General features: G+C 33.7%; 1 protein-coding gene and 1 non-coding gene across 2 annotated transcripts; one reads left to right on the top strand and one right to left on the bottom strand.

The window, feature by feature from the left end:
• The first annotated feature begins 10,811 nt into the window (after positions 1-10,811).
• GABRG1 (gamma-aminobutyric acid type A receptor subunit gamma1) lies at positions 10,812-78,692 on the top strand. The gene is made up of 9 exons (XM_030880450.2): positions 10,812-11,053; positions 27,426-27,574; positions 41,419-41,486; positions 56,123-56,343; positions 57,186-57,268; positions 60,488-60,625; positions 60,752-60,904; positions 64,974-65,185; positions 73,320-78,692. Exons 1-9 carry the CDS (start codon positions 10,950-10,952, stop codon positions 73,587-73,589), a joined length of 1,398 nt encoding a protein of 465 aa, XP_030736310.1. The 5' UTR covers positions 10,812-10,949; the 3' UTR covers positions 73,590-78,692.
• Positions 78,693-99,965: 21,273 nt separating this feature from the next.
• On the bottom strand, positions 99,966-100,038 carry TRNAW-CCA (transfer RNA tryptophan (anticodon CCA)). Its single transcript has one exon. It is a non-coding gene; the product is annotated as a tRNA-Trp (tRNA).
• Between the last annotated feature and the right edge of the window lie 25,207 nt (positions 100,039-125,245).

Genomic DNA, 125,245 nt, shown 5'->3' with positions numbered 1-125,245 from the left:
TACTTGTAAAGTTCTTGGAAGTATTTTAACATTCCTTGGAATGTGATACGTTCAGCAAAGCTGCAAAGCTGGTCACATATATTCAGTGAGCAAATATGTATTGACTGAATTTTGCCGTTGTATATGGTATCAGTGGTTTCAATGGAAGTCTATATATCATTTGTTTAAGCATCTCCTGAGAAGCTTGTTAAAAATACAAATTTCAGGATTTTACCTACTGAAACTCTGAATCAGGTTGTACAGGGTGGTAGAATTTCTATTTTTAAAGGCTCCACTAGGCCTTTCTGTTCAATAGCCTGGTTTGGAAATATGGTTAAAAAATTACTAAGTCCTGGACTACTTTTCAATGTTTATAGAGACATGAAATTATCTAACATGTTCTTTAAGTTAAACTTCTTCTCAATGAAAACAAATTACTGATGATAAATTTATTCCTAAAGACCATAGCAGTTAATTCCATGCCTTCATAACCATTTCAAACATTTGTTCTGGGCAGAATAATTTATGGATGTTTTTAGCAATAATGAAGGAACCATTACGAAGTGAACTACTGACTTTGAAGAAATAATACTGTAATTCTAAAATAAAATCCAGTTTTCAGATAATAGCACACTGATGTTCATAATTCTTCTGATGGGAAAATATGACAGAGGTTAATATTGTAAAGACTTTTAAGAATCAGCTCTACTAATCAAATACTTAGTATTGGGGAAATACAATATTATGCATATGTGTTGTGTAAATTTGTAGATGCTTTCTCCTCTCCATCTATTCCACTTGTAAAATATTTTAATATGAATTTGACGTTGTTTTTATATTCCTCAATTCTCTGCCTCATAATTTGTTTCAAAGATTAATTGTCCATACTCCTGTTCTACCCTGGATATCCGGACAAATATATTCCTCTCTTTTACCCATGAGATATGACATAATTTACCTGATTAACTTTATAAGTCTTGTTTTGATCAGCAAATATTAACTTGCAACAGATCCTTGCACCATCTCAATTTCTGCTGAGAAACCTCTCCCCATATTAACCCTGACATCCCATCCTGTGTACCCAAATTTGTGACAAGTCTTCAATTCTTGATTATGTTTTCATGACTTAAATGCTCGTCTTATTTCTATAGCTAGTTATCTAAATAGATAAACAGACAGACTGACTGACAGATAATTCACAAATTCACTCTTTTTCATCCAACAATTACAGTGTACCTACTATAGCTAGGTATTATTAGGGACACAAAGACAAAAGAGAGAGTCCCAGCTACAGAGAGTATGCCATATGGTGTTATGACAAACACCATAATATAAAATACTTACTGCTATAAATTGAACACATATACAGTGTAGAAATACAGAAAAATAGATGTCAATATCTGATGATGATTGTGTATATGTAGAATCTGTCCACAAAGATTTAATGTAAAAATACATTTTACATTGTGAATCGACACATTAGGCAATATTTATTCCCCCAAATTTAGACATTAATATTCTTGGAGACTTTGTAATTTGGACTTTTCTCAGACCACCCTTTTGTTCAAAATGAGTCAGACTTCTATAGAATTTCATGGGTGGTGGTTGGTGATAAATGGCTATAGGTCAGCAGGGGTAGCAGTTGTGGAAGAAAGCTGTCTGTGAAGGGATAGAGAGCAAGGAAAAACTAGAAACTGGGGTGTTTCTCACAACCTCCAATCTTGACAACTCAGGTAATTTTCAGAAGAAAATGGCATCCATGGAAGGGTCCAATTCAATCCACCTGCTATCAGGTGGCTAATTAATGCCCTTGTGCAATGGTATCATATTTGGAGCTAAGTGTTAGTATCTGTTATTGACTGGCTGGAAATTTGCCATGTCAGACCATACTTGGTGAATCTATATTACTGACTCTATGTATAACATTCATCACTTCGTGTAAAAGGACAGTCTATAAGGACATGGGTGGCTGGAGAAAGAGGGTAACTGATAGTCACACAGCACATCATCTTGTTCACTTGAACACAAAGGTCTTGTTCTGGTGAGGCTATCTTTGGTGAGAATCATAGATGGAATGAAAAATATGTCGACATTCTGTGTTTCTTCAGAGAGGTCTATTCAAATATCTCTTCCCCATTCTCTTGCCACCAATTTTCCAAGTGTGTCTTTTCCAAGTCTCTGACCTTTAGACACAGACTATAAATCAATGAAGATTCTACTTCTGACAATCTCTCATTTAAAAAAAAAATTCAACAAAACAGTTATACTACTCAAAGTTCTGCCTACTGGAAGTTTTCTTCACTTTATTCGGAGGTCCTGGAGTAAGCTGAAGTTGTTTACTTTTGTCTACAGAATCATTTGTAAATAAGGCCTGATTTTTTTTTTTCACCTTGTTAACTACTCATAGGAAATTCCTAATGAGACTCTAGGTGAAGACTGAGAGAGATGGGCAAAGGAGCTAGAGTAAGGGCCATAGGCCTTTTAGCTATTTGCTTGTGTGTCTCAGTCTATGCCTCACTCAAGCCTGATCACATATGTGTTGCTATCATTTGACTATGGACTTCTGCCCATGCCAACAATACCAGTTCATGAAGGGTAACTCAGGTTGTATGGTAACTTGGTGGCTCACGTGAAGTGTTCAGTCTCTACTAGAGACCTATGGCAAGCCAGAATCTATTTCTTAAAAGGAGAATAATAATCTGAAGAGGATGGGACAGCTTTGCTCTAAAATTTTAAAAGTCTTCTTTGTGATTCATTAACAGGAGTCTGTTCATAAGTGCCATACAGCATCCCTATATGCTACAATCATTTCAAACATAATTGGATTAGTATTCTCTTTTGGCCCAAGTGGTAGAGGCTCTTATGCAGTAGTCTAAACCTATTGCACAGTTTTTTTTCTTTTTCTGAGGCCTAATAAAAATAATAAAAGCCCTAATAAAAAACAGACTTTAAGGTTACTCAGTAAATAGGTTGGAGTAATAAACCTAAATAAAGGATATGTTGTTTCTACAATCCAAAGAGACATTATGATCCTTCTTTAATGATAGGAAGGACCCGATGCATCAAATGTTCCTTCACCTTCACAGGAATATCTCCACACCCAGGTCACTGAACCCCTAGTAATTTCATCAATGTGTAAACAAGGCCCTGAATTTTTGTGGAATTCTTTCCCCACATTTTGGTATGCGTGTGTCTTACCAAGGTGCCTAGAGTAGTTTCTTCTTCCTGTCCACCAGATCCAATCAGAATGGTGTCATCAACTTAATGGAAAAGCATGATGTCTCATAAAATAAAAAGACAGTCAAGGTCCATTTAGACTAGACTATGTCACTGGCTAGATGTTTGATTTAGCCCTGAGGTAAGTCAGCAACAGTGTATTCTGACCCTCTCCTCTGAAAGTAAACTTCTAATGAGTTTCACCACTGAAATGTTTGCTACGCATCAGGTATCAAGAGACTCTGGAAACTCCAGTAATAAAAACAAATTTGGGATAACAGCTGCAATTGGAATCATTACCTAATTAAATTTTTGATAATCTACTCTTATTCTCTTATACCCATCTGCATTGTGTATAAGCCAAATAGACAAACTAAATGTATCTTAATAAGAAGTACCACTCCTTCATCTTTTACGTCATTGATGTGGTAGAGATGTAGCATTACATTTTGTTTATTATATTGGTAGGTAAAGAGAGTCCTGGGGCTTTTCTTGGGTTTTTTCCCACAGGTCAAAGAATTAATTTGGTATTCTACAAGTTGCTGAGTATGTCCCTCACAGCTATGCATTGTATACCTGGGATAAAATCACATGATGGGTTCAGGTGCACATAGGCCTACCTTGGAATTACCCCAAACCATAAATCATCTCATCTCTATAGATGTCTACTATGGCTACACTGGACCACAGTGGCATTTTGGATCTCCAGGAATTGCTGTAAGTTAAAACCAGGGCCTTATAATCTCAAAGAGTCTGGTTATTCAGCTTCTACAGTCACTCTGAAAAATGGTGGCAGGACTTCTGGGAGGAAGAATAGGACATAAATTTACAGAATAAATTTTTGTCTGTGTAGCTACAATCTTCCTTAAGCAAAACCCATCTCCCCTTCATTAAGAGGCTCTAGACTCAAGACTAGAAACTGGTTTGAGGGGCTTGAACTCTTTTGTGATAATTCAAATCACATCTTTCTTCACCAGACCTAATGCTTTGCTGACTATACACATCACTAAGGTTCTATAGGCTGATCATCTACTTCAGTTCCAAGGACACCATTATCATTTAACAAACACCAAAGATCTCTGCAGCTCAGACTATACTGATTACTGTGTTGCCTCTGGTGTACATTTCTGTACCCATGCCCATCTTTACTCTGGTGATTAAGTGCCACCACCTGACCCCTGATATTCTAGGATTTTATCATGCCCATTGAATACAGAGAATCCCTGAGATCCCATTATCTCCATTGGATTTGGGAATCCAGTTTGATGGCAGCATTTCCCACTATCATCTCTGGCCTAGAGACAGTAGTCACCCAAGAGCTCTTCAAGGCTGCTGGAGCTCCCCTGATGAATACATTAAGGGAGTGTGCTTGGACAAATTTAGGGGCATAGATTGGATTTGGTGAACAGGACAAATCCATGCTAACATCTATTTATTCTTAAAACTTCGGATACCTACTTTTCAGTATCATGGATGTTTTAACTTCATAACTTGCTACTTTGGGGTAAAGGATCAGTCAGTCATTAAAGCAAACTGCTAGAAATACTCTTGATTAAACATATTGAATCCAGAATCTTCACTTAGTGGAATGTACCCATTTCAAAGCATTTTGACCCACCCAGCATTATAATCCTTCTACCCTGATCCAATATACTTAAAATTTATTTTCATAAAGGCTCCCCAGATTTCTGTCAATAAGGACAATTCTTTTGGTGTTCATGGCACCTCCTTGTGGTCTAAAAGGAGACTTGAGGACTATAAATGCTTTTCTGGTACATACATGTTGTCACTGCATACTTTGCTGGACGAAGAGCTATTGTAAGACAAATTAGGGAGGAAATATGCAAGTAGAAGGACGTTCTCTCTCTGTGGAGCTTAAATGGCCACGGGAAACTATATTATTCTTTAGCTGCTAGTCAAAACCATATAAATAGACATACTGCAGGCTATTAACTAGATAAGTAGGGAGTTAGTTACTAGATAGGACCCATTCAAAGATGCCCTTGGGGCTGGGGCATTTCAATGCCAGTCCTGCTAGTGAGACTTTTTAAAAATAAAATATATTAGGCCATATACAAGGTGAATGAGTAATTGATATAAAGCTCCATCAAGATCTTTAAGGTTTTCATTAAATGTCAGGCTTTGATATATCTCCAAGTGCTGTACCTTTTCCTGTAAGTGTCTCATATTCTGAACAGGACTGTATTCCTTTGAATCACGGCTGCTAAAGGGTCATTCTTCAAAAACTCTTTCCCACCTTTGACATTTTTATGGGATGGCCCTTTAAAGTAAAATATGGAAGGTTTTCATGACAGTGATGCCCTGGTATGTAGTCACTAAAATAACAGTGTTGGTTAACTTGAGGTTGGAAAAGGTGTCCTGGGCAGAAATATAAATTATCTTCTTTAAAGCAGAGATCATGACTCATCTGTCATCGTAAAGACAACATCACGCAGCAGCTCAAACATGGGCTCTGAAAACTGACTCCCTAGATTCAAATCCCAGCTCTGCCATTGACTTGCTGTGTGACCTGGGAAAGTTACTAAATCTACTAGATCAATTTCCTCATCTATAAAATAGATGTGCTGGAAAAGAAATGCTAGAAAAGAAAGCATGAAACATACAAGAAAGAACAGCGATAACCAGTGGCAAAAGGTCAGATTCAGAAACTACTATACAGAAACCCAAAAATGGGATGGACTTAGATGTTTTAGATCCATAGCTGCCTGCCACCAACGATCAGTGCTCCCTCTCTTTGCTGTACTCTAGAGGCCAGGTACAGGATTAAGGAGATTGAACAAAGAAAGGGTGTGTGTCTTCAGTTTTCTGAAATCTCTTTGAGCTGGCCCTCTCTTCTGTTTGATTTAAATAATAATCTTATTGCATAAATTAAAGTGCTTGGGTTTGTTAATTTTTATCATGGCAATATGTAAATAGGAAAAATAGTTAATTTCCATGGTGTGATAAGAAGGAATAAGTCAAGCAACAAGGTCTGGATTTTGTCTAATTAGAGATGGGCACTTGGAATCTATGCTGTTGAAAGAGATCCCTTAATGGCTGCAGAATTATATAAAACGAATAAAGCTATGCATGTGTTTATTTATTTAATTATACACTGAATACTTATTCATTCTACAGATATTTATCGAGTACCTATTACTAGCTAGCCATTGCTTTGGACAAAAGGGGTGAGTGGATGAAAACAAATGAAATCCTTGACTTCACAGAGCTAAATTATAGGGAGAGAAAGGTATTGACCAAATGTACACATAATATTAAATACAGATAAGCTATAATAACATTAAATATATACATAACAATACCAGGTTTGATAAGTACTATAAATTTTTAATATATAAAATTTTAAAACACAGAACTGATAATTTGGGTAGAAATACAGATACTTTTAAAAAATGTGTTATGTTCTATGATACAACTATGAAATGGTTGCTTTAAGTGGAGAGAGTATTACATGCACCTATAATGTAGAACCATTAAGAATAATGCCTGGTGACACATAGAACTCAATAAATATTAACTATTATTATAGGACAGACTGTACCACAGACTAGCATGCAGTGAACAAGCAATAAAGGCTCCTTGGGGGAAAAAAATGACACCTAAACTTAATCAGAAAGAATGAAGAAAGACGAGGCGGATGGAGAAGAGGGAAGGGCCTTCTAAACTGAAGGAATAGCATATGACAGGACAAAACAAACAAACACACAAAAGTATGATATTGAGTGATAAGTTTAGGAACCTACAATTGTGATTTTGACTGAAGTATAGAGTTTGTGGCCATCAGAAGAAAAGTGTACCAGGAGAACTGGAAAATGACTCCAAATGTCCTCTTGCTCTGGAGAAGTCAGGTTTCAGGACAATGTTGAGGGTGGTGTGAGAACATCAGTGTCTCCTAATCTTCTCCATTCTCCCTGTTAGACTGTACATTCTAGAAATTACTACTCTGTGCCAGAGCCTGTAACCAAGCGCTGGAGTGAATGAATTAGATTTGAAACCTACTCTCAACAAGTAAACAACAGTGACAAATAACATTTTTTGAGTAATCTCTATTATCCATGTACTGTTTAAGGCAATCCCCATGTCTTCATGCCTTTGATGCTTAAAACAACTCAGTAAACTAAAAATTCTTATAACCTTTCTATAGATGAAGAAAGCAAGGCAAAAAGTGGTAAGCCTTGGGGCTTCCCTGGTGGCGCAGTGGTTGAGGGTCCGCCTGCCGATGCAGGGGATGCAGGTTCGTGCCCCAGTCCAGGAAGACCCACATGCTGCGGAGCGGCTGGGCCCATGAGCCATGGCCGCTGAGCCTGCACGTCTGGAGCCTGTCCTCCGCAATGGGAGAGGCCACAACAGTGAGAGGTCTGCGTACCGCAAAAAAAAAAAAAAAAAAAAAGTGGTAAGTCTTGTTCACCATTGTATTCTCAGTGCCTGGTACAGTGTCTGACATCATAATTTATTCATAAATATTTGAATGAATACATTAATAATGGACAAGTGAATCATATGGAAATCTAGCTTTGCTAGGCCAGGGTTGCACATTCATAATCAGGTCACTGTCTCACTGGTCATTTTGTGGGACAATTATAGGACAATGGTTTTCAAATGTTTTGATGCATGAGAACCTCCAGAGGTTCTTGCTAAAGATTCTAATTCATTTGGTCTGGGGAGAAGCCCATGTCTTTGCATTTTTAGTAGATACTCCAAGCATTTTATTCTAAGGTGATACTTGGATACATTTTGAAAAAAATGCTGTGAAATATGAGTTGATAATCATCACAACTAGGTATGAAATTAATGAATAATGGTTATGGCTTAGCCTGTCAAAGGAAGGAGAAGGGGTATGGTGACTTCAATGACAATATGAAGAAATCATCAGCTGCAATGGAATCATTCTACTGATCCTTTTCATCCGTATGGCAGGGCTTCTCATTTTGGGCACTATTGAGGGTTCGGACTCGATAATTCTTTGTAGTGGGATGGCTTTCTTTTGCATTTTAGAATGTGTAGCAGCAACTCTGGACTCTACTTACTAGATGCCAGTAGCTCGTCCATCCTCCAAGTTGTGACAACTGAAAATATGACAACTGAAAATATCTCCAGACATTGAAAAATGTCTCATGAGGTCAAATTGCCTAGAATTGGAAACCACTGCCATAGTGGAAGACAGGGAGCTGTCTCCAGACACTTTCCTACAGCAACTTCTGGCCTTCTAATCTAGATTTGTATACAGTATAAGACACCTGATCTGTTTCTCCATAAGTGTTCCTCTGTGAGACACTATGGTTTGTTTGATGAGCACAGTGTACCTTCTTGGCTTTTTTTCAGAGCTCACACTATGTGTCACCCCCCCTCCCACCATACACAAACACATACACACACACACACACACACACACACAACTGATTTAGCAAATCAAATGAGACAGACTGTCAGCGTCAAGACATGGCTGATATACAAAATCATCATTCCTTCTTCAGGTTCCAGAGGGCTCAGATCCTTTTAACGTAGTTTACAGGGAATTATAGTTAATTTTGACAGCAGAATAGGATCAGTTTCCCAGAAGACAAATATTATAAGAAGGAAAAATAAATCAAAGGAAGAGACAGAGAAATAAAAAGTCAGATAAAATTTCTTGAAAGAAAGAATTTAAATAAGTTTGAAAAATTTCAGCCCCAAATTGGCAAAAACATATATTTCAGAAAATACAGAAACTTTCCCAGTTTGGAAATTACTCCAGTCCTTTATTTTTACAAGAATAAACAGACAATGTGTAACTGCCTAAGGATATATCCTTCACCTTTTCTCTTCATTAATTTCTCTTAACAGTTCTCAGCATCTTTCAGTTATGTATGAGAACAATAAAAGTAAAACCTTGTTAAGAATTTTTGATGAGAAAACTATAAACTACTGTTGTATAAAAATACGCAATACCATATTGCCACTGATTATATGCAGAAAACTTACCTAATCTTAGCAAAATGCAAAGAGTACCTAGACGAGTATTTGTTATTCACTACATACGTCTAGTGAATTCATTCTTAGTTCACTGGCTAATCAGAATGGTGATTTAGTGTGTGCACACAATGAAACAGTTAAATAGCTATGCAAAGCATATTCTTAATTGGCCAGGAAAAAAAAAATAACTACCCAGATTCATATTGAAATCAACTTTAAATTTATTCACTTCAAAATCTATTATAATGAAACTTTATTGTTATACAAATTATTTGGTATGAGCTACCTTGACTAACATACTTTGTGGAAGAGAATAATGCTTCCTAATTAACAAGTAGTAGAAGAAAAACAAGGAAGTCAATACCTATTTTCAGAGAAGACTAGAAAGATGGAGAATCAAAGAGAGGGGAGAAAAGCCCAGCACTGCACCATCTGTTATTCTGGGCAAGAGAATACCTGTAACCTTGTTACCTCCATCCAGTTCCTTTAAGTGATTTCAGACGGCAGGGTAGCAACAGCTACTCATGCACAAACACTGTTACTTCTACCTTGAACTATTTGCTGGGAGACAAATACTCTAAGGTAACTCGGTGGTTAATTGCAGTTCACCCCTGAATCTGGTCAATTCCAGGTGGTTGTGAGGTGATTAATGACAGCCAAAGACCCCAAACCCAGGGCTTCGGTGGGAAGCAGTGATTTAGGAGGGCATAGAGGCGGAAGATGGCTGGGCAGAGCAAACCTGTTTCCACCACCACCACTGTCTTAGCCTTTACAGTTTGTTCGAGCTGCCAGAGGCTTTCTAGTTGCCATGGTAACTGTTGGGCTCTGCTGCAAACTCAAAGCAGAGCCTCTGAAGTTAGGTACCAAACACTGGAGCTCAACAAACGCAAAGGGGAGAACAAGGATTACACATGTAATCGATCTCCAGCTCCTATGACTAAAATAACCTTTTTAAAATCGGATTTTTGTTTATGTCTTTGTAAAAGGAGATTATTCTTGTCTGATATTGTTCATTAGTATCATCTTCTGGTGCCCGGAGAGAGGAGACTGCAAATCCTCTCTTATAAGGCAGCAGAAGGGGGGTGGGTAGGAAACGTGATTACCAGGAATGCACCCAGCCCGCTCATTCATTCATTCAGTTATATATTTCAACATCTCCCGAGGACATATTTGTGCTGGGCATCGTGCCAGGTGCTGGGTCTGCAAAGAGGAATGAGCCGCTCCCTCCCCCCCAACAAAATTAACAACAATAATTAACAAAAATTAGCAGAATCTTCGCGAGCCTTGGGAAAACCAATTAGGCACGGCAAACTCCCCAAGGATCCCTCTTGGAAGACAGATTCAGAATCCAAACACGGGAGAGGAAACAGATCCCCGAAATATAGTCAGGCAGGAGGGAAGGCTAGAGGGAAGAGGGAAGCCGTCTTTCCCTAGCGAGGGAAATCTGTCAGGGCCACTCAACTGCTTCTCTGAGGCTGCCAGGGAGAAGAGGTTTGTTTTTCTTTTAGAAAGACGGAGCCCTTTTCCCTACTGGGCTCGATTTCTAGTAGGGGAAGCGCCGCCTTTTGGGGCCGTTGATTGGCCCAACTTCTTTTCAGATAATTTATGCCAGCATCCTCTCGGTCTGATTGGCTCCCTTCCTCAATTCCGCTGGGAGTCGCATCCTACCTGGTTGGGAGGTGTACTGCCTTCCCACACTCTCCCTTCTGTACTCACCAGGCTGCAGCTAAGGTGGGAGGAAAAGTCCTGGCTTGGAGAACTGAGCGGAAAAAGCGATTCCAATGGGTTCTTGGAAAACTCTTCTCTTCTACCCTTTCCTTCTGTGGAGTCAAAGGAAAGGGTTGAGGTTGATGTTCCTGTTACTGACCCTGCATCTGGGAAACTGGTGAGTAAATTCAAGGACTCAAAACTATTCTTTGGTATCTACCCACTTCCCCATCATTTCTCCTTTTTTTTAAAAAAAAATCATTCTAGGTTAAATAATTTGCATTTCCCTGGGCACATGTGCAACATTTTACCATCAGTTTATTTTTTGATTAGATCTACTCTTTTTCTGATAGAATGAAATTAGCCTATGTGTGAAGCATGGAGATTAACTCAGTTGAAGCAGAGTAGAAACTAGTAAAGATTCAGTTACTGGAAGTGGGGAGGGGAGTAGAAATGTTTTCGCTACTACATTTAGTCAATGAATGCCACTGATGAACTTTCTGGATGATTCTGCATTTTAAAGACAAAGTTATTTTAGAAACTTGTTACAGAGCATGGCATGTATGATGCTTTTTTATACAGTAATATTGCCTTTTCCCTTCTTTTTGCTATTCTAAAAAAAAAATCAAAGTTTTACATTAAGAAAGATCATAAATATGGCTAAAAATCCATCAGGGTTGAAGCTATGTTACATTTAAGTTAGAAATAACCATGTATATTTTACTGAGCCAGCTTTGAATCATTTTTTTTAACTTGGCTGTGTACAAGTAAATAAATATTGTAAGGTGATGTGATTGTCCTGTGTGTGTGTGTGTGTGTGTGTGTGTGTGTGTGTGTGACAGAGAGGAAGAGAGAGAGGGAGTGCTTAGAACTCAAGAGTAAAATGCAATCACTATAGAGATGGAAAAAAATGCCTTTTTAAGTACTTGCATCACTGCTAAAATTTATTATTATGATGATTATTTTTAGCATATAGCTAGAGTGGATTTTTACCATTACTAACAGATAGAACAACTGTATTTTCTCTCCAAAAATAGAGAATAAAGTATGCTAAGTAATGTTAGACTTGCCAGAATATGTTTGACACTCAATGATTTTTAAATATTACAGTTTTAGTTTATTTACCCTTTTCCCTTAGAAACATAAATGTTCTGCATGAGCACAAACATACTACTTGATTAATTATTTCTTATATTTAAGTGCCTTGTAATGGTTTATTTCTTTTAATATATTATAAAATTATGGAAGATATTTTGGTAGGCCATGTATTAGTGCTCTCATGCATCTTCATAATATCGCAAATGAATCTGTGTTCTCATAAGTAAAAACAGACTAACCCAGTGATTTTCTGAAATAACAACCTGTAAGCTGATTTATCACTGTAAGTGCAAGTTTCTCTTGCAACCTAATAGACAAGCTGCTTACTAAAGGGCATACTGTCTACTTAAAGAGATGTTTGGTTTTAAATAATACATTTTCTTCTTGAGGATATTTACATTATGAGAATCATGATGGGTTTCAGACTCTCTTCAAGCTGCTCAGAATTAACAAGTTGTGTGGTATAGTGGACAGAGATGGGCTCTGGAAGTCTGGAGACATGATTCTATGTGTCAAGGGTCCTTAACCACTCTGAACACAGTTCCTTCATCTAGGAAATGAAGGGCAGTAGTAGATCATTTATGATTTCTTCAAGTTTTTGTATTCAATATTTCTAAGATTTGAACTGAAACATAAAATAACTCAATAGCTGCATCACTGGCTTTTTGTAGCAGTTTTCAAGAGGGAAATTCTAATTGGGAATGCTGCGTACTTTTGTTTTGGTCATATGTATGAGTGAGAGAGAGAGAGAGAGATGCGTTATGCAGCTAAAATAAATAAATCGTTTTATCGTAGTACTATAGAGAATATGGATTATTCTGGCCAGTGAAAATATACATATTAAAAAATAAAGCTGTATGTTGCTGTTGTAATTAACTCTTAGGGTCTCAGTTATGAGAGTGTATGTCTTCACTTTTCAAAGTAGCTACAGTTGTGATGAACTTTTTATCCTTTTAATATTTAGTTGAAGATAATTGATGTCAACATGTATAAACCATTTACATTCATAATTTCTTCTTCCTTTCTTCTTCTTTTGAGGGACCTTTCTAAAACTAATCACAGATGGTTCTATTTGTAAGAATTTTGATGTCTGATGCCAGTTTCTAATTTAAATTTTCAAAGTCACCTATTTTGGGGTTTACCGAATTGGAGGCTATTATTTTTTGTATCTAATCAAAGACAGTAGCTTGTTTACTCATTATTTTTCATCAAGAGCATAAAGGAGAGGCACTTCATTGATTTTTACATTGCTGAACTATGAAAACCAATCCTGTTGTTGTAATTAAAAGCTGTAGTCATGGTTCCTATGTTTCATTCTTTGTGAGGCTCTATGGCATCTTGGCAAGCTGGTTAAAATCTCTCAAGCTTGAGTTGACTTATTTGTAATGTTGAAAAAAATATAATTATAATCAGACTTTTGAAAAGAATTGAAAAAGTGCTTTGAGATTTTACATAATCTAAAATGTAATTTATGGTAAGCTTTGACTAAGAAGTTATACTTTGAGAGAGCTAAAGAGAGATTGTTTTAGAGATTGTTTCTAAAAACAATCTCATGAGTCGATAATCATACAATTTAGCAGTCAGTTGCCCAAATGACAATATTCAAGTATAATTACATTATAAAATATATTATTTTAAAATAATTTCAGTAATATATTTTGTGGAGATGGTAATGCATGATTTTTCTTTAGGCATACAGAGCTTTGGCTTCATTTTCTAATAAAATGTAGATGCAAATGAGTACAAAATGACTAATGATGCTCCGTGATAATTAAATATTCAAAGAAGAACTGAGGGACAAAATGATTTTGAAGTTAAAATGTAAATGCTATAATTGATAAATCCCCTGTGTATAGAGTCTTTTTGGTATACTCGTCTTCCTTTTTATCCTATTATATACTATGAGTCACATTTTTGGCTTATCAACAAAAGGAAATGTTTGATTTTTTCATCTTAAAAATGAAAAAGACAAATCTAGTATTTTATATTTATATATTTATATAAAGGTGATTAAAATTTGTCTAAGAAAATAATAATGAAGGTGGGGTCCCAAAGAAGAGGAGACAGGCAGGGCGAAAAACTGAAAAAAAGGGCTCTTGAGATATTGTCAAAATATGATGAAATGACTGCCACAGGCCTCAGGAGAATAATTCACATATATGCATGTTACCAACTGAGAATCCTAGACTCGACCATTAGATGTAAATTCTAGTTTCAGCCTCAGCACTTCCCACTAGGCTGAAATCAGGCAAATCTTTGAGGCAGAGACTCCTCGTTTGTGAAAAGTAGAACTGGCATCTACCTTTCCAGCTTGTTTCAAGACCAAGAGAGAAAATTTTTGCAAAGTACATGACAGTTAAAGTTTTAACTGAAAAGTCATAACAACAGATATTCTTGGAATCTCAGTAATTCTAGAATTTTTTATTCTAGTTAAATTTAAGTGCAGTAAACTCCTTGAATTGTTTGTGCATTATTAAATATCTTTTGGATTATGGGAGAGATCATTCAACGAATATTTATTGAATACCTGCTATGTGCTCTACACAGTGCAACTTGCTGCGTTTACAGTGGTGAATAAACTAGACATGAGAACTAACCATATGGATAGTGCTTGTGTCTAGTGTTCTACATGAGTACTACCATTATACACACTGCTGAGGCTGAGGTTTATGGTATTAATCAAAGGAAAACATCTTGTAGTCAAAATAAGGAAATATACCTTCACAACTCCAAAGATAAACAGGAGTCTAAATTTTTAAGGTTAGAGGGTACTGATAGAAAAGATCACAGTCAAGGAAAGAGAATTAGAACATCATGAGATTACTCATCTATAATACCAGAAAACCATGGAGGAAATGTCTCCAAAATTCTAAAGATAAATGTTCAACCTGGAATGTTATACTTAGCCGAACTACCAATCAAAAATGAAGGGAAAATAAAGCCCAGATACTGTTATTCTCCCCATTTCACAGATGGAAAAACCAGGGCACAGCAAATTTTACAAACTCACTAAAGATCATCTTGCTGATAATGCTGAATCCAAGACTCAGATCCCATGTGCTCTATGCCCAGAGCCTGAATTTTTAATCACCTTTCCTCCAAGATTACAAATGCCATATAAATCAAAGCAATTAACATAACTGTGGATGAGGGGGTTGGAAAGTAAGGGAGGGAGGGATAAAAGGAAGAAAGGAAAGGAAATGAAAAAAAGGAAAGGAAAGGAAAGGTGAAAGGAAGAGAGGAGAGGAGAGGAGAGGAGAGAAGAGGAGAGACAGTAAAATTGACACAAGCTCAGTAAGTTACAGTCCGCTATGTATTTATCACATAATCTAGAATATTATGTGTAGTGCTGGATTAATTATTTTAGGAAAAACTTAAACGAACTGGAGTTCTTGATCTAGAAAAAACACCACTGGATAGAGAGTTAAAAGCAAGAATTTTGAATTCAGGTAAATTTTATTGAGGAATCATATATTCTTAAGGATGCTAGAGAAAATCATTGTTGAATTTATTATGTATAGATGTTACAGACAAACCATAAACAAGTAGTGAAAGCTATGTGAAGCCAGATTTTCATCAGTACAAAAGCATTCTAACAAAATAATGGATGTCTTGTCACTAAACTTCAAGCAGAAGCTTGTTAGAGTTCTTGTACTCTGTGAGAGCCAGATGAAATTTATGTTTTTTTCTACTTTTAAATATCTCAGAATCTAATTCTATCCGTACTAAAATGGTTTAACCAACTGAAGCCCCATGTTTCAGGAAATAGTCTTAGCTATTAATTCATTCAATAAACAGTTATTAAGCATTAGCATTCATTCAACAAATATTTACTCAGTGCCTACCATGTATTAAGCAGGGAACTGGAGACACAGTGGAAAGCAAGACATAATCTTTGCGCTAGTAGTGTTTGTATAGTGTATATAGGACATATATGTGATAGTATACGTGCTGGACAAAGAAGGCAGAGCCCCTGACCCCAGTGAACTTAAACTCTAGTAGTTAATGTTGAGATGGTCTATCAATATAAACAAGTAAAGACAATAAAATGCTATAACAGCTACTTGCAATTCTAGATGAGCTATAGTGGGGACACTAAGGAGATTGGCATCAATTGTAACTCTGGGAAAAGATTGAATGCTCTTAGCTGTCATAGGCATAAGTTCAGGTCAGTGTTAGTGAAAAATATACATAGGAAGATAACACTAATATTCTGTGGCCAGAGGTATGGTCTCATGCTTTGGTGGGCCTTTTGAAAACTATATTCCTAAGATATCCTTTACTTTGGTCATCTAACATATGACATTAAGATAGCAACGTCCTATTAAAACCTATATAACTTAGTTTAGAAGTAAATTTTTGAACTGTAGGCATTCTCTCCTTACAAATACAATTCATTTAGAGATTTAACATTTCTCCCTATTTTTAGACAAATATCCATTTCAATATAGGCAGGTCATTTACCTCTCAGTCGGCCTAGATGTGTACCACTATTAGAATAATTTTCCAACACATGCAGTAGAGTGTTATCAGCAGGGATTATTTTTCTACTAAATAGCCACATTGAGTAGAACAATGTAGCCCTATTGGTTGGATTAAATTTAAGTTTTAATCAGACATCTGTGTTCTACAATTTGTTACTCTGTGCAGGTGTCTTATGAGTGTATATTTCTTTCTGTCATTTCCTTAGTACAATTCTTTCTGAAAAACCTGCAAATTATCATAACTGGAGTTGACTAGAGTGTTTTGTTGTTTCTGTTCTATTCATTTGTATTCTCTCCCTTTTGAAGTGAAAGTTCTGAGAGGATACTTATGTCAATGAAACTATTTTACCTCTCATTTTATGGTCCCAAGACTTAGGGAGAAGGTACATCTTTTTGCATTCAAAAGAACGACTCCCATTTCTTTCTTCCATTTAATTTTAAGATCTTTTCATATCGTTTATAATTTAATAAGCCTCATTATTATGCCTTAATTTTGCAAAAATTTTAGCAGCCTGATAGAATTTATCTGATGCATAAGTGCATCAAAGGCTTAGAGAATGTGAATGTCATGAAGTGTTATATGTTTCTAAGTCTAATTTATGTTCCATTATGTTGTATGAATATAAAGTGGAACAATGGAAAATTTGGTGTTCAGTTTAATATACTTTCAATCCAGCGGTAATTTTTTAATGGAATGTGAAGAAAATTATGGTTTCTTTCCCTTCCTCCAAAAAATATTCACATGGAACCATTCTCAAAAGAACATTTATAATCTCTGTGTATTCATCATCCCCCTAAAGACTATTCTTTGGAAGCACGATTCCCAATTTTCTAAACTCTGTTTTAACAAAATAGCATTGGCCTGCCAAACAAAGCAAATAAAAAAATCCCAAAACTGGAAAAATATATTGTTTTATTATTAGTACTAGTTGTTATCTTAAGGATCAATCACTAAACTATGAGCAAAGATGTTACAAAAAATAATCTGCTATATTTTATATTTTTCTGTTTTTGTTTTCTTTCTAAAAATATGTCACTATACTAATTTTTAAAAATCGATTCTGATATCAATCTGTCGCTTTTCTCATTAACTAATATAACCCTACACTCCTGTATCTTATCTAACCAGATCAAACTATGTTCTACTAGATTTAGGAATTGGCCATACCCCTTTTGAAACTAACAGTGAAGCTCTCTGTGCCCAAAGTAATCTCTATTGCCTTTAATTTCCTAATATTAGTGTAATTTTAAAGATGCTATGTATTCTACCTTACCAAGGAAACTACATAAAAATCACAGTGGATGAAGATGTCATGTTTTATTTTTTCTCTGAGACTAATATTCCACATCTCAAATTGTAGAATCATTAATATATAATCCAATTTCTGTTCTATTCTGTGGACATAAAATATTTTAAATGTTTTACCACAAATAGTTTAGACCTTATTTTTCTTTACTTGTTTCCTTAAACAAACAATTTAAACAATCTCTAAGTGATATAAATATATGTTGTTGAAATATATGGGAAAACCAAAAATTTTTTCCCTAATGTCATAATCGTTTTGATCATATAATGTGAATAATAATGGAATAACACTTAGTCCATTCTACTCCTCAAAATTACTTAGCAATTTGGAGCCTATACTTCCAGGTTTTTCCATAAGTTTAAACAAATATGTGTATACACATTTGTATGTACATTTTTTATACAAATGAAATCTAACAGTTGTTTTTGTCACACAGCTAGTATCAAAGATATTTTTGTAGGTTTGTACACATACTTAGTTGTACCTCCTTTTTAATGATAATATGGTATTCTATATTAAGGAAGTATCATAATTTGTTAAATTATTCCATTACAGATTCTCTTTTTTGTTGTTTATTATGAATATTGTTACTGTGTATATATATATATATATATATATATACACACACATATGTACATGCTTTTAGTTTCAATATTTCATCAATGTTGCCAAATTACTCAATTTATTCTATTAGAGCAATTTATTCTATTAATGGTTATAAAAATGCCATTTATCTATATTATCAATGGTACTGAATGTAATGAATCTTTTAATATTTTGCCAATGTGATGGCTAAAATTTGTCACATTTTAAAGTTATTCTCCCTTGCTACCAGTAAATGTTAGCACAGTTTGTTATTTTTATTAGTCTTTTTTTCCCTCTGAAATTTCTGTATACCAGTTACGTTGTAAATATCTTTGTCTCAATCTATCCTTTGTCTCCAGTCTTTGTCTAAACTGTCTTATGTCCTCCATGAGTTATTTTTCCTTTTTTTTTTGTCATTTTTTTTTCCTTTCCTGGTTTGGTTACATGTTGCATAGAAAGACCTCCTCATCTCAAAAGTTAAAAAACATTTTCAATATTTTCTTTAATAGTTTTATACTTTATTATATTTTGATCTCTAATATATCTGCAATTTATTGTCTAAGTAGTAATCTAATTTATTTTTTCTAAATGGCTTGATAAACCTTTCAATCCAAGTTACTGAATAATTCATCCTTTCATTTCTAAACTGACTAGTCACGTTTATTGTATACTGAATTTCTAGACACTTGGGATCTGAATTTGAAGGTTTGATTTTGTTTTCACTGATTTCTTTATGTGTTATCACAATATGGTTTTGATTACAGTAACTTTATTTTGTTTTCTTTTTATTCTGGCAAATTTCATCTAACAATCTATTTTTCAATAATTTCTTGTAATTCTTATATTGATTCTTCTACTTAATTACAGTATAATGATTTTAATCTGTTATATAGGAACTGTGGATTTTAATTAAAACTTTATTAAATTTATAAACTAATTTGAGAATTATGTATTAATAATATTGTTTTATAGCCAAAATATTTATTTGCCTTTATTTTGTTCTATTCTTATATTCTTCAATTGGTGTTTTAGTTTCTTCACATAAGACAGATCTTCCCTGCTATATTTTTTGTAATTGTTTTATAGATTGTATTATCATTGTGAAAGAAATCAGTTTTTTTTTTAAGTTTATGATGGATGAATACTAGAATCAGAAAGCTACTGCTACTATGTTTTAAAATTTATATTAGGTTAACTACAATCAATTCTCTGATTAAGACCAATAATTACAGTTTTCAGTTGTTTATTTTCTTTATTCACTGTAATTTTACTTGTAAACAGCAAGATGATTTCTAATATTCGGTCCATTTATTCATTTACTTAGTGAATTTTTTTTAAATTTTATACCTACTATATGTCAGGCTAAGTGCCAATGGTATCACATTGAAAACCTTAACCCTGGCTTTCAAGGAGCTTACAGAGGGTCATAAATAAATAAAGTAAATAGCTAATTAAGATGCAGTGTGATCAATTTTATGGTAAAGTTAAGCACTGGACAAACTGGAACACACTTATTTAATGTTCTAGGCATGCTTCCCTTCCCCCTCCTCAAATTTTGAAAGCATTCCTCTCTGTGCCTCAAGTGATGGGTCCCAAATTCTTTTGTGTTAAGAGGATAATCACAGAATTGAGTGGACTATCACTTCACCTCTCTAAAACTCTGAAAGTTCAAATCTGTAACTCTATTATCTATCATCTTTTACTTATTTCGCTTCCCTACCAACTTTTATGAGCAATAAAAATGATTCAGCATTACTACCCTAAAAAGAGCTTTGTACAAAAGAATTAAGCAGGTAGAATATAAAGGCAAAAAGAAAATAAGAATTAAAGTTTTTAAATTTTATTTTCTTTGACTTTCAGATCTAAATTCAGTGCCTATACATACTCTTTAAAAGTTAGCTCCTGTAGGCTTTGACATTAAAATATAGTCTACTCAGAAACATTAGAAGAGGTATGTTTCTTCCCTGGAACTTGTCACTTGACTTATAGAAATGTATCTGATGTTCATAAACAAACACTAATTTGTCATGAGCAACAGATCACAGGTGAGGACTTGTTTGGAACTTCACCTGCACTTTTTTAAAAAAAATAACCCATTTTATTTATCCATTCCACTACTGATGCATATTTGGATCTTTTTTCTGAATTGATGGTACATCCACTAATGCTTCTCTGAATATTGTGGAACAAGCATTTTGGTGAACATACTATGCATCTGTGTTGAGTATGTACCTGGGAGTGTAATTATTGGGTCATAGAGTGTGTGCACATCCATCTTTAGGAGATAACACCAAGGAGTTTTCTAAGTGGTTTTAACAGTTTGCCCTCACAGCCCTGTACAAGAGTTCCAGTTGTTCCACAACCTCATCAACACTTGGTGTTGTCAAGGTTTTTTATTTTAACCATTGTGGTTTATGTATAGTGGTATCTCATGTTTTTAATTTACATTTTCCTCATGAGTAATGATGTGGAGTGTCTGTTCATGTACTCATTCCCATTTGGTTATCTTTGTTTGTGAAATGCCTAATCAAATCTCTACCCATTTTTTTTTTCCTGATGGATCATCCATCTTTTTCTAAATAATTTATGGGAGTTTGTTACAATCTTAGAGATGAGTCTTTTTTTTTTAAGTTTTGCTATATGATTTAATATTATTTATTGCCTTGTCCTAAACAGCTTGAAATTCAATTTTGTAATCATAGCCTCAGCAATATGTATCGTATTTTTTTTACATCTTTATTGGAGTATAATTGCTTTACAATGTTGTGTTAGTTTCTACTGTATAACAAAGCAAATCAGCTATACATATACATATATCCCCATATCACCTCCCTCTTGCGTCTCCCTTCCATGCTCCCTATCCCACCCCTCTATGTGGTCACAAAGCACCGAGCTGATCTCCCTGTGCTATATAGCTGCTTCCCACTAGCTATCTATTTTACATTTGGTAGTGTATATATGTCCATGCCACTCTCTCACTTTGTCTCAGCTTACCCTTCCCCCTCCCAGTGTTCTCAAGTCATTCTCTACATTTGCATCTTTATTCCCATCTTGCCCCTAGTTTCTTCAGAACCATTTTTTTTTTTTTAGGTTCCATATACATGTGTTAGCATACGGTATTTGTTTTTCTCTTTGTTTTTCTCTTTCTGACTTACTTCACTGTGTATGACAGACTCTAGGTCCATCCACCTCACTACAAATAACTCAATTTCATTCCTTTTTATGGCTGAGTAATATTCCATTATATATATATATATATATATATATATATATATATATATGCCACATCTTCTTTATCCATTCATCTGTCGATGGACACCTAGGTTGCTTCCATGTCCTGGCTATTGTAAATAGTGCTGTAATGAACGTTGTGGTACATGACTCTTTGAATTATGGTTTTCTCAGGGTATATGTCCAGTAGTGGGATTGCTGGGTCATATGGTATTTCTATTTGTAGTTTTTTAAGGAACCTTCATACTGTTCTCCATAGTGGCTGTACCAATTCACATTCCCATCAGCAGTGCAAGAGTGTTCCCTTTTCTCCACACCCTCTCCATCATTTATTGTTTCTAGATTTTTTGATGATGGCCATTCTGACTGGTATGAGATGATATCTCACTGTAGTTTTGATTTGCATTTATCTAATGATTAATGATGTTGAGCATCCTTTCATGTGTTTGTTGGCAATCTGTATATCTTCTTTGGAGAAATGTCTATTTAGGTCTTCTGCCCATTTTTGGATTGGGTTGTTTGTTTTCTTGATATTGAGCTGCATGGGCTGCTTGTATATTTTGGAGATTAGTCCTTTGTCAGTTGCTTCATTTGCAAATATTTTCTCCCATTCTGAGGGTTGTCTTTTCATGTTGTTTATGGTTTCCTTTGCTGTCATCTGCACTGTCTTACTAGATAATGGAAGAGTCTTCCCTAGGTGTCACAACAAGGGCATTTGCATTGCAGTAAACTTTATATGAACTATATCCAGGGTGACTTTACAATTTATCATCCAAATTAGGCCATTTTGTGAGTGAAAGAGGTTACTATTAATATTGTAATTATTCTAGGACAACAGGTGTAAATCAAGATTGTCCTGCGAAAATCTTGATGAATATTTACCCTATGTATGAAAAATAGTTTATATTGATTGATTGACTTGTTATAGACATATATATATATATTTTCTAGCTGTAAAGATGAATTCTCCTCATGATTATATGGCTTAGCATGCCTTGTCTTCACTTAACCTATCTCTCAGTTATCATTAGTTTAAAACTTTTGCTTGTCATATTCAGAAGAGTAATACAATCATTAAAGTAATCTTTTACATACAATAATTTACTATGTAATCAGATGGATTTGTCAAAGTATTAAACTAAGTTAGTAAGACCAAAAAAACAACACTGATACAGGTGACTCAGAAATTTTCTTTAGTAACAAGTTACAAGTGTCAATTAAAGAATATGAGAAGCAAAAGCCTCAGAGAAACAGATGCCAAGTTGGGATTGGACATGTAAGAGATTTTTGAGAGAAATGCCTGTGCAGGGTAAACGAGAGGAAGTGGAAGTAAGCAGAGAGAGCCTTCAGATAATAACGGAGGTCTGATCCCTGTGCAAGTATAAGGCAAAGAGGATGTTTGGGTTAAAAGAGTCTCAGACTAGAGAGCCCTACTAAACAGGCTTTGGCCAGGCCAGCAGGATTCATCCAACACAAGTTGCCCTTTAGAGAAGGCCCTAGTCTTGCAGGAACGGGTCTGTACTACCATTGCCACAATGTTCATTTATTGCCTGAAAGCAGCCCGCGGAAGCTTGGATCTGGTACAGATGCAGTGCTCGTCCAGAGGGCTGGCGCCTGGGCTGTCAGTCAACCATGTTCCTACCCCAGGAGAATCGAGTGGCAACTTTTTAAGGCTGCCAATTTCATTTTCTTGGCAGAGTGTAAAGCTCTACTTGTCTCTATAAAAACCTCTACTTAATTACTTATTTTTTATGATTAGAAATTTATTTCTGGGCACTATCTGGGGTATAGGAAGAAGCAGTTCATTCTTAGGTAGGCATTAATGTCAAATTAACTCCTTTTCATATAGTTATATTACAAAATTATGCAGAAAAATTGTAGTATACTATTAATATACAGAACAAAATTAAATTTTGTATAGCTCCACTAGCATAGAATACTTAGTGTATTCATTATACTGCTTTCCAGTTAAATCTTTAGCCATTTTATACCTAGGTTTTGATCAAGGCAAATTATTATATGTTACTTTGCATATAACATTAAATTATGAAAATAATTTAATATTTTTACAGACTTTTCATAATCACCAATTGAATGGATGCATCAATCACACCATATGGACATATAATACTTTACTTAAACCTGCTCTTTTGTTTAAAATTTGTGTTACTATAGATAACACTGTGATAAGCATCTTTGTATATGATGGTTTTTTGTATCATCTGAATAGTTTTCTCCATTAGAAAATAAGATCATATGGATCAAGAATAAAATTTTACTTATCTTTTTGTTTTCAGCAATTAGCATATTTTGTAATACATGGTATTTCCTCTATAAATGAATTAAAGCATTGGACTGAAGACTGAGCACACACTTTAGAAAGTCTTTTTCATCAGAGAGAGTGTGTGTGTGATTCCTTGAAATTATTATTCTAACTTCTCAGAACTCAAAGGCAGAGACTAAGCATTCTACCCATGCACAACCCAAATGCACTTGCTAACTACTTACCATAAATGTTGTTGTGTTCTTATAAATTAGAAAACTCAAAATCTAACTACCCTGGATTGTTTAACAAAGATAAAGTAAGATACCATGGAAACTTCAAAGAGAAAAGGAGTCTTCAAGCTAAATCAATCTTGTTTCAAATCATGGCTCTATTATTTAATAGTGTGGGTCCTGCGAATTCTATAAATCTATTTTTTTCTAATTTGTAAAACAGGAATAGTAATGTTTATTTCATGGGATTACTCTGGATTAAATGACATACCTTAATATGGAAGAAACCTAGCACTCAGTTCATGAAACATGGTAGGAACTTACTCAACAGCTGATAAGAACAATAAAAACATCAATCATCAAAATAAACATTTAGTAAAATTATATACTAAGCAGTATATTTATTTCCAATAATGATAAAATTATACTCATTCAAATTATTTAAGAGAAGTGCTTGCAAATGTCTACAAATTCCTATAATATTATCTACGAAAATAATACTTGTTTCCTCCAAATGAATGTTCATTCAACATAGGTAAATGTTACAAAACTTCCAGTCTATGAATGATAGTGAAACATCAGATATGCTATATGAACTATCTTTAAAATTATAAGTGTTTTTTAGTCACCAAAATAATACCAGTGTGAAATTAAGGTAGTTAATGAATATTCTGAAGGTAATTCAGAAAGTGTGGAGGAAAAATGAAGAAAATTAACTATAATGAAATTTCTTTTCTGCTTTGACAAAAATGAGGAAAGTTAGTTTATGATGTCATTGAGGTCAATTTTTATATTACCTCTGAGATAGCTGGGAAAAGGGGGATATACGTCAGTACAAGCGTGTGCTTCCTGGATTACCAAGATGTTACTACCCTAAAACACAGGAAAAACATATTTTTTCTGGGAACTTCCATTTGACTACAAAGAAAAATCAAGTTCTTATACGTGCAGTGGTCTGCATCTATCCATCAGATGTTTTATTTTATAAAACTGGGATTTAAAGGTAGATGGATGCCCTAAATTTTGGTTGTTGACAATATCTCAGAAGTTCTAATTAGATAAAATTTTCCTGGAAGACACATGAGCAGGATTCTTAATATTTCAGTACTTTTAATGCTTTAGTTTATAAATGAATGTATGTATGTACGTATGTATATATTTTATTGAGAGAAAATAAGAAATTATTTAAAGGAAATCATACAACTGTATTTCAGTAGTATATATTTTTGAAGTTAAATACAGCAAAACAATTAAAACAAATGAGCACTTCATTAAAAATCTGTTAAATAAATGTACTCCAGGAGTTCACATAGGGATAAAATTTGTATACAGTGGTAATAAGCTAAAATCTCAGTGGCTTACAATACTAAATATTTATTTCTCGCTCAGGCTACATGTCCATTGTAGGTCAACTGTGGCTATGTTCATGTTGCCTTCACCCTGAAAGTGAAGTCATGGAGTAGTAGTAGCCTCTGCCTGAGTATGGCTGGTCTTCTGGCAGAAGGACAGAGATATGGTGAACCATGCACTGACAAAAAATCTGCTTGGTAGTGATGTATGTTACATGTATTCCATTAACCAAAGCAAATTGCAGGGCCAAACCTGAGTTTAATGGGACAGGGATGCATTGCAGAAAGGAGTATTTCAGGTCACATGACCAAGTTAGAAGTCAGTGGAGTGAAAAGAATAATTCTCTGACATGAAGAAGAGGAAAAATATTGAGAAGAATAATGTACTCCATTATCCATTAACTCTCTGTTAATAACTATCAATACAATTATTGTAAAGATAAAATGAGGTACAAATACTTACAGGTTAAGTTTTAATTTACAATGTTAATTTATATTCTTTAAAAGGATAAAGAGAGTGGATGCTAACTAAACTTATTGTGGCAATCATTTTACTATATATACATAGATCAAATCATTATGTTGTACACCTTAAACATATACAATGTTATATGTCAATTATATCTCAATAAAACTGAAAAATAATTTAAAAGGATAAAGGGGGTAAAGGCTGCATTAGCTAAGATGTTTAGGTTCACAGCAAAAGAGATTTGAATGAATAGTGTAGAAATGTCAACTAAGGCTGTTAAGATAAACTTGAATATCTACTGTGGGAGGGAAGCTCATCTCTCAAATATATGTAAATAAATAATATAGATTTACCTGATTTTACCAGTATAAAAGTTTATATATACTTTTTCAGTGGAGGACTAATATTTACTAAAGTTGGATGTAAGTCTAGGTTGATCTCACTCAAATGAAGGTGGGGTTACTTACGGGTAATAAACAAAGTAGTTTGTTACTTTTGGTGGATTATAGATGAATATCTATGTTACTATATGTTTCTACCACAGTTCATAAGTAAGCTGAAACTTTATGCTTGTTAAACACACAGGCGTCACAGGAAGCATTAGCTATAGGACCAGGGTTTGAGTCTCAGTTTTGAAAATAAATGAGTTTGTGCTTTGGTTGATTCCCTACTGACTTGTTTCCTCATTTACAAAATAAAGGCAGTGGGTTATTTGATCCCTAAAGTCCATCTTCTAGTCCTAAAATGTGATAATCATGCTTTCCATATATATACACATATATATATGGAAAGCATGATTATATATATATATATGTATATATATAGACATGTATATATATACATATGTGTATATATATAATATGTATATATATGTATACGTGATTATATATATATGTATATATATGGAGAGTGAGTCAACCACTCATGATTTGGTAAGACAATCTTTGACAGAGTTCTTGGAATAGATGTCTGGGGTCTCGGTTCTTCTGACTTAAAAGGAAGAAGCATAGGTGTGTTCAATACTTTTTCCTTTTTTCTTTGAATCCTTCTTCACTCATCTTTCCTTAAGTCTTCTTTTCTACACGTGCATTTTAAAATACATTTTACCAGACTAATGATTACAACTTTTCCTGCACTTATTTACCTTTTAATTTTTATTTTAGGGTGTGGTGGTATAGAGTCACTTACGTATGGTTGTGCAGATTGTGTACCACACAAATCTAGGGCCACTCCTCACATTATCAGTGCATAATCTCTATGGCCTTAAATGACAGTTGTGGGAGTGGCAAAACTTTATTACATTAATATTATACGATATTTTCTTGCACTGGATTCTTCATTTTTGAGTATTATTAAAACAGGACAGTTCATATGATGTAGGCCTTAGTCTTACTGAATGTAAAATATTTCGAATGCTTTTTTTCCCCTCTTATTGTTCTCTTACATAATTAGAATAATCTTAAACTATTTTTTAAAATACACTACTTGGTTGAACTTTCTATTATACAATTTTTGTTTTTGAATTCTTTAGTGTTGATAAAGCAGATGATGAAGATGATGAGGATTTAACAGTGAACAAAACTTGGGTCTTGGCACCAAAGATTCATGAAGGAGATATAACACAAATTCTCAACTCCTTGCTTCAAGGCTATGACAATAAACTTCGCCCAGATATAGGAGGTAAGTTCGAGTAATCATTCTTGGATTTTGGTGACTGTGAAAGCCACATTTGCTGATGTTATTTTATCATATTTTATATTCCTTGAGTGTTCGATGTGTGTTAGAGACTGCGGGTTTGGCAATTATTATTTGGAATGGTACTGCTTTGAAAGCTTCACAGTTTGACGTGGGAAGAAAGACATCTAAACATTTTCGATGTAATTATTTTACAATTGCTACAACAGAGCAATTTTTGATAAAACTGCCTGAAAAACTAAGAGATATTTCATAAAAGGGAATATTTGAAAGGTACGTAGGAGTTCCAATTTTTTGCAATGCTGCACTGTTTTAGTTAATGTAGAATTATAAGCCTTGAGAGTATAATTAGTGTAGACAATCCAACATTGTTCTTCTTTGTCAAAATTGTTATTCTCAGTCCTGAGCATTTATGTATACATTTTACAAAATAAATAACCTCTAAGTTTCCCACTGCAATACTTTAAAACAAACAAACAAAATGTAAGTCAGCCAGATTTTTATTGGGATTGCATTAAATCTATAATCAATATAGAGAAATTGAAATGTTTACCATACTGAATTTTTACTGTACCAAATTCATGATCATCATATATTCTTCCACATATGTTCAATTTTTATTAATGTCTTCTGTAAAGAAGTGCTGAATATATTTTACTAGATTTAATTTTCTAACTTGAAGTTTTAATGTAAGTATAAATAGATTTAAAAAAAATTTTACTTTCTAAGTTTTTATTAGCAGTGTATAGAAATACAATAGATATTTTGCTAATCTACTCTGTCCTCAGCAGCCTTGCTAAATTGATCAACTTTATGTATTGTTATATTAATGTAGATTTTCTATAAACACAGAGAGTAATGACTATTACCAATAATGACTACTTTGCCAATAGTGTTTATTTTGCAAATACTGAGCATTCTAATTAATTTTCAAAATTATACTTTTTTCATGACCTATTGCACTAAGACTAGAATCAGTGTTGAATAGTCCTGGTTTGTTCCTGATATCAGGGAAACCAGTCTATATTTCACTATTAATTATGATGTTTGATGTAAGCTTCTTTTTTTTTAAGATGCTCTTTGTAGTTCCTTTATCTTCTTATTTTGCTAGGGTTCTTTTTACCTCCCTACTGGTTCAAATGACTTCTGTGCACCTATTGAAACCATCATATTGATCATATTTTGCCCTTTATTCTACTAATTTTTTTTCTGTAACTAACTTTGGCTGATTTTTAAAACTTAAACAAAATTTGCATGTCTGTAATAAATGTTACTTAGCTGTGACATGGTAATATTTTTAAAATATCACTAGATTCAGTTTGATAATATTTAGTTTTGGAATTTTATATCTATGTTCATAAAGGGCATTAGCCAGTTATTTTATTTTCTGTAATGTCTTTTTCAGTTTTGGAGTCAATATTATGCTAGCATCTACAAATGAGCTATATTTCCCTCTCTTTTCATCTCTGAAAGAGTTACCTAAAATGGATTCTATTTCTCCCTTCAATATTTGGAAGAATTACTTGGTGAAGTCATGTTGGCCTAGAGTTTGTATTTTGGGAAAAAATTTTAGCAGTTCAATTACTTTATTAGTTTTGGTTAGTTTTCAAGGAGTTTAAATTTTAAAATTTACTTGAGTTAGATCGTTTCATAACATCTTTTACGATATTTTTAATGTTTTTAGGATCTGAGGGCTTTTCTCCTTCGCCATTCCTGATAATTAGTAATCTATTCTTTCATTTATGAATAAATCTTGAAGGGCTTTAAAGTTTTTATTAGTTTGTCATAAAATCGAATTTTATCTTTGTCAAATTTCTTTGTTGAAAATTTTCTTAAATTTTATTATTTTACACTATTTTGTTTATTATTAATCTATTTTCCATGATTTAATTTTGTTTTCCTAGATTATTTTAATTATTTTTTCAAAATAAAATTTAGGCTTAATAAAATATTATCTATCCATGAAATTCCCAGAAATCTTTCAGCCATAATGTTAATATTTACATAATCATAGAACCATTATCTAAATCATTAAATTAATATTGATACAATACTATTAACTAATCTACAGACCTTATTCAAATTGTGGCAGATACCTCACTGACGTCCTTTTTTTCTGTTCAGAATCCCAACCAAGATCACACATTGCATTTTGTTCTCATGCCTCCATACTCTCCTCCAACCTGGTATAGTTTCTCAGTTTTTCTGTTTGTTTCATGAACATGATAATTTTAAAGTATACTGGCCAATGGAACGCCCCTCAATTTGTCTGATATTTTCATTATTGGGCTGTGTTTATGCATTTTTGCCAAGAACACCACAAAAGTGATATTTTGTGCTTTCAGTGTATTGTGTTAGGAGGCATGTGATGTTTATATATCTTATTACTGGTGATGTAAACCACACTTTCATTAAGTGTGGTTTCTTCCACGTTTCTTCACTGTGAAGTTTATTATCTTTCTTTTTGATTAATAAATATGTTGTGAGGAGATACTGCGCTGGGGAGAACTATGCAGATATTCTCAGCACACTTTTGTCCATTCCTCTGGTCTGTATCAATGATTCTTACCTGCAGGAGCATTACTGTGATGTTTGTCAAGTGGTAAGTGAATATTATCATCATTCCTTCTACACAAATTAATTGTAATTCTGCAGTAACTAGGATCTGTGACTTGTCCAATTGTTTATCTGTTCACTTATTTATTTACTCAGTGTAGACCTCTAGATATATGTCTTATCTTATAGTTTATTATCCTTTACCATCGTTTATTTTATTGCTCAAAATGAAAATTTGACAACTGATATGTCCTATAATTTTATTTCTCTGTTCTTTTATGTTTCTATCATTTTCTGAGCATATCCTTACTTTCTAACACATAAAATTTTCCAGGCTCCTCTTGATCCAGCAATGGAATTCATCATTTCTCCAAGAACCCTGGTTCCTCTTTTTGTAGAATGGTATTTAGAAACCAAGATGTGAGCACCAGGTGTATTTCTTAATATTGGGTGTCATTGCTTCTTGACCTTCTCATTGGGCAGAAGGAGAAAATATATGTTCTACACACACATTCATAGGCATCTATATTTCTATGTCTATCCCTGTGTATATGTATTATAAACCAGAAGTCAATACTGACAGCCCTGTTTCCAATCCAAAGACAATAGGGTTCATTCTAACCTTTCCCTTTTCCTTATCTGTAATTTCTTTTTCCATCAGGGAGACACCTGGCTCTCATTTACCCATAGTATATTTTAGTATTTGTTCAATTCCAGTAAATACATAAAGTAATTCTATAATTTTAACACGTCTATAAAAAATTAACTAGAATAAAATATTCATATACATTTTTTTTTGCCTTTATATTTGCAGTATGTAATCAAAATACTGTTCCCAAAAGTAACTTAGGTTAGTTCTTTTCTTCCTTATCCCCATTCAATGTGGTTATGTTAACCATTTTATGACAGTTTCGTTTCCATGTTACTGGTTATATTCCACTTTGAATGGAATTCATCTATGTTTACTTTTAGCATTTGTATGATTTTATTTCTTTTACTTAATTCCCTGATGCATTTGAATTTTATTTCTGTGTATGGTGTAAAGTATGAATCTAATTTTTATCTTTTTCAAATGGCTTTTCTGTTGACTCAGCATGATTTATTAAAAAGTCAATCTTTGCTTCCATTATTTGAGATGTCAACTTTATCATATATTACATTTTCTTATGTACTTTTGTGATTTCTGTCCTTTCTATTCCATTCTTTCATTTGTTTTTCTATTTATTTGCCACCACACTATATTAACATTAGAGATTCAACAGTATTTTGAGACTAAAACATTTAGTATTAATATCTTATAAAGCTGGCCCCACCTCATATTTTCATTTTGTTTTGTTTTTCCTTTTCAGTTTTCCTGGCTATTGCGTGTCATTTAAAAAAAAATAGGAGCTTTATTATCAACAAGTTTAGATACATTTAAAAAAGAGCTGTTGGTATTTTTATTGGGATTGCATTAAATTTGTAAATTAACTTTGGGAAAACTAACATCTTTATAACATTGAATCATCTAATATGGGAACATGGGCTGTCTTTCTAAATCTTCATGTTAATTTTGTATCTCTCTGGAATGTTTTAAGATTTACTCATAGATTTTTCATATTTCTTAAATTGAATCCTAAGTATTTAATTTTTTTCTCCTGTAAATATTTCCTCAACTCTAATGTCCTCTACCTGATTTCTGGTTTTGCATATCAATGTCATTGATTTATGAATGTTCATTATATATCTTACTACCTTCCTGCTGCCTTACTGATTTTTTTTTGTTAGTTTAAGCATCATGTGTTTTCAAAATATGCTATCATACCATATACAAAAAAGTATTTATTTTATTTACCAACTCATATGCAACTAATCGAATTATCTTGTCTAAAAGCATTATGTTGTTTCATTGTCAAACATGTCTAATATAATAATGAATAGTAGTGGAGATAATGGGTAATTTTGCCTCGTTTTAGTTCTTATGGAAATGACTCTAGTGTTTCTTCATATGAATATTCACATTAAGAACTTATCCCTTGATTTGCTTGATTTAGTTTTAAAATCAGGAATTGGTACTGAAATTTTTCAAAGACTTTTTCAACATTTCCGGAAATAATTTTGAGCTTTATTCTCTTTAAATCTATTAGTATGGTGTATAGTATTAATTGAAACAATTTGCATTCTGGACTAAAGCTTTCTTGGTCATGATATATTATAAACTTAATGAGGTATTGGATTCTGCTTGGTAATATATTATTTAGTATTTTGTATTGGTATTTATAAGTGATATTCATCTTTTATTTTTGAGTACTGTCTTCATTTGTTTTAGCCATCCTTTTACATTTGTTTCATGAAAAGGTATTTTCCTTCATTCTCAAAGGTGTAGCACTTTATCTGGGTGTTAGCATCATCTGACTTTTGGAAGTTTGATAGAATTCCATTATAAATTCATCCAGGTCTTGTGCTTTTTGGAAATAGTTAATCACTTTGATCACTTTGTTCTCCTATGAAATTTGGTCTGTTTGTGCTTTCTACTCATTTTTGGTAATCTGTATTTGCCTAGGAAAACTATCTCTTTTATTTAGGTTTTCAAGTTTATTTGCAAAGAAGTCTTCAAAGTAATTTCTTAGGATTAAAAAAAAACCCTTTTTCTGTTTCAATGTTTAGTTCCCATTTGTTATTTCCTATTTTATATTTTGTATTATTACCCCCTTTTTCTGATCAAGAAAATTAAGAGAAGTGGATTTTTTCAGAATTTCCATTATTAATGAATGAGCTCTACTGTTTTTCTATTAACTACCTTGTAATTTCTACTTTGTCTTTATTATAACCTTCATTATATTTTATTTTGTTTTGCTTTTTCTTTTGAGTTGGAAATTTAATTATTTATTTTCCCTCTTCAATTTTTGGTGTGTTACTATCTGTATTTCCCTTTTTCTCCTGTAGATTTTGCCTCATAAAGGTAAATGCATTGTTATTTGGTGTATAAATATTTTGTGTTATATCTTCATAATGACTCTCATGGCTTTAAACATTAAAAAGTTGTTTTTACTGAGATGGTTAAATTGATGCCAATTACTTATCACAAGAAACAGAAATCTGTACTTCCATTTTACTCATCATATTTCACTATTATTATTTGACACTCTCTTTTCTTTCAATTAATGTCAACTCCCTGAAGGTAGAAAGCATCCTATCCCTCATTGCTAAAACAATGTCTGAAACATAAATTATGTTCACTTAATATTTACTGAGTGAACTTTTTTGAATAGAACCTAGAGTGTATAATCTTTTAATTTCATGTGTAAGTATTTTGACAGTTGTTCTACTTCATGGATTTAGCATTTTACCTAAATTATTTCAGATCGAGATTTGGACTTTCAAATGCTATATACATCTGTGACATCACATTGTTTAATAGATTAGACGAGACATGTCCTAAGTACCTTGATAATTATACCATGCATAGCAGCATTTGTATCTGTGCACCTCAGATTATACACAATGAATTAGTTAATTGTTCACATGATTTGTAGGCATTCCTTTCTGTCCAAAATTTGTGTTAACATCTTTCTTCTTCATAAATTATGAAAACAAATTTAATCAATTTACTGAGGACTTATGAAATTAATAACGAATTAACATTAAAAGGCTTTGTAATTCTAGTAAAGCTTTAATTACTTTGAGTTTTCTTTTTTATTTCTTAACAACTTTTCAGGTAGAGTCTACAGCTTTTCAAACAATTTCAGTGATTTAAAGTTTGATCTAATCTAAAAAATTACTATCCCAATAGATTTAAAGCTATCCCTCTCCCAGGATAGATGATAGACATGTGACACTAGACAGGGACTTGGGGTGAGAAGGGGAGGATCTGCTTTTTTATTCCATCTGTTTAATTGTTCTAAGTTTCTAGTGATGGGAACACGCAGGAGATATGAAGAGTTAACTGGGTGCAGTTTGAAACTTTTGTCTTCTTAGTTTTTATTTCTTTTTGGGTTAACACCAAATGGCCCTTGGTACACTTTTGGAGAGGTAAACATATAAATAGTGAGGGTAGGAGGGTAGGAATAGAGTAGAAATGCTTTATGTTGTTGTTCATAGGCATTTTATACTGTTCAATTCCTTGACCTGGGGAATCTAGAGGCTTCTCTATATCTTCCACCTGCCTTAGCTCCTTTCATCAACAATCTAGTCTGGAGATATGTGCTGCTGGTGGCCAAAAAACTGGTAAGATGCCTCTGGTCCAGTTATCTTCCTTTGATGTGAATTGTACCCACAAGAAAATAAAATATCCTAGACATTCTAAAGAGTGGGTGTGCAGATACTCCATTACTTGTCTTTCTTTAAATCTCCTCTCCAACTTTTTTTTCCCCTGATCAGGTGTAGGAGTGGAAGCAGGTTGATAAGTCTGCTGTCTAAAGAGACATTAAACTACAGAATAAGACAGCAGTCTTTCATTCTCCTAAGAAGAAATTCCAAATAATTAAATTTACATATACTTAATATATATTATGTATATTAATAACAGTCATACATTTGTGAGTACTGAATACTTGAAATTGATTATTGACTATTGAGTACTTGAAATGTGGCTAGTATGGCTAAATTTCAATTAAATTTAATTAATTTCTATTTAAATGTAAGTAGTAATATGTACTGTGCAGAGTAGCATTTTATCTGTTCATCTCAGAGTATACATAATAAATGACTTAAGTCTCTCCAAAAAGTGATGTTGGGAAAGCTGGACAGCTACATGTAAATCAATGAAATTTGAACACTCCCTCGTACCATATACAAAAATAAACTCAAAATGGCTTAAAGACCTAAATATAAGACATGACAACATAAAACTCTTAGAAAAGAACATAGGCAAAACATTCTCTGACATAAATTGTAGCAGTATTTTCTTAGATCAGTGTCCCAAGGAAAAATAAATAAAAGCAAAAATAAACAAATGGAACCTAATTAAACTCAAAAGCTTTTGCACAGCAAAGGAAATCATCAACAAAACGAAAAGACAGCTTATGGGATGGGAGAAGATATTTGCAAACGATGCGACCAACAAGGAGTTAATATCCAAAATATACAAACAGCACATACAACTCAAGATTGAAAAAATAAACAACCCAATCAAAAAATGGGCAGAAGACCTATATAGACATTTTTCCAAAGAAGACATACAGATGGCCAAGAGGCAGATGAAAAGATGCTCATATCTCTAATTATTAGAGAAATGCAAATCAAAACCACAATGAGGTATCACCTCACACTTGTCAGAATGGTTATCATCAAAAAGTCTACAAATAATAAATGCTGGAGAAGGTGTGGAGAAAAGGGATCTCTTGTACACTGTTGTTGGGAATGCAAATTGGTTCCTCCACTATGGAGAACAGTATGGAGGTTCCTTAAAAAAATAAAAATAGAGCTACCATATGATCCAGCAATCCCACTCCCTGGTACATACCCAGAAAAAACAAAAACCTAATTCAAAAAGATACATGTGCCCCAGTGTTCACAGCAGCACTATTTATAATAGCCAAGACATAGACACAACCCAAGTGCCCATCAACAGATCAGTTAAAGAAGATAAGATATATATATATGATATATATACATATATATAAATATATATATAAAGGAATATTACTCAGCCATAAAAAGGAACAAAATATTGCCATTTGCAGCAACATGGATGGACCTAGAGAATATTATACTTAGTGAAGTATGTAAGACAGAGAAAGACAAATACTATGTGATATCACTTATATGTGGAATCTAAAAAATAATACAAAGACTCTATATACAAAACAGAAAAAGACTCACAGGCATAGAAGACAAACTTATGGTTACCAAAGGGGAGAGAGAGGGAAGGAGGGACAAATTAGGAGTATGGGATTAACAGATACAAAGTACTATACATAAAATGTATAAAATAGATAAGCAACAAGGATTTACTATATAGCACAGAAAATTGTAATCAATATCTTGTAATAATCTGTAATGGAATATAATCAGAAAAAAATAACTGAATCACTATGCTGAACACCTGAAACTAACACAATAGTATAAATCAAATGTACTTCAATAAAACTTTGAAAACAAACAAATATGAATAATTATTAAAGTGATTTTGTAGGCATTCTTTTCTGTCCAAAATTTATGTTAGTATCTTTTCTAGCCATCTGTGTTAGTATCTACTAGCTAAGGTATTAGACAGCACAGTCTTAAGTATCTATTTATCCATATCTACCTTTTCTTCCATGTGTATCCACGTGTCTATTTGTCCATATGTGACCTAGGGAAGGAGATGGCAAATGCTAGTTGACATTCCTTGTTAGTATGGCCTGGGAAGAAGCATCTGGACCCAAATATGACATCTTTGTGTTGAGAACCCCTGCTGTCTGTTCTAGGGCAATAAGACATAAATCATAGTTCTTTCAAAATCTGTATAACTGCAATATCCATATCAGTGGGACTGTTTCTTTTTTAATACCATTGAGGGGCAGTAAGAAAAGACCATTAATCTTATTTTCCAGGATTAGAGTTTTTGACTGACTTAAATTAATTTTAATATCCAAGGTGACCAAAAAGCTACATATTATGCTAAAGATATCTTAGACTATTGGAATACAGCATGGTTAAAAATAAGTATGAAGAAAATATTTTTAAAATTCATTTTAGTTTATATCTTCTGATTGATAACCAATTACCCACCCAGAGTGAGCTCTCTTCGGTTTTGCCTTAACTACGTGGAAACTCGATGTTGAGCTCACTGTTTTTTTCTTTCTTTCTCTTTTCCTTCCTCTTTGTATTTTCTGGATTACTAAGTTGCCTGGAATGTCTATTTCTATATACTCACTTGCACTAGGAGTTTACTTATATTCTGGTGAGATACTTAAAGCAAAGTACTTAGAAGTCACAGCACAGAAAGAGGCCTTGCAAAAATAACTCAGTGTCCTCTTTACCTGTCTTCCCTCTATCTATCAAAAATGTAATTTGCTGTGGCAGTACATGCTTTTCTAAGTCATTGTTGTACTATCACAAAAAACAGATCTTTGATCTCTGTGTGTATTGATGAATTAAACATAGTGTGCCCACTTTCTAAACATCATTTAATAAGCTTGGAATAGCAATTTTCTTTTAGCTTCATTTTCCTACTTTTTAATTGAAGTATGGTGTTTTCCTTTTTAAATATCACTAAAATCCTGCAATTGGACAAACCTTCTACTGAGAAAATCATAAAGCCAAGAAAGTACTTACTCAATTACTAAGAATCCTGTATTTTAAGTGATTTCACCCAAAAGTATTGTTCATAGCATGAATCAATGAAAGCAGTAATAAGTCATTATTAAGGAACAATTACAGATTTCTGTTGTTTTCCTTTTTATATTTTGAAGCATATAAGCACTAGCTGTAGTTTCAAAATTAATCTGAAATATTTTAATTCACTTTCAGGTTTATTCTACGTCGTGTTTTGGGGATGAAGTTTAAAGGATTGGATCAAATGATAGCACCTGCAAGTTATAAAATGATACACATAACAACTCAAAAAATGCTCATAGTTTGCAAATATATGTTCATTGTGTAATTTATTGAATATCTTCTGTGAATAGCAATGTTCTACGCTGGAATTACTGATGTAATATATCTTTTGTCCCATCTCAGAAGAACTTGATGTATGCGCATCATGAAATAGTGTGGCTCAAGCCCTAATGCCAGAGTTAATATTTTTGTAACATACATATATTTGCCTTATAGTTAGGTAAGGAAATGTTGATATCAAGAAACCAGGACTGATCACTCATATCTACATCTTTCTCTACTGTAAAATGTGAAAAGTATGTCCTGTAAATAAAAATGTCCTCAAGAATATTACTCAGCCATAAAAAGAAACAAAATTGAGTTATTTGTAGTGAGGTGGATGAAACTAGAGTCTGTCATACAGAGTGAAGTAAGTCAGAAAGAGAAAAACAAATACCATATGTTAACACATATATATGGAATCTAAAAAAAAACAAAAACAAAAACAAATGGTTCTGGAGAACCTAGGGGCAGAATAGGAATAAAGACGCAGACGTAGAGAATGGACTTGAGGACACGGGGAGGGGGAAAGGTAAGCCGGGACGAAATGAGAGAGTGGGATGGACTTATATATACTACCAAATGTAAAATAGATAGCTAGTGGGAAGCAGCCACATAGCACAGGGAGATCAGCTCAGTGCTTTGTGGATAAGGAGGGTGGGAGGGAGACGCAAGAGGGATATATGTATATGTATAGTTGATTCACTTTGTTATAAAGCAGAAACTAAGACATCATTGTGAAGCAATTATACTCCAATAAAGATGTTAAAAAAAATCATTTAGTTCTTGTTATAAGCGGTGTTCAGCCCCAAGTATCATGCAATAGAGAGCAGGCACTCAGTTTTTGTTGATTTATCAGATGAACTGAAAAAGTCTAATCAGATAAGACTGGTACATTGCACTTAATTGCTTATAACTGTTAATAAATATACTAAATGAAACTAATAAACCTATTGTTATTAATTGACTTTCATAAAAACCACTCTGTAAATCTAGTTATATTTAGCTTAATTATATGATATTTATTGGTTACAATTCATAGCTAGTCAAACATAAATGGCAAATGATTAAAGCAACTCATCTCAGAAGTCATCAGCTTAGGTTAAGCTATATAAGTTAAGCTATATAACCTTCTATAAGTCATAGAACCTACTTTTATTTAAGAAATCTAATTGTTGGCTACTAGATCGAATTACATTGTCATGTATCATGTAAATCTAGAAACCTATAGTTTTGCATACTAAAACTATTTCTAACAAATCCCATTTATTTTTCTAGCTAAGAAAATATGTATGTCATGTAATAAAATATTTGCTTGAGGTAAAACAAACTAAATAAATACTGTATGTTTTTCTAAGTGTAGGGCTTTTTATAATTTCAAAGATTAAAAATAAATATGGTTTTAAAATAATACAGGCACTGTTTTCCAAAATGCCTCAAGTTTTCCATGGAAGCTTACCAGCCTGGAAGCTCTGACAGACTAAAAGTTACTAAGATAGGGAGACTTGAGACAGGATAGGGACTCAGACAGGCAGATTCAGCTATGTACTAGAGGAGGGGGTTCATCCTGCGAGGTCTAATATAGTGCCTGCATTGTAAGAGTGGTAAGTACTGGGCCAGAAAGGGAAATCACATAAACTTATCCAGAAAGGATAACTGAGTATACAGTACTGGAAACATGCTTACTTTAGCATAGAAACTTTCAGGCTACAAGGTGGTTTTTCTGCTTTATTTTATTTGCATTATCTCTATGTAAATCTCCATGAGATCTATGACAGATTTTCTTCTCACAATGTCTTTTTCCCTTCCTGTCTTCTTTATGAAACCTTTATATGCATTCCTCAACAAGTATTTGCTGAATCAGTAAATGAACCCTTTATGCTTTATATGGCAGGGGGGGTAGGGAGTAAAAAGAAACTATGTGAAAATGTTTTTCATAGTGAACAAAAAAATCTCATGAGTATAAGTTATCATCATTATGGTAAATCTCATTATAGCAAGCCAAAAATACCTGACAAAGGTTCAAAGCCCAAATCACAATCAAATATGCACTATTGCAGATAGTAGTTAATCATATCATTCGATTAACTTTAAAAGGCTGACCTGTGCTGCACATTTTGATAGAATATAAGAATACAGCATACACCATTTAAACACTAACTTGGAAAACACAAATGGTTACGTACAAAACACAACAGATGAAGTCCACAGGGATGGCTGTACAATATATTCTAAGAATTAGATGAAAATACACCTTTCACTGGAACCAGCTATAAACAACCCAAAGGAATTTTGTTAACAAGAGAGGAAGGAGGTGTGAACAAATTTAATGAAGCTCCTCACAAGAATCAGACCTGGATGTAGACGCTTCAGATCTGTCACCTCCTTTAATCATCATAACTATGCTTCAAGCTCTAGTGTGTGCCGAACTAGCTTATACTGGCTCACAATAACCACTCATTATATATCGTCCCGACTCTGTATTCAGTGACTTCACACTGGTGTCTTTAAATCTTTCATTGTGGGAGTATTTACAACATTGAAATCAGCAAAAGGTACAAATCGGGGCTTGTTTTCTCCCAGTCCAAGAGCAAGTTTGTTAACATTTGCTAGCACATCATGATATGCACTAAGTAGGATAACATAACAATGTTTAGGCTCTAAAATCCATCTAATCCTAAAATCCTATGACTATTGCAGAGAAAATTACCTAGCATTTTTAACTGAATAAACTTCCTTAGTTTTAATGGATGATTTAGACAGTTTTAGGCTGTACACTGGGAGGTTTTTAGTCAAAAATGGTAATTTTTAGTTACATAATTTATTTGTGAAATGAAATTGTTGTTGTGTTTATATAATGGGCCATGCTTCCTCATTTAATAATGAGAATGTTTTATTCTTGAAAGTGTAAAATAGTAATAGTTATTAAAATTTATTTAAATAAGATTTATTTAAGACAACCTATGATTATATCTTTGACCATTCTTTTTCTTTTTTTTTAACATCTTTATTGGAGTATAATTGCTTTACAGTGGTGTGTTAGTTTCTGCTTTATAACAAAATGAATCAGCCATATGTATACATATATCCCCATATGTCCTCCCTCTTGTGTCTCCCTCCTAGCCTCCCTATCCCACCCCTCTAGGTGGTCACAAAGCACTGAGCTGATCTCCCTGTGCTATGCGGCTGCTTCCCACTAGCTATCTATTTTACATTTGGTAGTATATATAAGTCCATGCCCTCTCTCACTTCGTCCCAGCTTACCCTTCCCCCTCCCTGTGTCCTCAACTCCATTCTCTATGTCTGTGTCTTTATTCCTGTCCTGCCCCTAGGTTCTCCAGAACCATTTGTTTTTATTTTTGTTTTTTTAGAGTCCACATATATGTGTTAGCATATGGTATTTGTTTTCCTGTTTCTGACTTACTTCACTCTGTATGACAGACTCTAAGTCCATCCACCTCACTATGAATAACTCAATTTCATTTCTTTTTATGGCTGAGTATATGCCACATCTTCTTTATCCATTCATCTGTTGATGGACACTTAGGTTGCTTCCATGTCCTGGCTACTGTAAATAGAGCTGCAATGAACATTGTGGTACATGACTCTTTCTGAATTATGGTTTTCTCAGGGTATATGCCTAGTAGTGGGATTGCTGGGTCGTATGGTAGTTCTGTTTTCAGTTGACCATTCTTTATATTGGTATTTTGCAGTGAGGCCCACAGTAATTGAAACTGATGTTTACGTAAACAGCATTGGACCAGTTGATCCCATAAATATGGTAAGTAATGAATATTAAAAATAGTTATCTGGCATAGAGTTCTGGAGTATATATATACCACAATAATAGAAAGAATATGTGAATAATTTCTGATAACTAATTCTGAGTGAGTTCAGGGCAACAGATGCAATTAGTGATTTGTTGGTTGTGCATAGGCTGACTCCAAGGTATAGAGATGATTTTGCAGATGGTAGAGTCATTTTTTGAGATAGGGAATATAGCCATATGTGCCCTCAGATGCAGAAGGCACATTCAGGAGGAACCGTCCAGTAATGATTTGGATTTTAATTTCCAGGAAGAAGTTATGACTGGAAATAGATGTAAATTGGGGAGGGAAGAGTGCAAGCAGTATAAAATATAGCTTAAAGCCTCAATAAATGATCCAAGGAAGATGCAGATTAAGAGGAACACAGATCTGAGAATCAGATGGTATTTATAATGAGATCAATGCATGTAAAATACAGGTGGAAGAAAGAGAAATGCAGAAAAGGGACATACTCAGAAAAGTCAGAGGGTAGGAGAAGAACCAGGGAGAAGATGATATTGTATAATCTGAGGAAGAAAAGAGAATGGAAAAGAAGGAACTAATAATCAGTTGTCAACATACATGAGAATCCAGTGATAAATGGAATAAATTGGGCCCACTGGTGTTGGTTATATGGTACTGGTTATCTCTGTTAGGTGAAATTCAGTGGAAAAGTGAAAGAAAGAAAATAACAGCTGAATCATACGTCTCTCCTCCATCCTCAAAATTGGTTTCCTATCCAACTTCTTGTCACAGAGCTAGAAATATGGGTTCTGCAGTGATAGACATGCAATCATGTGTGGATTTCAAGGTGATGGTGAGTAAGTGGGAATGCAGGTTAATTTTATGAACTACTATTTTGAGAAACTTGACTTAGAAGAGAATGAGGTAAGAGTTTGGTGGTAGAGAAGGAAGAGAGTAAAAGAGAAATATGAGCAAGAGAGAATATGAGAAAATGTCAAGGAAAGGTCATTTAGGATGGAAAATGGAAAAGTCTGTAACTATGCTTATACACAGAATAAATAGTTTTCATTACCATTTGAAAGACATAATTAATAACTCCAATATAACCCACAGACATTATTTAAAATAGGTTGAAAATGTGCTGTTCCAAACCCTAATGATCCCATTTCTGTGAGTCAAACTACTTGGTCCCATTCAATGAGCTCAATCATGTTTTATGTTCATCTCCTCTGATTTGGTCACCTGTGTTACTCTCTCAGGCTGCCGTAACAAAGTGCCAGAGACTGCTTGCTGAAACAACAGACATTTCAGACATTTATGTCTCCAGTTCTTAAGGACAGAAGTCCAAATCAAGGTGTCAGCAACTTTGCTTTCTTCTCAGGCCTTTCTCCTTGGTTTGCAGATGGTCACCTTCTCACTGTGTCATTACATGAGTTTCTTCAGTGCATGTGTTTCCCTGGTGCTCTTTGTGTATCCAAATTTTCCCTTCTATAAAGACAGCAGTCAGATTGGATTTGGGTCCACCCTAAAGACCTCATTTTAACTTAATCATCTATTTAAAGGCCCTATCTTCAAATATAGTCACATTCTGAGGTACTGGGGGTTAGGGCTTCAACATATGAATTTTGGGAGGACAGCATTTAGCCCATAACACCATGCAAAGATAATTCTCTAACCCTTTGATGATTTTTCTCCCTAACTTCATTTATTCATTGTCACAATAAATTGTCTCTTTATTACTGATCTTAACCACTTTATGCCTGAATAACCATCATTATATACTTGTCTGTGTCTGCTTATTCTTATAGTATTACAGCCGTGCTCAGTTTTTCTCTTACTCAATATGATGTTCACATGATTGTCATTAACTTTCACAGCTGCCTATATTGATTACCGTACTGACAGCATTTTGGTCACACCATAATGGACATCTGTGTTGCCTTAGTGCAAATAAATACGAACTGGCTTGGGATAAGTTGAATTTGAGAGTCTGAAAATAGGAGCCAACTGTCAGGAGAAAGGGCTGGAGCAACTATTTTCCAGGGATTAGCTAAACCTCCGAGGAATTGGAAAAGCAGTGTTAAAGTAAAGAGAGAAGGAAAAAGAAACAAATATCAGACCTTGAGGAACATATATTGGGTTGGCCAAAATGTTCGTTCATTTTTTCCTGTAAGATGGCTCTGGTAGCTCTTAGTTGTCTTTAATTTGAAACAATTTTGTTAGATTGTATTGTGACAGCTATCATATCGGCATGCATTTAAAAAAAAAACTTACCAAATTGATGAATTTTTGTGTAGCCATTTTAATACTGAAGGTGGAAGAAAAAAAGCAACATTTTTGGCATATTACGCTTTATTATTTCAAGAAAGGTAAAAATGCAACTGAAATGCAAAAAAAAGATTTGTGCAGTGTATGGAAAAGGTGCTGTGACTGAACAAACCTGTCAAAAGTGGTTTGTGAAGTTTCGTGCTGGAGATTTCTCTCTGGACAATGCCCCACGGTAGGGTAGACCAGTTGAAGTCGATAGGGATCAAATCAAGACATTCACTGAGAACAATCAACATTATACCACGTGAGAGAATAGCCGACATACTCAAAATATCCAAATCAAGCATTGGAAATCATTTGCACCAGCCTGGTTATGTTAATCACTTTGATGTTTGGGTTCCACATAAGTTAAGTGAAAAAAACCTTCTTGACCATATTTCTGCGTGTGATTCTCTACAGAAACGTAATGAAAACATTCCGTTTTTAAAACAAATTGTTGCGGGCGATGAAAAGTGGATACTGTACAATAATGTGGAACAGAAGAGATGGTGGGGCAAGTAAAATGAACCACCACCAACCACACCAAAGGCCGGTCTTCATCCAAAGAAGGTGATGTTGTGTACATGGTGGGATTGGAAGGGAGTCCTCTGTTATGAGCTCCTTCTGGAAAACCAAACAATTAATTCCAACAAGTACTGCTCCCAATTAGATCAACTAAAAGCAGCACTTGACGAAAAGCATCCAGAATTAGTCAATGGAAAATGCATAATCTTCCATCTGGATAACACAAGACCACATGTTTCTTTGATGACCAGGCAAAAACTGTTACAGCTTGGCTGGGAAGTTCTGATTCTTCTGCCATATTCACCAGAGACTGTACCTTCAGATTTGCATTTATTTCGGTCTTTACAAAATTCTGGAAAAAATTTCAATTCCCTGGAAGACTGTAAAAGGCACCTGGAACAGTTCTTTGCTCAAAAAGATTAAAAGTTTTGGGAAAACGGAATTATAAAGTTGCCTGAAAAATGGCAGAAGGTAGTGGAACAAAAGGGCGAATACATTGTTCAATAAAGTTCTTGGTGAAAATGAAAAATGTGCCTTTTATTTTGACTTAAAAAACCAAAGGCACTTTTTGGCCAACCCAATATATTTAAGGACCTGAAAGATGAAATTGAGGTAGTAAATTAAACAGCATAGTTGGCAAGAAAATGAAGATAAAGCAAGGGAAGAGAAAGTTTCAAAGAGTGTTTTAGTATTACTTCTACCCCAAACAAATTTGTATACAACCTCTTGGTTTTTGTAAAGATAAAGCATTCTATATACCTGTGTGTATTGATTTAACATTATGCAAATATAAGATTTCATAAAGTAATGCCTTACTAAAATGTTAATTTTCTCTTTAAAAAAATCATAAAATATTCAGTCTCTAATTAACCAATACTTAGATAAGCCCATTTGGGCATGTGGAAGTCTAAATTTTCCTGCATTGCATATGTTTTATTTGGGGCTTTTGTTTTCAATTTGAATGAATTCATTAAAGAAAAATGTGGTCATTAAAGAAGAAGTAGAATTCAAGACTGAATTAGTATTCCAGAAATATTTTGACAAGAATGGCTATCAAGAGGCTTCTATGATAATCTTCGTATATAAAAGTTTCATGGTATTAAATATTTAGTTTTCCCAGTGGGGCAAATTAGACACTTGTAACCTTGGACAGTGATAGTTTTTTAAAAAAGCTAATTAAGTGAAATTACTATTAAAATTGGTGATACTAAAGCACGTATAAGAAAAAAAAACTGTGGAATATTTGATAGTGTTTATTAAAAGAGAAGCATTGTCATACTAGGGATTAAGGAACAGTTTACATAGAAGACTATTTTAACTAAACAATGCAGGAAAATTAGAATTCAGTTATTATAAAATGAACAAAATTGCTTTGACTGTGAGTGTAATAAAGCAAGCAGACCTGAGTGTAATTAAGCAAGCAAGTGTTTTTTCCCTCTTTACACATACAACTTAAGTTACTGATAAGGAACAAAATTAATACATAGGTTTAATGTTCTTATTTTTTCAAATGAGGCAAAATTTTGGTGCAAAATGGTTGTTTCATTTTAAGCTTGGCTACATAAAATAGTATCTGTAGATTACTGATAAGGCCTAAAGCAATATCATTCTACAATAGGATATGTCTTTCTTTTCTTTTCTTTTTAAATCCAGGGTTAGATTAATGGCTTCAATCCTGGTGCCACTGTCAAAAAATAGATATTTAATAATTGCATGTTGAAAGAATGAATAAATCAATAAATAGATCGTTCCTATAATTTCTATTTTGAGAATGTAAGTGCAAAGTGAATAACAGATGCACTAATGAAGATTGAAAAATTAACTTGGAAAGAGGCTGTTCAACTATGCATCTCTAATTAAAACTATCTAATTGTAAACAGAACAGAAATATACAATCAAAACTGAAGGCAAAAAATGTTAATAGAGGTTATTAGACTGGAATTAAAGTATTTAACCTCTTAATTTTTCAGGTTTTGAGAAGATTATGTATTTTCACTCTTTCAAGTAAATGTGTCAGGATAATTAAACAATTGCACTTATCCTCTGGTAGCAAATACAATGTTCAAGGGTTATAGCGATTCTCTGAATCAAGTCAAAATCAATGAAAGCTCCAGGGAATCCAAGATGATATTATAGGTATATAACACAAGGGGAGTAAGTAGAAAACAATTATAATTGAAAATTCCAGGTATAATTTGGACATGGGTTTATTCATAGGAACTGGTACACCATTATATAGTCCAATATTTAAGAGATTATCAATATATGCATTTTGAAAGTGTCAGACCAGAGAGATAAACAGCTATAAAAAACTGTTCAAGAACAAGATCCCATTTCATGTCTGTAGAACTTAAGTTTATATCATCCTAACTGCCAGGGTCAGAGGTCACATGGTCTTAGAATATGCTTCCGAAGCTGAATAGATTCTTCCAGCGTGAAATTGCGATTGGTTTTGGTAATGGAGACAGGGATGAAGAGTGAAAACACAAATTATGAGGAAGGCAACTTATAAAGGAGCCAGGGCACAAGCTGGGCTAGACTCCAAAGTAACTACCTGCTGGAGATGACAATGCTGGGGAGAGCAGTACACAAATAGGATTAAATTAATTTAGCAAAAGACAAGTTGTTTTCTTTCTGTCCAGTATAGAAATATTTAACAATAATGCCCCTTTTCAGACTCCTTTTACAAGAAAAGGAAAATCCAACTGCTCCCTATAAAAGAAAAAATATTCTTTAAAAGCGTAGATGGAACTACGAAAGTTAAAAACATTAATCATTATTGTATGGAAACACAGTACAGGATATAAGAGATTTTCCCAGAAACCAAATTTTGTTCTATCATTCAAATGGAATGGCCAAGCATCAAATGTGTGTATAGGGGGTGAGGTATAGTTAAATAATCTATTTGAGAATGGTGAGAACTGAAGTTTAATATTTTTTATTTTCCCTTATTTTATCAGACTTGTTTTTGACAATAAACTCCCTAGACATATAACTTGGGTTTAAACATTCTAGATATATTGAGAAAGCTGGTGCTCAGAGAGAATTTTTTTCTCCATGAATTTCTTGCAAGGAGCACATTTCTTCAGCATGGTTCATACAATAGGTGCTAATGTTCATAGGTTCATCTTTCCATCTCTCTTTGTCTCTGTCTCTGCCTTTCTCTCTCTCTCTCTCTTCCCTCTCATTCCTCTCCTTCCTTTTCTCTCTTTTTTATTCCTACTGCTTCCAGATTTAAGGAAATAAAGCCTCAAGCATAGCTTCTACATATCAAATTAACCGTGTTTTTTCCTCTTACTATATTAACAGGAAACGGTCACTCCTTGCCAGCTATATTATTTTTAGGAATTATGAAACAGCAAACACATTAAGTTTATTTGTTTGGTTTGTACAATATTTTAAAGTTTGTTGCCATAGTTTTAATTTCTTTTCTTTTGCATATTATGTTAAGATTTATTGTTTTCATTAAATACTCTAAAATCTATTTCTTTTCACAGGCTTTATTTTAAAATAATATAGAATTTAGGTAAGTTTTGATTCAACACTAGCAGAGGTAAAATTAAAAATTATAAATAAATATTATTTTCAACTCTGTACTTCTTTGATCCAGAATGCTCACTTGCCCCATGAATAGGAAGTTAAAGCTCTTAGAATAAAGAAATTAAAATAACCTCTGAAGCTCCAAAAATTATTAAAATAATTTTACTATTTCTTGAGTTGAAAAAAAAACACATTTAAATTTTTATTTTATGGTCTTATTTGTCTTTTATTTATGTAAGACTTGTATTGCGAAAGTTGGTACATTGGCTACTAAGTTAGAATATATATGGCCTCTTTCCTTTGGACAAGTATAAAACCTAGTGGGGAAGATGTCTAAAAAATAACAAATTAAATCGATACAGAAGAGGAAGGGCCAGGAAAGTTCTGTGTATGAACCCATACATATTTTAAGTTGCAAATGGTGACCCTATGCTATTTTATTTCTAAAAATCTTTCATTAAAATAGGATTTTTTTCCTTATTATAAAAGAAATACATGACCAATATTGGAAAATTAGAAATTCCATTTAGGCAAAAGAAAAAATTAATATTCTAGATTATGATTATCCAGTGGTCACCATTGTTAACTACCATTTTAATAACTTCATGTACATAGTTTTCCCAAATGTTATACTACTAATATTATACATATTTTTATAACATTGTGTCTTTCTACTTATTATATCATGACTGTTATTCCACTTAACTACTTTTTAAAAATATCATTAAATGTTGCATGGTATTAGGGGATGTATTTGTACCATAATCTATCTAGTAATACATTATCTAACATCTTGGTCAGATTTTGGAGGTGTCTATATTGAATTCTTTTTTAATGATCTGCCTCCTAGGTTAGTTACAATTTTGAGTCCTTCATGAATTAGTAGATAGAGTATGTTGTAGAATGGGACTGTACTTCTTGGTTGTTCTGCCCTCAGGCTAGGATTAGGGGGAAAGTTCTGCCAGAATAAGGACCTAATCATACATGTGATTAAAAGGTAGGTAGCCTTGCTTCCTGCCTAGCTGATTCAAGGCACTATTTCATTTGTCAAATGTTATAGATGATAATAAATATATCTTATGAGTATACATTTTTCACTTCTTTGTTTAAAATCAAATTATATGAGTTACATGGTACCTACCAAGGGTTTTCAATGATAAACTCAAAGTTATTAGGCAACCGCTTTGATTGCTTCACTTCTTAATAGAAAATTTATTTACAAGAGGAGAATGACAAACGTTAATACGTTGCTAATAATACTCTTTTTTAAAAAAAGAAAAACAATGAATATCTAAGAAAAAGCAATTTAGCACATATGGTGATAATTAACATGGCCTAAGATAACTTCAGAGGGATAATATTTCACCATTTTTGACGATTACATTTAAAATTCTGTTGAGGTACATTTATCAGTTGAAAAAGTTTTCTTAAATACACACACACATAAACACATGTTCTCAAACAGTGTTTATATATAGAAATTTTATTTAAAGAGATGACAGGTTATACTGTACAGTTTGAGGAATTCTGTACAAATCTCATCTATGGATTTCTCTCTCTCTCTAACTCTCTTTATTTCTTTTACTTTTACCTTTTCTTTTGGTCAGGAAACCTAGTTATTGGATAGAAATGCCTTGAGGAAGTGATAGAATTTTAAGTCGAAATTTTCCAAACTTTTAGAAACCCAAACTGCATTTAAGAAAAATGCAATTTTTCAGTATTGCTTTATGAGATTCTGATTCAGTAATCTGGGATGGGGACCTAGAATCAGAATTTTGAAAATGCTCTTTGGGGACTTCTGGTCAACCAGTTTTGGCAGCCACTGGCTTGAGCCATTTCCAACTATAAATTTAGCAGGAATTAGGTGGGATTAAATTAAAATAACAAAGATGCCTATAGATCAGAAGTATTTTTATGAGAATGGGTCACTGGACAACACCATGTCCACTGTAGCCTTTATTCTTGTTTATGGAACAAGATCACCAAACCTTAGAGATGGGAAAGATCAGAATGATAATTTCGCATAGTGCCCTGATTTTTCCAGTGAGAGAGAGTAAAGGACATAGTCAGCACCCTACTCTAAGAAGTCACATAACTGGGACTCTGACATGATTTCCTGACTCCACCCAACCAGTAATTCTTTAGATTACATCATAATGTCTCACTACACACACTAACTACAACACACTTTGGATGTATTAGTATTAGTCATTGTTTATCTGAAAAGTATTTACAATTATGTACATAATTAAAGACAACGCCCTACCTCCTACTCAGTTGTGTTATTTTTATATTTGTTTCAGCCCAAAGTCTTTAAATAATGTACTAAAGTTTTAGGTTTTAGATTGGCAGTGAATTTGAACTCACATCAGTTACCCTGCAGTTTAACTAAAATCTGAAATAGAGAAAACTTCTTAAATGTCTCCACTTTTAACATCTTGCTATAATGGAAATCAAGACAAATCTCTATAATGGAAATTGTGCAAATCCTGCCACAGGCTTTGGCTTATCTGAGTAGAGCACTCAGCTTTGTGATATGCACAACTTGATCTAAACTACTGAAGTAAACGTCGGAAGCCAGCACTTCCAATAATAGTGTGAAAAATGCCATCCTAGTAGCATACTGATATGTCAGAAAATCCTCTGATTCTATTTTTGTGTTAGGATTTGAACTTGTAACAAAGAGTGGATCACAAAATTAACTTACATTTTAGAGATAAAGATCTCTCTTTAATGTTAGTATTCAGCTGTGTGTGAAAGTCAGTTCAGGTAAATACAACTTCTGTCATGAAGTCTTTCTTAATTTTCCATAGCTGAAAATGATCTCTATTGTTTCTATTTCTGTTTAACTCTATCCCCCCTAAGCATTATTAATTTCCAATTTTATTGTTTATATATTCATAACAAGAAGTCTTCATGTTCATCTTTGTAAACTAAGAACAATACAGAAGTAACTAGGACACTGAAAAATATTTGTTAAAAAGTTAAGTGATGAATGCACATGGTGTTATGTACCTTTGGAAATCTAAATTTAGAGACATAAAAATAGAACCCAAAGGGCTGATAACTGAACTCAGGATTTATATCTGCTTTTGTAATATCTCTCAAGGTACTGATGATTGATTTCAATGATTTAAGTACCTGACATAATCTCCTTCCTTATTTCTTTTTCATTTGAAAAAATAGAATAACACCAAGTTATTTTACTTATCTTGTGATAGTTTCAAGAAGTTGGTGCTTTTACAATAATTGAGCAAAGTGGGGCAGAATCCTATGAACTTTTATCACTAAACCTATTTGTGCTGGGGATTAACTACACTTGTACCTTTTCTCTACATGTTTATAGCCTTAGTATCTGGTTTACTGCTAACCACTGGCCCATCATATTTTGGCCGTGTGAATAGATACTTTAGGGAGAGATTAATGCCAAGGTGCTAAGATCAGATCAGGATCAACCCAACTTCATGATGTAATTATGCACCTAAATTAATTATTTAGGTCTGTATTTTGAGTGATGCTAATTCCATTACTAAAAAAAAAAGTATTGAATTAACCAGTGCTTTTAAATGTTAGACACAGCACATAATTGCAAATCTAAGAGTGAAGTAGAAGAATGCACTACATGAACTTTCATCAGTTATGGTTTGACTGATTAAGTTAGAAATCAAGATGGCTCACTTCTTCACCTTTATTCACTAATGCTATTTTCTGGGCTAACTTGCAAGGAGGCAAAGTTTCATAATGTACTTTGGATCTCAAATGTTAAATGCACTGTTCCTCATCTCAAAATGTTTATCCTAGAAGCTATTCTTCAACAAGCTACTTGTTCTCAGTGAATGGAAGTTCCTTTTCATGTTTCTTTTGCTTATTTATTATGCAGGTAATTATAGCCTCTAAGTAGGAACATGAAGTACAAGAACACAGTTTGATTATTTTCTCGAAATTACACTAATACAAATGAGCAAACAAAATTGGATTTTTCACTTATGTATAAAATGGCACAGATTTTAATAACTTTTCATCTCAATGAGGCATTTATTAAGGATTAGTAATTTTAAAAAGCTTGGAAGTATTAGCCTTTGCAAAAAGTTTAGGAATGGTGGATAATCAAGACAGGCTCTGTATCTTTCTTTTCTTGAACATAGATTGAGGGACTTGTGAGCAGAAAAAACTTCACACTTTCCCAAAAATCTCTGCTTGGAAGAATTTGGCCTTTGGAAGTTATAACTCTTCTAACAATCATTAGCACATTTATAAACAGGTGTGCTAAAGAAGATCCTGCCAGCTGCTAAGCAGGATTCACAGATGCTTGCTATATTCCAGCCCTATATAAGTTACTTCTCAAGTGCAATCTTTAATGCCTTGTTAGTCAGGAACATCGAAGCCAAGTATACCTACTAAGTAGCTTGAGGTTTCCTCTACCAACCAATGTTGGATCTTTGCCAAGCCATAAACCTGGTGGGTATGTTAGCTTCTTCCTTTATCTTAAGCAGTTTCTGCTGTTCAATCCCATACAAAAGCACAGTGTAATTCTGGTATAGAATGTTGTTTAAATGGTAACCAAGACTATGTGAAGAGGGGGTCATGATGCAATATTTTTGTGTACAGGGACCTCATGTCTTTACATCTATGCAAAACAATGAATGACACACTGTAGATGTTAAATATATGAATGATCACTAATTACATTATTATATGGGACAAATTAACCATAATAATTTATCTATGCATATTAGTCACTTTATAAAACATACATTTCATACTCAATTACATAATGTCTAGGCCTGTGTTGGATTTTAAATAATTATTAATATGTATGTGGCTTTCCCAAATTGCAATAGTGTTCATACGAAATAGATAAAATAATGGTGTTTAAAGGTATACATTTATAAGGAGTATTAACTAATGCATAGAAATCTAATGTACAGTATAATGAATATAGACAATAATATCATACTATAATTAGATACTGTGCTAAATATCACTATAACGGTAATCATATAACAATATATAAATGTACTAAAGTAACCTTAAACTTACACAAAGTTACATGTCAAATTTATTCAATTAATAAAAACCACCAAGCTGGGAAAACTGGACAGGTACATGTAAAAGTATGAGATTAGATCACTCCCTAACACCATACACAAAAATAAGCTCAAAATGGATTAAAGACCTAAATGTAAGGCCAGAAACTATCAAACTCTTAGAGGAAAACATAGGCAGAACACTCTATGACATAAATCACAGCAAGATCCTTTTTGACCCATCTCCTAGAGAAATGGAAATAAAAACAAAAATAAACAAATGGGACCTAATGAAACTTAAATGCTTTTGCACAGCAAAGGAAACCATAAACAAGACCAAAAGACAACCCTCAGAATGGGAGAAAATATTTGCAAATGAAGCAACTGACAAAGGATTAATCTCCAAAATTTACAAGCAGCTCATGCAGCTCAATAACAAAAAAACAAACAACCCAATCCAAAAATGGGCAGAAGACTTAAATAGACATTTCTCCAAAGAAGATATACCGACTGCCAACAAACACATGAAAGAATGTTCAACATCATTAATCATTAGAGAAATGCAAATCAAAACTACAATGAGATATCATCTCATACCAGTCAGAATGGCCATCATCAAAAAATCTAGAAACAATAAATGCTGGAGAGGGTGTGGAGAAAAGGGAACACTCTTGCACTGCTGATGGGAATGTGAATTGGTACAGCCACTATGGAGAACAGTATGAAGGTTCCTTAAAAAACTACAAATAGAACTACCATATGACCCAGCAATCCCACTACTGGGCATATACCCTGAGAAAACCATAATTCAAAAAGAGTCATGTACCAAAATGTTTATTGCAGCTCTATTTACAAAAGCCAGGAGATGGAAACAACCTAAGTGTCCATCATCGGATGAATGGATAAAGAAGATGTGGCACATATATACAACGGAATATTAGCCATAAAAAGAAAAGAAATTGAGCTATTTGTAATGAGGTCGATAGACCTAGAGTCTGTCATACAGAGTGAAGTAAGTCAGAAAGAGAAAGACAAATACTGTATGCTAACACATATATATGGAATTTAAGAAAAAAAATGTCATGAAGAACCGAGGGGTAAGACAGGAATAAACACACAGACCTACTAGAGAAGGGACTTGAGAATATGGGGAGGGGGAAGGGTAAGCTGTGACAAACTGAGAGAGTGGCATGGACATATATACACTACCAAACGTAAAATAGATAGCTAGTGAGAAGCAGCCGCATAGCACAGGGAGATCAGCTCGGTGCTGTGTGACCACCTAGAGGGGTGGGATAGGGAGGGTGGGAGGGAGGGAGACGCAAGAGGGAAGAGATATGGGAACATATGTATATGTATAACTGATTCACTTTGTTTTAAAGCAGAAACTAACACAACATTGTAAAGCAATTATACTCCAATAAAGATGTAAAAAAAAAAAAAAAAAGAGTTCGCCTGCAAATGCATGGGACACGGGTTTGCTCCCTGGTCCAGGAAGATCCCATGTGCCAAGGAGCAACTAAGCCAGTGGGCCACAACTACTGAGCCTGCGTGCCACAACTACTGAAGCCGGTGCCGTTTATTTTTTGGAGAATAAAACCACTTCTGAGTGATTAAAATTTTAAAAATAAATAAATAAATTGAATTAAGATCTTACAGGAAACATTAAAATTTTATTTGTTAAAAACTGTATGTGCATAAACTTAGTGGACTAAGTTTATGAAATTTATATATTTCATCTTTGTGGCAATTCATAATGTGAAAATAGGGCTTTTCCACTGGAGGCTTAGGAAGGCCAATTAAAATTTGTTGGATTATGGGATTATTAAAAAATAAATAAATAAAAATAAAATAAACCCACCAAAATAGATAAAAGGAGGTTTTCCACTCACTTTACTCTCTGTATTCTAGTCAAGTAAATTGTAATTTAAATATCCTGCCTGGAAATTAGGATTTGATCCAACTTCTCTATTGACAAGTTGATTCCTAATCTGTTTACTTATTATTCTCTCTACCATTTTAAAATGTTTTTCATTCATTAGTCAAGCTCCCAATTATAATTCCATTTATTATAAATATTTCTCTCCAGGTAAATTGGACAAGAGCTAGTATTACATCAAGAGTGAGTAACCAATCTCTCCCATCTCAAGTGACTCATATAAAATTTCATATCTTTCAATTTACTCTCTTCCTCCTCTTTTAATATCAAAGTTACATACAAATACATATAATCACTTTCTTTTCTCAGTAGCATCAAATATGCATTCTTATTCATTAATTTTATCAAATAAATTTTAATGCTTATAATATGGTAGATATTCTGTCAGGATATAAAGGTAGATTATACCTAATCACCTACTCCTAAGAATTCTCTCATAACCATGCAATTTCCTACTTACAGTCACTCGCTGATTATGGGCAGAACCTTTGCTCTAATTATGGCACTCATCAGGCCTCACTGTGACCACCATTATATGTGGTTGTTAGATATGTGGATTTGGGATTCAACCTACAGTGTCTCAGTTTTCATATCATCTGCTCTTTGATGTGGGGAGAGTTATTTTACATCTCTATTAATAAATGTTCCTTAAAATAAAGATTATTGTAGTAATTATTCACAGGGCTGTAGTAAGGATTTAATGACATGATACTTGCAAAACTCAACAGATACTTGGCATATTATAAGTGCTTAATAGGGTGTGTGTGTGTGTGTGTGTGTGTGTGTGTGTGTGTCTGTGTATGTGTGTGTGTGAGTATGATTGCTTTAAAATATTTGAAAACAGTGGATCTAAATAATTGAAATTAATTTTTTGGACAAAGGACAAGATAAGGGCTTTTAGATAATTTAGCGAGTGTTTGCATTTTGATTTTGTAGCTTGTGACTTTTTGTGTGACTTAAGCATTCGTAAATATCACAAAATTTAATATAATTGTTAACATGAAAATGATTGGCCTTTATATTTAATAGCTATATCCTACCTATTATAAATCTTGAATACAATTTACAAAAAGATATGTAAAGCCACACGGGACAGCAGTAATTACGAGAAATCTTGAATTTTAGTTTACATGACTCATGTAAACAATGAAAAAAAAAGGTTAAGATAATGGCATACTTTTTTTCTACAAAAAAGACTGAGTTTAAGTGCTATTTACTTACAGAAACTTTATAAAAATTCAACCTGAAGAAAATGTCTAAAATAGTGGTTTTACTATTATAAGTCATTACTCTTCTTTTTATCTTTTAGGAATACACAATAGATATAATTTTTGCCCAAACCTGGTTTGATAGTCGTCTAAAATTCAACAGTACCATGAAAGTGCTTATGCTTAACAGTAATATGGTTGGAAAAATTTGGATTCCTGACACTTTCTTCAGAAATTCAAGAAAATCTGATGCTCATTGGATAACAACTCCTAATCGTCTTCTTCGAATTTGGAATGATGGACGCGTTCTATATACTCTAAGGTATTACTGTTTAAGAAAACTTGTAGTTGCTCTAATTTATTTTCCATACTAATATTTGATCAACTGATAAATTTCCATTTTTCAAACTTGGCAAAGTGAGAAATACGAAGCTTCTTTTATACACTAAAATCTAAAATGGTGAACAATTGTGGAAACACTTGTTTAAACTCGGAGTTACTAGTATGTGAAAAGGACTGAAAGCAAAGAGGAAAAACTCCTCGATTTCCCCTCTTTGAAGCAGAAGAGATTGTGGTACAAACATTATGTTTTTTTTTAATCTATAGGGCAAGTGATTGACAGAGATTTTTCTCTGGGAGTTCATCCTGCTATAACATTTTAAAATACTCTGATTTTCAGTGGTGTAGTAAAACATCCCTAACACAGGATTAAATGAGGGTCGATGTGTAAGATTCAAGTTTATTTAATTCATTGTCTTGAACATATCGACTCATTAAGAATCATCCTGTTAATGGAAAGATGTTTATGGTCAAAAGAAAACAATTCACCATACTTAACCAGGTACACTCTGTTAACCTGCATGTGTGTGCACGTATATGTGTTTGTTGAGATCCTGAAGTATGAATTTTTAAGTGTAAACACAGAGATCACACTTGGGCTAATTATGAGTTATCTTAGTTGGCTGGAGAGAAAAATGTCAGAATTTTCTTATTCATTTATGAATGTTATTATATTACTACTGTGAGGCTTCAGAATTATTATTATTTTCTAGTGTATCACAGTCCATTATTGTAGGCCAAAATCATGTTTAAAAATTAGACAAAAGATTTTTAATGCCTGAAATTATTTCTCATTATTTAATATTTATTTTTCCATCTAAATAGATTGACAATTAATGCAGAATGTTACCTTCAGCTTCATAACTTTCCTATGGATGAACATTCATGTCCATTGGAATTTTCAAGTTGTAAGTGATAAAATACTTGATTTTTCATAGAATTTTATAGCCTCTGATCCTGTTTATTTAAAAATGTAAAATAAAATGAGATAAACTACAATTTATACAATTTTCAGAAGTGTGGACTATGTTTAACTGTCTTAGATAAAATTACAAATGACATATTTGTTCCTGGCTTTAAGTTAAAAAATGGCAATAAATCCATAGTAAATATATATATTTTATCATTCTTTACAAATCTTAGTTATATCCATGTCCTTTTCTTATTTTGATTAAATAAGGGACTACTAAGATAGATTTGTATTCAGATGTTTTTACACTGCCATGAATAAAAAGTTGATTCGAATTTTATTCATTTTCCTAGAGGCCAGATTTAACTTTATTACGTTGTACTTTAAAATACATTTAATTGGTCTGGTGAAGAACATTTACTATATGGGTAGCAAATACTTGAGAAAACTTTAATGAGTTGGAAAAACCAAGGTATAAATAAATTTATTTTATTCAAAAGAATGAATGAAACACAGAGAAATGATTAGAGAGAAATAATTTAGATACAAACACTTAGTATTTTGTTGCAAAGAACTAGTTATAATCTTTCTATACCAATATCAGTTTTGTTTTATATTTACTAACATATTTATCCTCACATTTATCTTTATAAAAATGTTTTTCTACATAATATATAATTGAGCAAGTCTTGAAAACCCATAAAATGACTTTAAAAATATTGCTTATGTCTATGAATTGTATAATGCTTTTTCCTTTTTTAAAATTCAATTTTTTTCAGATATCACATTCTAGAATTTATTCACAGTAGATTACAAGTATTTATAAGTATTATCCTGCTTCTTCACTTTAAAAATTCCCATATATCTCTTGCTGTCATTTATTAAGGATTTTCTTGACTTTCTTAATAATTTTAATCTCACTAAAATGTCCTTTTTACTTCATAGTCTCATCTCTCACTGCTCTGATTTTCTAACATTGACTTATCAATGAATAAAACAGCCAAATAACAGCAAAGACTTGATTAAAAGGAACATTCAAGGACTAGTTGATACACAAATTAAATTTAAAGATGTAGCAATTACTGTATTCTCCTCTAGATATCATACCTGAATTCTTGGTACTGTCATTATTGGGAATATCCTATCCCTGTTAGTGCAATTGGGTGTTACTGACATAAATATAATAATCATAGCTATCTTTTATCAGGCACTCTATAGGGGTCCAGTAGGGTATCCAGCCTTCTCCATCTAATATTTCACAACAAATGTATTTGGAAGATTTCATTATGGCTCCCATTTTACAAGTCAACATCATGAGATTTAGAGTGGTTAAGTAACTAGCTCCCTGTTTCTATTTGTGCCCACATTCCTGTATATTATGATTATACTCTATAACTTCTACAATTCCAATGAAAAAGAACGGGAAATATGGAAAAACAAGATGCTAAACCTTTAGAACAAGAGAGAGAAGATGGAGAAAGGAAAGAGGAAACACATCCTTATACAGGCCAACAAAGATGAGAGCAAATTCATTGCATGGCTGATTAAGGGATACTGGTGGGAAATGATACTCTGTTTTGGAACTTTTTAAAGTTGATACTGAATTTCATTCCGGTAATATGGTAGATTAACCTTTGTGTCTAAAACAATTTAAAACATTTTATTATTAAAATCATCTCAAAAACCTTTAAGTGATCACTAGGAAAGAATTTTCAGCCACAAAAATTCACATTAAAAGTTGAAACCAGAAAGGTAAGAAGGTTTGTAGCCTGAGGACATTTGCCAAAAAAAGATAAAATTGAGCTTCGATTTTGACAGCCTTGTGGATTGGAAATGTAGTAAAACATGATTGCTACATACATCTGGGTTACAAAAGGCTGGACACTTAGAGTAACATTAGAGTAACAAGAAGGAGCACCCCCTCCCCCGTACACACACACATACACATACAAACACTAAGGTCTAAAAGGAAAGTTGTCTCTTCAATCAGCATACCAGGGTGAATTAACTCCTTGAGAGGATTTAACCACAAGCCCAGCCCCACATGGATTTTCCCAAATTTCCTTCACTTGGTCCAAAAAACCCTTGTGGATTTCCAGGAAGTGTAGCAGAAACAAAATCATATCCTTTTTAAAAGAATTCACTTCCATTCTAGACAGCTGCAGAGAAGGCAAAGGCATTTTCAACTTAAATAACAAAGGTCTAGTATCCAGAATATACATAAGAATTCAGATAAAAGAAAGATAAAAAGGAAAACCCAATAAAATAATGGGCAATTGACAAGCAGTTATCCAAAGAAGAAACCGAAGAATCTAATAAACACATGAAAATTTTTCTAGGTTTTATTCATAATCAGGAAAAAAGTGAAATAAAGTACACTCTACAGTGAAACTAAAGAAGACTGTCCACATAAACTCTAATGAGAATATGGATCCACATATATTTTCATACTCTGGTTGGTGAGAGATGAGTATAGTATACTCTCTATGGAAAAAAGATTGACGCTGTTTCATAAAGTGGGAAGTATATGTAATCCACGACCCAGCTACTACATACCTAGGTATATATACCAGAGAAACTTTTGCATATACAATTGTGAGACATGTACAATAACATAAATAACGGCAGTGTTAGTAATAGCCAACAGAAAAGATTACAAGTGTGGACACAGTAAAATGGATAAATAAATTTCAGCACATCTTTACAATACAACAAATTAGCTACTACTACATAAAACAGCATGGATGATTATTACAAATATGATATTAAAAGAAGTAAGATATCAAATAATGCATCCAGTATGTTAACAATCAAGCAGAGTTCAAAAAGAAACTAGGCTAAGCTATATATTTCAGAATTGCTTATCAAAAAATCTATAACCAAAAAAACAAGCGGAGGATTATCACAGAAATCAGGTTAGTGGTTACCTGTGGTCGGGAGGGGAAATACTATATTGGAGTGGACACATGGTTTTTCCCAAGGCTAGCAAGATTTTATTTCTTGATTTAAATGAAGTCAACATGGATTATCATTATTTAATCATTATGATTATTCCTTAACCTATACTCATAAATTTTATGCAGTATTTTTTCTATATTTGACATATAATAAAAATGAGAAAGAATTTCAAAAGAATTTGTCTTTGGATGTTGGTATTGCAACAGTAACAGATTTGGATCTGCTAATGTATATATTTTTAATTTTAATTTTTACCTAGATGGATACCCTAAAAATGAAATTGAGTATAAGTGGAAAAAGCCTTCTGTAGAAGTGGCTGATCCTAAATACTGGAGATTATATCAATTTGCATTTGTAGGGTTACGGAACACAACTGAAATCTCTCACACAATCTCTGGTAAGAAGGAAATACAAATCAGTGATTAATCCTAGCATCAGTGGCATTTGTATTTAAATCTATGGTTTGGAATCCTATACTTATATGTATTTTATAGCCAAAATAAAACATATTTTTTTCTTCCAGGGGACTATATTATCATGACAATTTTTTTTGACCTGAGCAGACGAATGGGATATTTTACTATTCAGACCTACATTCCATGTATTCTGACAGTTGTTCTTTCCTGGGTGTCTTTTTGGATCAATAAAGATGCAGTACCTGCAAGAACATCACTGGGTATGACATGTAATATATGCTATAGTGTCATATGACTTTTAGCAACATTTTAATGTGATAAAAGTTTACAGTTTAATATGTTGGAAATATCCCTCTAACTGCAGTCTGACAAAAATGAACAGATACTCTAGTGCAATATGATGCTGAAATGAATATATGAAACAAGTAGGAAAAAGAATTGTAAAGAGCTTGAAATCTCAGAAATGTTTTTAACATAGGTCAAGGGAAGAATAAAACTAAGTAAGAATTAATGCATGAAAATCATACATAATCCCTGAATCTTAAATGTGATCAATATTTTCAATCACTTTTTATCAAGATTTTATTTTTTAGCCAAATCACTAATAGCCAGTATTTACTGACTGGTGTGTGTTTAGAAAGCTTGGAAATCCCCTTCTCTTACAATGGTGCTAATGAACAGTCAATGGTTCCAAAGGGCAGGTGCTGAAAGGAGCAAGAAGTTTCCAGGCTTCTGTGATCTATAAAATGTGTAATAAGTCTGTGAATATTTTTGAGAGTTGCCTGTACAATAACACTGATTAAAAGGATAATTTGTAATTCATACTTGATAAAATAGATTTTTTACCTTTTCTTTAGCAATGTGTTGCAATAGAGTCATAAGAAAATGTGTCTAATTATTATACATTGGTTTAAAAGAAAATGATAACCTAAATTTATGTATTGATATACAAAGATGAATTATTGATTAATTGATTAATTCCCAACATCCGTATAAGATATGAATCTCACTACTGATAATTGTGTCCTAAAAACATAAAGAAAGTTGGGACAGTTTCTAGTTTCAACAATAAAGAGGTTTTCATGTGGTTTCTATGGTAGCTGGTGACTAACTCCATTTAGTATATATAGTAAAATGCAAATTACATAAAAGCAGCAAAATAAAACCTGAAGTACCTAGTTCTATACTTGGAAATTCAACTCCTTGGGAATTTAAATAGAGGTGTGATATAGCTAGGGGATAAAATGCACTCATATCTGAGTTTTGTTTCCTACAATTATTTCAAATTATTTTATGTTCCAAGGCAATCAAATTACTTTAGTTTTTTTTGTATGCTTCTCTGAGTATACCAAATATTATATTTTGTTCTTAAATATTATTCTTATATTTCTTCCCAAAGAAAATTTGGATGGATTATTTTTACCATTAGGGTTATATGAAGACAAAAGCCTATGCCATAGTGTCATGAAAGAGAATAGTCAATAGTGGAATTGTGTTTTTACATGAATTCATATTTTTAATATTACCATATCAACTATAAAGATAAGCCATAGCCAGATCTAACTTAAAGAGTATCTCTTACAACTGTGGACTCTATGTAGTTGGAGGGTCAAGGATTTTTTTTTAAGTGTACATACATACATCCATACATCCATCATTGAAGGACAATTTCCTGAGCCCATTTATTCAAGATTGTATTTTAACAAACATTTATCAAATCCTTTATGTGAAATAGGCAGCATTCTAGGTGCTGCAGTGTTAACAGTGAACAAATTGTGATGTGCTCTTGTTCATGTTAAAACATAAAACATTTATGTTTTAGTGGGGTGTTTGTTTTATTTTTTTTTTTATTTTTTATTTTTTTGCAGTACGCGGGCCTCTCACTGTTGTGGCCTCTCCCGTTGCGGAGCACAGGCTCCGGACGCGCAGGCTCAGCAGCCGTGGCTCACGGGCCCAGCCGCTCTGCGGCATGTGGGATCTTCCCGGACCGGGGCACGAACCCGTGTCCCCTGCATTGGCAGGCGGACTCTCAACCACTGCGCCACCAGGGAAGCCGGGGGTGTTTGTTTTAAAAGGAAATCCACCATATTATTTTTAAGCTAAACTCTGTGATAATAATTACTAAATTAAAGAAATAAATGTGTAGAAGCTAAGTTCTGCTATAGTTTTCCTTAATTTATGCAATAGAAATGTAATAGTATTTTAGTAAAGTGAAATTTAATTCCGTCATTGATAATGAAATCAAAGAACACTTGGCCTTAAGATTTTTTTTCTACTTGGGATGGGACATTATTATAGAAGCCAGGAGTACCTTGGGAAAACTACCTTTGTCTGACTATGGGAATGTTATGATTTAATAAGTTATTAAAAAAATAGTCCACAAATCAAGGAAGAGAGAAGACGGGTAGTCACTGAAATTATTTCGCACTTACCATATGAAAAGCCTTTAAATATAATTTTGGCTTAAAAAAATTGAAGCAAAAACTGTCAGGAATAATGGGAGAAATACACAAATCTGCAATAATAATTGAACATTTTAATACTCTTTCACTGATAGAATAACTACATGGAAAAATCAATTAAGATGTAGAAAATTTGAATGCAATTATCAAACTTAACCTGATTGATATTTATAAAACACTGCACCTAACTACAGAATACACAGTATGTTCAAATGCATACAGAACATTAACCAAGATCTCAATAACATTCAAAAGACTAAAACTTTCCAGAGTATATTTTCTAACCAAAATGAAAGTAAATTAAAAATGAATAAAAATAACACAGATTAATAATGGCCTCAGTTATTTGGAAAAAATTTAAATGACCTTTAGATAACACTTGGGTTAAAGAAAAATCAAAAAGGAAATTAGAAAATATTTCAAACTTAATTTTAATAAGAATTTAACATATAAATATTTGTAATATGCAGCTAAAGCATGCTAAAGGGGAAATTTTAAATGCTAGTATTAGAAAGGAAGAAGGATTTTACATCTACTTTAAAAAATAAGTAAATACCTTTTATATAAATATATTATACAAAATTTATTACATTACTGTGCCCATTTTTTAGATGAGAGGCACAGAGGAGTTAAGAAACTTCCCTGAGGTCACAGAGTTAAGAGCGGGAACATCAGAATTTGAACCTAATTTGCCTCCATGACTTCCAATTCATTATACGTGTATCATCTTTAATTTTTTCAATCCTAAGCGATAAAAATGAAAAGATGGGCATGTGAAAGGAATTATTATTAAGGCATGTTTCAGTGTAGACATGAGGGAAAGAGGTGGATGTTGCCTTTACCATATCAAAGAGGCACTTTCTATTTTTTCAACCCAGATGTTGGCACTTTATAAATAATTGACCAAATTAAGATTCATTTGGCATTATATTTAGTACTTTTTTGGAGAGAAAACAATCCCACTAATGGTGCCTTCTTTCATAAGGCAAAGAATGAGAATTAAGGCAGTTTAGATCAGAAGAGACATAACATGTGCAGCTGTGAGTTAGGGGGCCTAAAATTAGTAGTGGTAAGAACCACAAGAAGGCCATGGATAAAGAGAAACAGATACCCCCAAAGATCCATACACAGGGCTGGGGCCCAGGCGGGTATTCTAATTTTATATGTTGACTTCTTCAAAACATGAAGATTTACTCTGTCTTTTTAAAGTATTCCCTTGATATCATTTTGCCTGTATTCTTTACTGAGATGAAAAAAATAGGTCTAATTCAAGTAATAAAAAAAAAAAATTCTATAGTAGTTTGGATTACTTTTAACTGTGTGTGGCACGAAACTTCAAATCACTGTAGATTAAATTGGGTAGAGGTCTAAAATGGCTTCTGGTGCTCTGGCTATTGTATTCCAGAAAAATGCAATTAGGAAGAGGGAACGAAGAGCATTTCCTATCTTTCTAATGACATCTTTTGGTAGTTGTTTACACCCTTGACTTAATTCTTCTTGGCTAGATTTCAGCCTGTGGCCACACATAGCTAAAAGAAGCTGGCAAATAAATTTGTACTTTCAGGCAGGTGCAGACTAGCTAAAAATTGGATAGTCTATTATTATGGAGGAAGGGAAGAATAGGTACAGGGAGTAAACTACCTGCGGTCTGGAGAATTTAGATGATTAGAACTCACAGAGACACAAAGAACACATTGAACACAATGTAGCTATGGTTCCCAGAATTTTTTTTTTTTTCTGTAAATCACAAGTAATTATATGCTTTTGTTTCCATTGTTTATTTCTGCTCACAATATTGCCAAATCGGTTGGAAGAATAAAAATGGTCTTATTTTTTCATCATTTATTTTTCTTCCCTCCCTCCACAGGTATCACTACAGTTCTGACTATGACAACTCTGAGTACAATTGCCAGGAAGTCCTTACCTAAGGTTTCTTATGTGACTGCGATGGATCTCTTTGTTTCTGTTTGTTTCATTTTTGTTTTTGCAGCTTTGATGGAGTATGGTACCTTGCATTATTTTACCAGCAACAAAAAAGTTAAGACTACTAGAGAAAGAAAGCTAAAAAATAAGGCCTCGGTATGTTAAAAAAAAATCTCTATTTTATAAGCAACAATTTACTGTTAGAGATACTCTTTTCTCATGTTATACTTTCTTAGACTGATATGGTTGCTAGTGGTACCTTGACAAAAGATAAAAAAAATATTAAGATGAAACTGGAGTACCTAACATTGCCCACCAGCAAAAGTATTCTTATATTTTTCCCTAGAAAAGACTTTTGGATCAACTTTGTAAAGAGTGGTTATTATGCTGTGAAATTTTCTACAAGTAGTAAATTCTTTGTACCTAAAAATTATTTAAACTCTCTCTTTGAATCTATTTTTGTGATAGGATTTGGACTTCTTACACTGGTACCCCACAAAATTAACTTAATTTTTAGAGATAAAGATCTCTCTTTAATGTTAGTATTCAGCTGTGTTTGAAAGACATAGCTTTCTATGTCATAGAGAATATATCTGTTTGGCTTTTGTATATTTGTATTCACTTACTCCCCCTTCCTAAGCATATATCTACCTTAACTTACATCACATCAAGTTGATAAATTAGAATTAACTCTACTGATTCTAAAATACTTAAGTATTGGATGATTAACTATAGTTTCTTTTTATAATGGCAATTATAACAACTTTAAAGTAATATCTAACACTGAGTATTCCAGGAACTCCTTTATATGCATAATTTCATTTATGCCCATAGGCACCTTATACATACAAATTCAGTAATTTGCACAAGGACAAACTTAGGAAGTCAAGGATCCAAGACTCAAACCCAGGTCTTTTATGATGACAGAGGTCAAGTTTGTAATCCTTCCTTTATGTTGCCTGTTTTCATAGGACTCAGAAAAGTAAACATCTTTTTCTCCAATATTAACAAAAAAGACACTTCATTGCTAATTCCAATAAATGTTTTTAAAGCAGATTTTTTCCAAAATACCAACATACTTGAGGACTATATAAAACAGTTATGCATGAGTGGCAAGCTTGTAAACCTACCATAGCATGTACATAATGAGGCATGGGATTTTTCATGTTATGTCCTAAATTTGTAAGTTCTAAGATTCAATGCTTTTTCTCCCTTCCCCCATTTTTCATTAGTTTCCTTATAAAACTTTACCATACTTTTACATTATATTTTACCTTTTATGTTATACTCCAAGGACCAAAGCCTTGTGTATTTGGTTCCAGATTCCCACAATATCCCAAGGAAGGAGAGCACATTGTTGGTGGTACACATTTCAGAACTTACACGGTAGAATTAACCTGTGACTCTCTCAACTTGACATGATTTTAGCTTATCCATAGGATTTATTATGGCCTCTGAGTGGACAAAGCATCAGGGGGCAATGATTTCAGCTTTAAAATCCATTTGCTAATTTTTTAGGTAAAGAAAAACACAAGTTTTCTACTATTTTCCTTTAATCCAAGCCAAACATCCTCTCTGAATTTTCCATTTCATCATTTACTCATCCACAGCTGTGCTTGATTAATACCTTGACAATTTTATTTTTGAAAATTGTGAATGAAAATGTTTAGAATAAAAATAATTAACATTATAAGCCAGACAATGTACAATCTCACATGGATTCTAGAATTTCATTCTAAGAATATGTAATACAGGTACTAATATTATCTAAGGCTACTCAACCAATAAGTGGCTACTGTAGGACTACAGATAATCAGTTTGACTCCAGATCATGTGCTCTCAACCACATTACCAGATGTCTCATTTACTCAGGAAGCTGAAACATTGGAGTATGAGCATTAACATTATGACATTCATTTAATCATTCATTCATCAAATATTAATTAAGGACACCCATGTTCTAGGCACTGTTCTATAATAGTTATTTAGGAAAAAAATGTCTGTATGTTGAGTATTTAAAACTTAGCACCAAACCCAAGAAGCAAAATATTAAAGATGAAAAATTAAGGAGTAAAAAATAAATGAGAGCTTTGAAGCATTAAACTGCAAACATCAAAAGTTAAATTGATATGTAATTGACTACCTAGGTAAGAAAAATATTTTTAGAGCCGTCCAAAATAAAATTCTATAGTAGTTTCTTTCTGTTCAGTTACATGCTTCGTGAGCTTTTTCAATACAAAATGACACTTTAAGTGAAAAATTGGATCAGTAATCAAATCTGATTCCCTGACTAGTTCAGTGTTTAGCCATATGGTCTTGCGAATCAGGTAAATCAGAGCACACTTTTATGAAGAATAGATAGCTCTGCTTGCTGTTGTCTCAAAATATTCTATTTAAGGGCTTTGTGGAATCTGTGTTTTTCTTCTGTTCCAGCCAGGAGGATCAAATGCAAGCCTAGACCCAGAAATCTTGCAGCATCTTGCCTTTACACCTGTTTTAATTGTTTGTGAGTTTATCTTCGTTCTCTCTCTCTCTGTCTCTCTCTCTCTATCTATCTATCTCTATCTCTCTCTATCTCTGTCCTTCCATCTGCCCACTTTATTTTATAGGCTCAAAATTCTGAGTTGTTTAAAATCCAGCATTTCCCTTTTCTTCACCAAATTATTTATGGCAATAGGCCAGGACCAAAGATCTTGCCTAGAGTCACTGAAAAGTCAACATGTCTGTTATTAAAAGAAACTAAAATCCCCTTCTTGACATCTCTTTGACTGCTTAGCTGAGAATCCCAGAAAACTCCAATTTATTTTACTCAGGAAGAGATGATATTTGAACACAATAGATTTTTAGCTTCAATGACCCCTCTAAGAAAAATATAACTTAATAAAGATGCTTTCTACCTTACTCTCCACATGATATATTGGACCTTTTCTCTCTTTCTTTTTCTTGCTCTCTCTCTCTCCAACTCCCTTCCTCCTTTCCTTCTTCTCCCCCTTCCTTCTTCCTTCCTTCCTTCTTTCCATTATCCCTTTCTTCCTTCTGGCCTTACTTATGTCCATATTTCTTTGTTTCTTTCTCCTTTATTTTTTATTGTGAATGTCAGTGACATTTTGACTTGGTCCATATTACCATCCAATATATTTTATTGGGTTTTTATTTCTACTCATTAAGAATATGATTTACGTGTGTTTGTATCAATATCTATTTTCACGAGAATCTAATAAGTTAACTACGTTGAAGTACAGAATCAAGATCCTTATGAAACATGTAAAGATCTCAGAAAAGCAATAGTAGTAAACCAGCTAACTAAAGAGTAGTTCTTGTTGAAACTCAAATAGCCCATTGATGATAAAAAAAAAATCTCAGAAAACAGTGTTATACCTACATCAGGAGCCTGATCTACCCATTTGAGGTAGAACTTATTTGTAATCTCTCAATTGGTTAAAATGTTAAATGAAGGAAGTTTATTTCACCAGCCATGAACAAGGCACTATGAAGAAAATAACGACACAATGTGTTCTCTGCTTTCAGGGATCTTTGAATCTAGTTGTGGAAAAATACATTAGAAGTGCAAATGTAAGATAATAAAGTACAGTACAAATAACAGTCCAATATAAAAATCAAAAGTAGACAAAGACACTATAATGAAGTAGCAGTTAGGTGACTGGTTTCAAATACCTTTTCAGCAGCAAAATATTTTGTATGATAGATATAAGTTAAGAATATTTAAAGATGTTCTTATTGAAATAGAGATAGGTACCACAAAGTCCGAACAAAGTGGCCTGTCCTATGCACAGAGGAAATCTCGAGACATCATGTAATACGGTCTGTGAAGCACTAACAAGCACATAGTGTTGAGAAGAGGCTATGTCATTGTGAGCCAACAGTACAGTGGGTGGCCTTTTTCATTTCATTGTAAATAATTTATTCAAAATGTATGTAAACTAACTCTTCCAAAGGGAATTTGATAGAGAAAATTACAAAGAAAGCATGGCATCATTGAAGTAGTTCTTTAAAGAATAAGTTGCAGTTCTCAGGAAAACAAATTATCAAGAATATTTGAGAGAGAAGGAACCATGTAAGCCAAGTTGAGGCATACATATAAGAATACAAAGTAGATTTGTATATTTCTCAGGCTTTTCATCTAATACAGTAGCCACTAGCCATATGGCTAGGTTGATTTAAATTAATTAAAATCAACCAAAATTTAAAATTTAGTATCTTAGTAGCATTAGTCACATTTCAACTGCTTAATAGCTACATGTAACTAGTGGCTACCATATTGAACAATATTGATACAGAACACTTCAAGCACTGCAAAAACTTCTCCTGGACAGTGCTATAGAAAAGAGGAATCTTAGGAAAGAAAATATCCAAGTTGAGGTTAGAAAAGTGGTTTATTGCTGAGAAGTGGAAAGTCTCCAGTACCATGTTAAAAATTTCGATTTTGCACTGTCAGCACTGATAAGCCATGCATGTTTTTAAGCAAGATGGCATATTTGCGTCTATGTTTTTGAAAGATAATTATAAGTAGCATGGAGTATATACTTGAATGGCAAAAGAAGCAAGGAGATAAAGACTATTGCAGTAGTTCAATAAGTCATATATTACTGAGAGTGGAACTAGGGCATTGGAGTGGAAATAATGTGTGGAAGGTTGTGTTTTTTGTTTCTTGTTTGTTTGTTTGTTTTTGCCCACAATACCCAACCATAACATTTTCTTCACACACAAAAAAATATCGTATTTTCAGCCAGTGCATATCTATATGAATAAACATTCTTCTACCTTTCAGAGCACAAAAATAATGAAAAGATGAATCAATACACAGTTTCACAAATTATAAACCTCCTTTCCTGTAATGGTAATTGGCAAAGCTCCTAGGAAGGATTATTTGAAATTGGTGAAATGTGAAATACAGTAAGAGGTTTACTTGTGCATGGTTGAAACAAATGAACAAATCAAACAGTATATAAATGTACAAGTGAGAATACAATTCTCTGCTTCACAGCCTTGGTCCCAACCCTCAGAATTATTTTTTTTTAACTTTCTATTTTTTACTTTCCTCTGATAATTATTTCCATTAACTTCTAATTCTTGGAGTACCAAAATTGACAACTCAGAATCACCAAAATCCACCTCATGTCTATTTTTAAACATTGATGTAGATCTTGTAATTTTTGAAATTCTCACTGATAAATAACTGGGATTTTGTGAAAGTTGATTGGAGAAAAATCTGTGCTTAGTTTGGCATTCTCATGTGCCACTTTTTGAATGAGAAATTAATAGTGATATTAGTTAATATTTCATAGTATCAATAACATGACCTAACAATGTTTGCTAATCATATTGCTAATACTTAATATTATTAATTGTATTAGTATATGATCTAAATAGTTATTATATTATTGGTCTTGGTGCTTAAAATATATTTTGTATATTTAACTATACGATTAATCTATAAGTAAGAGTATTTAATATATAACCAGACACATATGTATCTTTAATAGTGAGAATGGGATGGATTTCTCAAAATGTTAAGTTCAGCTCTTCTTAGTGACTTTTTAAAATAACAAAAAAAATGGCATATTCTCAAAACTACATCATTTGAAGTAAAAGGAAATTCTATTCAATTGTGTTGTTTCTTTTTATGTCATTTAAATGGATCTATTTTATTTTTTCAATGTTTGCTATTTGGGGGGCAGCAGGATTTTTATTTGAGAAATTGTAAGGTGGGTTTTGCTGTTGTACTTCAGATAAATAAGGCATATAATGTTTATATTGTTCCAATTAATTTTTCAGTGGTTTCCAAGGTCACAAATGTGTCGAAAGTATTTTATTTTACTGATACTGTGTCAGCTCTTTGGCTATTTTTCTCAATACATATAAAATTCATTCCTAGTCACATTCATCATTCAATAAAGCGTAGTTTCTTTCAATTTATGAATTAGTGGCGTTTTGGGGGAGGCAGCAGGAAACTAGAAAATTGTCAATCTAAATTGTCACTGCAATAAGAAGCTCTCCATGATTTTGACCACCAGGGATTGGTCAATGTTTTAAATGAACCATTTGCAGTTTTCCTCCATTTTTGTGTACTTTAATGTTTAATCATACCTCTCATGCACAAGTGATATCTTCTAACAAACACACCATCTTCCCATTTATGGCAGTTCTGAATGATATATGGAATGTGTTTTATGCCATATAACCTTGAAATTGCGGACTAACAAACTTGCATTTTAACCACTTTTCACTCTGGTTAACATTGGAACATATGTTATTTAAGTATTAAGTAACAACAAAATGAATACCAATTTGCCTCATTTTTATACGTAAGTTTAGTGCTCCACTAAAATTTAGGAGTCTAGTCGAGTATCTCCAGGTGTCAATCTCAAAAAAGATCTGTCATTAACATTTAATAACATACTGCCTCCGTTTTTCATGATATATCTAGGCAAGTGAAGTCATGCATTTGTGTTTAGGGCATGGCTTCTTATCTTCAGGCTGCATATTTTGTTCCTAACATGGATGTTATGACTTGTGTGATGGTTTTATCTTTTTAAAATATCACTAAATGTGATTATTTGCTTCTCTTTGCATCTACTGAATGTTTAATATGTAGTGGGTCAGATTCTATGTTTCTTTTCAGAAATGAAATGGGTTTGAATATAGGTCCAAATTTTTAAAAATTATCATTTTTTGTGTTTAATTTTTAAAATCTTTCTCATACAATGTTTAATTTTCATGGCTTTGAGATTTATTTATTTCAAAATTTAGGATGAAAAAATTTTATAAACATTTTCATTAGAATTTAAAATCAGGATAAAACAATTGTTATAATCTCAGCATTGTATTCAGTGTTTACATAATGACACCACTGATTATAATAAATTGTGAGATTCACATTTTAAAATAATCCCTGAAATATGTGGAAGTCCTGAGAGATGAAGAGTTACTAAAACGGCAATCTTCACTCATATTTTACTTGCCATTTTATTCAAGCGTTCATTAATGTATTTCTTTCCAGGAACATTTTTGATGAGGTCCAAGTTTTTGTTGTTGTTTTTATTGTTATTATTGCTTGTTTTAGCACATATTTTATAGTCAATTATGATATATCCTCTCCAGGAATCAACAGTAGCAATGACAATTACAGCACTATTATCAATTGGCAAGGGAATAGTTGCTATGTTTCAAATATTTCGTTTGGTGTTTTATGTATGTCATCTCATTTACTCATCAAACAGATCTATGTATTGTTATTGTGGCTTTGGTATGGCAACAGACACAGACACAAAAGAGCAGTGACATTTCCTGTTCAAAGTTACAGGACTCTACTGGGCAGAGCTGAAATTTCAGCCTAAGTAATTGCTTTAATATTGCACAATATCCTGACTCCAAAGTGATTGCTCCAAAGTGATTGTTCCAAAGTGTTGGCTTTAATATTCCACAGTATCCTGGCCATGCTCAATTTTTCATATTTTTAAAAATTCTTGTTCTTATTTAAGTATTATTCAGAACATGGTATCATCAAGAGTTAGTTTGATATGTGTCCCAAAAATCTTGGTAAAAATAATAACTATTACTACTAGGCAAGACGAAGCATGGATCATTTTACATGTTATGAAGTTTATTCAGCACAACCATCACAAAAATTAGGTGGTAATATAATTCCAGCTGGATAGCTGGAATGAGCAGAATTTTGGTAGAATTAGCAGAATTTTGAATACCAGTTGTTCCCCAACCTGAATTTTTACCTCCTGCACATTCTGTCTCCCAAATATGATGCTTTGTGCCTATCCACAACTCCAGACCTCATATCTTTTTTATTCATTCATAGCTCCTCAAAGTTTTCTGCTTTATCAGAATGTTATCTTTAGTATTTGTTCTCATTATTACTAAAATAAAGTACAGAATATAACCATAGCAAACAAACACATGTTTATAGCATTGTAAATGTTTTACTGTAAAATATCATAGAAAAATATAGTTTATTCTCATTTTAGAATTAGATTCATGGTTAACAATAATTCAGTAGAACAACTTTCTAAAGGTATAAAATATATTTAATTTTGAGTGTTTTTTTCCCTGCAAAACCTTTGGAATGTAAAATAATATTTTTATGTGCTACACGGTAAATTATAATCTAAAAACATGTTAGAATTGGGTATTCATTTGATTTTTGGAAAATAAGATTATTTTTACTGCATGTCAGTCTCTCAGAGTTTGCCTTGAGGGGACAAATTGATCTTTTTTATGATTTTTTTTCTCAAAACTCATTTATTATTTTACTCAGATGTCCTCTGGACTCCATCCAGGATCTACTCTCATTCCAATGAATAGCCTTTCTCTGCCGCAAGGAGAAGATGATTATGGGTACCAGTGCTTGGAGGGAAAAGATTGTGCCAGCTTCTTCTGTTGCTTTGAAGACTGCAGAACAGGATCATGGAGGGAAGGGAGGATACATATACGCATTGCCAAAATTGATTCCTATTCTCGAATATTTTTCCCAACAGCTTTTGCCTTGTTCAATCTGGTTTACTGGGTTGGCTATCTTTACTTATAAATTCTACTTACTAGGCAAAACTCATAAGAAGTCTGACTAAATCCAATATAATCGACTGTCCTTCAGTAACATGACGTTTAAATTTAAAATGCAGAGAAACCAATGGTTAAAATGTGAATAGTTATTTTAACTATTTTACAGCTTTCTTGGGTAAATAAAGTAGCAGCTTTTAGATTAATATATGTAAATTTATGTAAAACAGATTAATTGCAAAATTCAGTATATTAAAATAGTATTATATATTTGTACTTTAATTTTCTTTATTTTTACATATATCCTATTATGATTTTGAATTTATAAGTTCTGTGATTCATATTTCAAAGATGGAATAATTTTAATATATATTTTATTTAAACATAACCTATCGTTTGTAATGGTAGCTTAATCTAATGCCTAATATTTATGTAATATGTTTTTGCCTAGAAAATATTGTTAATTTGATTTTTTTTTTTTTTTGCTTTTTATTTTTATGCTCTGTTTGGACTAGAGTTAGTTGAAAACATATGAAACATATGAAAACAATGATTTCATTGGATTGACTTCCAAGAAACTTTACTCCCAAAACAAATTAATTTATTTTTAATTTTTTTATTATTTAAAAAAGAAAAGGCCATTTTACCTTATCTTTGATCCAATTCATTTCCTGATGAAACATTAAATAAAACTCCAGTTATATTTAGGTTTGGTGATTTACAAACTAAGATGGAAACCATCAAAGTAATTTAAATACAAGGTGAAAAAAAAAATGAAGAATATTGCATTTAACCATTTTATTCTCTGCCGCATAGCACTTATGAAGAATGAAGAGATTAACACTGAAGTGTTTAGATCTACCGATCCTGAACTTAAATACAGAAAGAACTGACTTTTTCTTAACCCTCTACAAAAATGTTACATTCCTTAAATTAACCAAAAACATTGAGGAACAGGGCTTCTATTTGCTCATTGTGGCTAAAGAATTATTATCTAGCAAATTGATTTGAAATGCATATTGAGGATATGGTCTTAATTACGTGCTATTAACATTTTTCAGACCAGAAATGTTCTAGAAACACAGTCTTAGGCTTGTGTTCTATATCGCCTTTCCCAGTTCCTAAATTTGGACTTGGTCAGCTTTACGACTTTGTTATCAATTTTAATGATATTCTCTTTTTTTAAAAGATGTGAGCAGGCACAAAAATCATGTTAAAGGTGGAGTTCTGTTAGAGGCACCTCTAATGAACATGAGTGTGTGGAGCTCTCTCAATTCTGAGAGGAACAAAAATAGTCTTACTATAGTTTAAAGCCTGTTGCTTAATAGTTTCCAAAATGTCTGTTTTGTTAAGAGGCGAGATAAATTTAGGCTTTAATTAATCTATTCCTGTAACTAGTTGGGCATATCAACTATTTATAAGAACTCCCTATTCATTCACCATTACCTAATTATCTGTAAAATCACCAGAGTGATCTTGAAGATAGCCTTTAAAAATTGTTTCCATTGTCAAGAGCAACTATCAGGATGAATAATTTTGTGATCAAGGCCTATCTTATGGTATGTGGAGGAAGCTATCACCTGTGCGCCTGACACCATGTGGGTAGTGAATACATGTGTATGCTCTGGCATGGTTATACTTATGATTTTAGAATATATAGTGTTTTGGTTTTTTTAATCTAAATATGTTTCATTGGGTATCCATCACCTACATATGAACTTTTTTACTTTGCTTATAAATCTTGGAAAAACGTAAGCATGAATTAAATGATATTGCCCAAATATCCACCGACACTGGTTTTTTCTGAATGGAGAGCCAAATTAAACTTTGGCCATGTATATATTCACTTACAAAGTGCTCATGCATTCATTGTTATAACATTGAGTATTGATGGATATTCTTAACGTAAGCATTCATTTAAAGATAAATGAAAAATGAAGTACCAACGAAGAATAAATCATTTCACCAAAATGTATCATGGCTATTTCCATGCTTTAAGCTATAGCCTGCTCATTACCATGGGGGCAATTTTAATTCTGGGATTCTTTCAAGTCTATCAGCATGACCCTATTTTAAAATTCTTAAAAATGCTTAATATTAGTAGCTTTGATTTTCTCACTGGTGTTCCATTAACTTGGCTTTAAATGTTGACAGTATTTACAAGTGGAAATAAAATATGATATGATGATAAAAATATGACAGATGCTTTTCTATATACATTCATTGTATATATCATCAAAACTAGTGCTTTGTTTTCAAAGCCAGTGGCATTTTGAGCAGTTCTGTTTAAACAAGCAGATCAGAAAGGGAAGTGTGTAAAAATCTTATTATTTCTAAAAATGAGAATGAAAAGGTGAAAATGCAGTTAGATTATTTTTACAAGAAATCAAATAGAGCTTACTTTCAAAGGGTATGCAGTCTAATCCCTGTTTCTCTCTTCTTTCAAGTATTAGTTTTATCATCTTGAGAAATTATTTTTTAAAAATCCTCCTCTTTCTCCAGGTGAGTTATATCTTAATTTTATTGGATTCATTGGTACTTGTGTTCCCTGACTGATTTAAATGTTTTTAACACTAATATAGACCAAAAAAGTGGATATAGATGAGGGGAGAGATAATTAGAGCAGAGGGACTTAGAATAATTTGGAAAAGTGTTCATTCACATCGAGCCATCCTCTAAATATGTGACCAGGATCTAGAAGTATCAAGAAGGGAAACTGTGACTAGCATGATTTTATTCTCTTGGGTTTACAATTGCATGATAATATTTTATCTATTCTTGAAATGCATAGATAGACTCAATTGAAATCAATTCCTAAAAGGCCAAGTAGTTTCTGGAAAAAAAAAAGAACTTAGATTTCCTGAGAATTCAGTAGGGAAAGGGCAAAATTAAAGAATACCTCTAACTAAATATAAAGTGTTAATGTAAGCAGAAATTAGATAATTCATTGGCTACATTTTATTTTAAAGATATAGATTTCATTAAGGAGTTTTGAAAACATTAACTTTAGGTTAAAGTACAATAAATGTGGGTAAATATACAAATAATCACCAGGGTTTTTTTTTCTCCTTTAGTGTGTTCCCATATTCTGACATCAGATTTAATCATAAAATATCTTATATTTCAGTTTAAGAACAAGATCAATATCGAGACTTGCATTCTTTCCAATGATTCAGCATCAAAAAGAATGATTGACAGTACTCTCACATCAAGGGCTCATAATTGTAAGATGTGAAATTGTATTCCAAGTCAAGGTGTTGTGAAGAAATGCATCTCGTACTTTGATTACACAAGAGATTTAGATAGGATGATTTGTTTGAGTTTAAAATTTAAATTAATAACCAAAAATTGATTAGATATATAATAAATGAATAAATATATGCACAAATTATCAGTTTTATACCAGTGTCTATTTTCACTCTTGCAAAATTCAGCAAGATACCATTCACAATTATTTCATTGATCTTAGCGCTGGAGTTTAAGTGATCACTTAGACATTCAGTAATTTAGCATATGTCCCACCAAAAACATTTTGAAAATAATTTCTGACCAAGCTATTTTTCTTTATATCATCAAATTTATTTAACTCCTCAATGTCACACCAAATGAAGTCTAGACATACTTGGTATTATGTTTCTGTTGGTCATTGTTTTTTACTGCTAGCGAGCCCTTGACAGAGCACTGTAAAGTCACAGAAACCATTACCAAGCCTCTATCAAAACATTCCAAATGGAGTTTCCAGACCCTGTTGACCACATTGCTGTAGTCAATGTAAGGTCAGTTCTGTCTTTTTTTGCTTGTGCATTTTGGAAATGACATAACCTAATTCAAATATTTATGCAGCACTTCTTATATATAAAGTACTGACTTAGATACAATAGGGAATATAAAAATGAACTCTGGAGGAGATTATAATATAATCAGAAGACTAGTTATACAATTTAAGGGATGGAGGATAACTCTGCGAAAGTTTCTTGGAGAATATAGGCTTAGAGATGGGAGCTTGAGAATTCAATATGTCAATAGGCGAGGTTAACAGAGAATACATTTTGCAGTTGAGTAAACAGCTTGAATAAAGAAACAGAAGCATGGGCACAAATAAAAGTTCCATTTCAATTGAAGGTTAAGATTCATATAGGGAAGCAAAGATGAGGCTAGAAAGATAAGTCTAGCCCTATGGTAGAGAGGCAAGAATATGAACTTCAGAGGGCTGAGTGATATCAATTCTTGAAGAGTTCACAAAGATAACACGAGTACAGAAGCACCATTATTAATATCGCAAGAGTTTCATTTATTGGTGTGTGATGTTTGGAGTAAGGAAAGCCAGTTAGGAAGCTACTGTAATACATGAGGTGAGAAAGAATGAAGGTCAGTACGCAGGTGATTGAAGTTCAATGGAGAAGGGGGAAAGACAGATCCTGAATAAAAAAGGAAAAATGGCAAACATGAAGCTGTGATTAACAGGCAACTGAGTGACATGTTGTGTGTAAGAGAGGGGATCCTGTATTGCATAGTAGGTATTTGGGTGTAAATGAACACTAAAACACTGCAAGGAAATTCTGAATGTATTACAATCTTGTTTGCTGTTACTTTTAAAATTTTAATCAAATGCTTATTTTTCTTACTGATCTATGTTTCCCACATTAGGGATGAAAAAAAGAATAATCTCCTGAAGTATAATCTGTCCAGATTATTATTATTTTGTGAGAATCTGTTCCTCATGAAAAGGGCTTTCTCTTCAAATAACTTTCTCTTCTTTCTTTCTAACTAAGAAAAAAAAAATAATGTATTTGGACAAAGAGAGGAAGGGAGAACTGTGAATAGAAATAGGCTGCTGTGTGACCAGACAAATCCAGGATTCTGATTCTCAAACAATTTCTGAAATATTTGTCTCAAAATAAGTTAATTTATTTTTGGTCAATGAAATATGTACCTGGAAGCTTTGAGTCTGGGAATAGTTAAGATGAGCCTGTAATGCAGTTAAGCTGGAAAGAGCTAATTAAAGGACTTTTAAGATATAATTGACCTAAATAGAAATAGTTTGGATCTCGATAAACCACTGTAATAAGAGTTATTTGTGTCCATAAAGTGTATGTAGTCACATCGTATAATAAAGTTTTGTGGCTTGTGATTGCAGTGGCTTCTGCTTCATCATTTTGGGGAGCATTTTGTGTGTGGCAAAGTTATCTCAATTTATCAAAGTATTATGTCCTTTAATGATTCTAAGTACAAAATAAATTCAGTAACATTATGAAATAGTTACATTCTCTTAAAATGTGTCTTTTTTAATAGTTTTCATACAGATATGTCCCTTTTTTAGTTTTAGAGTATGTAATCATGATTTTAGCATTGAAGTTAATTTATGATCGATGTTATTTCACATTTTTCCAATTAAGAAAATAAATTTAAGAGTTCTCTTTGACACAGAGTTCTGAAAATGAATTAAACTGAATGAATTAAAAGGTTAAGCAAAGACAGTTAATATTTATGCATGATTTTCACTACCAAGACAATGAATCTGGATTATTCTAACAACTTGTGATTTCATCCTAATTGGAACTGCCAGATAGTATTCCCCAGGTGAATCAATAAGAAAAATATATATTAGTGAGGATTAATACTCGGGCCATTCCAAATACCTTGTGTTATGAAAATGTATTATTTCATTTGAGGAAGCAGTGAAGAAAAATTCTCTGCCACTAAAATACAGTACTTAAAAAAAAAGGAAAGTTTGTGATTCTTCCTTCAGGTTCAATGCTGTTTTTATTAAAAAAAAAAAACACCAAAAAAACCTGAATAAGATGAAGGAGGTTTTAGTGTTTCTTCAGCACTTGCCATGTGTCTGGAACTTTAAGTGCATTCTATATTAATAACTTAGACTTCAAACGAATGAGCTCTATGTAACAGATGGATAAACTGAGGCTCAGTATATTAGATACATGCTCCAAGCTCGTATACATGTAACCTGAAATTAAATACAGGTACCTCTAGTTATACATACACTTCTCTTTCAGTTACAAGTAACTATTCTGATGACAATGTGATTGTTCATATTCCAAAACTAGAACAAGTTTCCTTCACAGAAGAGGTATTTAGACTTAAAAAGCAGCCTGCTCAATTCTGTTTGAAGCACAGAAACCCTATATTATTCAGTAAGAGTGTAATCTTTGTTATCTCCTTGTTATTTCCAGTGTGGACTCAATGTCAGCTGATATATTTTAAACAGGTACTATAAGAGTTCTTAAAAATTACTCCTGATATCCAATCAAATATAATACAGACTATCAGGCATGGCTCAGAGATATGGTGGGTTCAGTTCTACACCACTGCAATAAAGTGAATATCGCAATAAAGCGAGCCACATAAATTTTTTGGTTTCCCAATACTGAAGTTATTATAGTGTTTATACTGTAGTCAATTAAGTGTACAATAGTTTTATTTCTAAAAAACTTACATACCTTAATTTTTAAATATAGCTGAAAAATGCTAACCATCATCTGAGCCTTCAGCAAGTCATAATCTTTTTACTGGTGGAGAGTCTTGCCTAGATATTGATGGCTGCTGACTGATCTGGGGGGTGTTTGCTAAAGGTTGGGTGTCTGTGGCAATTTCTTAAGTAAGACAAAAAACGGAGTTCTCCTCATTGATTGACTCTTCTTTTCAAGAATTATACCTCTGTAATAGGGAATGCTGTTTGATAGCATTTTACCCACAGTAGACCTTCTTTCAAAATTGGAGTTAATCCTCTCAAACCCTGTCTCTGCTCTATCAACAAAGGTTATGTAATATCCTCAATTCTTTGTTGTCATTTCACCAGTCAAGTTTGCTGTCTTATATGGACATGGTTTGTGGCGCACCCCAAAAATTATAACAGTAACATCAAAGATCACTGATCACAGATTACCATAACAAATATGAAAATAATGAAAAGTTTCAAAATATTGAGAGAATTAACAAAATGTGACACAGAAACAGGAAATGAGCAAATGCTGTTGGAAAAAAATGGCACCAACAGACTTGTTCGATCCAGGGCTGTCACAAACTTTTAATTTGTAAAAAATGCAATATCTGCAAAGCACAATAAAGCAAAGCACAGTACAATGAGCTATGCCTGTGTTTACTTTTTAGAAAATGGAGTGGCACACTATGGCCACAGCAATAGTAACTGGCTCACAGCCATACCCCTTTATTTACATGTTGTCTGCGGCTGCTTTTGCACTGTATCAGCACAGTTGAGTAGGTACAACAAAAATCAAGTGGTCCTTAAAGCCTAAATATTTATCTTCTGTCACTTTACAGAAAAAGTTTGCAATCCCTGTTTTGGAATAACTTTATTGTGCTATTTAAAAAGGCACCACATTTTTTAAAATGCATTTTCTTAATTTTTAAAAAATAATAGTTAATTGCTCTCCACTGTACTTTATAGTCTCAACTCCCCTCAAAGAAACATTAATCAAAGCTATGTTCTCCTTTTTTAAATCTGCTAAAAAAAACTATTGTGAATCAGTTTCATCAATGAAAATGCATGCTTCATAATTATTTCAATGTTTTTTGAAGTAGATAGACTAGAGAGAAGATTGCTGTTACCACTAAAATTGACACAAGATGCTTTAAGTAAAAGAAAAGTGATAAATGCAACTGCTAAAGTAATTTTAATATTTTCCCCCTTGAGACAGCATAAAGTATGTTTTCTCATTAAAATTGTTTGTGTCAGTATACTATCTTGCTTTTAACACTTTTCACAGTATTAAAATCCAAACAGCTTTTTCTGAATAATTTTATTGGAATAAATATTTAGTTCACTTTACACAGTACTCATGAGCTTTCTCTCTGCATTTCAGGGTGTGCACTTCAATAATTAAAATTTACAATTCCAATAGTCACAAAAATCAGTTTGTTAAAATTTTTATGCTCAATAAAATAGGAAAACATCTTTAAGATAATACTATATAATAGATAACTTTAGTAATGATACATTCAACATTTACCATAAATCAAATTTCTGAATATTGATTCAAGTACACTACTAAAAATTGTTTATGTTCATACTAAGATTTAGATTTTTATTTTTTTCACTTTTTTAGCTTTAAACCTTTTAAATTATTGTGCTAAAATTTCAATTCTTCATTATGGCTTGTCATTTTAAAAGATTACTCTTATAATAAAATTTCAAAATTGTGAAAGCCTCACTTTGCATTGATATTAATAATTAATATTAGCATATCCTTTTACCACACATTTTAAAATTAATGATCTCAGCTGATGAGTAGCAAAGCCTGTGCCATATGAGGGACCAATAGTAAACATTCCATTTGGCAAACTAGAAACTGTGAGCTTGGGTGACCCAGACAACATGACACACATCAAGTTCAGTCGTTTGCTTATAAATTCTGTTTATTAAGTAAACTCTGGATTTTAAGATATATTATAAAAGAACTAGAGCCATTTGTACTGCGTGCATAATCCCTCCTATCTTTCCTGACTTTGTCTTCTCAAGGATGAGTAAGAAAGGTGAGAACATGTACTCTTAACTCAGAGTGTTTTGATGTGTTTTTCAGTCATGGTCCCAGAAGGAGAATGATGGGATAGTTGAACTGTGTAACTTGAGGAGGGTTTAACAAAAGGACACTTTAAAAAAGTATGGGAAAGAGTTAGGAATGCCTCCAAGCATCTTCCAGAATCCTGAAACTAATTCCAGAAGGAAGAGCTGGTGCCAAAGGATCAGAGGGGAGGGAGTAGTTGCAGGGAGCAAGAAAGAAATAACTGTGGGCAAAAGGACATTTGACAGATGCTGGCAACTTGTGGCAACCTTGTTGGAGGATCCTGTGGAATAAATACCTCAGTGACATCATTTCCCTTCTTCCCTCCAATCTTCTGCTAGTGCTCCTCAGTGGCAAAATTTAACTGGGAGCCGAGAGCAAAGGGGCATTTGATTTGATCCATACAGGTCAGTTTTCTGGGACACAGAGCAGAGGGCAGAAGACTGGAGATATTTGGAGGGGAAAAGGGAAAACACCCAGAACAATGTTTGAGGGCACTACTGAGAGATTTAGAACTGATTACAGTTAATGACCTTTATGGTCACATAATTACTTTCTCTCTGCCTGGAAAAACAGAGCTAGAGGCATCTCCTGGCAACTCGGAGCTCTGGGCCTCTCACTGCACAGTCACCAGCCATGGCTGGATCAGGATGTCTTGGCAAAGTTGACCTATGCATCAGAAAAGCTTCTCTGTCCCTCCAGCTCTATTTTGTCTGATACAGGCAGGTTTTATTTGGTGCACAATAGTGCAGTAAATTTTTACGTATATGTTCGTTCTAAGAGCAAAGGGCTAATTTACAGATTTTTTTTTTATCTGACATTTGTTACCAAAATTCCAGTTAGTGTGTTTTTCTTTTCCTTTGTCTCTATTATACACCTCTTTTTATTGATAATTTGAATGGAAGAAGAGAAGCAGGACCAGGAAAGACAAGATCCAGGTCTTTCTAGCTCTTTCTTTTTTGCTAGGATTACAACAATGAATATGACATAGTTTCTGACTTCAATAATTATTATAAACTAAAGTGTAATAGTACATGCTGAGCTTTCACTATGTACCTAGAACTATTTACAAAAATTCAATTGCACATGAGGGTGAAACTTTAAAATGTATTGATGGTATTGACTGGTCTGCAATTGAACATCTGCGATACACAAACACAACACCATAGTTCAATTCTGATTTAACCACCTTTGACAAATAACTGTAATACAGGAAATTGCAGTTGACACACTAAACTAAGTATAGTGAGAATGAGCCATGTTTTTCTATGAGGAATTGTGAGAGGGAATGGCTTCTGAGAATAAAAAAGAAAAAAAGAGTGGGAGGTAAAATATAATATAAAAATAAGAAAAAGTAACTTTAGCCAGTACGTAATATATACTTGGCATTATCCTAAGAACTTTATTCATAATAACTAGCTTAATTCTTACAACATCCCTAAGAAGTAGTTACTATTTTATTTGTAATTTACACAGCGAAGCTGAGGCACAGAGTGTCTGATATACTTGCTCAAGGACACAGAGAAAGTGAGTAGCATACCTGGGATTAAACTCCAGCATGCCAGCCTGAGACCTGTTCTCTACATCACTCTACAAATTGCCTCTCTATGCATACAGGATCCACATACTGATGAACTAGAGAAACAAGATTATTTATATTAATATATAACTGAGAAGTCAAAGGCCAAATATTAATTGTCCTAGCATGAGACTGCAGGGATAAAGGGTGAGGGAAAAAAAGGGCAATCTCCAAATGGAATATATAGATTTCATATTTTAAAGCCTTTTATTAATTAAAATTACTTCTACAATGATTCAGCAATCCTATATATATCCCAAAGAATTGAAAGCAGCATCTTGAAGAGATAGTTGCACACACATGTTCATTGCAGCATTATTGCAATAGCCAAAAGGTAGAAGCAACCCAACAGCTATCAACAAATGAATGGATAAAGAAAATGTGGTATATACATACAATGGAATATTATTCAGCTTTTAAAAAGAAGAAATTTTGCCACATGCTGCAACATGGATAAAACTTGGGACAATACACTAAGTGAAATAAGTGCATTCCTATGAAACCTTTTCTAAGCCTAAACCATGTAAAGCGAAGAAGCAATTACCTTAGGACACACCTTGCTAACAGATGCCCACAATAAACAGAAATAAAGTACATATGCTCACAAAGTTGAAAGCTATGGCAGATTGATGCTAAGATGTTGTGTAGTTCCTGGAGAAGGCGCTTGGTGGTGCCATTCTTGCTGCTCAGGCTGTGCACTGCCTCTATAAAAGCTTATTGCAAAACAAATGCTGAACACTATTTTCACTTTTCACTTTTTTTTTTTTGTAAAAGCAAAAATCCTCTTAGGATTTATTTCAGTTAGCAAAATCAGGTACCAACAATGGTCTTTCCATAAAACTTAAGTGGCATAAAGTGAACTTTTGAAAAGTGGGGTGTACCTGTACTGCAGATTCCCCTTTATGAGTTATCTAAAGCAGTGAAATTCATAGAAACAGAAAGTAGAATGGTACTTGCGAAGGGCTTGGGGAAGGGAGAAATTGGGAGCTGTTCAATGGATATAGAGTTTCAGTTTTGGGGGTTTTTTTTCAGATTTTTTTTTTTTTTGATGTGGACCATTTTTTGAAAGTATTTATTGAATTTGTTACAATATTGCTTCTGTGTTATGTTTTTTGGTTTTTTGGCTGCGAGGCATGTGGGATCTTAGCTCCCTGACCAGGGAGCGAACCTGCACCCCTGCATTGGAAGGCAAAGTCTTAACCACTGGACCACCAGGGAAGTCCCGAGTTTCAGTTTTGCTAGATGAAAAACTTCTAGAGAGCTGCTGCACAGCAATGTATATATAGTTAACACAACTGAACTGTACAGATTAAGATAATAAATTGTTTTTTAACCACAATTAAATATATGTCTATATATCTATCTATAGAAGATAGATAGATATACAGAAGTTAAATTACTTCCCCAATCTTCTTTGCAGACTAGATATAGATGAGTAGTATCAGCAATAGTCATTTATATTCAGGAAAATTAAAACCTTATTGTGTAGTAAAAAAGAGAAACAGCTTTGAAATTATGCAGAATTGGAATCAAATCCTAGCCCTCCCTTACTTCTGTGTGGCCATGGACAAATTACTTAAATTTATAAGCTTTGGTGTTTTTTTTTAATCTAAAAATTGGAGGTAACATATAATTCAAAGGATTTCATAAAGATAACATTTATGGAAATACTTGGTGTCTGGCAGATGCTCCAAAATTGTTAATATCTGCCCTTGATGTTTACGTGAGGGGAAAGGCTTATGAAAGGGAGATTTCTTGAAATAATGACTTTTTGATCCAGGACTGTAATAGGAAGCAACTTTATATAGCAGTTGAAAATGTGATTCTGAATTCAGATGCACAGTTTGTAGCCTAGAGCCACTAGTTACTGACCACATGGCACTAGGAAAACTGCTTAACCCCTTCAAGGGTTGAGCCACACTCATCTCAACCGTAAAACATGGATGATAATAAATGTACTGATTCTATAGAATGTGCAGCAGACACTATAAAGTGAGTGCCAAAAAAATATATTCCAGAGAAAGACAAATATCATAGGACATTACTTATATGTGGAATATAAAAAATGATACAAATGAACTCATTTACAAAACAGAAATAGACTCACAGATGTAGAAACAAATTTATGGTTACCAAAGGGGAAGGGGGGAGGGATAAATAGATAGATATACAGAAGTTATGATGCTGAGCATACCCTAGAAGAAGAATGCATTGGTATCAATCTGCATGTAAGTCATAGTTTGGGATTAACATATACACACTAGTATATATGAAACAGGTAAACAACAAGGAACTACTGTATAGCCCAGGGAACTATATTCAATATCTTGCAATAATCTACATTGGAAAAGGATCTGAAAAATAATATATATATGTATATATATAATTGAATCTGTTTCCTGTACACCTGTAACTAACACAGCACTGTAAACCAACTATACTTCAATAAAAAAATATTCCAAAACCCTATCTTTCCCTTAGGCTTTCTCTACTATAGAGGAAAATAAAGAAAATAAATATGTGTTTTCCCATACTTTCCTATAATTTAAGGGTGCCCATGTGATCCAGTTCTCATTAATTATATGTAAGAAAGTGCCTGAGTGTTCCTTCTAGCAAGATTTTCTTTTTCTTCTTAAGAAATAGACTAGTATCTGCAATCAGCCCTTAGGCCTGCCAGCGTTTGGCCTTCGCCTTTTTCCTCTTGGAATTCAGACAGAAGACCTGGAAGTGCAAAAGTTGATGTATAGAAAAAAACAGAGATCGTTATACCACTGATGAGTTGCCACATAAGCCTTAGACTGCTTATCCCAGAATTTCTTGTCATTATGGATTAAAAAAAACAAAACCCCTCTATTCTTTTAGACACCATACAAGCTTATCACAAGCATTAAAGGAAGAAAAGGGAGGAAAACACTTAGCATGGTGACTTGCCTGCCACAAATTATTATTGACAGGCATGTATGCCTAGATGAATGTGAATCTAACAACCCCTCTATTTCATATTCTATGATGCTGAGCATATGCTACAAGAAGAATGCATTGGTATCAATCTACATGTAAGTTATATTTGAATGTTTTTATCACTTTCCTAACCTTTGCCAATAAATACATAATTATGAAAAGCCAATTGTATTACAGGTTTCCTCAATTTTTAGTTACTTTCCATTATATTCTGATTGATTGGTTGAAGAGTGAGGAAAATAGACGTTCAAGAATGCATGAGAATATATTGTAAAATCTTCCAAAGAGTGTGTAAAAAAATCATTTCTGGGATAGATTTTACTGTTGCATTAAAAAAAAAAATTGGATCTGCATCTGGTTTGGACTATTTTGATGAGCTTAAAATATCTTGAGGGGAGTAAAGTGTGTATACCATATGCTCAAGCCTTAGTTCATTGATTAGTTTATTGAGCTGAGCTGACTTCCTAGTGTAAAGCTGATTCCTTTTTTGATTCATCATAGAGAAAGCTAATAAGTTGAAATGCTCTTTCTACTATTATGGAAAATGTATGTTTCTTAATGGGCTTTATAATGGTGTAGTTTTCAACCATGACTAGCTTTCCTTAAACTATCAAGATGAAAATTAAAGTAGCATTTAATCTAAAACGATACATTCAATGAAGTAAAGATGTGACTGGCTCTTTGAAAGCTTATGAATCAAATCATATTTCCGGAGTTCCATTATTTACTGAACCAATTCCACAGTAGATTGTGTTTTCAAGAAAAGGTTGCAACAACACTTCCCAGCATACATGATTTGTTTGTTTGTTTGTTTTGCGGTACGTGGGCCTCTCACTGTTGTGGCCTCTCCCATCGCGGAGCACAGGCTCCGGACGCGCAGGCTCAGTGGCCATGGCTCACAGGCCTAGCTGCTCCGTGGCATGTGGGATCTTCCCGGACCGGGGCACTAACTCGGGTCCCCTGAATCGGCAGGCGGACTCTCAACCACTGCGCCACCAGGGAAGCCCTGTTTGTTTGTTTTATGATGTGATTTTTGACTTTCCTCCAATTAAAAGGTAGGACTTAATTCAGTTACTTATTTTCTAGAAATTTCTATGGTATCTGGCCTTGCCAACATCTACAAGTTTATCTAGTGCCATTTCAAAGACCCTGGGTGTTCACAACAAAGAACCTTGGCATAAGTTTTTATTTTTGCTTAGATTATTCTTTTCCCTACAGTTTGCTTTCTTGGCCCATTCTTGTATTGTAGATCTAAGCTTAAGTGTAATCTAAAAGAGGAATCCTCTGAGTACTCTGTAAATGTGAGACCCCCTTCGTTATTCTCCATTCTCTACATATGATTGATCTGAGGCCCATTATTCACTTCGTAACACTTATTATAAGCAGTAACTTTCATAAGTATATACACACATATTTATTAATTGATTAATAGATCGTCCTCCAAGTTGTAGCTTCAGATACTGAGGGGCCAAAATAGCTACCAGATAAGACAAAATTAATAACTATTATTTGAAAGAATCATTGAAATAATGATTCAAAAGAGAAGAGTCATAATTATACCTTGATTACAATACAACAAATGTATAAAATTTTTCTTTTAAAAAAGTATGGAATGCAATATATATATATATATATATATATAAAATCAGGTAAATGGACAGTATTTAATGTTACCATCAATTAGGAAAAAAAGGAAATGGATTGAACAATGATTCAATTAAACAATACAACAAATGCAGGAAAACCGGAAAATGAATAACAGTAAAGAAAAATTAAAGCTTGATAAACATGACATGAATTGATAAACACAGACAAGCAATTAAAAAATAAAAGAGAAAAATCACTTATAAAACAAGAGAGAATAAAAAAGATAACTAATGTAACCAAAGTTGTAAATGTAAGGAAGATAAAACATCAACTAGAGAAATAATTGAGACATTTTAGAATACTTTGTGCAATTACACAATGGTAACAAGGCAACATGAAATAGGCACGATTGACATAAAAGTATTAGGTATGCCAACAACAATGTGAATCAAAGGGAAAAGGCACTGGAGTCAGAGACATATGACAAGGGATTATTTTACATTTCAAGGAATAGACTAGAAATAAGTTTTTAAAACCTCCCAGTTTGACTTTTCCAGAAAATATATTTTAAAATCTGAAAATAAAACTATAGGCCTATTGCATAAAATATGTTACATATATTTTATATAAAATTCTAGCAAATAAAATTCAGCATTAATTGTTCCATACCTGACAGAGAATATTACTTGCTACATATGGCCAAGAACTTCTGAAATGATAACTAACTCAAGAAGGTTGTGTGATGTAGCTTCCCCGAGGGTTTTCCTGAAGCTAAATTTCCATTTCCACAGGCTATTTGATATATCTCATACATATGACAATTTAAAACAATATTTTTAGCTCAATAACTTATAGCAATAAATGTGTACATGCACAAGTATACTTTTAATATTTCAAGGAAAATAACAGTTGGAAAAAAATGATTTATACATTATTTATTTCAGGCAATTTTACCATTATTGAAGTTATTTCAAATCAAGTTAAGCAATGAAAGAACATACATGTACTAAGGGGTTTTCAAAAATAGTATTTTTGAATTCATAAAGATTAATTCCAAGTTGAATATTCTATGCTTATTTAATCTTCAATTTTTCTCTACCACAATAAAATTTTATGGAGTACATTTTATTCACAGTCATCTTGAAAAGCTTATTTAATGATTTTATGGATGCCTTAATTCTACTATCTGAAAAACTCCTGGCTATGAAGGTAGGAAATGGATCCATGTCAGGGAAGGAAATTCATTGTCAACATGTGCTTAAATAGTGGCAATGCTTGATGCATTATTTCATTTAATTCCTGCAGTCTCCCTATGAGGTAGTTATTTTATTTTAAATTAGGTACTGAAGGTTTTGGTACTAGAGTTATCTGTGCAGGTCATGCTGTTGGTAAATAGCAGAGTGAGACCTGAACTTAGATTAACCTGACTAAATACAGTGTGTGTATGTGTGTGTGTGTGTGTGTGTGTGTGTTTGTGTGTATGTGGTGTGTTTCCATCTTTCATGGTTTGATATGGAGAAGGATAAAAGAAATGTGGTTAACTCTATTAAAAGCAAAATAAATTAACCACAAGTCATAGAAACATTAAGTATGGTAGCTCTCCAGCAAAGAAAACCATAAAAAAGACAAAAAGACAACCCTCAAAATGGGAGAAAATATTTGCAAATGAAGCAACTGACAAAGGACTAATCTCCAAAATTTACAAGCAGCTCATGCAGCTCAACTTTAAAAAAAAAAAAACCCAATCCAAAAATGGGCAGAAGACCTAAAAAGACATTTCTCCAAAGAAGACATACAGATTGCCAACAAACACATGAAAGAATGCTCAACATCACTAATCATTAGAGAAATGCGAATCAAAACTACAATGAGGTATCACGTCACACAGGTCAGAATGGCCATCCTCAAAAGTCTACAAACAATAAATGCTGGAGAGGGTGTGGAAAAAAGGGAACCCTCTTGTACTGTTGGTGGGAATATAAATTGATACGGCCACTATGGAGAATAGTATGGAGGTTCCTTAAAAAACTAAAAATAGAACTACCATATGACCCAGCAATCCCACTACTGGGCATATACCCTGAGAAAACCATAATTCAAAAAGAGTCATGCACCACAATGTTCATTGCAACACTATTTACAATAGCCAGGACATGGAAGCAACCTAAGTGTCCAACAATAGATGAATGGATAAAGAAGATGTGGCACATATATACAATGGAATATTACTCAGGCATAAAAAGAAACAAAACTGAGTTTTTTGTAGAGATGTGGATGGACTTGGAGTCTGTCCTACAGAGTGAAGTAAGTCAGAAAGAGAAAAACAGATACCATATGCTAACACATATATATAGAACCTAAAAAAAAAAAAAAGGTTCTGATGAACTTAGGGGCAGGACAGGAATAAAGACACAGACGTAGAGAATGGACTTGAGGACACGGGGAGGGGGAAGGGTAAACTGGGATGAAGTGAGAGAGTAGCATTGACATATATACACTACCAGTTGTAAAATAGATAGCTAGTGGGAAGCAGCTGCATAGCACAGGGAGATCAGCTTGATGCTTTGTGACCACCTAGAGGGGTGGGATAAGGAGGGTGGGAGGGAAATACAAGGGGAGGGGTTATGGGTATACATTTAAACATATAGCTGATTCACTTTTTTTTACAGCAGAAACCAACACATCATAAAGCAGTTACACTCCAATAAAGTTGTTAAAAAAAAAAAATGGTGGTTCTCAATGTGAAATATTATTATAAACATCATGAAATATTTTTCTAAATGATATTGTTTTAGAACAATATTTTATTTCCAAATTGCTGAAATACCACCATAAACATACTAGCATTTTGAAAATATATTAACAAAGTAATAAAGTAAAGCCAAATTGCCCTCAGGATAGATGAGAGCAGTTATTAATGAAATAGTACTTTCAAAAATCATAAAAATAACAAGTAACAACAGACTTAAACATTTTCTAGTAAATTGTGAAAAATGGAAATAACCTATTTGTGATAATCACAAAGAACTTGAGGAATCTTACTATTGTTTTAATTCCTATTCAAATAGATTGGAGTATAAATATGATTTCTTTGGTAACAGATTTTAATAGTCACAAGCCACCCAAGACAAACAAACAAACAAAAACCTTGGACTCAGCTTTTCTCTTATTTCCATCATCACCTTTTCTACTGAATATTTCTAACTTTCTTCTAAATATAAAAAAATCTTCACTAAGTTTTCACCACCGAGTTTTGATGGATATTTACCCAAGGATATATTAACAACTTTCAGGTTTTAAAATGTTTTCTGTTCTGTTTGTTTCATGAAACTCTGACTATACTAATGGTAATCATTTGACATATGTTACACTTGGTCCTTTTACAGAAACAAACAAAAGAAAAGTGGTTTAGAGTCAAACAGCCCACTATCCATCTACTATATCCAATCGCATTAAATAAATCACCTGAGTTTTCCATTTATCAGTTCCAGAACAACTGAATATGGTCCAAGTATTCTGACTCTCATCTTGAATATCTAAGTCAAAAGTCCTTCCAGTATATGAAAAACCATCTGTTACTCATTTGTATTTCAAGGACTTCTTCTAGACACAGCATAATATTATACATTAGTCTTAAGAATTACTGTAGAAACATTTGAAGTGATAAGACTCAATTTTTGGAATTAAGCATCATCAAGAAATTTCCAATATAGTTGATGTTACGGAGAGTAATAGATGACCTCATCTCACCAGAGTCAATATTTTTCATTTCTATTACTGGTTTCCAAACTATAGGAATATTTTATCCATTCTTTCAATGTGACCTTATACTAGAGCTCATTCTCTAAAGGAATTCCTTCCTTGGTGCATGTGCAGTGGCGGGTGACATATGTAAATGTGCAATGGGATACCTGGGTTCTCCAAGAAGCAAGTCAACACGGGATTAGATATGCAAGAGCTTCACTGGGGGTAATTCCAGATGAATTACCATTACCAGCTTTACCTTGCATGATTTTCTGAAATAAAATTTGGAGATAATGTAGGTAAATCATATATTTCTACACTTAGATGATCTGTTTTTCAGGAAGTGATAATAATACCTCCTTGACTAAATACATCTTCCTCAGTCTGTCTTCTATACTGATGCTTCCAGTTAAGCAATAGAGGAGAGATACTGTCTCTGGAAGACCTTTGTTAAACACTCAAACAACTTTTCATAATGATGGGAGGTTCCAGGGAGTCTTCACTGCCTTCCTTCTGCTAGAATGGATGAGTTTTTCTGAACTGTGATATCCACTTATTTTTGTATTCTGAACTGTAATATCCACTTATTTTTGTATGTTTTACCATTTATAAGGCATTAGGGGACCTTACTTCATTTGATCTTCACAATGTCTAGAAGTAGCTAAAGAGTACCACTAGTCCCATTGCACAGTTAAGAAAACAAGAACTAGTTATTTTCCGAAAGTTAAAGAAGTACTCAATTAAGGCCAAAGATATGAGCCTTTTCAAGGCTAATTCCAGAGTTCATTCTAACACAAGGCCATTCCTTTCTGACTGGTGTTCCTTCACTTTGACCAGCCCGGACAATCTAGCCCTGTGGGATGTGAGGAAGGAAAGAGGGTTCTTGCTGAGAGAAGGGATTGATCCTACAAGAACAAATGCCCTTTGAATAAAGGAATATCTGAGGTCATTTGGCCTGGTGGGCAGTAAGGAAACAAAGGGGCAAAGAACTGAAGGTATTGAGAGGTGGAAAGGGAAGGCTCCAGACTTCCTAGATGTGGTCTACCTGTTGCCACATGGAAGATCCAATATATTTCACCAAGACATTCCACAAACTTAACATCATAGTAAAGTACTGCAGGATTGAGTAGTATACAGCACAATATATGTTATTTTTAACTCTACCAACTAATTTGATTACTGTAATAATGTTCTGACTAAATTAATTTTAGAGATTGAGGAAATTGGGACTCAGTGAAGTTCAGTGATTTTGATAGAAGTCATCAGCTAGCAAGCCAGAGCTGAAAATAGAACCAGCTTTTGACACCTATTTCTATTTAATTTCCTCTATATAAACCTCAGTGAACTGTATTTGTTGTATCTAAGACATTCTGGTCCTTTGAATCCTATTGACAACATTAAAAATAAAAATAAGAGTAACATTTGAATATCAAAATTCTTATGAAACATAAGGTACTAGGTAAAATCTAAGCAATCTTCTTAATAGATATATTTCACTTTTCATGATGGTTCATAGTTAACTTTTTTCCTGTAAATCTAGGCTCAAAATGGCATTGTCTTTGAATTTCAGTATTTTATCTTCTCAAGAAAAACTTAGAATGTCATTTATTAAATAATGACAGATTTTAATGTAGGTTAAACTTTATCAACTTTTATACCAAACAAGCAATAAAAATAAGGTTTTAAAAATTGACTAATTACAGTTATGCTAAAGTAATTTGTAGTTACAACACCAAGATTGCAGCTTACCATTAATTCATTGGGGGTATAATTATTTAACAATATTGATAGAAGAATTAGCAGGAGAAAGAGCCTAGTGAATGAAATATGATTTGTTTATTCATTTTTCAAGACATTAGTGGGAATACGAAAGCATTACTATAAGGCCACAGCAGTATTTGTCTATCAAAAACAAAGTGCCTATAGAATTTTTGGAATAACTACCTGAATATCAGGAAATGTTAAAATCATAATACATGTCAAGTATAGGAAAATACCTCAGGATAAATTTAAGCTACACAATGTTGGTAAAATATATGGAATTTGTTTTGATAAAAATATATACAAAGGGGCTTCCCTGGTGGTGAAGTGGTTGAGAGTCCGCCTGCCGATGCAGGGGACACGTGTTCGTGCCCCGGTCCGGGAAGATCCCACATGCCGCGGAGCGGCTGGGCGTGTGAGCCATGGCCGCTGAGCCTGCACGTCCGGAGCCTGTGCTCCACAATGGGAGAGGCCACAACAGTGAGAGGCCCGCGTAGCGCAAAAAAAGAAAAAAAAAAAAAAAATATATATATATACACACACACACACACACAAGGATAATTTACATTGTCAGGAGCTGAACTGAGAGAGAGAGCTGAGCCATCAAGTGTGCGAGTAGTGCATTAAACAGCAAACCCAAAATGAAAGTGTTAAACCTTTAACTACTTACTGCTATGATATAAGCTAGAGTCTGAAATAGGGTAGAGCTCCAAGTCCCCCTTTCACTTCTCCAGAATGGCACGTTAGTCTGGTGTCAGGTGGATTAACACAGAAGCAAGGGTTGGGTCACTCAGGGTTTGAGGAAGCCCTTAACAAAAGGCGCTGGCAGTTTCACGGACCTTGGGTTGGGAGGAGAGCAAAGGTAAAGGACTAGGAGTGAACAAGTACTGGGTCAGACTGGGTAAAACTGCCTTCAGGTTTTCTGCCTCTTACTCCCTAAGGAGGTCACAGCAGAGGTACCTCTACCCAAGGCCCCAGATGAAGACCTGGGAAAGAAGATGCCTGGGCTATCTTCTCTTTCTTCAGGTCCCTGTTCTAATATCACCTTATCGAGGAGGCCTTCCCTTAACCTACTGAAATAGCAACATCTTTTTTCCCTTTCACTGCAATTGATAACCCCTTACTCTACTTAAGTTTTCTCCATGGGTTTTGGTGACAATATTAATCAAATAATTAATCCCACATTCTTTTTCTAAATTTTCTATTAAAATGTTACTATAGTTAAGTATTTTTTACATAGGATTTCTAATGAATAAAATGGTTGTGTTAAAAACCAGAACAAGTGTTCAACAATTTCCTTTGAGTTCATGTTCTTCCAGTATACATTTTAACTAAGATGAGGCCATTTCTAATTTTCTTAGTGGTCAATATATGGAACTAAAGTTTACCTTTAAGTAAAATATAATTATTATAGGGAAAAAACTAATTTATGAGATATTTTGTTCAGTTGAAACAAACTCCTCAAACGTTTCACTCATTCAGCCATTCATTCAGCCATTTATATGCAGAATATTTTCATTATGTTCATTTTATATATAAGGTTCTAAGTTAGCCATCCCATATGCAAAGTTAAATAAAGCATAGCCCTTGTCCTTACCTCTACCAGAACTTGATGTCTAAATCTAATCATAATTTTGATCTAATCAATAAAGCAGGCCCAGATAAACTATCTTCATTAGCAGCAGTATTAAAATGACCTTATATGTTATGTTTTTTGCAGGAGATGATTGTCTTTAAGTGATTTTCTAATGATTCTGATTTTTCAGCAATTCAGATGATGTTTCCTAATTCCACATCAGTGAAGTTGGATATTATCCTTTATGTTTTTCCCTTGCAGGAAACTGCTTTGAGGCCATTTAGAAGGAGACTAATTTGTTCTTGCAATATCTTGCCAAGCTAATTGACATAATTTTCTTCTACTTATATCTTTTGCAAGATGGATACATTCATATTTCGAGAACCTAAACTTACACAATATTTGCTGTAATTATTAAATCATAAAGAACAGGACTACTTGCACTATTTTTCTTAAGGAGGACTAAATTCATATCCAGTTGACTTTGCAAATAAATAGACTAATAACAGAAAACGTGTGCATTTTCTTCACTGATTAGATTTTCTATTCTTCTTCCATGGAGAATTTCTTTAAAGCAGTGATAAGTCCTAACAACTAGATCATTGTATTAGGTATTTTAATGTACAAGAACATAAAGTTATGTTAGGTAGGTTAGATATTTTATATAACGTATGTTCTCGTTATAGAGAATATATTTTCAAGTGCTTTGACAGCTGATTTCCCTATTTTAGAGAAGACAGGAAATTTGGCAAATCAAGGAATAATCAAGCAATTTTAATTACCATCCATACTGAAATAAGTTTGCTTGATTTATTTTTTTAACTTGTCAGTTTATATCTGTATCATTGAAAGATATCTCAAATTAGATTTTAAGTAGTGATGAAACAGATATTCATTATGACAAGATAACTTGACTACACTATGGTTTGAATCACATCAAAATTGAATATATATATATATATATATAAATTTCAAAAAATTACCAAATGACTTTCTATTTCTATAACTAACTTTTGGGTTTTAATCTCAAGTCAAAATTATCTCCTAGACTCATAATGCCTACTTGTACTTTCCCAGAAACTAAGAAAGAAGATATATAAAAAAGAATGAAACAAGTCCCGTTAATTGTAGAAACTTACAATTTTGTTAGTTATTTTGACAGAGTCACCTAAAATATCACTAATTACTTTAGAATGTGAAAATTATATGAGTTTTTTAGTCAGTATTATAAAAATGTGTTTAACTTAGAAAAAGTAATTGATAAATTTAGAAAGCTGCTAAGAATTTTTCTTATAAGATTATTTTTTATAAGTTTCCTTATTTCCTTAATGTTCGCTAACATATCAAATATAACCAACTGTTTTTAAAATTTTAAAGTAGATGTAAAGTACTGCACATCAGGTGGTTAGCAACAAATTATCTAATCAAAACAACTATATAAAAGACAAAAAAAGGAGCGTGTAGGTAAAATAGTCAATTTTATACTTTGATGTTAGCTTCGGTTAGATGAAATGATACAAAAAGGAAAATTGGAAAAGAACATATGGTACATCAGAACTCATCAAGAAAAAAGTTAATGACTCTGAAGATTAGAGACAGAAGTCTAAGCTACCCAATTTAGATAACTGGTCAAAATGCTGCTAAGAATTCTAAATCACATTATTAAATTCGGGATAGTTTTGTGAAAAAAGAAAACCATCAGCACTGCATGCAGACTTTTAATAGAGCTTTTCTATAAACCTTATTCTTTTATATTTATGTAGTCTACACATTATAATTATTGCTTATAATTTCACTTACAAAGAGTTAAGCCACAGGTAATGTAGAAAAGACACTATAAAAGATCATTCTTGCCTGAATTTATTCTTACTATATAAGTTGAAGAATGGTGATTTTTCTAACTCTATCATTCTTTGACAATGATCAGTTTGCATTCTACTGTAAGAGTCTTCCCTTCTCCCTGAATTTATTTGTTCGCTTGGTTTTTACTGTTACTATGCAAATCATGAATTTTTTTATGTTTGTTGTGATTTTTTTCATTGATCAGATCTCTTTTCACTTATTTTCACAGCATCCTTGGGTAGCAACAAAATCATTTAGAAAACTGTAATGAAGTGAGTCACTTACTCTTTTAAAATATTTAGTATACTGTATATAAGTAACAAATATAATTCTTCCCAATTATTTTAAATTTTATAAGAAAATATTCCCAGTGTTAACTTGATAGTAAAAACTGCTATATATCTGTATTGCCCTGCTGCACATCTCTGGTCTCCACAATAATTTTTTCTAAATACCCATTGTGTTTTAATCCATAACTGTCATTAGTTATTTTGAAGATTTACTTTCCCAAATTTGGCCAACAGTGGGAAATTTTTCAAAACTGGTTCTTGTGTCATTTGTACAGGACCCCTAATTTTTGAGTGTCTGTATACTTTCTGACACAGTAAGATATTCCAGAATCATCTTCTACTTTCCCTGGAATTGGCCATTTCTCTAAGTACTCCTATTTTACTTTTAATAGGGAACAGTATTTAGAAAACAAGATACAGTGGTAAGGTGTGCTCACTGTGGCTGTAGTTCCATTGCTTCTATCCTTTCAGAGTACAGAAGCAGGAATTATGTATTGTAGGGCTGAGCAAATTTGTAAACACAGTGATATTTCTGGGAGCCACGGTTCTCACTATGGGAGAAAAGACAAATAAATATAGAATGGGGAAAGAAAAAATGTTATTGTATTTAGTTGGCATTAGATATATCAGCATAAAATGATAAATTTTTGTCATTTGCATTTATTTTTATGTAAAGAAACCTTTAACTTTTGAACTCATCCCGGTTTTCTCCATTAATAGACTTTCCACTTCTGTTCCCATTAACATGAATGAAAATTTTACAATTGTTTTTAACAGAACATTATTCTCACAAGATGCTTTAGGGTTGAATAAAGATTTTGTAGTCATTAAGTTTGGAAAATACTGTATTCTCTATTTCCTTTCTGGTGATAGATGATACACAGTAGCATTTTAAAGCTCCTAAGAAGTCTAGCGTTAAAAGAGACTATCTAAGCACTTTCCTTAAACTATTTAATCACAGAATCCTTTTCCCATTTAGAAAAAGGAAAATCTAATCAAACTGGCATTACACAGAATACATTTTAAGAAATGTTCTTCTATATCGCTTCTACAGAAGTATGTTCTTGAGTTTGTCAATGCGGCTCCCTTACAAGGGAGCAAAACTAGAGGGAACACATTATTTTCACATGTGCAAACTGTACACAAGGATTATTTGCTGCCTTAGAAAAGGAGAAATCCAAGGATAAATTTTTCTGGCAAGATCCAAAGGAAATTTCAGCCAGAGTCTGCTGATGGGACTCTTCACTGCCTCCGGTTTACAGCTTTAGGTGATGATTCAATAAGGGAACCCTCCTGCCCTGTTGGTGGGAATGTAAAGTGATACAGCCACTATGGAGAACAGTATGGAGGTTCCTTAAAAAACTAAAAATAGAACTACCATACGACCCAGCAATCCCACTACTGGGCATATACACTGAGAAAACCATAATTCAAAAAGACACATGCACCCCAATGTTCATTGCAGCACTATTTACAATAGCCAGGTCATGGAAGCAACCTAAGTGTCCATCAACATATGAATGGATAAAGAAGATGTGGCACATATATACCATGGAATATTACTCAGCCGTAAAAAGGAACGAAATTGGGTCACTTGCAGAGACATGGATGGATCTAGAGTCTGTCATACAAAGTGAAGTAAGTCAGAAAGAGAAAAACAGATATCGTATATTAATGTATATATGTGGAATGTAGAAAAATGGTATAGATGCACCTATTTGCAGGGCAGGAATAGAGACGCAGATGTAAAGAACAAATATGTGGATGGGGGAGGGGGAGTAGGATGAATTGGGAGATTGGGATTGACATATATACACTACCATGTGTGAAAAAGATAGCTAGTTGGAACCTGCTGTATAGTGCAGGGACCTCAGCTCAGTGCTCTATGGTGACCTAGATGGATGGGATGGGGGTAGGGGTGGGAGGGAGGCCCAAGAGGGAGGGGATATATATATATATACACGTATAGCTGATACACTTCATTGTACAGCAGAAATGAATACAACATTGTAAAGCAACTATACCCCAATTTAAAAAATAATATGTGTTTACAGTACTAGTCAGTAGTTTAATAATCCAAAAGCCTTATCCAAAGCCTCTTTTTAATACCAAATCCAGGAGACAAATAAATTGCTGCTTCCTCAGTCTTAAGAACAATTGTCTTTCCTTATTTAACAGCAATCATTTCATTGTAGGAACACTTGGAATTACAATATGACAAATATTACTATATGTCTAAGAGCCGTGTTCACTACACATCTACACATCTGTTGTTGAGAAATTGGTTTCATCCTTGGATAGATAAAGAGTAGTTGGAAATGTAGAAATTGAAGTAGGTATATGTATTATTGCTAAAGACTATGTTCATTATTGTCTTTTTAAAAAATATTTATTTATTTGGCTGCTCCAGGTCTTACTTGTGACACGTGGGACCTTCGTTGCCGTGGGTGGAATCTTCGTTGTGTCATGCAGAATCTTTTAGTTGTGGCATGCTGGATCTTCAGTTGCAGCATGCAGGATATGGTTCCCTGACCAGGGATCGAACCCGGGCCCTCTGCATTTGGAGTGCACAGTCTTAGCCACTGGACCACCAGGGAAGTCCCTCATTATTGTCTCACACAAATTAAAACTCACAGAATTTTTTTGCATATCCTAGATAGACATACAATTTCTTTTGTTAGCTGGATAAACCAGTTCAAGCCAGTATTTCTTAAAACTCCATAATACCTTTAATAAATGAGAGAATACACAATTTAAGTGATCCTGCTTCTTTTACTATTTTGTTTCTCTCCTGGTTTTATATAAAGAAATTAGAAACATATTAAAAATTGTCTAAGTCATTTCTTCAAATTTCTCTCAGTTCTCAATATGCACAAGAGCTCTAAAATTAAGATATCTTTTTTTTTTGCGGTACGCGGACCTCTCACTGTTGTGGCCTCTCCTGCTGCGGAGCACAGGCTCCGGACGCGCAGGCTCAGCGGCCATGGCTCACGGGCCCAGCCGCTCCGCGGCATGTGGGATCTTCCTGGACCGGGGCACGAACACGTGTCCCCTGAATCAGCAGGCGGACTCTCAACACTGCGCCACCAGGGAAGCCCAATTAAGATATCTTGCAGAAATTCATTGATATATGTACTTTTTCTTGATTTTTATACTGCTTTATTTAATACAGGTGGCACTGTATCTTCAGTTCAAAGAAAAAAAAGTGTTTGCTCTGCAACTATTCACTCAGCCCTTTCTATTTGCTAGATATAATCTTAGAGGTTTAGAACACAAAAAGTGAAGAATACATGGGCCCTGCTTATAGTATAGATGCCTGTAGTATAAAAGAAGGCAGGCATGAAATGAGATATATGAGAGGAGATTGTCAGAGGAACCATAAAAATATAATAAATGAAGCATTATGGAGCACAGCAAATGAAGAGATTGATAATACCTATAATGTTCGTAAAAGCTGATGCTTTTCTGAATTAATTTTCAACAATTTCACCTTAACCACCAGCTAAAATCCTGTGAAGACATGATACATTGTATTCTAAAATTCAGGAAAAACACTAATACGTGAATTATAAAATTTCATGAACAGAAATACCACTGTATTTCCTTACATTAAATTCACAATAGTGGCAAAGGTAAAGCCTCTGTGGTGATAGAAGGACCAATGCCGTGGAAGGAGCTGTATTCAATGAGAGACTTGGTATGTAGCATCCTTTTCCTATTTATTCAGTCCTGGTTCAGGACAGGGTTGAGAAGGCAGAGAATGCCATAGACTTAAAACTCAGTTACTTTAGAAGTAAGGTAAAGATGTTGGGTTATATGATTCTTAAAGGGCCCTTGAAGCTTAGGACTTTATATATCTAATCCTAATTCCATTAAGTATGAACAGGTCAGAATGCAGAAGAGGCGAGAATGAGCAGGAGCGGAGCCCAGTAGATCACAGGACTGAATAAATTCTGACAATCAAGTGGAAACAAAGGTGTATTGGCCCCTGTAGGCAAAGGACAGAAGTTATGGGGGGCGGACAGAGCTGGGGAGAGATGTGTAAGAATGAAAAGGCCAGGTGAGGACTCCTATCCAGTCCGTTTTCCATTATCACTAAAAAATGGCAAGAACCTGGATATTACATCAGATACTAAAAAAATCCTATCCTTACTCTGATTTTTCATGCAATAGCACAGGAGAGCCAAACACCTACACTTATACCCCCACTCCTTGTTGAACTGCAAGCACACAGAGCAAGGAGCTGAACAGTCAACCTGGAGAAAGCACCCTCTCTAGACCAGATTACAGGTTTCTCTTTTTGCTTTGATGAAATGTTCCTGGGCTCAGGGGAAAACATTCCACAAATCTGAATGAAATCTCTTTGGTCTGAAATTTGTGCATAAACCTGGAAGGAGGTAGTTTTCATGTGGTTTGGGGTTTTCTGATGAAAATTTCAGTGTTCTGGTTTGTTTGTTTCCCCTAGGAGTCTTCACAGATGAGCCTGTGTGAAAGTTCCCAGCAAATATTTCATTTTATTCGCTTTCCTTCTTTCTCTTGTGGCTGATTTTTATCTTTCTCTTTCAAACTCACACAGCCTAGTCCCTCAGAGCTATGTGTTAGGTCAAAATGTTTTTGCATTGCTCTGTGAATGTCCATGTGGGGACGAGATGCTCCTTTCATTGTAGTACATGAGCTAAAAACTCTGGGGCACATTTTTCCATCAGAAAGCTAACTTGAGTCCATCTAGCCCAACATCTTTATTTGCTAGATCAACCTGAGGCTCAGAGAGGTTAAGTAAAATTGACTTCCTTACTCTTATGACCCTAGTGACTCAAGGCTGCTGCTATCTCTTCCTTTGTTTGCTACACACCTACCTAAGTGTGTATCACTGTCTTTAGATTTGCCTTTTGCAATCCATTCTCCACATTAACAAATGAGAACTCATTTAAAAATGCACTCTTCATGCCATAAAATCTCTAAGGCTTCCCACTGCCTTAAGTAGCCCCTTAATTTCCATTTCAAGTCTGTGACTGATATGGCCACTTCTGATTTCCAGCTTGAACTCTTCTCACCTCTCCTTCTCAAGTGCTGTCCTCTACGTTACTGACCTCAGCATGTTCTTGCGTGCCCCTGGGTTTTGTATTGATAAACGCTGATTTCTTGCTCTATAGAAACTTCCACCTTATCCTTAAATCTAACTCCTACAGGTTATAGAGTTGAACTCAAATATCACTAATAACTCCTGCACACTGCTTTAGTTCCTTGCACACCTCCCTCCCTCCCAAATACCACTTACCAACTATAATATGTGTTGTAAATATTTTTGACTGTATGTTTATTCACTAGACTATGAGCTCCATCGAAGCAGGGTTTTTATTTGTTCTTGCTGATTGCTGTAAGTTATACAATTAGCACAGTGCCCAGCATATGAAGGACTCAAGATATCTGCTTATAAAACGAAGTCGAAACTGGAAACAAATTCTCCTGCTTTTTAGTCTACTATTCTTTCCTCTACTCTATATATTTTAATCTCACTTAAATCACCTATAAATCTACAATGACAGTCTGTGTTTATTCATGTCCCCAGCCTTATTTACTACCCTTCAGCATGCTGTGGTTCCAGTTTATAGAATTAACTGCTGCTCCTCTAAAGTGCCACCTCATTTATATCTTTCTTCCTCTACTTCCTCCTCAGTCTGGTGAAATCCTTTTCATAGATCACCACCTCTAGGAAGCCTTCCAAGATTCCCCAGGTTGACACTCTTGTGTCTCCACTGTACTTGGCACACGTTTTCATTACACTTGGCACACATTTTCAAAAGGACTTTTCCCACACATATTTGGCACATAGTTCCAGGATGACATTTTTTATATTTGTTTAAATGTTTGTCACCCTAATAACTTCAAGATTCATGGATTTAGGGATTATGATTTACCCACCTTTCAATGTCAGTATTTATCACATAATCTGATGCATGTTAAGCTCAATAAATGCCTCTTGAATAAATAACAAAACTGGTATGAAATTTTTCCCCGTTCTTTTTCCCTTTAATTCCTGCAAATAAGAGACAAGTGGCACCTCACATATGATAAAGCAAGACACATTCAATTTATGTCAGAATACCCCTGGGTTCCAGTTTTACCACTGATGAGCTGAGTTACCTGAGGCCACTCCTTTTACCATTCTGAACTTCAACTTCCTGATCAATAAAATCAGTTGAAAATAAATAATTGAATAAATAAAGTTTAAAATTAAGGTATTTACATGAAATCCATTGTGACTATTATGAAAATGAATGCAGTGTTTTTTAATCAGTGACATGATATTCTGATGTTATCTTTTTTTTTTTTTCTGCGGTACGCGGGCCTCTCACCGTTGCGGCCTCTCCCGTTGCGGAGCACAGGCTCCGGACGTGCAGGCTCAGCGGCCATAGCTCACGGGCCCAGCCGCTCCGCGGCATGTGGGATCCTCCCGGACCGGGGCACGAACCCGCGTCCCCTGCATCGGCAGGCGGACTCTCAACCACTGTGCCACCAGGGAAGCCCTGATGTTATCTTTTATTACTAGAAATATACAGATTAAAAATGAGATCTGAATCTTTCCTACAGCATTGAATTAATTTTATATCAAAAATTCTTTTTGGTAATTTAAATAATTATGAATGATTAATTAAAAGTAATTTAAATGTTTATGAAATATTATTTTTCTTCCTAAAGTTTACTTTTTTATTTTGTAAATTGAACATGCTCAGTATATAAAATACAGAACATTTACAAAGATATAAATAGTTAACAAATCATTTTTTATTTTTACCTATAAATAGCTTTTAATTATATTTTGTTGCATTTCTCTCAGCCTTGTATCTATGTGTACTTTTATTTCCTTGTTTCACTTAACTGTGATCCTTATCACATAGTCTACATTGTATTCTTCTTTTTTAAATTAATCGTCATATAAGCAGAATTCATGTTATTTTTCACTAAGTACATTTTAATAATTGAAATTAAACTAATATACTAACAATTACTTTTGGACTTTTACATTGTTTCAAAAATTTACAGTTACAAATTATGTTGTACTAACTATCATTTTGCCTAAAGTTTTTTAACCTAAAGCAAAATTACAAAATATTATTTTTAGGTCAAATAATAAGAGACTTTACCTTTCATTATAAATATAGTTAGATTGATTTCCAAAATGATTATACAAATTTTCACTCCCACTAGCATTATGCAAGAACGTTAAACGTAAAAGTGTAAACCTCTTGCATAGTACATTCTTGTATTTTCCCATATCTATGCTACTTTAAAAAATAAAAATTATTTTTTATTTTTTCATATGTATTTCTTTACCAATGAAGTTTACTTTTCCCCTAAACAATATATGTCCTCCTTTTTGAATTATCTATTTATGTCTTTTATTCATTGATCTATTTTAAGTATTTCTAATAGGTTTAGTGGGAAAATATTGTCATATTATTGCAAATATTTATCCTACTTTGTTCTTCATATTGGCTTTTGAGTTATATTGAGCGCTTATTGCATATTATCACTCTTCCATGTGGTTTACCTGTATTAACACACTTAATCCTCACAGCAGCCCATCCATTGAGTACTGTTATTATTCTTACTTTAGGCATAAGGAATTTAATATATAGGAAGTTAAATAATCTGCAGTAGCAAGTTAGAATTATCACTCGATGTTGTGGCACTAGCACCTATGCTATTTGGCAGTATACCATGCTGTCTCAAGAACTAAATAAAACATAAAATGTGATTATTTGAAAAAAAAGGATTTATTTGTTTTACAATTTCTTACCGTTCTTGATGTGATTCAGGAAACCATTAACTCTTTTTTAAAGAAATAAACTATGTGGATCTACAAATTTAGATTGTTATACATTACTATATAAGGTAAAATGTATTTAGGTTCCCAATTCTGGGCTCTTTCATTAGTCCCAGATGCTGTATGCAATTTCTAAGAATTCATATATCTGCAATAGTTTAAATTACTATAGAAAAGCAAGAATCTTTCGGCAGATATAGGGAATATAAACAAAAGAACCTCGTCTAAATTCACTATGCACTCCAAGTTTATATATAGATCTGGCTTCGGTAAAATGAAACTATACCTGTTCAAAATGACCTGCTGAAATCTCTTTTGACTTTTACTCTCTCAGAAATGGAATTTTAAAATATCAACTATATATTTTTTTGAAATGTCATTATTGATAAACATTGGGTGTACTATTTCACAGAGATTTTCTGATTTCCCATGAATTATGTTTGCAGTCTTGAGTAGCAAGAACCATGTGAACATCAAGCAATATCATTTATTAGATAACATGGTGACAGAATAATTTACAATGCACATTAAATAAACAAGCCAATGCACCCAACATAGGAGCACCTCAACACATCAGGCAAATGCTAACAGCAATAAAGGGGGAAATCAACAGTAACACAATCATAGTAGGGGACTTTAACACCCCACTTTTACTAATAGACAGATCATCCAAAATGAAAATAAATAAGGAAACACAAGCTTTAAATGATACATTAAACAAGATGGACTTAATTGATATTTATAGGACATTCCATCCAAAAACAACAGAATACACATTCTTCTCAAGTGCTCATGGAACATTCTCCAGGATAGATCATATCTTGGGTCACAAATCAAGCCTTGGTAAATTTAAGAAAATGGAAATCGTATCAAGTATCATTTCCAACCACAACGCTATGAGACTAGACATCAATTACAGGAAAAAATCTGTAAGAAATACAAACACATGGAGTCTAAACAGCACACTACTTAATAACCAAGAGATCACTGAAGAAATCAAGGAGGAAATCAATAAATACCTACAAACAAATGAAAATGAAAACACAGCGACCCTAAACCGACGGGATGCAGCAAAAGTAGTTCTAAGAGGGAAGTTTATAGGTATAGAAGCCTACCTTAAGAAACAAGAAACATCTCAAATAAACAATCTAACCTTACACCTAAAGCAATTAGAGAAAGAAGAACAAAAAAACCCCAAAGTTAGCAGAAGGAAAGAAATCATAACGATCAGATCAGAAATAAATGAAAAAGAAATGAAGGAAATGATAGCAAAGATCAATAAAACTAAAAGCTGCTTCTTTGAGAAGATAAACAACATTGATAAACCATTAGCCAGACTTATCAAGAAAAAAAAGGGAGAAGACGCAAATCAATAGAGTTAGAAATGAAAAAGGAGAAGTAACAACTGACACTGCAGAAATAAAAAGAATCATGAGAGATGACTACAAGCAAGTATATGCCAATAAAATGGACAACCTGGAAGAAATGGACAAATTCTTAGAAATGCACAACCTTCTGAGATTGAACCAGGAAGAAATAGAAAATATGAACAGACAAATCACAAGCACTGAAATTGAAACTGTGATTAAAAATCTTCCAACAAACAAAAGCCCAGGACCAGATGGCTTCACAGGCGAATTCTATCAAACATTTAGAGAAGAGCTAACACCTATCCTTCTCAAACTCTTCCAAAATATAGCAGAGGGAGGAACACTCTCAAACTCATTCTACGAGGTCACCATCACCCTGGTACCAAAACCAGACAAAGATGTCACAAAGAAAGAAAACTACAGGCCAATATCACTGATGAATATAGTTGCAAAAATCCTCAACAAAATACTAGTAAACAGAATCCAACCGCACATTAAAAGGATCATACACTACAATTAAGTGGGGTTTATCCCGGGAATGCAAGGATTCTTCAATATACACAAATCAATCACTGTGATATACCATATTAACAAATTGAAGGAGAAAAACCATATGATCATCTCAATAGATGCAGAGAAAGTTTCCGACAAAATTCAAAACCAATTTTTGATAAAAACCCTCCAGAAAGTAGGAATAGAGGGAACTTTCCTCAACATAATAAAGGCCATATATGACAAACCCACAGCCAACGTCGTCCTCAATGGTAAAAAACTGAAACCATTTCCACTAAGATCAGGAACAAGACAAGGTTGCCCACTATCACCATTATTATTCAACAGTTTTGGAAGTTTTAGCTGCAGCAATCAGAGAAGAAAAAGAAATAAAAGGAATCCAAATAGGAAAAGAAGAAGTAAAGCTGTCACTGTTTGCAGATGACATGATACTATACACAGAGAATCCTAAAGATGCTACCAGAAACCTACTAGAGCTAATCAATGAAATTGGTAAAGTAGCAGGATACAAAATGAATGCACAGAAATCTCTGGCATTCCTATACACTAATGATGAAAAATCTGAAAGTAAAATTAAGAAAACACTCCCTTTTACCATTGCAACAAAAAGAATAAAATATCTAGGAATAAACCTACCTAAGGAGACAAAAGACCTGTATGCAGAAAACTGTAAGACACTGATGAAAGAAATTAAAGATGATATAAATAGATGGAGAGATATACCATGTTCTTGGATTGGAAGGATCAATATTGTGAAAATGACTCTACTACCCAAAGCAATCTGCAGATTCAATGCAATCCATATCAAATTACCACTGGCATTTTTCACAGAAGTAGAACAAAAAAATTCACAATTTGTATGGAAACACAAAAGACCCCAAATAGCCAAAGCAGTCTTGAGAAAGAAAAACGGACCTGGAGAAATCAGGCTCCCTAACTTCAGACTATACCACAAAGCTACAGTAATCAAGACACTATGGTACTGGCACAGAAACAGAAATATAGATCAATGGAACAGGATAGAAAGCCCAGAGATAAACCCATGCACATATGGTCACCTTATCTTTGATAAAGGAGGCAAGAATATACAGTGGAGAAAAGAAAGCCTCTTCAATAAGTGGTGCTGGGAAAACTAGACAACTACATGTAAAAGAATGAAATTAGAACACTCCCTAACACCGTACACAAAAATAAACTCAAAATGGATTAAAGACCTAAATGTAAGGCCAGACACCATCAAAGTCTTATAGGAAAACATAGGCAGAACACTCTATGACATAAACCACAGCAAGATCCTTTTTGACCCATCTCCTAGAGAAATGGAAATAAAAACAAAAATAAACAAATGGGACCTAATGAAACTTAAAAGCTTTTGCACAGCAAAGGAAACCATAAACAAGACCAAAAGACAACCCTCAGAATGGGAGAAAATATTTGCAAATGAAGCAACTGACAAAGGATTAATCTCCAAAATTTACAAGCAGTTCATGCAGCTCAATATTTAAAAAACAAACAACCCAATCCAAAAATGGGCAGAAGACTTAAATAGACATTTCTCCAAAGAAGATATACAGATTGCCAACCAGCACATGAAAGAATGCTCAACATCATTTATCATTAGAGAAATGCAAATCAAAACTACAATGAGATATCATCTCACACCGGTCAGAATGGCCATCATCAAAAAATCTAGAAACAGTAAATGCTGGAGAGGGTGTGGTGAAAAGGGAACCCTCTTGCACTTTTGGTGGGAATGTAAATTGATACAGCCACTATGGAGAATAGTATGGAGGTTCCTTAAAAAAACTAAAAATAGAACTACCATATGACCCAGCAATCCCACTACTGGGCGTATACCCTGAGAAAACCAAAATTCAAAAAGAGTCATGTACCACAACGTTCATTGCAGCTCTATTTACCAGGACATGGAAGCAACCTAAGTGTCCATCGACAGATGAATGGATAAAGAGGATGTGGCACATATATACAATGGAATATTACTCAGCCATAAAAAAGAATGAGACTGAGTTATTTGTAGTGAGGTGGATGGACCTAGAGACTGTCATACAGAGTGAAGTAAGTCAGAAAGAGAAAAACAAATGCTGTATGCTAACACATATATATGGAATCTAAAAAAAGAAAAAAAGAAAAGAAAATGGTCATGAAGAACCTAGGGGCAAGATGGGAATAAAGATGCAGACCTACTAGGGAATGGACTTGAGGATACAGGGAGGGGGAAGGGTAAACTGGCACAAAGTGAGAGAGTGGCATGAACATATATACACTACCATATACAGAATAGATATCTAGTGGGAAGGAGCCGCATAGCACAGGGAGATCAGCTTGGTGCTTTGTGACCACCTAGAGGAGTGGGATAGGGAAGGTGGGAGGGAGGGAGATGCAAGAAGGAAGAGATATGGGGATATATGTATATGTATAGCTGATTCATTTTGTTATAAAGCAGAAACTAACACACCACTGTAAAGCAATTATACTCCAATAAAGATGTTAAAAAAAATAAAATAAAAATAAAAAAACAAGCCAGTGCATAAAATAAACCTTCCAGCTTGAATTCTTGTAGAGGAGACAAAGGCTATGTAACAAATATCAATTTAAAAGATACAACTTATATCTCTTAACAGAAAAGAAGAAAAAAAAAACACCAAAGCAAAATCCATCCTGATTACTGTAAATGCTGTCCTCAGTTTTAAAAGAAGTGGCAAACTGCATTAAACACTCCAACATTGGAAGCAATATGTCATGTTATTCTCTTCCATAGCATGATGTGATGGGTATTGTGTCTTATGACCGCTGGTAATGTCCACCACAGGAGATGTCAGAAGGAAATCTTGTTGTGAAATGTCAGCTCTAAAGCCCTGAATAGTGTGTTCACAGATAGAGTGCTTAGATCAGCCAGCTTCAATGAAAACCCACAGGAAGGTGAAAATATTCTCCCCTACTATTATCAAATACATAACTCCTGAATGAAAACATTTAACATCACATTACACTTTTTTTGCTTTCATATTTTAATATGAAGTTGTGCTGAGTATTTTCTCTTACACGTTGTACAGCACTGAGGTATGTATTGATATTCATATATAACATGCATTAAGCACTTAATCCATGTCAAATGTAACTCTCACAGTGATCGTTAGTGGTAGGTGGTGTCACTATCTACTGCGAGAGAAATTAAGATATGCTTTTAACACTTTCTGTTGATCCTAAGATATATTTCAACATCAAAAGCTATTACTATTACAGTACTTTCATCATTGCTATCATTCCGCGATTAGTAATTGATATGCATATTGAAAGCATATGTGGTAAATTTAATTACTGAGTCAGATCTATGCAGTAAATAAATTTCAAAACCATTTTTAACAGTTTTACTAAATGCACAGGAAGAGTAAGATGAGATAAAAAGATTGTTAATGTTGATGTTTTATACAGTACAAAACATTTTATCATTATGTATTATTGAAGTGCCTTTTAATGGGAAGATTCTCTGAAGTTTTATCTCCTTCAAATACTGGGGACAATGATTATTCTCACTAGGGAAAAAATGCAACTTATTATAGTTACATATCAAGACAAACGTATTCATTGGCATATGTTCTGTTTTAATTAGCAGTCAGAGTTCTGCTGGGGTTGCTTATCTTTGATAATTGAAAAGAAAACTTTAGCAGACACATTTACATAGACAATTTATCATGTTACATGGAGACCCAATCACAAGTCAGTATGGGAATCAGGCAGGCAGGAAGAGGGGAGTGACCTGGGAGTTGACATGACCAAAATTTGAACTGACAGTTCCAGGACCAGAACTTTGCACCCACAGATGTGGAATAAAAAAGCTTTGTTCTGATTCACACTCACTGAATATCTAAGGGCACTGGTCTGGGAGCTAGTACCCACCATAGCAGACTCTAAGCACAAATGGGGTTGCGGGGGACATTAAATCCCATTGAGGTCATAGTGAGTAGAGTGTTGTCAACCACGGGGAAGACACTTATGAGAATATAATTAGTTGTTATAGTTCGCAACAAATTCAGGGTGAAATGAGGGCATAATCTCAATGATGTTGCACAAATCTCATCACTCTGACTTGGCAGAGAGGAGGAAATGGGGAGCAGTTAAGTTCAGGCCTGAGGCCTCACTTTATCCATTTTAGATAATGGGCTTAAAACAGAAAACAAAGTGCTGACTCTATCCATTGTCTAAAGGCTTCTAATATGCTACCAGGGTCATTGTCATTGGCCTGGGGACAGAAGGGAACTGTATCTGCATCTGTCAGGCTTCATTAATTGGGCAACTCAGCACAGGCATGGAGACAGAGATCATAAAGCATTATGATTCAGTTTCTTATTCGTGAAGTAATGACAATTGGATCCCTAGTAGAGAATGAGCTCTTAAGTATGCAAGCAAAATCCACCAGTTAGAGAGGGGTAAATATCTCTGCTTAAATATCTGTTCATTAACTCAGCAGATAATAATTGAGAGTATACTAAGTGTCAGGCATGTGTATAGTTGCTAGGGTTAAAGATATTAAAAAGTAGTAGATGCTTACACTCTAAAGGGCAAACTCAATTTTCCTTTCCCTTTCTACAAACCGGAAAATAATTTATTTTACCATCAGAAGTTCCTATGTATATACTGTTGTGGTGAGATTGAGGAACTTTGAATTTTGATGGAATGTCTTTATATTATTTCCTGTAAGGTTTTAGGATATCACTCCCTAGATACATAATTAAATGTGAATTTTGCTGTTAAGGATTTTTGCAAAAATTTTATTCCAACTAACTGTGACAAGTTGTTCTGGACAAGCCTGAATACAGTTGAAGTTAAAATAGCAGATTTGTTTTGTTTAGATTTCAATTGAGGATAGTTTAGTTCATCATGCTCTTCCATTCATGGGACTCTATGATCATCAATCTTTACAAGTCCTCTCTCATATTTTATATTTGATTTTATTTATTTCCTACATTTTATTTTATTTCACACCCATCCTGCCCTTAACTACGTTCTCACTTTCATATATTATCAGGGAAATACAGAGATAGATCTTTTCAAAAATATATAGTACTGGTGGGTGTATGTATATGTTTTAAATACATCTTAAAATAAATAATAAATAGTTTTAAGAATTGTTCAGGTCTTAATATGTGTGAAGCACTCTTCAAAGTGTTTTTCATATATTGACTCATTTAATTCTTAAAACAATTTTATGGTGTACGTACTATTATTTTCTCCATTTACAGATGAGAAACAGAGGCACAGAGAAGTTATGTGATTTGCCCTAGGTTACACACCTAACAAGAAGTCCTACCCAGATTATCTGGCTCCAGAAACTGGAAGTTTTAACCCATCTCTATGTATTTTGCCTCTATGTATGTCACATTGTGTCGTAGATCTATTTTCCATATCTTAATTTTACACTTGATACTACAATTTTCAGTCCACATTAGCATATAAATATCATTCATTGCTTTGAACTGCTACTGCTGCAGCCTGTTCTATAGTATAAGGACTATATTTTATTTAACTGTTCTCTTTGTTGGAAACACCTGGATTATTTCCAGCTCTCTACTTCTACAAAAAATACTGCAGTAAACGTTCTGCGAATTTCCCTTTTGAGCCCATTTTTGTTTGGATGTGGAGTGGAATTGCTGGGTCATGCTATACATTTACATTACATTTTAACATGCCGTGTTAAAATACTCTCCAAAATAGCTGTACTAATTTTCATTCCAAGAGGAATGCATGCAGGTTACTATTTTTTCACATAATACACAACCCTTGATATTTATCTATGTTTGCCAGTCTGATTGAGGTTATATCACTGTGGTTTTAATTTGCCATTTCTATTTACTAGCAGAGTTAATTCTCTTTTCATATAGTTTTAGCCATTTTTTTCTATAACTTAATTGTTCATATTCTTTGTCCATTTTTCTAATGTGTTTACTTATTTTCTTTGAAGTAGTTTCTTGGACATTTTTATATTAATCTAGAAGTCTTTTTAAATTTTTTAAATTCTTTTTGACGTTTTTTTAATCAACAGTTTCAGTGTTACCTAGACTAGTCACAATCATAAACTGCAAGCAGGTATTCTTAATGGAACCAAGAAATTTGGTGATACTCACAGATTATGGTGACTGAAACAAAAAGAATAATGACAATAACAGAAATTCCATAATAGAATGTTAGTGAAAAAAGACTAACACATTACATCAGAAAGTTAACTAAGCATAACAACCCAGTGAAGTAGGTGTTGTTATCCCCATTTTAATGATGATTAAACTGAAACTCACAACAATTAAGTTACTTATACATAGGATTGATAACTGAAGGTCAATAGTACTTGAGTAAAGAAAGATGCAGTGGGTCTCAAATCTTCATTTCTATCAGCAGAACAAGTGATTCTGATGGATTTAGTTCTTTACCAGCACTTCAAGAAAGACTGTCTATCTAAATCCTACATTTGTCAAATTTTGTGACTACTGCTCTATGTGCAGAGATGAAAAAAATTTATCAAAGTGTGAATAAGGAAGAAATCCAGAACTTCTTTGCCAGTTGTCATCCTTCCTTTCTCTATAGATATAAATGCTCATGTATCTCTTGGTCCACATATAAAGAGAAGGTGTTTTGGCAAAATATAATTGAAAACAAAATCTTCTGTCAATTCAGAAAATTTCTCCAAAATGTAGAGAAAGAAAACAGTTTATTATTGAGTAAGCATTATCAGAATGTGATGTGTATCACAGGTAATCTGCTAAGAGGTTTAGGTTTCCAAGACAGAAAGAAATCTCAACCTTTTTACAACCAAGCAGATACAACCCATTGCATATATATTCTCAAGATAAACAATAACTAGTCCTCGAGAAGGGGGACGTGACAGCATCATTGACCACACGTAGTGTGATCGCCTACAATACCCTGGTAATTGGGATTACCATCTGTGTTAGTTACTTAGCTAAATTCAAAGGAAAAATAATCTTTTCATATCTCTATGACAGGGGGCAGTTTTGCAACTTGCAGCCAGTTGAAGTTAGGCTCCTATTCTCCCACAGAAACTGGGGGATAGGGACCCTATCTTCCTTGGATGTTTACATTACAATGAGATGGTTTCCAGGTCCTTGAGAAAGCCATTCCTGGGGATTCAAACAGCCAACAAAAACCTTCTTTAGCTTTTACCAAATGTAAAACCGATAGCTAGTGGGAAACAGCTGCATAGCACAGGGAGATCAGCTCGGTGCTTTGTGACCACCTAGAGGGGTGGGATAAGGAGGGTGGGAGGCAGGGAGATGCAAGAGGGAAGAGATATGAGGATATATGTATAGCTGATTCACTTTGTTATAAAGTAGAAACTAACACACCATTGTAAAGCAATTATACCCCAATAAAGATGTTAAAATAAATAAATAAAAATAAAATGTTTTACATACATTTCAAAGAGACAGAGAAAGAACTTACACTTAGAAATTTTCTAAAGCAAATGGTCTAAGAAAAGGGAGGAGAGGGAATTCCTTTCCCTTATTTTTCACATGGAGAATTAAGCCTCCTATTTTTAATTTGTATTTGCCCTTACGGTGCTAATGTATTCTGCAGTTAATATCCATGGATTTTCTACAGTGTCCTGAGTGTCTTTTATCCACTGGTAATTTTAGGGTAACAATAAACATAACAGGGTTTGTTAACAAAATAAACAAAACAAGGCATATGCTTTGATAAAATATTTTATATGTATTAAAACAATTAGTACTCACCACAAACTATGAGAACAATACTATTATCCTCTTTTTTAGATGAAGAAATTGACAAACAGAACTGAAATAACTCAAGGTAGCCTGGTTCTGAAGTCTAGACAATTAGCTACACTTCTAACCTGCAATCTGTTTTACATAAAATTTTCTCTCTCTCTCTCTCTCTCTCTGCCTCTCCGTCTCTCTCTCTCTCTCTCCCTCGCACACACACCTCCTCATATCTTCCACTTCTTGTTAAGAAAATTTTGATGACAAGTTTAATTCTGATAATCACTAATAGTTTCCTTCCAGACAATTTTCTGAAGGAACAAAACTACTCTGACAGCAAATGGCTGCTAGTTATTTTGAATGTTTGGAATTTATGCTTAGTTAATTCCTGCTCAATAAAACAAAAACTTATAAAGCATTAAGACAGGGGATACAAAAGAGAAAAAGAGCTTGCCTCACAGTCTTTGTTATTTCTCATTATAAAGTATGTAGCATGGCCTCTAAAAAGCTGAAATAGTTTATTATATTTCTATCAAAACAAAATTTATTTGTATGAGACAATAATGCCCACAAGCATATAGCTACCAAAGCAAAAATCTTGCCTGCCAAATGTGTTTTCTTATTAAATCTCCAAGTAGTGTAAATTAAGTGTAGGTATTAGGCTAAACACTGAGAATAGTTTGGAGGTAAGGTCTTGGCCTTCAGAAATTTACACACTAATGGGTAAGGTGGAACCATTAACATTCCAAGCACTGTCACAGTTACAAAACCTCTTTTGCATTTACTACCTCATTTGGTCTTCATTACAACTAGTGATGTATGTCTTATTTTAATTCTCACTTTGCAGGTAGGGAAATTGGGGCTCAGAAAGGTTAATTAATTTGTCTAAATTTACATTCTAAATGAGAGGCTGAAACTAGAACTTCTTACTAAATGCTGTGCTCATTCCACTCCACAATAGCTGCTTAATTTACTAATACTGCCTTTAAAATAGAGGGAAGTTAAGTCAGAAAGAGAAAAACAAATATTGTATATTAACGCTTATATGTGGAATCTAGAAAAATGGTACAGATGAACCGGTTTGCAGGGCAGGAATAGAGATGCAGACGTAGAGAATGGACATGTGGACACAGGCAGAAGGAGAGGCTGGGATAAACTGGGAGATTAGCTTTGACATAAATATACTACCATATGTAAAACAGCTAGTGGGAACCTGCTGTAGAGCACAGGGAGCTCAGCTCTGTGATGACTTAGATGGGTGGAATGGGGGGGGGAGGGAAGTCCAAGAGGGAGGGGATATAGGTATACATATAGCTGATTCACTTCATGTACAGCAGAAACTAGCACAACATTGTAAAGCAACTATACTCCAATAAAAAAAAGAACCCTCACAAAAAATTTTAAGTAATAAATTCAGATAATTAATCTACTAACTAATTTTAATAAAATAATTAAAATAAAATATATATATAGAATCAGGATTTCTAATACTAACCAATTTACCAATATTTTACTAAAAGGTTTTCTGGTTCATTTCCAAAATCTAATTTGGAAAGTCTCTTGTTTTGTGTTACTCAGCACTCATTTCACCCATATTCTGGTTGCCACACCCTGATTTTCATGAGAGTTAGATACCTAGCTACCACTAGACCTTAGGTTTTGTAGGGAACACTGTTACTCCAATCCTTTTGAATTCCTGTGAGCCCTCGCCCGGCTTCCATGTGCATTTGCTTCCAGTGGTCAGCATTCAAGACTCCTCTTCAGGAGACTGCCCTCAGGACCCTGGATCCACTGTACCCTCATGCACAGGAGATCTGGAGATCATGTTTATCCAAGCCCAGTCATTGAAAAGGGTAGGAATAAATTACACACCAGCTTTCCATGTGGGAAAAGGTAGAAGACATCCCTTTCTGGACAGTTCCTGAAACATACCCCTTTTCTGGACTCTGCCTAAAATTACATCCTTGCTTGTTTTCCTTCCCATCCCTGTCTTCCTTTCTGGTTTCTTCTAGGAATACTGCCTTACTTACCTACAAAGGAACCTGGGGAACCTGACCTAAGACAGAGTGTATCATATGACCTGACCTTACACAAATTGGTGACTCATATTCTCCTGCCGTAAGTTTATGTTTAGAGTTGATATACAATTTAAACCAATGAGAGAGAATAAGATCCCGGGAATCCTATGGGAGAGAACACTGTCCCTTCTTAAGGAAGTTGGAGCTAAGAGAATGTAGAGTTTTCACCTTCTGCAGCTAGTTTTTCTGAGCCTGTTGGAGAGTAGAGCCAAAACATTGAGTCAAGTTGAGCCAAGTGGTGGGGAAAAAACAGATGCTAAGGATCTCATTTACGCCAGTACATCAAGCTTTGCCTGAAGGCCGTCCTACATCTGGACTTCTCAGATACTTGAGCCAAAAAAATTCCCCTTTTTGCTCATGCCAGATTGGCTGAAGTTCTCAGAAGAATAACAAACTATTTCCTTATTAGTAGAGGAAAATTAGATACATTTTTCAATTGATGTAATGTAAGGAGTGTTGAGTCCATTTTTTGGTCAACAATGAAAAACGACTTGAAATCATTCAATATGCTCAAATTTTAGGATTATGTATTTAAAGATAGAGAACAGGCCATTGCTTTTTAAAACTGTTTTTATAAGTATTTTCTAGCAAAAGATAAAAGGGTCTCCCTGAAATATCATTTTTGTGCTAACAGAAATTCCATCTTTGACAGTAAAACCAGATTGTAAACAGCACATTAAAATTATCTTAGTAATTTTTCACTAAATTAACCCAAGGATTTACATACTCTACATGCAACATATACACTTTAAGTATTATATTATTGATTACTATTTATGAAAGTTGAGAGAGGAAATGTGGTATAAATAATTCCAAAGATAGCACATCCTCACTGAAAAGAGATTATGTTGTTATTATTATTACTATTATTAATTAAAAGCAGTGTATAACTAAGAGTATGGATTCTAGAGTGACATGGGTTCTGGAACTGTATGCAAATTCCGACAGATTCTAGCTATCCAGCTGTTTGATTTTTGGAAAAAAATAGCTTTTCTGAGACTGAATAGCCTTATCTGTAAAATGAGAATTATGATGGTATTTATATAATTAAGTTGTCTGAGGAATAAGTAAGATAATTCAGTTCAAATACTTAGCACAATGTTGGCCATATATTTATAGTAAAAATTTAAAATCAACAATTATTGTTTCCAATGGGGAAATTGTTTATTCATATTTGTCACATACACTGGTTTTAAAAGAAATACTTTTTCACAAAAAAAATCTCTTTAACTTAGTAAATAAAAAGCTTACATAGCTAAAAGTAAAATATTTGACAGCATCCCATATCTGTGGAGAGGTTCTCAATGCCATAAGCACAGTGGTCAAATTATTTATATTTTATTTTTTTCCTTTTTACTACTATTTAGATATATTGTATACAATAGGATATTTTTGAAAAATTTAGCGTGAATTTATCAAGGACTATTCAGACTTTGAGTTATGCACCCTAGATATTTTAAAGAAAGAATCAGGTTAAAAGTTGTATTTTTAGTGAGGCCTCTTATTTGTAAAAATTCATAAATATATGTGAATAAAAAATTTCTTGAAAGATAAACTCCAAAATTTTAATACTGTTCAATTCTGGGTTGTGAGATACTAATATTATTTTCATTTTTACATAATTATATTGTCTATTTTTCATATCATTTGTATGATTTACTTTTCAAATTTAAAAATTAGTTTTAAAAAGAAAAATAAGGGCTTCCCTGGTGGCGCAGTGGTTGAGAGTCCACCTGCCGATGCAGGGGATGCGGATTCGTGCCCCGGTCCGGGAGGATCCCACATGCCGCGGAGCGGCTGGGCCCGTGGGCCATAGTCACTGAGCCTGCGTGTCCGGAGCCTGTGCTCCGCAACGGGAGAGGCCACAACAGTGAGAGGCCCGCGTACCGCAAAAAAAAAAAAAAAAAAAGAAAAAGAAAAAGAAGCAAAATAAAATAAAATTAAAATATGGCTAATGTTGCACATGCTCATCATAGTTAGAGAACACGCATAAGTAGAAATTTGTTGTTTCCCTAATTTCTTGATTCATTATCTACACATGGCAGTTTTGCTGAAAATCATCTATCACTCAGAGTACAAGTATGGGTTAAAAAAAAATACTTTCCCAAAATATTCCAGAGGAGCCTAAGCCAGAAAATCTCAAGTACTGCCAATAGCTTCATTCTCTATGGGTTAAAGCCATTCCCTTTAGAAAGTCATGAACTTAAATAATTTGGAATCCACAGCCTTCTCTTCTGTAGCACATAGTTAAGAAACTGAGTTTTGGGGCAATTTCTGTAAAGGGAGATATAAATAAAATCTGTCCCTTTAACAAGATTTTTTAAAGTCTAGTATTCAGTTCCTTAGATTTTTTTTTATTGTTTATTTTTTAATTTCCCCTTTCTAGCTCTAGTTTCAAAAAGTCAAAGTAGAGAGAACATTAGGCAAGACATATAGCAAACTGCCTACAAGTGACTTAAAAAAAATTGGTATTTGATTCAGAAGTCTAGGTCTTAGTTGAGTCTCTGAACTTGGAAGGTTAGGTGTTTCCAAAGTCACTTCATCTCTCTGAGACTTATCTGCCTTATATAATAATTAAAGTTAGGATTAGGTGAAGGCTGAAGCTTTTTCTGTCTCTAAAATTACATTTTATATGTTTACAGTTAATTCCTATAGTTAAAATCAAATTTTAAAAGTCCCAATACAGATTTATGTGTGAAATATATTCATTATAACTTCTCATATCTGTCAAGACCACATAACCAAAGTTTTCCCATACCCTACAATTTGACAGCAAATTTCCTAAGTAATCTTCAAATGCTTTTCTCTATTGAGAGTAAAAATATATATATTAATTTGGAGGTCATTTAAGATATTAGTTCCATTTAAAGGAAAATAACAGCATAACTTGTTTTTCCTCCAAATATATGTAAATTTATTTTGGCTCTTGCTAATTCATAGAATAGCCTAAAAATTAGTTATAAAATCTTAACAAGAAATGAAAAAAAGAGATAGGGAAAAATTAGGAGGAAAGAAGAAGGGATGTAGGAAGAATGGAAGATAAATATAATTGCTCTTGACATCTTAAGAATATTTAACTTTTGGATGTCTTAGCCCAGATTCTCTAAAATTCAGAGCCTGAAATGAAAACTTATATGCTAACATTTTATGGGTGAGGAAAATTGAAATCTCAGGAAAAATGGAGTGAGGGAAAATGAGCTGAGGATAGAAGAAGACCCCACATAAGAGGGTGCATTTCTGAGCTGGCTGTAGCCAGGTAACAAACAGACAGCTTCTCAGTGTGAGGGGCATCTGAGAGAACCACTGTGCTGCAGAAAGTTTCTCTGTTTCTTGTCTCCCACTGACCAAATTCCTCCATAGGGCTCTTATACCCAGGCTTCCAAGTTTTTCAGTTCAGTCTTACTGGGCATCTTCTAAGGGAGACAATCTCAAAGTAGCAGAGGAAGCCTCCAAAAGATCTAGTGGTGCCTTGTGTCTCAGAAGCAACAGGAGAACCCGTGGCAGAAGGCAACTGGTGTAGGTAAAGGTGTGAGGTGAAGTGCTGCCTATCTATGTCAATGAACAACATGGCAGACCAGGAGCCCCAGCCTGAAGGTCTGCTGCCCAAGCAGGTAGATTACCATGAACACCACGACACAGCATCAGAGCTCAGTGGGACTTCCTCTCCAGAAGATTAAACCTACCAGAAGGAAGATAATTCCAAGTGATCTTTCTGGAAGTTCATTACAAACATAGTGCAGAAAGGGAGATGTGAGCAAACCTGAAGAGTCACCTAAACTGCGTCCAATGCCTGGGTATAATAATTCTCCATTTCTGTACTCTGCTTTAGAATTATTATATAATAATATTTTTGTTAACCAGCACGCATTTCTAATCTATTCATTCTCTGAAGATAGATGGCATTCTGAAGGAAGTCAGTCCACTGTAAATTGGTCTGCAAGGAAGTTATTTATAACAGGAAAGTATAGCTCTCTTTAATAGCCAGGTAGATTTATTGCAGAAAACATTCATTGCCTGAAATATTATTTCAGGTTGTAAAGGTCAGCATAATAACATAATTTCCACCAATTAGCTTTTATGCAACCCTTAGGTAGCCAATGGTAAAGATTATTTTAAAATGATATCTAAGGATCAATTTCAACTGGCCACAGGCCTTTTGGCAATGGTTGTTTTGTGTGTTTTAAAAATAATGTCAAAAGAAAAACACACACACAAAACTAGCACCAGTCTCTCTTAAATTGACTTTGATATAAGTACAAGACTGGAACATTAGTTCTTGGAAATGTCCAACTCTTTCAAAGAATTGAGCCTTTCTTGAAAGAGAAGAGAAACCATCAACACTTTGCTGAACAGGGATTTCCCTGGTGGCACAGTGGTTAAGAATCTGCCTGCCAATTCAGGGGACACGGGTTCGAGCCCTGGTCCGGGAAGATGCCACATGCTGCGGAGCAACTAAGCCTGTGCACCACAACTACTGAGCCTGCATGCCACAACTATTGAAGCCCGCGTGCCTAGAGTCCATGCTCCACAACAAGAGAAGCCACCGCAATGACAAGCCTGCACACAGCAACGAAGGGTAGCCCCCGCTCGCCGCAACTAGAGAAAGCCCGCACGCAGCAATGAAGACCCAACACAGCCAAAAATAAATAAATAAATAAAGTTATTAAAAAAAAAAACAAAACTTTGCTGAACAATGTTAATGGATGGCTTGTTTCTCCTCATGAAACTGCACAGAAAGATAAACCATGAACTATAAATGTGTATTTCTTCTCTCTTTAATTTGTACTCAACCTTATTTCACCAATATCCTATAAGGTTTGTCATCATTAGGAGCCTGCAAGGTGGTAATTCAGAAAAAATTCCTTGTGGGTAGGAGGATAGATGATAATTCAATCGATTGGTAGACTGCCTATTAATTAAAAATATATATCTGGTGACACAGGAAGTACTTCAAGATTACTTTGAATCAGAATTTTTATTTATATCAGAATCCATAAATTCAAACATTTTTTCTAAATATTAAATTACCTTAACTGATATTATATAATTTTGTCCACAAATGTTGTGGCTGACGCTGCAGTTTTTCTTCCAATTCTAATTTTCCCTTCCTTTTTTTTTTTTTTTTTGGTAATAGAACTCTTAAATGTTAGCAAGGTACATGATTATCAGAATAAAGACCATATCCCCTAGTCTTCCTTGCAGGGAGGTATAGCCACCTCACTAAATTTGGCCCATGTCTTGTGAACAGAAGTGAGAGCACACCTTTTAGATCTTGGCTTGAGGGAGAGGAGAATACACTCCACTTCCCTTTTTATCTCTTCCTTCTGGCTGAAAGAAGCTATGGTGGCGAATGTAGAAAATGTAAATTGTGACAGAGATAGTAATGCTCACCAGACATTTCAGACATTCTATGTATTTTCAATATATCCCAAACCCATGTATTTAGGGAAGGCCAGATGCCTACTTCTGTTCAGTGAACTGAGAGAGGAAGTGACCTCTAACACTTCCTGGCTTAGGTAGGGAAAATACCAGGTGCTAGTCTGCAGTATCTTTTTCCCTCTGCAACGGTGACCAGTGAAGCTTCATATTCCATTTGTTGGTGCTATCAGACCATAGAGTCCCCATCCTCCCACATTCCTGAGTGACTTTGTGGAACAGAGCTCTTTGTTGATGATATGCTACAGAGCAAGTAGACAATAACCTTTCTTACTTTAAGCCTCTGGGATTTAAGGGTTAACTTGTTAATGCATAATAGCTTGTCCTAACTAATGAATGGACAGAGGCAACATTCTATGAAAGGTAGAACACGGAGCTGAGAGAACTTGGGTCTCCAGCACTGTGGAGCTTTCATATCAGTTTTGGACCTCTTAAAGAATTAGGTAAGAGAGAAATAAACATCTTTCTTCTTTAAACTTCTGAACTTACCGCCTTATATATGAAGTTTCACAGTATCCAAAGAGTCATTTACCAAAGTTGAATTTAAATTCTTTAATGTTTATATTTTCTAAAATAAGAATTATAATTGGTCACAATAAAATAACAAAATCATAATTGCTAGGATTGTTAAAAACCACTATTTTGGAATCTCCTTTGAATAATGGTCTCTGAAGATATTCTCATCCAAGATTGTTGTATTTTTAAAATAAATACACATAACATACCTAATTCTGAACTTGCACACCATCTTTTACGTAGTAATGAACTTTTATTGAACTGTTACTACATTCCACGAATTGTACTATTTATGTGCATTACTTTATTTACTCTTCACAACTCTATAAAGTAGATACTATAATTACAATCTCCATTATATAAGTGAAGAAACTGAGATATAGAGAGGAAGATAACTTGCTAAAAATCACACAAACGATAAATGTCCAAGACAAGATTCAAACCAAGTTTTTAATGATTTAAGAGCCTGGTCTCTGACATGATACTATATTTGTGTTCATGGTGAGATAAATGCACACAGGATATTAAAAGTCCTTTTTAAACTTTATTCATCTTAAATGTATTTTTTCCTTTTTCCCTTTCTTTCTGGTTTTCTTCCTCCCTCCCCTTCCTTTCTTTCTTCTTTCTTTCCTTCCTTCTTCCTTACTTTTCTTCTTTCCTTTCTTGTTTTCTTGTGTTCTTTCTTTCACTTTTTCTTCTTTTAAGAATGAAATGCATGCGTGCCTTACTCAAGATTAGAAATCTGAGGATTGCTGCATTTGTCTCACACTATATGGCAATAGATCTGCATGAGAAATCATGAGCTTCCTCTACTTGCATCAAATCTTCTATTACTCCTGTAGACATAATTTTATATCTGGAAAATAACTTTTTTGAAAATAGCAAATTCATTCTGGAGGATTGTTTTGCAGACAGTTCTAACGGCAGGATCAATCTCGTTTTCATTGTTCCTTTCACTTCATTTAGTACAGGTGCCTGTGCTGCTTTTTCTGTGTCCCAGCATCCCAAGTGGCTCAATAGGCAGTCCCTTGACATGGAGTGAGACGCCTACAAAATGAGCTGGGGGACTGTTTCTGGCTAGGCTCCCAGGGTGGGTGTGAAACATATGGCAATGAGAGAGGAAAATTTCTGTGCTGGTATTGCTACTGACACTTCTAATATAATTTTGATATGTTAGCATAATGAAATATGTTATACATGCTAGAATTACAGAAATAAAAAGCATGATCTTGAAAAAGGTGTTTCAAGACTAGAAATAAACAGAGATATGCATGATTAAGGTTTAATAAAGATAGATATTCTGTACTGTGGTAGCAAGAAAGAGAGATGTGGAACAGAATTTAGTCACAAAAAGGAGAGGGTAAGGGGTTAGAGAAGGCTCTGGGAGCAAGTGATCCCTGCTCTGAATCTTAAATAATGAGTAGTAGTTAGCCAGGCAGGTAATAGTAGGAATATTATGTTGGGATGTACAACATTGCTATTACACAATCATTTTTCAATTATAAAAATGACAATTTCTAATGGCTTAACCTAACCTAACAAGTGCTTTTCATTGATCCAGGAGTTTGATAATTATTAATTTATTTAGTTCTCATAACTATCATAGGAGTTAAGTACTGCCGTTTTACACTTAAGAAAATGGGCATAGAAAGGTTAAGTATATTCTAAAAAAAAAAAAAAAATCAGTAGAAAAGCCAGGATTCGAGCCCAAACAATCTGGCTCAGTCATTTTCTTAAAAGCACTGATTTGCAGTCAAGACAGTAAAGGACACTCCTTTCCTCTTTAGAAGTAGATGATTCTGTTCACATACATCTACATCTAATTCTCATCAATTTCCAGCATTCATGCTAGCTTAGGGCCCCCCTACTAGAGAAAAAGAGAATGATTATTTAAAATATTTATTCACAAATAAAAGTTTACCTCTTGATGGCCTCTAGATTATAATATCAATAAAGTAATATTGTTAGGACTTTAAAACTTACATACTGTACAGCCAAATTTTACTAGATTCATTAAGTATCTTTTTTCCAATTAAATATATCTGTTTTATAGACTTAAAAGTGTGTTACACGCCAGTTTAAATATTTATTGCGTGTGTATACAATCACAACCAGAACACTAACAAGAATTTTTTAAAAATATTATATAAGCTCATTTACAGAGACAACTTTAATTTCTAATAAATTGTTTATAAAATAAACATACAAAAAAGCTCCATTAACTACATTAAAGGCTATGTCATCTTGGTGCCTTGAATAATATAAATGGAATCAGTAGATTTACCACGTAATTTAAAATTAAATCAGTTGTG

Source organism: Globicephala melas, chromosome 5 (genome assembly GCF_963455315.2).
Source record: "Globicephala melas chromosome 5, mGloMel1.2, whole genome shotgun sequence".
In the NCBI taxonomy this organism is placed as follows: Eukaryota; Metazoa; Chordata; class Mammalia; order Artiodactyla; family Delphinidae; genus Globicephala; species Globicephala melas.
The sequence above is the reverse complement of the archived record's forward strand: the minus strand, read 5'-3'. Positions and strand labels throughout refer to the sequence as shown.

Bases quoted from the DNA above. Each gene is read 5' to 3' on its own strand.
- GABRG1 (XM_030880450.2), top strand. From the start codon at position 10,950: ATGGGTTCTTGGAAAACTCTTCTCTTCTACCCTTTCCTTCTGTGGAGT. The intron at 27,575-41,418 runs GTAAGTTCGAGT...GGTATTTTGCAG, and splicing joins ACTTCGCCCAGATATAGGAG to TGAGGCCCACAGTAATTGAA. The intron at 65,186-73,319 runs GTATGTTAAAAA...TATTTTACTCAG, and splicing joins AGCTAAAAAATAAGGCCTCG to ATGTCCTCTGGACTCCATCC.